At 46.3% G+C, this 144,179-nt stretch overlaps 1 protein-coding gene and 1 non-coding gene across 3 annotated transcripts; both read left to right on the top strand.

The window, feature by feature from the left end:
- The first annotated feature begins 74,087 nt into the window (after window positions 1-74,087).
- On the top strand, window positions 74,088-132,502 carry ST8SIA2 (ST8 alpha-N-acetyl-neuraminide alpha-2,8-sialyltransferase 2). Of its 2 annotated transcripts, XM_060170557.1 has the most exons (6): window positions 74,088-74,185; window positions 107,772-107,834; window positions 109,898-110,026; window positions 114,080-114,337; window positions 118,822-119,115; window positions 132,217-132,502. In XM_060170557.1, exons 1-6 carry the CDS (start codon window positions 74,088-74,090, stop codon window positions 132,500-132,502), a joined length of 1,128 nt encoding a protein of 375 aa, XP_060026540.1. The 2 variants fall into 2 exon arrangements, with proteins under 2 accessions (XP_060026540.1, XP_060026550.1); XM_060170567.1 differs by lacking the exon at window positions 107,772-107,834.
- On the top strand, window positions 95,784-95,927 carry LOC132506393 (small nucleolar RNA U109). Its single transcript, XR_009535818.1, has one exon. It is a non-coding gene; the product is annotated as a small nucleolar RNA U109 (small nucleolar RNA).
- Window positions 132,503-144,179: the final 11,677 nt, after the last annotated feature.

The following is a 144,179-nucleotide window of genomic DNA, read 5'->3' as shown; positions in this document are numbered from 1 at the left end:
TGACTCTTTTTTTGCCATCTGGGGGACATTAATAGATGTAGTTACTTGTGCTCCAGACTGGGAATCCCCCGATGACACAGACTCTGGTGGTGCTGTTTCTCTCTCCTTTCTAGTACCTGACATGGCCCTCATATTCTGTTCTGTGAAGGCAGGGGTGAGAACCTGAATGTGTAGAGAAGGAGCATTGCATGCATTCAAGCAAAGGATCCCCTTGAGTATCTATGGTTAAATGCTAGTTAAGATGTATCAGAAGCATAAACAAATTAATAGGTTAAACCAGGCTTCTGGTATGAGACAAATAAATGTCATATGAAAGTCAGAGTTTATTTCAAAAACAAACGAAAGATAAAAGACTCTGTTGGGCTCTTTTGTGTCTCTCTGGGAGAAAAAAGTTGTCACTTTTGCAAATGATGTGAACTCTTGCCTAACTCCTGCACATCTGCTCCGGCTGGCTTGTGGAATCTAAAAAGAGCATTTCCCTTTCTGGGTCAGCAACAGCATCACATGCAGAGGCGGACGGTGGGTGTAGATGAATGTGCAGAATGGCACCAGCCCCTGGGGACTCCTAACACATGTGACACACATCCTAACAGTCATGTGCTCATGTGGAGCAGGGACAAACTGGTTAGGACCAAAGGGAAAGACTACAGAATGGAAGAATCAAAGTTCCCCATGGAGGCAGGGAGAAATAGGAATGGACACAATCTTCTGTGATTTCCTGCCAAGGCTCTACTGCAAGAGCCTGCTTGTCACCTGCTTCTGGAGAAGATCTCTCTGGTTGCATCAATGCCATTTACAAGTAGGTTGCTTCTCCCTATTCTGGCATTAATGTGGGCAGGGAGTGTGGGGGGAGTTATAAAAGGCTGAACTAGAGAACAGCCTTGCTCTATAAAGGCAGATTGGTTCTCTTGAGTATGCAAAGACCTGAATTCAAGTCCCAGGCTGGCCCCTGGCCAACTGTATGGCCTTGGGTAAGTCCCAACTCCTACACTGACATTTTGGCATTAGGTAGAAAGTGGAGGTGATACATGTGGGGCTTCCTACTCCTCTGGGCTGCTACTGACATCAATTAGCAGAGTGTTTTGACAGCCTGAAAACTTCCTCAGGGACCACTAGGAACCAGGGGGACAAGCACATGCAGGGTCTCCACTGTAGCACTCAGGGAAGGGAAAGCCCTGGCCTCCAAGGGTTCCGGGACAACAGAATGACTGCAGCCCCATGTGGACCATACCCAGATGGTCACAGTTCGTGATTTATGTATCCTCCAAATATCCCCAGTGTAGCTCTCCATTTGCTTATGCAGTGGCTATGTATCTAGTTCACAGAACTGAGGTCTGCAAGAAATGTGACTTTATTTTGCTACAACTCAACTTAAATTCTAGAAGCTCCATTCTGTTTGAAGGCAGAAAATGAAATCTTAGTCAATTTTATATAAATTTAGCCTTTCAGGTTTAAACTCAAACAGTTCCGGATATCCCCATCCACTTTCTTTTCCCAGGAGTAACATCACAGTTTAGGGAGCCTCACACAGTATCATAGCATTGATCCTGGATAGGAGGAAGGAAAGAGTTCATATTCCCCAGTCCTTGTATCTAGGTGGGGAGATGTTTGTAGACCCCAAGATCCTTCCCTCAGCCCTCTGTGAGGTATCTAAGAGAAGGAGCTAGGCCTTTCCCTCCCAGTACCTCCCTTTTGGGGGATCTGTCTGCAGAAAGAACCCATTTCACTCTGCCCCTCCCAAGGAAGGGCAGCAGTGGCCTATGACTTCTGTGAATGAATTAGTCCACTGAACACTAGCGTGCAGTACTAGTAGGCCCTTAATTTCCACTCAAATCAGCAACATCTTCCTATCTTGCCTGTCTCACGTATAAAGATGATATTTGGATTTAGAACTGCCTGACTTCTGTGTCAATCCGTCAATTATTTCTGAACTTAGGTGAAGAACAGTGATGTCATTTAAGTCCTTATGGGTTGTCCACCCATGTAGGAATCTGCTGATGTATCTGTATTCCTCTCTGGTCCCCAGCACAGGGTCCCATCCAACATCAGCTGATGCAAACCCCATCATGACCAGTGCTTTTGGCTAACTCCCTTTTCAAGGACTCAGGAAATTCATATTCCTTCCCACACTCCACTGAAAACTCCTGTGGTCTCTCTGACCTTGACAGCCTCCTCCCATGCCATAGTGGTGCAAGGATGCTGCTCCCTGGGTATCTCTCTACTCTCAGATCCCTAAATTCCTCTGGGAATTGTGCTGTACAGCATGTAATAGTTTCTGAGGGCTGCTGTAACAAATTAACACAAACTGGGTGGCTTATAACAACAGAAACAGGTTTGGAGGCTAGAAGTCTGAAATCAAGGCATCAGGAGGGCCATGCTCTCTCTGAAGGTGCTAGAGGAGGATCTTCCTTGCTCTTCTAGTTTCTGGTATTTGCTGGCAATCACTGGTATTCTGTGGCTTATAGATACGTCACCTAAATCTCTGCCTTTGCCTTCACATGGCCTTCTCCCCTCTGTCTGTTCATGTCTCTATGCCCAGATCTCCTCTTTTTATAGGGACACCAGTCACTGGATCTAGTATGACCTCATCTTAACTTGATTTCATCTATAAAGACCTTATTCACAGGTTCTGAGGGGTTAGGACTTCATATCGTTTGGGGAGAAAAATTCAACTCATAACACAGCCCCTTCCTTGAAGTAAATCTCAGAATGGCATTACCTGTCCCTCTCACTTCATTTCCAACTCTTCCTTCTCTTGCAACCCAAAGATATCTTAAACTCTTTTCCGGAAAACACTACCTTTGGTAGTGATTCTACTAAATCTTCTTCCCTTAGGAGTGGACAGTAGTTTTTCATTTGTTTATTTCACTTAAAAGCCAGAAATTTGATGCCCTTTGTTTTCTATCTTCTGGGATGCCCCTTCCTTGAGGCAACAGAGGTCTCCTGTCCAGAGGCAGGAGAGGGTCCTCAGGAAAGGGTGTGGATGGAAACACATCTTTCTCACTATTATCCTGACACACATATGTTTCTTTCAGAATATTTTCTGAGTCTTCTTGATTTTTTCAGCTTCCTGCAACCACTGGGATCTTGTGGCTCTGAAAATTCCTGTTAAGAAAGAAGATAAAAGACAAGGGGCATGCCACATTTGCAGAACTGGCCCTCCTTGTAAAGGCTTTGCAGTCTGTTGATGAGAAAGCTGGAGTTAGAACACCTCTATCTAAAGACCTGGGTCTGACAAAAGGATGTCCCAGATGGAGCCCAAGGTCCCATTTTAGAGGTTTATTTTAAGGAGTTTGGCGCATGTCTCCAAGAGTCCTTCTTTAAAATATAGACATCAATGAGAGTCATGCAAACCTTAATGATAGTTATATCCACATTTTTCACTATTTCCAAATGCAATCCCTCTTTTGACAAACGTAAAAATCTCATGGCCTTCTTTACAGTTATTTGGGATTTCAAAGTGAGTAGAACATCATGACGAAAAGCAAGACAAAGCAATAACTGTTCTGATTACATTTCTTCAATCTGCATGTCTCTCCCTGAAGAATCTAATCCCCCCACTAGAGGGCGTCGTGCCCATCTCCCTGCTCCGCGATAATTGTTACTTTAGGGGCTTTAAAATCCCGATGGTCCATTTAGATTTAGAGAACAAGGTCTTGGGAGAATGCATCCTGGACTGATAAGTTTGGGGGATAGGTGTTTGGGGGTTGGTGGAAGGAACGGCAGGAGTTCTTACAAGCAAGAGCAGACCTTGCAATGCGTCCCAGCAGAGAGATGGGGTATAAACTCACACATCTGGAGGAGGCCTTGGGGAAGTTGGGTCTGCATCCATACGGGGGAGTGGAGAAAACGTTGCACAAGGAGTCAGAAGACCCTGGTTTGAGCCCCAGGTCTGCTGCTTACAAGTCACATGAGTGTGGTTGACTTCCCCAAGAAAACCGACAATCTCAGCACTGGCCTATGTAGTATCAGGCTGACCATTCAGAATTAACCTGGGGATCAGGGGAGGTAATTCTTTATAAAGTTGCTAATCTCCTGATTCAGACGAGCCTTTCAGTAACAATCCCTTCACCGGTGGGAGGTGGAAGGCTGAATCCAGTGTAGAAATAGTCTGGTTCTTAGGTCATTTTATCCCTGACCTCTTCTCCAGGCATGCCCCACCAATGATTTGTCCCAAAGCCATTCCTGCCATCAAACATTGGTGGCTTAGGGACAAATAGGATATCACCATATGATATCACTTATATGTGAAATCTAAAATATGGCACAAATGAAACAGACACACAGACATAGAGAACAGATTTGTGGTTGCCATGGGGGAGGGGAGAGGCAGAGGGATGGACTGGGAGTTTGGGGTTGGTAGAACTATATCCTATATCCTGTGATAAACCATAATGGAAAAGAATATTTAAGAATGTCTATATGGGTATAACTGAGTTGCTTTGCTGTATAGCAGAGATTGCCACAACACTGTAAATCAACTCTACTTCAATATAAATAAATAACACTCAATTTAATTTGTAGGGTTTTTGAAGTGTGTTGTGAGTTTTCCATCAATATGTTATTCTGTATCACCAAATACCTTTTAGAAATTAATCTAAACCCAAGGGGGCATTTAGGGAGGGGAAGTAGGGGAGAGATGGATTGGGAGTTTGGGATTAGTAGATGCAAACTATTATGTATAAGATGGATAAACAACAAGGTCCTACTGCATAGCACAGAGAACTGTATTCAATATCCTGTGATAAACCATAATGGAAAAGAATATGAAAAAGAATGCATTTATATATATATATATGTATGTATGTATGTATGTATATGTGTGTATAACTGAATCATTTGCTGTACAGTAGAAATTAACACAACATTGTAAATCTACTAGACTTCAATAAAATAAATATTTAAAAACCAAAAACAAACAAACATAAAACACTGGTGGCTTAGGAGCCTCTCTGTTCAAGAACTTTTGTGTAACCCCCCGAGTTAGTCATATTCTGACGACAAGGGCCATCCTGAGCTGAAGTGGCAGTGTCTTTGCCATCGGATGCCTGAATACGTTTTAGCTCCAGAGGTTCTGTGGAGGCTGGGAGGTGGTTTAAGCTCTACCAGGCAATGACAGGTTGCTGCCTGCAGGTAATCCCCTCATCATCAAAGTAGGTGAAGTAGATGCATTCAAAGGGAGAGAAAAGAATGTTCTCTTGGGATGTTCATTACAAATACAGTTCTGGTGCCAAGCAAGGAGTTAAGTTTGCTGTTAACCTTTAGAAGCAGGAAAAAAAATAGATGGGATATAAGATTGAGATCTCCAGTTAGTGTTTTTTAAAAAACCTGTCAGATTTAATTAATCATCACAAGTGCCTTTTAAAGGGCTCTGTGTGGTTGTCCTGCACAGTTGCAGGAACCTGATCCAAGAGGCAGCAGGGTTTGCTGGCTCGCCAACTTCTGTCCTTTCCCAGGCAAAAAACACAAGTCAGCCCAGTAGTGCTCATCATCATGTGGACCCAGAAGGCCATCAAATGCAGAGCTGGCATCGGGTCCTGAGGCTCAGCACTGTGCGGGAAATTTGCCAGAAACTCTGATGCCCACATCTTTTGTCCCTCAACTGGCTAGACTTTCTCTGCAGTGCTTTGTATCTACTGAGTTCCTAAGTTACAGCCTCCCCTTCCTCTTCACTCCCTGTAGCACCAGAGACACAATATGCAGGACTTAACTTCCATTCTCTCATCCAAGAGACAGCTACTGTGTTAAATGAGAAGCCTCTATTGGTAAAAATATTATATTACATATTATTATATGCAAATGATATAGGTAAAAATGAAAGTAGGAAACACTTCTTCAGGAAATCGACACTGTTCTCAATACTTTACATATTTCCAAACTCCAAGACAAATCAAAAGCTAAGTGCGAAACTGTGCGTGGTAATCAGTCATGTTGTTTACCAGAGAATCCTGGTTCTCTGTTAGTTTGCAACCTCAGGAGCTGCCCAGGTATAATCTGAAACCAGCCCCATCCACAGAGGGCAGGGAGAGGCCAAAGAAAGATGCAGGTTACTCCAGGTTGGTAGGTGGCATGTTTAATAAACAAGGGGACTTCCATATGAGGGTTGTCTTGGGCACCACAAAACGAGTAGATCTTAGCACCCACCTGCCAGAATCTTAAAGTGTTTATAGAGAACTTAACAGGGTTCAGTCACATATTCCATCTAGATGGTCTCAGCAACACCCTCCTGTTTCAAGGTTGTGTCCTTGGGCAGCTTCTGGGGTGGGGAAGGCAAGCAGAATGTACATTCCAAGGACGGGAGAGGGAGTGAGGCACCTCCAATTGCCTGGGTCCAGCCCACATCCTTTCGTTGACCTCTTCCAACACTCCACACCTCATGACCAGCTCTTACCATTTCATAAGGCCCCCTCTTCTGCAATGTGCCCTGAGCAGTCAGCAAGGGGTTTTACTATCATGGAGGTGGCTTTTTTGGTAGCTATCTGGCTGCATTGGAGGCAGATGTCACAGCAATAGTATAGGCACATGTAAGAGAAAACACAGATGAAAATAATGCTTCCCAAAATAAGTAATATTTTTTTTTACCGAGAGCCCCATGATATGAACCACTAACTTATTAAGTCTCCTAAGCTTGGGGGGAGGGGTCTGATCACTCAGGGTACTCATGTGTGTTTTTATGTGATTTAATAAAGATGAACATTAGCAGACTCATCAGGTATGAGCACACAACGTTTTAATTGGATAATGGCACAAGTGCCTCCTTGCGAGGCAATAATGATATCTAAGGCCATTCTATTTTGGAGGACAGCTTTTCTCATTAGAGACATTTCAGTGTTAAGTGAGGACAGGCTTTGCAAGCTATCATTTAAGCCCTGCTGGGTGAATTTATATTTACATAAAGTAACCTAAAGAAAGTTTAGTATCACTTATTTGACAATGCTTCCCATGTAATTTAATGTATCAAAGCCTAATTAATTTAATATCTCTCTTTTATGAAAAGAAAGAACACATCTTTTGAGATGTTTCAGGGACCCTCTGGAAAAATCCCAAAGTTAGTTAAAGGTCAACAAGACTTCATTTAGAATTTGATTTTGTGAAAGTTTGTCAAAAATATCAAAAGGTTTAAACCAGTTGATTACAGAGGTCACTGTGAAAGAATACTTAGTCATCCATTTAACCAAAACAATAAAGACTTCAAAAACAAATATAGAAAGTTACATAGTTATAAAAAATCTTGGTTCTTTTAATAAAGAAGGTGCAGTTTTCTTAAGTAATCAAAAACCTGATAAAGTCAACAAGAAACACAAGAAATTGTTTTGATAAAACATAGAATCTTTGTTTTCTAGGCAGATTACTTAAAAGGTAAAGAAAAACCTTTCACAATCCCATCAAGAACAGACAAATAGTCCAAAAAAACCTCTGTCCTTTTAGCAGATGAAAGAAAATTGTTTTATTTTTACATAAGTACACTATTGATATTAATGCTTATTTTTCTTTAAGCCAGTAAAATAGAGCTCTTTTACTAATTAATTTTGGTAGTACCACTGAAGGTAGAAAAATATCACATGTATATAACATATACCCATAGACATACATAAGCATACAAACACAACATTTGCCACAGCTACTGAGCCTGCATGCCACAACTACTGAAACCCGCATGTCTAGAGCCCATGCTCTGCAACAAAGAGAAGCCACGGCAATGAGAAGCCCGTGCACTGCAACAAAGAGTAGTCCCCGCTCACCACAACTAGAGAAAGCCCGTGTGCAGCAATGAAGACCCAATGCAGCCAAAAATAAATAAATAAAATAAATAAATATTTAAAAAAAAAAAGACTTGCATTTGTCCTTTACCAGTAATCTTATGGAGGCTGTGGACTGATTTCGGGCAAGGGAACTTCTATAGCCGTATGTATTTTAAATAACCTCTTTTTTTCCTTCCATCTCAGGCAATTGTGGGTAGTGTTTTCATTATCTCCTGGGCTGTGTATATTTCAGACTTGATAAGATTTACAACTTCAAGTATCAAAGGAAGAAGGCAAGTTTTCTCCTAGGATATTGGGAGTCTATTTCTCTATTATCAGAAATCTAGGGTAATTGCTATTTAACATGTTCCTTTGTATTAGGGACTGGACGGCATGGGGAACTCTGTCCATTTCATTGACAATCACCACAACATCGTCCCCTTAATTCTCCTCACTTTCCCAGGGCTTCTACTTCTTAACATCTTAATCACACTTTGTCACAAGTACTCGGACCTTAATCCATGACAGCTTGTGCCCTCGAAGCTTTGCAAAATGGCAAGCTAAGGTCTCCAACTTGTTATTTTGCTCTCCCACCTTGTCTATTAGTCCTGAAGCTAGCAGAGTAGTGGACAACTGTACATCCTTCTCTAACTTCAGCTGTTCTCCCAACTTCCTAACTTGAGCTTCACCCTCTAGTCAGGAATGGATGGCCAGCTGAACTGCCCACAGTAGAGGTCAACCTATTGCAGTAGCCATTTGTTTCCTTTATTTGTCACAGTGCACTATGCACAGTTTCTCAAAAAAACACATTAAAGTAGCTCATGTTTTCAGGGCATCCTGTACTCATGCAGCAGTCTACAAGCATCTAACTCAGGATTTCCCCCACAGATACCTCTTCCCCCAGGCCCATTTTTTTGGATTCCTGGCTGGCTTACCAATTCTTAGTTCACATCCTTGAGAGCTTCCTGGGAATAATCTTAAACTGGCTTCTATAAATGGAGGGCAAGCAGAGATTGAAGAATGAGGTAGACACTACAGTTTGGTAAGTGGCAGGGTTAATAATCCACGGAACATACATACAAGGCATGCCTTGGGCACCACAAGATAAGTAGATCTCAGCACCCGCCCACCAGAATCTTAAAGTTTATATAGAGGTCTTAAGTGGGTTCAGTCACATGTACCATCCAGATGGTCTCAACAACAACTTACTATCTCAAGGCTGTGTCCTTGGGCAGCTTCTTGTACAGGGAAGGCAAATGGAATACACATTCCAAAAACAGGGGAGGGGGTGAGAAGCCTCCAACTGCCCAGATCCAGCTTTCATGTCAACTGGCAGTCACATTCTCTTGATGACCTCCTCCAACACTCTCCCCTTCTGAACACATGATTGGTTGGACATCCTGGCTCCATTGTAGTTGGAAGGGGCTGTGTGACTCATTCTGGCCAATGAGTTTTGAGTGAAAGTGATGCATGTCAGTTGCAGACTAGAGCATTTAATTGCCAGTGGAAGGCCCTCCATTTATCTCTTTCTCACTGGGACAGTGACTGGCATCTTTTGGGACCAGAGTCCCCTACCAACCCAACAGGGATATGTGGCATTGTATGTTTTTAATTTCTGAGCCACAATTATTTGGGTTTTTGGCTAGCAAGTCTATCTGATTAAACATATATTCATAGGTTACTTCTGAAAAGAGGAAAATTTTGACAACAGTAAGAGAAGAAGAATCAGAAGTGGGAGGCATTTTATACTTTCATTTTTTGTGCTTTGTTTTGTTTAGCATGCCCATGTATGAATGCCTTCCCCCCTCCTCTACAATGAAGTTTTTAAAAATGAATGAATAAAATATACTGAGCAGCACTATATACTAAGCATCACACTAGGCAACTGGGAGACAGAGTTTGGAGCTATTCTATTTTCCTAGCCAAGGTTCTGTAGGGCCAATGTTCCTGAGTCTTCTCTGGTCATCTACATCTTGCTCAAATGGGCCCTCGGCATACCATACAGTTCTCCTCCTCCATTCACAGCCAGGGAGGCAGAGAGAATGGAGCTGGAATCTTTCTGCCCATGTCAGAGAGGTCTAAGTGAGCCTCTCCATCACCATCACTGACATCTAGGGTGGAGTGAGCTCGGGAAAGGCTGTGATGATGCCTGAAGCCTCTCAGCTCACTGTGTGGACAAGCAGTGCTCCAGCTGGGTCACTTAAGGGGCCACTTCCCAGCCATATGGACATGAGCCTGAAGCAGGCTGTGTCCTGAAAAAGCTTCTGTTATAAGTGAGCCCATAAAGAGCCCTCCTTGCCAGAGGCTGGGGCTAGTATACCAGTTAGGATTCTTCATTCGGCTACAGAAACCCAACCACAATGGCTTAACGAAATAGAGTTATTTTCCCCCATAACAAAGAGCCCAGGGGAGGCTGTGTGAAGTGATACAGCAGCCCATGGTGTTATCACTGTCCCAGGCTTCATCATCCATATTGTGTGGCTTTCACTCCTTGCACTTGTCACCTCAAGGCCGTAAGATGATGGCTGTACCTCACACCTCCCATCGGCATTACTGGCCAGAAGAAGAAAAGAAGCCATCTCAGGAAAGCACAAACTTTCTCAGAAATCCAATTTATATTGGCTGCAACCAGCCAATTATAATAATTAAGAGCATTGACTCTAAAAACTAACTGGGTTCAAATTCTGGCTCCACCATTTAATAGTTTGTTCTTGGGCTATTTACTGAACCCCGCTGTGTCTCAGTTTTCTCATGAGTAAAATAGGAATAGTAGTACCTACATCATAGGAATGTTAGGAGGACTAAATTACAAAGTGCTTACAGTCATGCCTGGACCATAGTAAAGACAACATAAGCCACCCAAGGCCTTGGCTCTAACCTTAGCCTCTCCCATTTTCACCAACCACCTCGAGCAAAGGGCCAATCCTCAACACTAAGGGAGGATCTGCAGAGACCTGAGACCGTCCTGTAGGACACTGCATTTGTCCTCACTCAGAGGCACTTGACTGGGGCATGTGGCAATTTTAGGCAGGGCCTGGATGCAGAGTCAACCAGGAGACCTGGGGAAGGAAGGAGCTCTGAGGCAGTGCTAATGAGGCCCCTGCCACTCTTTAGATCTGTGACAACACAGAATTGGTGTATGTACATAGTAGGTGTATCTGGCAGTGATGCTGGAGAAGGGTGGTCCACTAAACTCAAAGTAAGATCCTAGTCAGCAGTCAGGGATGCAGGATGGGATGTGGGGAATGGGGCAGAGCACAGGTTCCCAGGGGAAGGCTGGGCATGGGTCAGAACATGGCTTCAAAGACGGCTCCCATCCAGCTAGGAACTAGAGAGCAAAACCAAAGATATCAGGAGAGACACCTGGACTCACACACATAGGGTGATACTCAAAATAGTGCACAACCAGTAAGGTGAGGCACCTGAACCAGTAACATTCTAGACTAGGAGCATGGAGCCCCTGCTGTGCCAGGAACACTGATCATTTAGTTCCTGGACCACGGAGAGCTCTGGGTGTCCAAAGGGAGCCCAGGGAATGGGGTGAGGCAACCAAGCAATTCAAGGGCATTTAGACAGCAGACACAACTTTCCAATTGCTAAGAAAGCATTTCAGGATTTTAACAGCTAGTTTATCTGTACAGGTGCCTTCTAGAAAATGTCAGCCCTGCTCTCACCAGCTAAATTCCAGACACTGTCCCCACCACTTGGGTGTACATTTTTGAAGGGCCCCTTTCCTGCTTAGAATGGCTCAGGAAGAAGCAAGACTTAATCTGCAGGTACGGGGTCTCAGTGCCCGCAGACCCAGGGGTAGGGCTGACCCATTTCCCCTTTCTTCTTCCTCTAAATTGTCCCATCTGTAATGGTTCTTGTTTTCCATTTTGAGATATTTGTGGGGGATCAGGTAGCTGTTTGGGGGTGTCTGCTCAATGCCCAGCCCCAAAAGGGACTGAGCAGCGGGGGCACAGGCGTGTTCTGGAGGCCCCGCCTTCCTGGAACAGGTAACAGAGAAATGACAGGGCTCATCCTCTGTTAATTGCTCCATTTCTTCAGGCAACAGGATTTTTCATAAAAACCCAATCCTGTTTCTACTCTATCGCCCTCATCTCCACCCCACAAGCTGCTTTCTACCAACAAAAATTTCAAAACTGATCTTTGAAATGACTCCTCATTTAAATCAGTTTCTGAGTTTTAAAGGGTAAGAAAATGTCTCTCGCTCATTTAGACTAAAATAATGTGCCTATTAACCACGTTGGAGACACACAAAGTCTACTGCCTAGAAATTATCCATTAGCCTCATTTCAGGCTCTCCCACCTGCCAGCCTTCTTCCTATGCTGCCTCAGAGTTCTAAATCTCAAACTTCATCTTGGCGTTCCCCTCTTCCAAAGACTAATGTTCCATGGCTGTCCATTGTATTTTTTTAAAATTTTAATTAATTTATTTTTTAACATCTTTATTGGAGTATAGTTGCTTTACAACGTTGTGTTAGTTTCTGCTGTATAACAAAGTGAATCAGCTATACATATACATATATCCCCATGTCCCCTCCCTCTTGCGTCTCCCTGCCTCCCACCCTATCCCACCTCTCTAGGGGGACACAAAGCACGGAGATGATCTCCCTGTGCTATGGGGCTGCTTCCCACTAGCTATCCTGTGCATTGTCTTAAGGGTAAAATCCAAAATCCTCAGCCTGTGACCTAACTTTAATCTTCTTTCACCATGTCACTCCCTCTCTCTGGCCTGGGAATTCCAGGCTCCACCCCCACTATACATATCACAACTTTATCCCAATTGTTCTGCCTTTTCCACCTGGAGAGACTTCATCCCATCTCCACCTGTCAAGTCCTAGCTGTCCTTCAAGGGAGGGAGTTAACTCCAGACTTCTCTAAGAAGTCTTCCCAAATCCTCACGTCTTAGAGGATTAACCACCCCAAGCTCTCTCCCATCGCACCTTGTTCTCACCTATTACAGAAGCCCAGTCCCTCTCTCCTGTGCCCCAGCTCATCCTTTCTTCTCCATCTATGTCTACTCTTTGTTATCCCTTGAAGGCAACTTGCTCTAGGGTTTCTTGTGCCTCTGTATATGTTTATCCCTGGATGATCTTCTCTCCCCTTATCTGTCCAGCAAACTCAAACTCATCCTACTGCAGCAGTGGGTCTCAACCTTGACTGCACATTAGAATCAAATGGAGAGCATTCAAATGGGAGGTGATACCCAGGCTTCACCCCCTCCCCGCAGCAACTAAATCAGAACCTCTAGGGGTGGGATCCAGACATCAGCACTTTTAAAGCTCCCCAAGTGATTCCTACGTGCTGCCAAGATTGAGTACACTTGTTCCGGAATCGCCTCAAGCTTTCACCTACTTTGTTCAGGTTAATTATTATTTGTATCCAGGAGCTTAGCATTATGCTTGTAACTAAATAAGTTGCTATTGAATGACTAAATAAATGAATGACTGGATGATTGGATAGAAGGAAGGGAGGGAGGGAGGAAGGAAGGAAGGGAGGAAAGGAGGGAAGAAGGGGGGGAGGGAGGGAGGAAGGGAAGGAAAAATGGAAAAACTGATGGATGCTATGTACCTCCAGAATAATCATATGCTGCCTTCCACTTCTAGACTTATTCTTGGAAGGAAAGTATTAATCCCATACCTCTAGCAAGACAACTCCTGTTGATTTCTTCGGTCTCTCCTTGCCCATACACAGAGGGCAAGGAGAGACCGAAAAAAGAGGCAGACCACCCCAAATTGGTAGGTGGCAGATTTATTAAGCAAAGTGTGTGGTTAGGCTATTCAAAATGGCTGTTTTTTTGCTCTCTGTACGTCCCCTGTTCGACCAGCCCCTGCTTCACCCACATGACTATCCAATCCTCTTAATTATAGGGCTTAAGTAGTAAGCCTGTAAATGATGAGCCCACCTGATGTCAATCTCCCCTATAAATGGTAGCCTCCTTATCCCCCAAGCAGTAAAGACTGCTGCCATGTCCTGTCTGCCACGCATGGTGGGGTGTCACCCCAGGACCTTTTGTATAAGATACCCCTGTCCAATAAACCATTGATGTCTCCGTCGCTGACTCCCGGCCCTTTCTTTGGTCTTGAGACTGCAGGCTTGTAGGCCTGCGGGGTGCAGCCCAGCACAAGGGAACTTACTTATGAGGCTTGTCTTGGTTTCCACAAAATGAGCAGATCTCCACATTCACCCCGCAGAATCTTAAAGTGTATATAGAGGTCTTAATGGGGATCAGTCACTTATACCTTCTAGATGGTCTCAACACCACCCTACTCTCTCTAGGCTGTGTCCTTGAAATAGCTCCCACTGTGGGAACAGTGGTCAGAGCATACATTCCAAGGACAGGGGAGGGGGTGAGGAGCCTCCCATTGCCCTGGTGCAGCTGGCAGGTCAGTGGATGGTCACATCCTCTCACTGACCTCCTCCAACCACTCCCTTACACAGCACGGGAACTGAGTAAATATCTGTGGATTTAAACTGAGCCGTGGCATCACGCAATTGTCAAGTTATCCACCAGAGCAGCAGTTCTCCAACTTTGCCCACAAAACACTCAGTTTTGACTTATGTCAAAAGGGACCACTACTAAAAATGAAGTGATAAAAGTCTATCTTCTCCTAATTTGCAGAGGAACTTGGAATTTACTCCGTTTTATATTTGTCCTTCCAAAAATTTTCTTAAAATTTTGCCTCCCTGCTGCCAACTTTTTTGCTAGCAAGTATTGATAAATTAATATGATGATTAAACGTAAGAGTGAATAAAGGAAAATCTCTAAAATATGATTAGAAAATAACATCTGGAGAATGTTTCCTCTGGCTAAATTGATTACCTGTCCTCTCCTTCCTCCCACTCTCTCTCCCTCCATCCCTTCCTTCTTTCTTTTCCTCCTTCTTTCCACAAACATTTATTTATCATGTACTAGGTGCCAGGCACTGTGCTAGGTTTAATGGCACAATACAGACATGAGCTTTTCCCACAAGAAATTTACTGCAAATATTTGAATATTCCATGCTTCTCACAAGGTATGCTATGACTTCCAGAAACTCCACCTCCTTGACAAGGTTAAGACCCACTAATATTTCACAGCCAGGGTTCCACTGAATACAACACCTGCACTTAAATGTCAGATTGAGTTGCTCTTGGTGAGTGAGCAGAACCAGAGAAGTCAGGACCAGCTTGGGGGGGCGGGGCTTGGGCATTCCTTCTAAGGACCCTACTTTCCCTTTGGGAATGAGCTGTGGGACCCTCTCAGGATCCTGACTGCCTCCACAGTCAGGCTCAAACTTGCCCTTTTGCTCTCAGGGCCCCAGACTCCAAGATCTTCCTGGGTTCCTTGCCGTTGTACCTTCCATAACCATACCAGCAGGATCCCTGGGATTTTCCACCTCCCTGTCCATACCCATCTTATGGTAAAAAGACACACAAACTTTAAGAGTTACAAAGATGGGGGGGAAGAATGTAGAAAACAAAATCACAGAAACCATGAATCAATCAATTGAGCTGGATAGATTTGTGAGCAAGGAAAACCTTTCCTCAGTCCATATTTCTCAACTCTCCCAATATCCAGCAGTGGTGCTCATTCAAATCTAGCGTGAAGCAGGTTTCTCCAAAACCTGCTTTCCATCTTTATTTGGGCCCCGGGCTTGCACTTCTAGCCTCAGAAGTCCTAGAATTTCTTACATATAATCTGTCCAGAGTAGCTCTGTCCCTAAAGCCCACTCTGTTTGCTTCCAAAAATGCCCAGCTCTGGACTACTGGTCTACCTGGCATCCCTTTGCAAAGACATCACTCCTCTTGAGGTCTGTGTGGTATGGTTTCCAGGCCTCAGGACCTCTTCATGGAATATTCAGTCAGTGTGTTTGGTTTGTCTGAACCATTTACTGGTCCGCTGCCGAACTCTAGCCATGAACAAAGCCAGACTCTAGACTTTTCAATCTATTGATTTTACTGAGCACTGTGCCCACCCTCCAGTGTCTGAGGGAACATCGTGGTGGAATCCTTCTTACCTTGGGGCTCCTCACCATTGTTTCAGACCCCATGGAGAGTCACTCCTGATCGCAAAGCCTAGATTTCACTGTGGTTCACTTAGCAAATTTCTGTGTTTCATACAAGAGACACTTCTAACTTCCAACTCTGGTACAAAGTAGGAAAAAAAGCCTCTCCTCTGCTCACGCTATGGTCAAGTCATTCTCTGAAGATTCATCATTCAAGTGGAGGAAGGAATGGAATTTTCCAGAGGTCACTTAATTGCACTCTTATAGACTATGGTATTTTAAACATTAATACTCTGTAATAAAAGAAACTAGAAGAAATGTGGATTAATCAAAGGCAGAAGCTGGAAGAGAGGACACATTATGGAGATTGATGACTTGGGTTAGATAATCACAGAGAGCCATGCATTCATTCAAGAAAGTAATTTTTAAGCTCTGGCCTTAAAGCACTAGGGTCCTATGGGGATGCTTCTGGTCTGCAAGGATTCCATAAAAGTTTGATTCAGAAATTCTATATACTTAACTGTTTCTCAGTCTAACAAAAACTTTCATATTCAAAGGTTATGTTTCCAAATATTACTTTTATTGGAGACCATTGGTACTTTGTGTGCTAACTCACCAACTTTATAATAAGTATCACAAATGTGAACAGACAAAACAAATTTGCCTGTGTTACACACACACATACACAATGTAGGATATGAGGAATGTGGTGAAACATATTTTTCGTGTCCTTTACAGCTGACCACTGGGTTACTCCTAGAAAGGGAAATGTCTTTATTTGCTTTTTTCTTTCAAGGCCCACCCTCTTCCATGTTTATGTTTATTTGTTTTATTGATGAGTTCCCTTTCTCCTCAGAGCTCACGAGTCACATAGCTGCCATTTGTCTTTCCAGACCCATTCTTTTCACACACATCTTCACTCTTCTTTCTGTCTAAGAGACAGACTTGAATGAATGACATCAATGGCCTCCCTTGCCCTTTGGCTCTCTGTTGAGTAGACCAGTGGGGAGCTCTAGGGAGGATAAGGGAGGGAGGAGAGTGAAGTCAAGGGAATGTATCTCTGATTCCTTTCCTTGGGGTCATTTAGGCCTAGCTGGGTCCCTCAGCAGCTGAAAGCCACTGCTGATTTCCTGGCAACTCTCTCTTTACAAGTCTTCTCCCTTTAAGTTCCACTAACCATTCCCTTCAGGCTGGGTTAAAATAATAGCCCTGGGTTTCTGTACTACCTCTTGTGGTTGGTTTCCCTACACCCACCTACACCTTTGTAAACAAATCTACCTTGAATTATCTTAATTTGGGTGTGCCATCTGTTTCTCACTGGAACTTTGACTGTACACCCTACTCCTGGTCCCCTTCCCAGAATGGAAAACATATGCACTTACGTGCTTCTGTTTGTATGTGTTCTTGCAAAATGGTGTTGTTTTTTATGCATGTATTTGAACTTTCTCATAAATGTTATTGAGTTATATATTTCATTCTGCTTCTTACCTTTCTCACTAATTACAATTTTTTTTCAAGTTCATTCATGTTGCTATGGCTACAATTCATCTTTTGTCTCTAAACTTTTGCTCCCTGCTCTGCTCTGTGCACTCCCCACGTTTATCTATCCAATCTCCAGATGATAGGTACCCAGATGGTCTCCGAATTCCTGGCACCGCAACCAATGCTGCACCGAAGTATTGTATATGTCCCTTGGGGAGCTGTGTAAGTATTTCTTCAGACTACAGATGGAGAGGGATAAAATTGCTGAGTCATTCAGTGTACATCTACTTAATTGGACTCAGTTAAGAGATGAGCACCAGCTGTGTTCTACAGACCATCACACCATCTGCCCTCCTGGCAATAGTGCCTAAGGGTGTGCATCTCCAAATCCCCACCAACACTTGGCATTATCCCGCTTTCTAATTTTGCCAATCTACTAGATAGAAAGTGGTATATTATTTTGTAATTTGTCTTTCTTTGATTATTAATAACTTTAAGCACCTCCTTAGGTGCATTTGGTTTCTGCTTCCATAAATTACATGTTCACATGCTTTGACTATTTTTCTTTTTTGAATTACTTTTTATTGGAGTATAGTTGCTTTACAGTGTTGTGTTAGTTTCTGCTGTAAGCAAAGTGAATCATCTATACATATACATATACCCCCTCTTTTTTGGATTTCCTTCCAATTTAGGTCAACACAGAGCATTGGGTAGAGTTCCCTGTGCTATACAGTACGTTCTCATTAGTTATCTATTTTATACATAGTATCAATAGTATATATATGTCAATCTCAATCTCCCAATTCATCCCACCACCCCCACCCCCCGCTTTCCCCCTTGGTATCCATATGTTTGTTCTCTATTGTTAATATTTCATGTAATATTTTGTACATCTACGTTCACAAATGAAATGAAACCGTAAATTTCTTTTCTCCTATTGCCTTTATCTAGAGTAAGTTTAAAATTGTAGGAATTAATTGTTCCTTACAAGAATTTGATGGCTTCTCACCATTTACACACTGATCCAAGTCACCACAGTCCCTTACCTGGATTACCAATGAGGGATAACTCAACGCAGGGGAGAAGGACATTGGGTTTTGGAGTGGAGCAGGCCCCCCTCATGAGCCCCCATGTGTGGCGTGATAATTACCTGCTTTTGTATCTGTCCTCCTCATTGGACTGTATTTCTAGTACCTGGCACACATGTGCATAAAATAAATGTTTAATTCATTGGTGAATGGGAGACCATTCTGATTATTATCTATACGATTTGGAAAAAGTCAGGAAACCTCAGTTTTCTTATCTCTATTATCAGGATAATAATGATAAAATCATGTGCCATATTTGTGATAAGGGTTAAATAGAACAATGCATGTAGAGCAGCACCCAGTCCCTGGATCTGATGCATGATGGTATGCATGTATGGGTGGAGGTCAGCTCAGGGATAACCCCACCTTATTTAAAAACAGGGCTCAAGACACCAACTGGTTGGAAGCAGGGCTGATGTTTCAGGCTGGAGGAAATTCACAGGGACTAGTGCACCTGCCTACACAGGAGCACAGGTGCCTCAGGGGAATGCTGTCCCCAACTTCCAAGGATCCCAGCACTGATTAACATGTGAACAGGGCCCTAATTAGAGAAGAGCACTAAAGGAAAAAGCTAGATGGAGTCTCTCTGGTCCCTGGGCCTGCTCACCACGCCTCTTAACACCCATTTGATTCCACTCATTAGCGCATGAATGGGGCATTGATTACCAAGCCAAGCTATTGTGCAGCCTTTCAATGGAGTGGCTTCATGGGAGGATTTATTGGTAATTAAGCCTTGAATAAATGTTTTGCAAATGGGGTTTCTCCTGATGAATAGGAAGGGCTTTGGGAGTTGAGAAACCGTCAGTGCTGGGACCATACAGGCCTGCAATGTGTGCTTTCACTTTCACATAATTGTATGTTTGTCCATTTCAAGGCTGCCCAGGCCCCAGTTGGCAAATGACAACCAGTTACAAATGCAGGTCTACACTCTTGTTTTTATTCTTTCCTGGAAGAAGTGTGTGAAGTTTCTGGATTGTTTATCTTGGCTAGTACCAATCCAGTGGCTCTCTCACATCTCACTGGAGAGACACAGTGCACTGGCAGAGCCTATGGGGGAGTTCCAACCTCACCGGACAGTGACACTTCTCCAGGGCACTGGGGAGCTACAAAGTTTCTCACAGGGTTTGGTCTGGCCAGCAATTCTCACAGGGTGATTACTCTTAGCTCCTAGCAGGGTTCTCAGCCTTGCTACTATTGACATTTTGGGCCAGATAATTTACTGTGGGTAGTGATATTTAACAGCATCCATGCTCTTGAAACCGAGCAGGACCCTGTGGGGCTCCTGGGCACGGAAGCCTTTCTGTGTCCTCCGTTGCTTGTTTGTAGGGAACAGACTCCAGCCTCCATGACCTTCCTGAGTTCCAAAGGGCAGATTTGAACAGTTGCTAATCAGGGAACAGGAGGGGATGCAGAGACAAGGGAGGAGCAGCCAAGAAACAGTAATGCAGCCTTGGGGCAGGGTCCTTGTTCTGCCTCAAGGGAGTCACATAAAAATATCTTTGAGCTCTTTACAGAACTAAAACCCTCAACAAATGGAAGAAGTTAGCATTCTTCATTCCAGAGAAGATTACCATCTGATAACCACAGCAAGAGGCCACCTGAGGCCAGGTTTAAGGAATGCAGACCCTACACACCCCCTAATCCTTAACAGCAAACCCACCCTTGAACCATTGCTATAAACCTCCTCACCAAATTCTCCTGGGTTGGGACACACAGTTTTGAGGGGCATGAGCCTGCTGTGTCCCCCTTTGCCTGGCAAAGCAATAAAGCTATTCTTTTCTACTTCACCCAAAACTCTGTCTCCAAGATTTGATTCAGCACTGGTGCACAGAGGCTGAGTTTTGGGCATCAATCTCCACCCACTAGATACCAATAGTACACTGGACAATAAAAATGTCAGCAGACATCGCCAAATGTCTTTGGAGGACAAAAATGCCCCCACTTGAGAACTGCTGCCCCTACTAGAAAGGGTTTCCAAGGATTTTGACAGAAATACTGAACTTGTTTGGGGAAAAAAAATGTCTGCAGATTAACAATTTTTTAGGTTAAATTGCTTTAATTGTTTTAAACAATTTTTAAGGTTAATGAAGGAAAATTTTGTTTACAAAAATCCATTTATTCATGCCTTTGTCCATTTATCCTTACTTTCTTAGGTTCCTTTCCTGTGCCAGGCACTGTTCCAGGTGCTGAGAGTTAGCAGAGAACAAGACACTCAAGGTCACTGCTCTCATGCAGCTCACCTTCTAGATGGGAGGAGCAGACTGACAGTAGACAAGTCAACAAATAAATGTAATAACTTCAGGTTTAGGTAAGTATTATGTGATTGATATGATCAAGAGTAACCTCAATGAGGGATGGAGTGGGTCACGATTTTACATGGAGATCAGGGAAGGCTTGGATCGTGAGATGGAGCCAGCCACAGGATCCTTCTGGGGAAGAGCTTTCCAGGCAGACAGAACAGGGAGGGCAAAAAAAAATGGGGGGATGGTTGGAGGAGGTTGAGCAGGTTCAAGGAAGAGAAGAGGCTGGTGTGGCTGAGCTAAGGACTAAGGTACAGTGCAGGCTGAGGTAGAGTTTGGAGAGGAAGTTGGGAGACACATCATGGTCTAGATTGTATTTTATGTGTAATTACCCACCACCCCCATTACTGCTTCTAGTGGTTTGATTCCAACCATTCCTTGATCCCACGAGGACCTCCAACCCCTTGAGCCTACCAATCTCTTACTATCCACTACTCCATCAAGTTCTTGCTCTCCTTTCTTGACTTAAATCCATGGCCCATCATTAGTAACACTCTTTTACACATCCTCAACCCCCTTCCTCTCTTTCTGCCACTGCATTTGCCTAATAAAATTTTCATCCTGCTTATATACCTCATGTTTGCCTTGGAAGAGCTGGATGTAGTTGGAGAGAAACAAACAGCAGACTTGCCTGACATTAAAGTTATGCTCACAATCTCAAGGGAGCCTTCAGCACTGTTGGCAACTTGACTCTAGTCCATACATTTAACCACTCTAGGAAAACTGAGTTATGGAGACTTAAAATGACATCTTGAAAGGTCTGTGGTAAACAGTTTAGAAAGTCCCAACATGAGAAAATAGTTTTCTGTAGAAAACATTTCTATTTCCTAACCTGTTCTTTGGAAGCAGAAGCTACTCTTGGCTATCACTCCACCAAATCTCAGATTCATTTCCTCAAGTAACTGGAATGCAGAATGACTTTTCAAACTGGTAATGTGGGATTTCCCCCTCCTCCAATCCCTTCATACTTCATGACAAATCATTAAAATGTTCTATAGCAAGTCTCTGTGAGGCCACATGAACCTTCCTCACTGGTAAATCCTCCATTGGTAGGAGGTTAGACACACAACAAATTACTCATTATAAGATTAGCCATAAATTCAGGGTTGATGGTTGATATCTGTATTAGTTTCCTATTGCTGCTGTAACAAGTTACCATAGACTTAGTGAATTTAAAATAACACAAATTTATTCTCTTACAGTTCTGGAGGTCAGAAGCCTGAAATCAGTCTTCCTGCACTAAAATCCAGGTATCTGCAGGGCTGGTTGCTCATGGAGGCTCTGAGAGGAAAATCTGTTTCCTTGCCCTTTTCAGTGTCTAGTCGCCACCTGGATTCCTTGGCTTGTGGCCTCTTCCTCCATCTCCAAAGCACATCACTCCAATCACTGCTTCCATCATTATACCACCTTCTCTTCTGACTCTGGTTCTTTCTGCATCCCTCCTATAAGAACCATGCTGATTGTATCAGGTCTACCTAGATAATCCAGGATAATCTCCCCATCTCAAGATTTTTAACTTGATCACAACTACGAAGTCCCTTTTGCCAAGTAAGGTAATATTCACAGGTTTCAGGGATTAGGACATGGACATATTTGAGGGACTATTATTCAACCTACCAACAACATCTGTTCAGATGGCATCTAAACCTGAGAATACTATTTCTCCAATAATTTCCTCAGCTTCTTCTTCAGGTCCTGTCAATTTTAAAACACCATGTAACCATGTCTCAGCCATCAATCAGAAGTCTGTCAAACAGTCATTTGTACTTCGTATGGGTTTTACATCCTTTACTGGTAAGACCTGGCATCTGAGATTTGATTTCTTTTCCCCTTCATTTTTGATACTGAAAACTGTAAATGTCATTTTGTTATCATGGTCTCAATATAAATTAGAGAACATTTGTTCTAAGCACAAGGTTTAAATCAGGCCTTGACTTTCTGGATACTCACTTTTATCGCCTCTTTTGCTAGTCAGCTCTGGCCACTGTAGCAATGATGAGAACTAGAGTAAAGACCAGGACTGCATACAACTGCACATTAGGCATGCCAGTTCAGCTCACAGTGCTTTTTTCCGTACCAGGGCCCGTAACAGATAAATCCCATGAACCAGACAATATTGAATATGTCAGGACTGACAATTCTCTGAGGCTGAGACATCCCGAACTGTGGGAGACTATAGCTATTACTGTGCCATCTGGGTAGGCTACAGTACAAGGAGGAATTGAACCTTGGGGGAAGAATGAGTTGGGTTATACCTGTTGAATCCAGGGACAGTGAATTTATCCATTCATTGACTCAATCAATCAATCATTCCTTACTAATTACAAGCTGATAATACCCACCCAGTGCTGGGGCTGCAGAGATAAGAGACAATATTGTAAACATGAATTTATGGTCCCATGAGGCTTGCTACTGTTTATTTAGAACTTGCTATGGACCAATCACTCAGAGAGAACTTTTTGGAATGTAATTCTTGTACATAGAGTCCTCCAAGAAATACCTCAGAGAATTTAGACCAATCTTTTGATTCAGGAGGAACTGGTGGGTGGAATGAATAGGGAGGGGACTCAAGTCAAGAATAAGTTAAGTGAAATATAGGTTCTGTCAGCCCCTGGAACCTACTTGGGGACTTTGGGATATGGGGGTCACATCACACCCTCCAGGGTTAGGCATGTGCTGATTCAAATCACTGACTGAAAGGATTAAAAGAACCAGATTGAGTTTATCTGTAGAGCAGCCTCACATTTGGTGGGTTTTATACTATTGTTTCAAGGGAGCCCTGGACCCAGCTGTCCAGGGACAGGCCCTCATCTGAAGATGGCTGTTATCACAGGTCAAAACTCACGTCTCAGAAAATGTGGTGCTATCTCTGGGAAGCAGGAGGTAACGTACATTTTGTTCTCATCACAGAGACAAGAAAATTCCCTTTCAGAAAAGGTGCTGCTGGGAGCCTGTGTGTGAGGAGCACAGGGCTGACCCTTGTTGATTGTGGAGACAGGAGTGAAGACAGGGCCAGCTATTTTGAGCATCAAAGTGTAGTCATTTCCATGGATGACCACTGATAATGGTAAATTGGACAAAAGCAAAGTGCTTCATGGTGCCTGGCCAAATTACACATCTGGTGTGATCAAATTCTAATGTCAGCATCTGAAAGTCTAGAAAACTGGCTGAAGAATGTGCACCCCACCCTCATTTACACTCTGTCTTGGAGGTCCTGGGCTCTATGGAAGACACGGTGCTCTTTAGTCACTGACTGACCTTCCCTCTGAAACATGTGTCCTGCTTTGATTGATGCCACTTCTTTTGAGGGAAGGAACCACACCAGGCCCACCTGCAGCCCCTATCTTAGAATGGAGTCTCAGGGGCTTGACTTGGGGGAACTAGAGAGTTTACCTGAAATGGCCAAAAGCAAAAAGATTTAGACTATGCAAGATACATATGATGGAAACTATGAGTGATGGGGATAAGAGGAAGCCTTTCTTATTCATTCATTCAGCATTTCATAAATATATATTGAGCACTTACACTGGGCCAGATTCTGCAACTAGTGATGGGAATTCAGTGGTGAACAAAACACGGGTCCTGCCTGCAACTTCTGGTTAACAGGCATCATGGTTTAGCCCTGTAGGGATAGCTGGTGGTTGCCCGTTCAGCATCCATTCCCATCACATCCCTCCCAAGCCATACTCCACTTTACTCTGCAGGCCTGAGGTTTGAGTGGGTATGATGTTACTTCCAGCTCTGGAGATGGGCCCCACTAGCTGAGGTTAATCACTGTATCCAGAACGGCAATTAGGCAACACGACTCCTGCCTTGGGCCACACACTTCAGAGTGCCCAGCATTTGACCCCATTTCAAGCATGCATTTTACTATAATGTGAGAGTCTGGGGGACTGGGGGAACAGACCCACAAGGAGCCTACAGCTCCCATTATAGAGCAGCCCCTTGGTATCAGGGCTCTACTTCCTGGGCCTGCACTGGTCTCTTGCCCATTTCTCTCCTCCCAGAGGCAGATGATGCTGCCAGTGGGCCCACGCCTAGGCCAGGTGTAGAGCTTGAACATGAGGGCGGGGTATCCACATGCATGTGTATAAAGCCCTTCGCCATGTGGATGGAGCATGGGATGGACGAGCAAAGGGGGGGGGTGGCTATTGCCTAGAAGCCTCTATTTGTACACTTGCCTGGAAGCCATAAATATTCATGTAAGCCTAAGATATCACATTTTCATCAACCCCACAAATGGTTCAGGAGTGGGCAAGGAACCCAAGTTAATTCAATCAAGTGAACTTCAGGAATTTTGTGGATTGTGACAGAAGGAACCTTTTAGAACTACTCTTGCCTAAAGCCAGCCCTACATCTGAAAGTTTTGGGCTTTGTAAGTCAATCAATTCCCTTTATCATTTCAGCCAGTTTAAATTGGAGTTTCTGTTCCTTGCAACCGAAAACATCCCAGTAGGGTATCAATCCCATTTCTATCAGCTACCAGCTGAGCTACAATGATCCTGCAAATCATTTTTATCTCAACAAGGCTGAATTTCCCCAAATGTACATGAGGATGATAACTCAAATGTTGCTGGGTGGCTGGGAGGAAGGAGAGAAATCATGTGTGGAAAAAATTGCCTAACCTGGCATAAAGTATGAGCTTGGTAAATGTCACTTCCCTTTTGATCAATGTGGACCAGAGAACTCAGGTGAAGCTTCTAGAGGAGTCCACGACTGTCCACTGTTTCATGTCACAAACCTTTACTAGGCCCCTCCCAGTCATCAGGCTCCACATTAGGGGTTAATAGCCAAAGATGAATGAGCCAGAGGCTCTGCCCTTGAATGGCAGACAGGCTCATGGACTGCAAGGGAGAGAGACGAGTCCTCAATCACATCAGCACGGATGAGGCTGTGCTCACCTGTCATTCCCAAGACCTACTCAGGGCCTGGGACAGAGGAGATGCTCCCCAGTGTTTGCTAAATTAATAGGATGTGAAACAAACCAGGTCTTAAAGAACAGGTTGGATATGCATAAATAAAGAGAAATTTGGAAGGCATTTTGTTAGAAATTGCTTTTTGTTGTTATCAACAGAAACCTAACTTTCATGGCTTCTACACACAGAGATTCCCTCTCTCCTGTGAAGTTCAGAGATTATATTCCAGGGCTGACATGGTGGCTTCAAAGGACCCTTGCTTTTTCTACCTTTCTGCTTGGCCGTGTGTAGCCTTCCTGTCAAGGTTTCCCCCCAAAGGTCCTAGAAGGCTACTACAGTTCCAGCCATTCTATCCATATTCCAGGTAGCAGTTAGAAGGAAGAGGAAAAAGTGGAAAGACAAAAAGGGGCTTACCCCAGCTGTCCTTCCTTCTCAGAGGTCCCTCCCTCTAAACTTCCACTTAAAATCATTAGCTAGAATTTAATTCTATGATTACACCTACTTGCAAAGGAAATGTTGTTAGCAAAGCACAACGGTGTCTCCATAATACAGTTCTATTGGCAATAAAGGGGAGGAGGATGGAGGCTGGGGAGAAAACCAGCTGCTGCTATCACCAGTGAGCACCATAAGAGCAGAGATGAAGACGATTAAATACAGATGCAAACTCTTATATATAGAATGGATAAACAAGGTCCTACTGTAGAGCACAGGGAACTCTCTATTCAATACCCTGTAATAAACCATAATGGAAAAGAATATAAAAAAGAATATATGCGTGTATATATATATATATAACCAAATCAATTTCCTGTACAGCAGAAATTAACACTGTAAATCAACTATACTTCAATTAAAAAAAAAAGATGATTAAATAGCCCATGACCAGGAGCAGGGAGAGGATAGATTTGGTTGGAGTGGAAGGTAACAAAGAGGTCAGGATTTCAAACTTTAGAATCAGAAATACCTGGAGGGCGGTTCCAGTGCTGGACTGCTGGACCCCACCTCCACGGTTTCTCATTCAGAAGATCTGGAGTGAAGCCCTAAAATCTTGCATTTCTAACAAGCTGGTAGATGATATTGATGCTTCTGGTCTGGGGACCACACTCTGAGAACCACTTGAGGATGAAGTTAGGACTTCATGGACCCCCTTAAAGCTTTTGAGCTGGGAAGAAAAACAATGAACTAACTGATTTATGAGGGCTTATCTGTCAGAGGTCTGTAGGGTGGGCTGGAGAAGGTAGAGATAGAGGCAGAGGCTGAGGCAGTAAGAAGGCAGGAATCAAACCAGCATTGGAGTTGTGTTCAGCTAGGCTTAACTGTATTGTTTATAGCAATTCCGTGAAGATGCTGACCTTCAAACCCCAACTGTATTAGCTGTGGGGAAACCAATCAAGCTAGTTGCCTTATGCCCAAGACAACCCTGTTATTGAGGGTATATTAATATTAATGATTGTTTTTTTAAAAAAATAAGCAAAGATGATATAATGACATGTGTCCCAGTCTCCCTATCCTACCCAAATGCAGCCCAAAGAAGTTTATATTGAAAAATGAGAAGCAGCTGGGTGGGACTCACAAACAAATTATCAGGTCGTGATTAGAAGAAATAAGATGGCAGAGAGGGCTTCCCTGGTGGCGTGGTGGTTGAGAGTCCGCCTGCCGATGCAGGGGACACGGGTTCGTGCCCCGGTCCGGGAAGATCCCACATGCCGCAGAACGGCTGGGCCCGTGAGCCATGGCCGCTGAGACTGCGTGTCTGGAGCCTGTGCTCTGCAACGGGAGAGGCCACAGCAGTGAGAGGCCCGTGTACTGCAAAAAAAAAAAAAAAAAAAAGATGGCAGAGGGACTAGGTCAGTGGATCCTTGTTCCTTGCAAAACTGAGTCTCCCCTGGTTTCTGTTTGTTTTGCCCTCACCTAAGTTTGGGGTTTGCTTTTCGGACTGAAATATAGAGGGAGGCAGGATAGCCAATTGAGGATTTAAACCAACTCCGGTTTAGCCCTAGTCCTAGCTGCAAAGCAGGGTTGGTAGCCAGTCTCTGGGGAAAGGCAGGCTCTGGAGAGTTTGACAACCAGAATGTGGCTAGATTTCAGCCTCCGTTTGATCACTTGGCCAAAGCCCTTGTGCAGGACACAGCTTGTAGAAGGGTAAGAGGTGGTCAGGCTGTGAGAGGTGACGTACCCTCAGGAGCCCTGGGTTTCTCCTCTGTCAGATGGGATAGTAGGCAAAGACCTCAGAGTTTTGGGGCAGATTAAGTGAAGTAAACAATATAAAGTACCTGGCACATGGTTAGTAACCAACAGCATCAGTTTCCTTCTAGATTTCCATTTGAATCAGTGAGGGTAGCTGGATGGGTTAAGCCTCTTGGGCTGCAAGGGAATCATCTGTTCCTCCAAATCTTGGCACAGCTGCCCATGCTTAGCATTTGCAGCAGCGTGACTGCTGCATCTCCACCAGCATCTCATCGGCGTGAAGAAAAAGCGACGCGGGGCGCAGGACGGGAGACCAGCTGAGCTTCCGCGGTCAGCACATTAGCTCCCTAATACTGCCAGCTTCAGGGGTTGCCAAGACCCGACTGGGAGTCTGAGATCCCAGTGCCTTCCCTCCCTTTTCATTAATTTCCTAAGCTCCAACACCACCGAGATAATGCCCCGCCAGGTACGGGGACTTCTCGAAACAGCTTTGCCCTCCTATCCAACGCATAGCGTGGTCCCTGTGTACTTGGCGCAGGTGCTGGAGAGGCCAGGAAGGCAGGGGCACGGGCATCATTTCAGCAAGCCCTGTAGGTATGAAGCGATGTGGCGAGCTTTCACCGCTGATGACTCTCTTTCTAAAGGCGCCAGCCAAGAGGCTGAAGCACCAACTCCCAATTAAATCACAAAAGAAGTGGGAGCAGGCGGAGGATGAGTGGGGAGGGAGGCTCTGGGAGGGCCGCTGACCCTACTTGCCCAAGGCTGAGCAAGTGTTGCTGGATGGGGACTTTTCTCCTCTTGGTCCAGGAATAATTGTAACAAACCCTGAGCACCAATCACGGGCCAGACATGGGCAATCCAGAGACGAAAGAGACCTGCTGAGCAAGCTCACATTTGAGTCGGGGAGACAACTGCCAACAGCCCCTAGCCTACAATGGTGCAGGAGCTCTAACAGAGCTCAATGGTGGTGTTGTGAGTACAGGAAGGAGGGACGTCTATTTCTGCCTGCAGCGATGGGGAGGCTTCAGAAAGCAAGGGGCACTGGAGCTGATTCCCAAAGGATGGGCAAGAATTTGCAGGCAGAGAAGATGGGAATGGCATTCCAGGGGCAGGAACAGCATGTAGCAGCCAGCGTCCTGAAATGTGGTGGGGAGTGGAGGAACAGGTAGGGAAATGACGCCAGCAAAGTAGTGGCACTGAAAAGGGTCTCCTACGCTGACAGTCTTGTCAGGGGACCAAAGGAGGGAGAAGTCTTGTAGACCAAAAGCAAAGAGGAAAATCCTTAAGCTGCTCTGTAACACACACACACACACAAACACGCACGCACGCACGCGCGCACGCACGCACGCATGCACGCACTTTCCCCATCCCCATTTTTGGGGGTTAGGGAAGGACAGGTTGGTAGATAATGAACTTCTAGGAGTTAGGTGCTTGATAAGATATCCAGGCCAGCAAGATGGAGAGAGTATATCCTAAACTCTGAGATCAGTGCAGAGGGCAAAGAGCTGGGAATGGGAGGTTAAGTTAAAAGATCTGGAAGAAGGCAGTGGAACAGGAGGAAAGAAGTTGGGCAAGAGGTAACGGCATCTGGAATTTTACCATGCCTGGGGCTCTTTATCTGCATTTTATGCAGTATCAGTGACATGGCATGATCCCCCACTAATTATTTGGATTCATTTGTCATTAAAGATCATCTGACCCGTGCCCCTGACCCTTCCCTATATGTAGTCATTAGTGTCGGGAAAGGCAGCAGGCAGGGACCAGGAACATAAAGCCTGGGTCTTGTAGGTACAATGTTGTTTAAATTCATGATTATGGGTTATGTAGGGTCTGACCCAGCTCAAGGGCTTGGAATTATGAGTGTAGGAACTAGATTCAGGGCTCAGAGTTGATGTGGGATCATTCTCCAGCCAATCAGAGAAAACCAGCATCATGCCAGTTTGTTTTCTCCCAAAACCATGTGATGGAGAGAGAATACACAGGTGAGCCCCAACAATGACGTGAAGAAACACGCACCTGGGGCTTCTGTGAATAGGAACTGATTTTTCATTGTGTAATAGTGATGTCTAAATAGTCCAGATGGTGTCCCTGAGACCCTAAAGCACAATGGGCTGGGAAGGGTCATGGGAATTCAATCCAATAAACACTGTTTGATACCTACTGAGGCAGCACTGTGCTCGACACTGAGAAAGAGAAGAACAATACCAGATCAGGCCTGGCTTTCCTGAAGCTTACAGTCTAGTTGAGAAACAGAAAATTAAACCTTGGTTACAACTGACCTGCGCTAGGTCTATGATTGAAGAAGCATAGGTAGCCATGGAAAGCTATCCCAGGACCCAAGAGGGGCTGTGTGAAGGATGTTCCAGGCAGAGGAAAGAGTGTAGCAGGGCTCCAAGATCACAGAGACTAGCACAGATAAGCAGGGAGAAAAGTGCAGTGGGATTCCAGAGTGGAATCCCAAAGCCAGGACCAAGAGAATGGGCTTTACATAGACATCATAGGAAGACACTGGAGATGGTGAAACAGGGGAACAGCATCACCTTCTGGGGCAAATTACTCTGCCTTGTGGAAAAGGAGCTAGAGGGTAGCAAGAGGGCAGACAGGGCTTCACTTAAGGGATTACTGTGTAGTTCAGGCAAGAGGTGATGGGACCTGGATTTGAACACAGCAATGGAGGTGGAGGGAAGTACAGAGACACCAGAGATACTTATGGAAGTAGCATGGGCAGAATTGGGATACTAAATTATGATGCAGGCATGGGGGTGAAGGAGCTTGTCGTAGGCTGAAGACTGGCCGCCAACAATACCAGGTCCTAATCCCTGGAACCTGTAAATGCCCTTTGCTTTATAGGGCAAAGGCACCTTGTAGGTGTGATTGAGTTAAGGAACCTAAAATGGGGAGATTATCCTGGATTATCCAGTGAGTCTTAAAAGCAGTCACAAGCATCCTATGAGTGAGAGGCAGAGGGAGATTTGACACAGACAGAGAAGGCAGTGTGACCATGGAGACAGAGATTAGAGTGATGTGGCCACAAGCCAAGGAATGCTGGCCAGAAGCTGGAATAGTCAAGGAACAGGTTCTCCTTTAGAGCCTCCAGAGGGAGCGCAAACCTGTAGGCACCTTGCTTTCAACCCAGCAAAACCAGATTTGGGGCTTCTGGCATCCAAACTGTGGGAGAAAAATTCTGTTGTTTTAAGTCACCAAGTTATGGAAATTTATTTACAGCAGACACAGGAAACTAATAGAGAGCAGAAGAGTAAATTCTAACCATCAGTTTCCTAGTTTGGACAACTGGGTGGGCACTGAACATGGAAAACCCCAAAGGAGAGGTAGGTAGGTAATAGTGGGTTCGAGCATGGCCATGGTAAATGTGAGGGTTCTGTGAGCTATTGGAGGGTAGATGTCTAGCAGGTGATTGGAAATACAGCTTTGATGCTCAGGACCAGTGTCTGGGCTAAAGTCTGAAATTTATGAGTCATTAGCATTGAGAGAGTAAGTGAAGCCATATTGGTGGATGAAATCACCAGGGGTGATGTGGTTCTCACCCCTAGCAACACATTAGGACAACCTGGGCAGCTCTTTCAAATGCCTGAGCTCCCTTCCTGGCTATTCTAATTAACTCAGCCTGGGTGTCCAAGCCTTCCTATTTTTTTAAAGCTTCCCAGGTGATATTAATGTGCAACCAGGGTCAAGAGCCACTGGTATAGAAAAGAGAAAGGAGCTGAAGACAAACACCTGGGAACAGTGGTTTTCAAAGTGTGGGCCCTGGACCAGCAGCGTCAGCAGCATCTGGGAGGTTAGTAGAGATGTGAATTCTTAGGACCCGCCCCAGACCTACTGAATTAGAGCTTCTGTGGGTGTGTGGCCCAGGAGCCTGTATATTTTTTTTTTGGGGGGGGGGTACGCGGGCCTCTCACTGTTGCGGCCTCTCCCGTTGCGGAGCACAGGCTCTGGACGCACAGGCTCAGCAGCCATGGCTCACGGGCCCAGCCGCTCCACGGCATGTGGGATCCTCCCGGACCGGGGCACGAACCCGTGTCCCCCGCATCGGCAGGCGGACTCTCAACCACTGCGCCACCAGGGAAGCCCAAGGAGCCTGTATTTTAAGAAGCCCTCCAGATGATTCGGATGCATGCTCACGTTTCTGAGAACCACTGGGTTAAAGGATGATCATCAGAGACAAAGAAGCCCTTCTTCCAAAACAGAGATGGAGTCCAAGTAGCCAGCAAGGTGTGTGGAGATCCACGGAAATGTGCGAAATGGCATCAAAAGGAGGTGGCATTTCTGTAAAGGGAGCAATACTGCCAAAAGGTCAAATAAGGTAAGATCTGCATCATTGGATGTAGTGACCATGGATGTTAGTCCTTTTTGACCTTGACTAGAGCACGTTCAGTGGGGTGGTGGGATTCTGGTGGATTGCAGAGACCCAGGAGTGGGTAAAAATGAGGAATTGGAAGCAATGAGTAAAAAACACTATTTGAAGAAAAGAGGGAAGAAGAATGGGGCCAGCAGCTAGAGGGGAGATGTGGAGCCTAGGGAGCTTGTTTTTCATTTATTTTTATTTTTAGGGTAGAAATGACTTCAGAATCTTTGAATGTGGAGGGAAAAGGAGCAGGAGAGAAGGAGAAGTTGAAGATATGGGGCCAAAGGGGGGATAGAGCAAGGGTGAAGAGGAGGCAGGAGGGAATGAAGTCCAAAGCACAGGGGTTGGAGAAGCCTTGGATGTAGAGGGAAAGGAGAAATGGTACATTGAGGTATAAATCCATTAGGAGGTGTGAGGAAGCCTGAGGACGTTTTGAGGACGTTGGCTTGCGGTGTTACTTTTCTCTGGAAGTAGACTGTAAGTAAGATCGTCTGCTGAGACAGGGTGGATGTAGGTGTGATCAATTAAAGCCACTGAAGAATGGGGACAGAGGGCTGACAGGAGAAAATAGAAGTCATCCTGGGCGGTGTCACAACTCTACTTCTGGTTGAATATTGGGAATTTATCTTGGCCCCAGTTTGCAGGCTTGTGTGATTTTTTTGTTTTCCTTTCACAATGCTCAGCAGAAAGGGCTAAGAGTTGAAGTGGTGCATGGCTGGATTTTGCCAGGAGGGTGAGATGAAGGGGCTTGAGTTGAGGATGCTGGTAAGAGAGTGGCTGACACTCTGGATGGATCCCGGACTCTGGGCAGGGAGGATGGGAGTTGCTGATGGACAGAGGGAAATAGGTCAAGGGACAGGCTGTCTGAAGGAGGATGAATAACTAGTGACACACGCGAGCAGAGACAGGGTTGTGATCAGAGAATGGGATGTCTGAAATGTTACGAGGTGGATTCTGATAGAAGCAAACTAGAGATACACTGGAAGGTGGTATCTGGTGGACCAGGGAAAAGAGTGTGAATTCAGGTCACCAATCCAAACAGGTCCAGGTAAAGGGGCAGGGTGAAGCCGGGAAGCTGAAAGACAGAGGAGCCAGGCTGTGGTCCCTGAGGTTTTGGGGGAGGGGAGCTGCCAGGGGGCCCCCTCAGAGGGGTGTGATGGGGTGCTCCAGAGACACCCTCTTGATGGGAAGTATCAAGTCCCCCGGTGTTGCATTGTTCTTGCCTTGCACCTGACCATTGCCACAATGCATCATTGTTGCTGTTAATAAGAGCTGGTGTGACCTATCCAAATTAATATACGACAGGAGTCTGTATGTCTGTAACTGCCCTCATCTGAGTCCCCATTTTGGAGACAACAGGGGTGGGCAGGAGGGAAGTGGTAGCAATTTCTCAGCTCTTTCTCAGCTCCCATTTCAAGGGGTTTCCCCTCCCCCTTCTCCCTCCCAAGCTGGCACCAAGGGCAGAGGGGAGCTGGCAGAGCCCCGCAATGGTAACGAGGGAGCCTCTGGTCACCCACCATCCTCTGGGTCCACATGCACCCTGCTAGGTGGTCCCTCCTCTCACGCCCTCACTGGGTTTCCTGTGCTGGTGTTCACTGAGGGGCAACCGCTACTGTCTGTTTCTTGGGAATCCTGTTGAGGTCCAAGGTGACGTCTGGAGTCCCTGCCATAAGCCCCCACTTAGGTCCCCACGTGCTGGGGCTACTTCCCAGTGATATTCTACACGCTGGGATCTCTCATTATTTTGTGTCCCCCACCAGGGGAAACAAGCAGGAACTTCCGGGGCCCCAGATGCCATGGGAACTGGGCAACAAGGGAGCTGGGCCCTCTCTCGGGGGCAAACATCCCCGGCTGTCAGCCTGGCACCTTCCGTACTGGTCCACGCCGAGGGCAGGCCTTCTCTGAGAGGCTGCAGTTCTCCTGGGCTACCCTCTGGGAAACAGGGAGCAAACCCTCCTATTCTGAGACTCACCCAAATTCTCGAATGTTTCTACAAATCCTCCTCAGTCTCCCCAAGGAATCGGAGGGGGAAGGAAGCAAGGACATTCATGTCTGACACCTTGCTCTTCACCCTCCCCCTTTCTCTGCCCCCAGCAATGGCGGGCGTTCTGCTTCCTCTTCCTTTCTGACAAATCTTACTTCCTCCACATATTTGGTCTTCCCTCCCTCAGGCAATGAGGGCATAAAAGTCAAAAGAATACTGGATTTCTTTCTTCTTTTTTTTTTTTTTGCCACACCACAGCATGTGGGATCTTCCCCAAGCAGGGATCAAACCCACGCCCCCTGCATTGAAAGTACGGAGGCTTAACTACTGGACCGCCAGGGAATTTCCAGAAAACTGGATTTCTGAGAAGACAGAAAACTTCGACGGGTATTTTGAAAATATTATTCCAATTACACTAATAACCAATAACAGTGTTAAGGGACTTATCTATACTGTTTCATAAAACTGCAGAAAGGACTTCCCTGGTGGCTCAGTGGTTGAGAGTCCGCCTGCTGATGCAGGGGACACGGGTTCGTGCCCCGGTCCGGGAAGATCCACAGGCCGCGGAGCGGCTGGGCCCGTGAGCCATGGCCCCTGAGCCTGCGCGTCCGGAGCCTGTGCTCCGCAACGAGAGAGGCCACAACAGTGAGAAGCCCGCGCACCGCAAAAAAAAAAAGAAAATAGAAAACCTGTGAGGTAGTTCTGTTATCATCATTTCATAAACAGGGAAACTGAGGCTCAGCAAGGCTAATAACATGTCCAATATCACATAGGTAGTAAGTGATGGAGGGAGGCCTCCAACCAGGTCCACGTGATCCAGAGCTGGAGGTCTTAACCACTATATACATGGCCTCAACTAGCCCACCCAGCTTCTGTCTGTCTCCAAAGTCCAGAAACCATGGATCTTGTTTTCATTCTCTGTCCCTGGAGCCCCAAGGGTAACACTTTCTGCATTTTCCCGTAACAGCAACTGAAGGAGGTAAAGGAATATTTCGCCATCTCTCCAATGTCTGAACCATTGGGAAGGAAGATGGGGTTAATATTCATCCAGGTTGACCAAGATCAGTCATAACAATTGTTAAAATATTGAAAGTTGAATTGTTAAAATACTTCTATTCCAGCTGGTAAATAGCTGCAGTCCTCAAATACCCCCCACCCCCGACCCTGCCCAGGTGCCATCCTCCAGGGTCTCATTTTGATTGGTTGGAACTCAAGCTATACACGTTGATAAATATATTGAATATTACTCCTAAAAGCAGAAAAGAGGGGCTTGCCTGGTGGCGCAGTGGTTAAGAATCCGCCTGCCAATGCAGGGGACGCGAGTTCGAGCTCTGGTCTGGGAAGATACCACATGCCGCGGAGCAACTAAGCCCATGCGCCACAACTACTGAGCCTGCACTCTAGAGCCCGTGAGCCATAACTACTGAAGCCCACGCACCTAGAGCCCATGCTCCACAACAAGAGAAGCCACTGCAATGAGAAGCCTGAGCACCGCAACAAAGAGTAGTCCCTGCTCGCCACAACTAGAGAAAGCCCACACCAGCAACGAAGACCCAGTGCAGTCAAAAATAAATAAATAAATTAATTAAAAAAAAAAAAACAGAAAAGAGAAGTTTTACCCTGCTAGGATTGGACATATATGTATAAATGCTACCTCGAGCTACTGATGATACCGTAAAATTGGCATTTTTCTGTAACTTCAGTGAAATAACTTGTATGAAAGCACAGCATCATGCCTAGCACATAGCAGGTGTTCACTAAACATGAGCTGAACTATAATCTAAGTTATGTTGCCAAAAGTCTCCCTTGAGGGAGAGTTTGGAGCCCAGCAATTTCCAGAGTTGATGGAATTGAGACTCATAGCAATTTTCATTTAGGTCCCTGATACAGAGATACGAATCAGATATGGCTAGAACTGGAACATCTGGATAAGCTTGCAAAGGCAATTGCCTGGCCATCAGAACCACTGGACCTGAATGGGGACTAGCTGACAGGCAAAAGCAAAGTGAAATAGCAAAGAGATTTGTGCCAGCAGCAGAAGCCAATTGTACTAACCACCGGGTCCTCCCTGTGGACAGATGTTGGGCCCTGTCATTTACTGAGTGCTTTATCCTCTCTTAATCCTTAAACCCACGGTAGCAATAGTCCCAGATTCCCATTTTGGATGTTTGGAAATTGGAATTTAGAGAGGGTTGATAACTTGTCCAAGGTCCATGGCTATTAAGACATGGAGTCAGGAATCCCATCCACTCTATCTGGTTCTATAGCAGTTAGTCTGTCCCCTCCACCACAAGCCTAGGTGTTCCCCTTATACACTGCTGTGGTTTGTTTTAACCGAACCTTAGAAGGTAATCACGAAAGTAATGGTCCAAATATTCCCATATTCCCAATGAGACATGTTTTTAGTAGAACTCACCCACAATCCAGAGAGTCCGGCAAGGTCTGTTATGACGGGAAGAGTAAGGAGATGCAAAGAACCAAACACACACACACACACCTGCCAAGAGAAACAAGAAAAGACGACATCAGTTGACAAGACCCATGACCAACACTCACTGCCTCGAGTGCTTCCATGTGGGTGGAGAATTGGATGGTGCCACAGACATACTTTGCCAACGGATGGCGTCTCTGGATGAGCAGGCTTGGTCTTGGTGTAGAAGGGAGCTGTGAATGATGTGGCGGATGAATGTCCGTGGTGAGCCTGGTGGTTGGATTGATGCAGTGGGAGCTTACGTTCCTAGACTGTGCGTGTTGACAACTGGGATCAACACAGAGTGGGTGGGCTGAGGTCTAGACACAGGATGAACTAAGGCTGGAGTCTGTGTGTTCACACAGCTTCTCTGATGTCTAGTCTTTGCTAATCTGTGTGTGTGTGTGTGTGTGTGTGTGTGTGTAGCTCTACATGGTTTTCGAAGTGCTGTCTCAAACAGGATGGGTTTTTAACTGGACGAGGATTTTGAACATGCTGGTAATCGTGGTCCCTGGATCCCACTCTGCCCATTAGCAGATGGATGAGTGAGGTTACTTTTCTTTTTCTTTCTACCTCAGTGGAATTAGCTACTTTCTAACTGGTCTCCCAGAGGGTGGAAACCACTGTGTCCATGCTTGAATCCACTGCCTCAGTTGCCTTTGTAAACACAGATCTGACTATGTTTCTGCTCAGAAATTATCTGAGGCTCTCCACTGCTGTAGTTTGTCCACAGATGATATTCTGAGCATGGAAATGCGGCCAAATAAGTTTGGGGGAGACGCTGCAGATAAGATCCTCTCTGTGTTTTGCAATGTACAGTAGCATATTAAAGGGAGTACAGACCTGTTTCCTGTGTTTTGGGGTCTTCTCAATGAATTGGGCTACAGAGATGTATTGCCCTTTGAAACATCTGCTAAAATCTCAAGACTATATCTTATAGAATAAGCTTTGGAAAAGGCCTGCCTGAAAAATAATATCCAGACTGAGTAACTTGACATTCAAAACCTTTCAGAATCTTGAGTTAATATTCTTCAAACGTGGCAAGAGTTCAGGATCAAGAATCAGATCCCAGTTCAAATCCCAGCACTGGTATTTAATCCTGTGAAACTTTGGCCTTAATCACTCTCCCATTCTGTGCCACAGGTTGCTTACCTATAAATGGCAATGACTGTGCCTTCCTTGAAGGGTTATTGTAAAGGACTGCATGAGAGAATGAATGTAAAGCCCATAGTAGAATATCCAGCCTACAGAAACAGACTCATGAATGGAATTTCTATTATTATAATTATCTTTGATCCAGAAAAGAATGAGACCATTTCTGAGCACACAGTATCTGGCTTCCTCTAAATCTTCTACAGAATCAAATAATCAGACTCCTGATAATGACAAAAGCACTGAAAATAACTGACCAGGGTGCTGAATACGTATGAAGACTTTTGGGGGTTTTCAGTACCAGAAAAATAACTTGGCTACATGATGTAACTTAACTATGAACATCACTGGTTGTGAAAATTAGAAGACAGAAGGTCTGCATTTCCTGGCCCTGGAGCTACCTATAACTTGGTGTGGGACCCTGGGAGAGAATCTTGGCCTCTGAGGGACTCAGTTTCCCCTTCTGCAAATGAGGACATTGGGTGGGAAGATCACTAAGCTCCCTACCAATTCTAAGTCCATGGGGAAACCCTCCTTCTCTATTGCCTCAGACATGTGTTAGTTAGCTCCCAGTGTGGCATTTGCTCTGTCACTCTAAGAGCATCACACTGAGATCGACACACCAATTGTGTTGCCTTATACCACAAAGGACCACACTGGACCATCTGCTCCCCAGATCTGCCTGTGTGACTCAGGTCATAGCAGCAGAAACTTGCTCTGAACGTGAGGGTCAGTCAAGAGGAAAGGCAGAAAGACAAGGTTTTTCCTTTCTACTGATTTGGTATCTTTGTCTTGTCTGTGGTTCACTTGGCACCAATAAATGAATCCCTGGGGTGGCAGTAATGATTGGGATTTTGGTTTTATGATCTGACCATGTAGTAATCTCTGTAGAGGGATGTTAGAGTCTCTGTTGGGTGAGACAGGTGACAGATTACCTAGTTTGTCTATTTGACTATTTTAAGCTCTGCTCAATTAAGAATGTCAGCCTACAAGGAAGGAGATTGGATCTTTTAAATATGGACCAGTGACTTTTTGTGTTTCTGTATTTCCTTTTGACTTCTGGCTAAAGTTGTAGAGCTGAAGCTACAAATTCTCTATATGACTGTTAGTCCATAAATGAAAAAGGCCTTGATTTCTCATTTGTAAGAGTATAAGATATTTTCCTACCTCTGGAAGATATTCTGTTTCTTAAATTATGGGAGCACTCTTCTGACTTGTTTATAAACAAAAATCAACATATAAGTGGAATATTCCTAAAATTCCCAGGAAATAGAAACATTGAATTTCTGATACTTCGATGTGGTAGACCTGAAAAAATCCATCTTACATAAATTGCTAGCTCAGAAACATTGTAGGGAACCAAACACATAAGTACAGAAAATGTTGGCAAATCACAGTTCAAGAAACACTAGCTATATCTTTTCTCTGATTTATCAGTGTTAAGTGTAATACAATAGTACATTTTATTTTACTTGGGTTTGTATTCCTAACAAAATCTGAGTCTCCTAAGTTTATATAGGTTTACTAATCAAATAAACTAACATTACTCCCAATGAGGTTTAAGATTATGAAAAATGTAAATTTGCATCCAACTGAATTAAGTCATTATCTGACCTTTTCATATCAACAGTAATTATATTTTGTATTGAACCAGTTTAGACAATTTCTAACATCTTTAGGTGAATTAAAAGCTATCAGATATCAGAGTGAGCTAATTAATGGATAATTCTTAGATACTTAGCTATTTTCAAAATAAGATAGAATAATGAGACTTTGATTACACATTATAATTTAAAGTATATGTGCTTTTGCTTCTTATTTTTATAAGCTATACAGCTAAATCTTTGGGTCATGTTAACAAACATGTTCATTTTAAAGTGTAAAAGTGGTGTCTGTAGCTATATAAAATTGTGTTGTATGTATCACAAGTTCTGTTAGTCTGCTAAAATACTCATATATGACGGACAGTCCTTCATTATCTACCTCCTAATTTGCTCTGTGAAATAGAAGTTAGTTACTTTAGTTAGAAGTCATAATTAATATGGATGGTTGAGACAATACTAGGAGCGATGGTGACAGAAATACAAGTGTCTGTGTGCTTTCACTTTTTAAGCAAGTCTATTCCAAGATATAAGGGAAGGACACAACTTGGAAAGTGAAATCTAGTTGCCTTGGTTTATAACACCTGATTCTGAAAAGAAGCTGTGAAAATGTTAACATTTTGACAAAGTTCTCCCAGCTTTGAAGGGCTGGCTTCCTTGATTTACTGACCAATGTCATTATCCATAATATAAAAGAATATTCTTTACCTTCTGTGTAATCTTCCTAGATAGCAAAGATTCTTTGTCTTACCAGAATAATTTTCTATCCCTCTATCTGAGCTTTATGTTTACTTTATTATGTCCTTGATTATGAAAAAGCAGTTCATCATATAAAAAGAGCTCAGATGTTTTATAAGCCTGTTATTTAAAAATATTTAATAATCACTTTGATAAATAGGTAGCCAATTATTCTTTTTCAAGCATCCAATGATCCTATCTTAATCAAGTATCTGAATATCCTCTGGCAACTCTTTAGATTTTTTGCCTTCGCTAGATTGGATCCTAATTTAGAATAAAATAAAATAAAATGTTCAGGATATTTTCTACACCTATCTTTGAAAATTCCCAGTAGACTGCTGGAAAATTGCAAACATTTGTACTTTCACCTTATATAAAGAGAAGTACTAAAAATAACTAGGTTTGTTTGGTGTGATTCATTGATTCTCTGGTTGGAGTCACTATTGTAAGAGATGCATTTGAAGAGTTGTCAAATCAGAAGGGCTTCTCTGTCTCCCCTGCAGAGACATGATCCTGCTTCCCAGTCTGGGCAACAGTGAAAATGGCCTGGTTTCCCTCTTCTGTCATAGAGCTTCTATAGGATGAGTAGACTTAAGAGTTCAAAGGATTTGGGGGAGGAAAGAGTTCAGTGATTGGAGCAAGCATGGAGGAGAAACTTCTCTTAAATTCCTTCTCTCCTCTCCATGCTACAGGCCCACCATTTTCCAGACGTTTCCTTCTAGATGGAAACAGAGTGACCTATATAAATCAAAGACTGGCAGAACCACTTGGATGGATGAGTGGGGTGGTAGGGTGAATGTGTAGGTGGGTGAGTAAGTGGGTGGCTGGATGGGTGGGTAGGTGGATGGGTGAATGGATGAGTGGGTGGATAGGTGGATGGATGGATGGGTAGGTGGGTGGATAGCTGGGAAGATGGAGGGGTACATGGGTGGGTGAATGGGTAGGTGGGTGGGTAGATGGGTACATGGATGGGTAGGTGGGTGTGTGTGCTACAGCAGGGATTTGACCTTACACAACTATAAGCAGTCCCTGTGTGGCTGTTGTCTGACACTGCACTTGAAGTCCTCAGAACTAATAAGCTGGCAGGGAAGATGGGTATAATATGAGGGAGAGCAAGAACAAATTGGAACTCACAGGCTGGACTAAAACCTACGTCAACCTTGATGACCAGGCCACCTGCGGAAGCTGACCTTAGGCCACAGGGAAAATTCAGCTGTTCTTGCACACCCTAAGAAATTTTGTGAGTTTCTCAGGTTCTCTCTACCATATTTTCCAGGACACCATTTTGCTCCACTGTAGCTTATCCCTAAATTTATCTGAGGGTCCTATTGAGTAGGCATCCCCCTAGTCAGCCTGAGGGGACAGTTCACAAGGACCCACACCTCTCTCTTCCTCTCTGATGGTTCTCTCCTGCCCTCAGGCTGTGGGGTTGTTATCTAGTCTGTGTTTGGAGAAGAAAAAGAGCTGCTTGGCAAACAAACATCCTTCCCAGATTTTCCTGCCATACTCTGGTGGTTCTTTAATCTTTAAAGCCAAGTATGTGATGTCTTTTCCTCTGGCTCTGCCGTGGTCATCACTTTTGGGGGAACTGGGCTTACATCTGACTGCTGGGGCTGAAGGGTTCAGAAAGGGTGATGGAGGGAGGAGAGAAAGCAAGCAGGACATTTGGAGCAAATGGAGACATTTGGAGTCGAGTGGTACTCATCAATTAATACTCCAGAATTTTATCTACCGCAAAAATACTAAAAAACAGAGGACTGCCTGAGTAATAATTTCAACAAATAACTTACTCCTTTCCAGTAAAGAAATAAACCTCTTTCCACTATACCTACTATACACACTGCCTTCGAATCCACTGAGACCTGGCCCTTGACTGTGAAAGTAACACATAGGCATGGTTGTTGGAATTGGAAGCCACCATGGACCCTGAGCATCATTGTATGTTCTTGCTAAGCATGCTAGGAATGCAAGGCGCTGACTGCTCTTTACCTGGACTACTTTCCAGAGCTGTGTCCTCAGTGATTAACCTTAAGGGAAGAGGTAGCATCTCTCTCCCCAAAGCTGGCTTTCTTCCCCTCCCTATAAAAGTGATGAATCCTCCAATCACAGGGTAACATAATTCACTGCCTGTGAAGCAGCCATCCAAGCCCACCTATGTCACTTCCCTTTACCTCCATGGGACTGTAGGTCATGGAGAACTGGTACAAACAGAAGCTCCAGCTACAGATTTTGCCATGAGTAATAAAGTCCTTTGTCTTTGACCCAGGAGTGTCATGTCTTCTGCCAGCATCCATGGAACCGTGATGTGTTAGCTTGTAAGTAGGATAAAATCCCAGACCGTTATGAGTTCTTTTCAATGGTGGCCTCTCAGTGCCTTCTCCCAAAGCGTGCATGGATCACCTAGACCACCATCTATGTGCCTTAGTGTGACCCTGCTAAGTGATATAAACAAAAGGTGAAGCAGTTGATGATAACAAAAACCAAAGCCAGGGTGGAAATCCAATCTCCACCTCCCACTGGCCGGGCTTGCCTGGTACCCATGCCTAGAAACCCAAAAGCACCATGACAGGAGAGAACTGTTTGATGGTGTCCTGGCCCAGCATAGGTGCCTGGCTGATTTGGGTGCATTCTTGGTGGTTTTAGGAAGAAGGTATCTACCAATGCACTCTGGCTTCTTAGCCTGCTGCTAGCAAATGCTCACCATTCCCAGACTCCATGCAGCCTTTCTAGAAGAGATTTCAAACCTAATTAAGCTTAACATTATCATTGTTTTTATCATATTAAGTTCCTGCTTGGCCCACAGCAGCAGGGGAAAAAGAGTCAGTGCTGCATCTTTAAAGAGAAACAACAGATTTGGGTTCAATTAAAAATTCATTAAAATGCAAATTAGTTTGTAAATTTTTTTGCTCTCCTTCTGATGATTCCTCAATGTGGCTTTTTAATCATAGTGGGCGCTGAACAAAAGGTGAACCCGTGGCTAGAAAGGAATAGAGAGGGAGAGCTGGAATTCTGAACCCCATTCACTGTGGCTGGATGCTGATTCTCTGAGAGCCTTACCCCTTCTCCTCCTCCTCCTTCCCCCTCCATCACTCTGTTTTCTCCCTAGAGGAGACTAGTTTCATGATTGCTCCCCCGTGCTTGACTGATAACTCCCATCATTTTCCTGATCTCCATCTCGCTGAATCTTAAGGGAAACACCAGAATAAAATGAATAATTACCCTTATCCACCTAGAGCCCCTGGCCATCCCTCTTATTTTGATAATGCTTGCGGGGAGGTTTCTCCTCTGACAGGACATTGAAATGTCACTAGGGGTTCCTGCAATGACTTAAAATGACAACCCCCCACAAATGGTTAGCCAGGTAACCTCTTTGCCCAAACCCTACAAAACCACAGAGCCTGCAGAGAGACATGCCAAACTAACAAAATGTCTACTATACACAGCACCTGTAAGGCTTTGCCCTCACTCTCTGACCAGTCTACCCAGGAATCTTAGTAAGCTCTCTACTGTTATGCCTGGCATAGGAATGGGGAAACTGAGGCTCAGAGATTTGGGGAGATACTTGCCCAAAGTCACATTACTAGAAAGTAGTAGTCAGGACTTGAACCCATATCCCTTGGATTCCAAAGCCAGCGCTCTTTCCGTTACATGAATTCCACGATTCTTTGTTTCCATTTTCACGGAGCTGGTCCGGCTTTTTGTTTCGAGGATTGACCAGCTGTTACATCCAGTTGATTCTAAGACAGGTTGGATGTATACACGGATGCTAGCTTTCTAGAGAACATGGTGCCTCAGATCCCGGGAGCGATGCTTTCACGGTGCTGCTGGCTGTGGGAAGCAGGCAGCTACTGCAAGTTCATTAGACGCCCCTAATTGCTGAGAACACATTCAGGTGGTATGGTAAATGCAACTTAATTGAGAACGAATTAACTTGTTATAGTTATCTCGTTACATGGCAATTAAATGTCTAAATATTCTTTTCTTCTCAGATAAAGGAATAAAAAAGGAAAATCGGGGGTGAAACTGAATCTCCCATCAGATGGTAGGGCCTGGGTTGATAGATGGCAACACTGCCGGTGCAGCAATGGGGCCTCGTGGTCTTGAAGATGGAGTCAAGCTCATTAACACCGTTTTAAAGGAAGATGTTCAAAGGCGGTGGGCAGATCCTGACTTTCAGAAGAATTCTCCATTAAATCTGGTGCAAAATGGGATTTGGCCTCAAAGGCTCCAAGAGACAGGACCTGGCAGGGACTGTTTCTCCCACCCAGCTTCTCTCTAGCTATTTAAGGTCTGGGCTTTGTATCCTTTTGTTTGCTGATAATCTGCCCTTTTCTGTGAAAATCCAAGGAGACCTTCCACATAACGTAACTTCGTGCTGTTGTCAGGAGTTTATTGCCAGGGCAGGGCTCTGTTTCAGCCCAGCTCTCATGTAATCATTCGCTCTTAATCCGTTTTCAGCCACAATGTCGTTTAACCCTCTCCTCTGCCGAGTTTCCAGAAACTCCTCCAAAACGAATCACCAGCAGTGGGGGAGCTGAGAGGTGCCTCCCTGGAGGACCAGGAATGAAGGGAAAGCTAAAAGAATAAGTCTGTTCACGGCACTTTACTCTTTCAGCCCTGATGTTTCTTGTTTAATTATGTGTGTTTAAATCACCGAGAAGAGCAAATCCTGTTTATTTCCGTCAGAAACTAAAATCAATATCGGGTCCTGGCAGACAAGGGAGTCAGATCCCATTCTCACAGGCTCGTTGCCATTGGAACTGATGGGCTGGTGAGTTTGGGCTGCCTTGTTGAGATCTGTTGGTATTGCACTAGGAAGTTATCTGGCTTTTCATCTTAATGAAAGGCAGACATGGCTGCTTGGAAACACTCCTCCTGACTCTCAACCCCTCCAGTTTGACGACAAGTACCCTTTCCAGATTTTTCTGGTTCCTCGTCTCACTGAAGATGGTCCCAACCACATCGTTCCCGGGACTTTAACATTCATCCTTTCTCACAGCCGCTGATTATCTTCTGTTCTGGGGGCTGATAGTGCTGACTTAACTTGCATCATCCCTAGAGAGAAATTAAGATGCTGAAGGCCCATTCTCTAAGGGGAGCTACTTACCTGGTCTGCCCCCAGGCTGGATGTCCAAACCCCTCGTCCAGGTATGTTTCCGTAAAAGAACCCTTAGTTCTGGCCTTTGTGAAGACAACAAAAGAATTAATGGAAAATGATGAGCCCACCCTGTGGAAAGAAAAATGATAAACCACTTACTATACAGTCAGCAAAGTGCAAACTGTAAATAACATACAGTGAGATTCTGATAGAAGTTTCCAATTTCTTCTCGCTACAGAACTCGTGCAACCCCTCTTTAGTATCGTTAAGAAGCTTGCCTGTCATCTGATTCCTTTCGGTGTTTTGAAGTTTATTTTACCACCTAGGTTTGGCTACTCTATTTCTGCTGTGTCTCTAACCCCGTTCCTGTCGCACTTCAGTCTGTGCTGGGACACGGCTTCTTTGTATGAAGCCCTTTCTTGCTTCTATTTGCAGAAAACACTCAATCTCTGCTTATGCATTTGTTCAAAGTTCACTTTAAGTACAGAGTATTTATCAACTGTATTGCTCAGCAAAGTGCCTGCCGCTGGTTACTCATTAAAGGGAATGGCTTCTCTTCCTATTTTGCATGGCCCTGAAGCTTTCTGTCTCTGTCTCTCTCATGGAGCGCTCTGTTTTCCTTGGCCAGCTGCCTCTGTTCTCAGACTGCAACCTGATGATTGGGGGCATATTTCAAGCCCTCTACTTCTTGCGGGTGGGGAAGGTAATGACCAGTTTGGGACTGACATTAAAAAGAGCTCTTCGATTGCGTAGAAACATGGTTACTGTGTTGAAATCCTCCTGGCAGAAGCAGCATCCTGGTGAGGGAGGTTTAACCGAAGCTTTGGGGATGGAGGTGGGGGTGGGGGGCTACAGAGTGGTGTGGTTTCTGCCAGAGAGTGGCTCTCTCAACCCTGGCTGCCCTTTGGAATCCCCTGGGGAGTGTTTGAAATTCTGACACCTCTGTCCCACCCTAGAGATTCTGATTGAATTACTGGGGAGGAGGGAGCCTGAATCAAGGTTGTTTCAAGTTCCCCAGGTGAGATGGAGAACTGCTAGGCTAGAGGTTGGAGCCAATCAGAGTCATCAAGAAAAAGTGAGCTTCCGTTTCAGGGGAGAGCAGATCTCAACTTCAAGTCCAAAGGACTAGCAACAGGATTGGCATCCACACTGGAAAGCCAAGAGTTCGAAGTGGAGCAGAAATGGAGCACAGTGTAAAGAAAGTCAACCAGACAAGAGCCACAAGGATCCAGAGTGGCCTCTGCAAGGGCCCTGGCTGGTGGGGCTACAGCTCAGACTTGAAGGCCAAGGTATCTAGAGCCCCAGTGTTCAGCTTGGCTTGATGTCTGAGGCAGGACCCGTAAGGACCTGTGACTTCCTGCTTACAGCTCTTAGACACCATTCTGGCTGCAGTAGCTAATGGTTGAGCCACTTCATACCATTGCTACACAGATTATATGACAAATATAATGGTGTAGAATCATAGAGTATTAGAGCTGGACAAAATAATGTAGTCCAACCTTCTCCATTATATCAAAATCAGATCAGAACCTATTTCTCCTCTGTTCCACTATAAAGACTTAAAAGACTAAAGTCAAATGTTCATAGAGGCAAGCAGAAATGGTTTGAATTTTCAGTAAGAAAGTTTCAATTATCATCAACTCTATTACTGCAGAGTGGTGGGAAATGGGAAAGCATTCCTAAACCAGCCATTCCCAAACTTCAGTGTGCTTGAAACATGCCCAGGGTTGGGAAGGGGAGGTGGGAGAAGGTATGCTTGTTAAAAATGCAAAGTCCTGGGTCCACTCCAGAGAGTCTGATTCAGTAGGTCTGGGGCAGGCCCCAAGAATCTCCATTCTTAATATGTGAGATGCCCTATTATCCCAGGAATTCTGATGTACATGGTACCAAAGCCAGGTTTTAAGAAACACCGGCTTGAGCTGTGATAGAATCACCCAAATCCTGGGCAGAAAAGCAGTGTTCCAAATCAGCAATTATCAACCCTGGTTGTCCATAGAATCACCTGGGCAGCATTTTGAAAAATACTAATGCCTGGACCTCAACTCAGATCAATTGAATCAGAACATCTTAGGGCTAAGGCCTTGTATTAGTTAGATATTACTGTAACAATGCTGTGTAACAAACATCTCAAAACTCAGTGGCTTAAAGCAACAAGCATTCATTTCTCACTCACAGGTCTGTGGGTGGACTGGAGCTTGACTGATCTACGTTGGGCTCAACTGGGGAAACGCTCTGGACTGCAGGTTGTATTCTGGTGAGCTTTATGTATGTTTCATACTCCTTAGAGCAGTGGCTACCTGGGGTACATTCTCTCATGACCCATCAATGGAGTATGTGAGACAAGCCAAACTAAGCACATTTAAGGCTTCTGCTCTTGTCATGTCCAGTAACATCCCACAGCCAAGCCCAATATCAACAAGATGGGAAAAAATACTCTGCCTAATGGTCCAAACTACCACAGTGCTCCATCCCAGACCAATTAAATAAAAATTCTGGGGTGGGGTATGGGAACTGCAAAGCCCCTAAAATGTGCAGCTAGAGTTGGGACTCTTTCTTCTAAAGGATGATTTAGGTCCCAAGCAGTTAACCCTGTGTGAAGGAATTACAGTCCTACATACTTGGAATAAAACATGAGGAGTAGCTCCGTGGCAATAGGATTATTAATTAATGATAGAGAAAATAATAATAATCAAGCAAAGTACATTATTTGTTCATGTCAGCCCTTCATATATTTGGACTTCATTACCATGTTCTGTGCAGCCAACCCCCAGATCCTCTGAGCTGTATGCTGTTGGTTCCACTGCCCACTGTCCACGTGCCACGCTGTCACTCTCTCTTGCCATTGGGCTCACTCTCTTAATGCATTCTAAATATTTTATGTGCACCCCTTAAATATGGGGTCTTCCAGAAAATCCCTCAGTGTGCCTGCTGTGACCTCAACTCGAGAAAAATAAAATCATCCCCCTTGTCCTTGAGACCAAACTCCTGTTAACTCAACCCAAGTGAAACCTCCAGGGAGGAAGCAGCACCCGTTCACCCAGGTCAGGTGCATTGACCCTGGCTTAATGTCAAGACCAGTTCCTCAGCCCTCCCTTTGGGTCTAGTCCCAGCTCTGCCTCCAACACCCTCAGTTCCCTTGGATAAGTCACTTCTCTCGGCCCCAGTTTTCTCATCTGGAAAAAGGATTCTGGAGATAGCCATGCCCTTCCCGCTCTGCCCTTGGCAAATATGGGATTATGCCAGCCTGAGAATTGCCCTAGAGGAGTGCTGTTGTAATCAGGGGGCTTGAAGGAAGCCCAGACACTTACCTGGGATGATTTCTCAGCAGCACGCTTGTGAAATGCTCAGGCAAAGGCTCATGCAGCTCCAGAAAGATTAATTGCTTTGTTGCTGCTAGTGAAACAAGCCACTAACCACATCCTCCCATATGCAGAGCGACTGGGCTCCCAGTAAGGAAGCTCCCAGTAAGAAAGAGCTTTAACACAGCACAGAGCGGGGCCGTCTAGGATGCGGTTACTCAGCTATGTGCCCACCTGCCGCAGCATCCAGGGAGCCTGCAGACCTCACTCCCTTTGGCAGTAAAGCTCTGCCTTTGTAGGTACTTCTCACTGCTCCCTGCCTTCCTCATCTCCCTACACCTGACTACTTGGGATGGTGATGTGGAGGTCATTCATCCAACTGCCCTTACCCTAACCCCATCCCTATGTGGCCTGACACTGCCTCCCCCTCTGTACTTGTCTCTTTCTCTCTCCCCCAGCTTTACCATATACCCATCACATCAGCCTCCTGGACATTCCCAAAACACATCACCTTCTTTCCCTCTTACCTGCCTGGACTCCTGGGGCCACAACCACACCCTCAGGACAGGCGTCTACTTCTGTACCAGCATTTTATCCCAATACCCTATGTTCTTTCTCTGATATCAGCACCATGCCCCCTCTGCACGCATGGGCTTAGAGGGATTCTCAGCCACTTTTCAACAGAATCTATGTATAACCCTCCCCCAACAAAACAAGAAAAGCAGTGCAAGGGATTTATTTCTTTCATACTCCAGGTTAAAAATTTGGAAGAGCACAGTATGTGTACGCACCATGGGTCTCAGTTTAGACAAACTTACTAGATTTAGGAGTCTTATTTTCTCTTAAGGAGCTGTAGAGTGGGTTAAAAAGTGTATGACCAGGGCTTCCCTGGTGGCGCAGTGGTTGGGGGTCTGACTGCTAATGCAGAGGATACGGGTTCAAGCCCTGGTCTGGGAGGATCCCATATGCCGCACAGCAACTGGGCCCGTGAGCCACAACTACTGAGCCTGCGCGTCTGGAGCCTGTGCTCCGCAACAAGAGAGGCCGCGATAGTGAGAGGCCCGTGCACCGCAATGAAGAGGGGCCCCCGCTTGCCGCAACTAGAGAAAGCCCTCGCACAGAAACGAAGATGCAACACAGCAAAAATAAATAAATTAATAAACTCCTACCCCCAACATCTTCTTTAAAAAAAAAAGTGTATGATCATAAGTTTCGTATTCATTAGCATCATTTCTATGCTGCCAAATGAATCATTCTGACTCACAGTTCCCACTGAACCTATAAGCAAGAGGATTTATTTTATTGTTTCATTTTATTCATTGCTTCTCCTTCCCTCTCAGTGTTTCCCTAGGGCTGTGTCATGGGCAAAATTTCACCTGTCACGGGGTTACAGTGGTAGGAGCTGGGAATCTGGGTACCAGTCTCTGATTGGCTGGTACCTACACTTTGGTAGGATGAGGATGTTTTTGAGAAGGATTGTGACCCCAGCTAAAATGCTTCTAGCCAGAACAAAGGAACCTTACTTTCTAGAAAAAGTCACACCTCTGATGCCAGTGTCTAAATTTGAGCCCCAAGGTATTAGGACCTGCTCCTTAATATTTTAATAGCAGGTATTTGCGTGGTAGCTTGGACAAACAATGTATTTTTCTTTTAACTTGACTATCCCCATATTCATAAGTAGTTCCCATCAGGAATAGGCAGTTCACAGAAGCAGCATACAAAAAGATATTCACTCTCACATATAATGAAATAATTTGCATTAAAAACAACAAAGTAGACTTTTTTTTCACCTAGCAGATGGCAAAGATACACAAGTTTGATACAATGCTATATTAACAGGTGTGGAGAACATTTTGATGGGAGAGTACATTTGCATAGCTCTTTGGCAATGGTCACCAAAATGTAAAGTGTATATGATTCCTGATGTAGCAATTCTGCTCCTGGACTCTTCAAGAGCTACAGTGGCCCATGCAAACATTTCTGGAGAAAATTCCATGCCTGTGCAGACTGGACGCACTGGATTCACCTCAAGTGTGGAGAAAAGGGAACCCTCCTACACTGTTGGTGGTCATTTAAATTGTGGCAGCCACTATGAAAAACAATATAGAAGTTCCCTAAACAACTAAAAATAGAGCTACCATATGATCCAGCCATCACACTCCTGGGCATATATTTGGAAAAGATGAAAACTCTAATTTGAAAAGATATATGCACCCCAATGTTCATAGCAGCATTATTTATAATATCCAAGACATGGAAGCAAACTGTCCATCAACAGATGAATGGATAAAGATATATATATATATATATATATATAAATATATATAATGGAATACTACTCAGCCATTAAAAAAGAATGAAATAATGCCATTTAACAAAACATGGATGCACCTAGAGATTATCATACAAAGTAAGACAGAAAAAGACAAATATTATATGCTACCTCTTATATGCTGAATCTAAAAAATAATACAGATGAACTTATTTACAAAACAGAAACAGACTCACAGGCATAGAAAACAAACTTATGGTTACTAAAGGGGAAAGGAGAGGGGAGAGATAAATTAAGAGTTTGGGATTAACTACTCTATATACAGTAGATAAACAGCAAGGATTTACTGTATAGCACAGGGAACTATATTCAATATCTTGTAATAACCTATAATGGAAAAGAATCTGAAAAATAATATATATTATATATATGTACACACACATAAATGTATATATACCTGAATCACTTTGCTGTATACCCAAAACTAACACAATATTGTAAATCAAGTATAATTCACCAAAAAATAAAAATTTAACTTCAAATCTCAAAATGCACCCCAACCATGCCTAGCAATTCAACAACTCTTACCTAGTCCAAGGACTTTCTGCTCTACTAGGTGACCAGATCATACAGGCCCCTCACTTCTTAAACCTCCAACTTCTTTTAGCTGGTGACCCTTCCTCTGTCTTCATGGATGAAGAGATGCAGATACAAACTGTTTCCCCAATTTAAAATATTGTGATAGGTCTACCATGGGGATGAAAGATAGCATAGGATTTGGTGACAGAGCAACTATATAGATGGTGATACCATTAACTCAGATGGCAAAGGTTTAGGTCATGGTTCTCAAACTATGGCCCCTGGACCAGCAGCATGAGCATCATCTCACTGCCACCCCAAACCTACTGAATCAGAAACTCTGTGGTGGACCCACCAGTCTATTTTAACAGACATCCAGGTACTTCTGATGCATGCTAATGTGTGAGGGCTGGTGATTTGGAGGATATACCAGAAGTGAAAGAATTTGAGTTATTTTAAGCAGGAAAGGATTTAAGGTAGTAGGTGGTTACCAAACCCTTGAAACGGAGAAAGAATACAGGTCAGGGAAAGGTGCCCCGGGTAGCTTGGTTTACCTCCAGCTTACAGAGAGAGAGGAAGCTGTGGAAGTTCAGGAAACCTCTTGAAATAATTTCAGCTTCAGAGGTAGATGATTCATAGGAAATTGCTGGGGGCCATGGCAAAATCTTTCATTTGCTGATTCCATGAGGAGCAATTATTTGGTTTCTGCTTCTCTAATTTCCTCCAAATCTCATACAAAGGCTCCTGTTAGTGGAATCTAAACTGGAAACCCATTGTCAGGGATTTGGGGAAATGGAGTTGCTTGATTCCCAGAACCTTTGATGGGAGCAGAGTAAAAAGGGGAGGATGCTCTTGGGTTCCTCACTGAGCCCATTCCCCACTGGCACAGTGGGAAAAAACAAGAGTCTGTTTGAGATGCTGATGAGTCATTCAAATGGAGATGTGAAGTAAGCAACTGGATATCTAGACTGAAATTCAGGGGCAAGTCAGGGCTGGAGATCTAAGTGTGAAAGTCCTCAGCCTGTAGGTAATATTTAAAGTCTTGAATCCTCAAGATGACATCGTTAGAGAAAGTGTGTTACTACAGAAGATCTGAAGAGACTCATAATTTGGCCCTGGTCTGCCAGAGGAAGAGGAAATGGTCAAAAACAAGAGAAGAAAGGGCCACCCAAGAGAGTGTTTTGTCTGGAACCCTAGAGGGGGAAGTCTTTGAAGAGGAAGGAAGGGCCAACCAAGTCAGATGCTGCTGGGAGGTCTGAAAATGGACTCCTTGGTTGGCAAGATGGAGGCCATTGGTGAGGTAGCTAAGAGCCACTTCAGCAGAATGGTGGGCAAAGCACTGTTGGGAATTGGTTGAGGAGAAAGTAAGCATAAAGGAAATGGAGACAGAGAATTGACAGCAAGCACATTTTGCTATGAAAAAGGACAGAGAAATGGCCCAACACCAGGATCTTGGTTATTTATAGGAAGAAACTGAATTTCAGAGAGTTTATATGATTTGACCAAAGTCTCATACAAATAGGTGGTATTTAAACCTCTACCCCTGAGCTTGACTGTCACCAAATCCTGTGTTATCTTCCCTCCCCCCAGACAGACCCTCCACAATTTTTCAGGTTGTTTTTTCCTCTGGGCTTGCTTTCCCATAGTTATTGGAAAGAAACTAAATTCCCTACTTACTCCTCAAAGCCTCTTGTCAGAAGGTGACTTTTCTTATTAGAAAAGAGATCTTATTAGACAGAAGCAAGGATGAGGCCCCATCCTGCTGAGGGATGAGGCAGGTCTTCATATCTTCAAAAGCAAAGGACTTCTACTAATTCACTCCCAAAAGCACTTTCACAGAAAGAGAACATTCAAATGGATACGGGGGAGAAGAAAGAACACTCCCTCCCTTTGATTGTTTCAGGTTAATAAATCAGTATTTGTGCAAATGGATTGACTCTAATGGCCACATGAATCTAAGCCAGACTCAGAAAAAAGAACTCCAAAAATGAGTACAACATGGACAAGTCAATGCCACACTGAGATGGGATTACGATCTGCGTGTCACTCACTGTCTTCCTAAGGACATCACATGACATTACTTCCCAGGGCCTGGGCTATCTGATTGGCTGTGAAATCTGAATTCATCTTGTGTGGATGTCAAATGCACCTGATATAGTCAACCCAAGAGAGGCTGAGAGTCAGTAGTGGGCTCCACAAAGGTGTTAAAATTATCTACTGATCAACTGATTTACTGAATTTACCCCTTTCTAAATAGATGTTTGGAAGCTTGATCATATATGCTACCTTGCACCCTAGAAATTGTAAACAAATTAGTTGAAACAAAAAATCAAATTAGGAGAGGTTGATCTGATTTGAATTTCACCTTGAAATAAAAAATGTTGTCTTATTTTCTTCTTTTCTTAATTTAGTTAGAAAAATAATACATGAACACTGTAGGGAAAAGAATGAGGAATTACGTTTCAGCAGTATGGTGGACAGGAGGATGCCTCATCCAGATTCCCAATCAAGGAAAGACTTGTTGCCTCAGCTACTGGGTGTGCAGTCAGCAGACAGCTCCAGATGTCAGGTCCTTCAGTGTCTGCCTCAGCTCCTGAGCACCACCTTGCCCAAGAACATGCCCTTCCCAGGGGAGTTCATGCCCAGTGACTCATCATTGATGCCTGGACATTTCAGCCCAATAGGGGACAACTCTGATGGGCCATGCATGCTTCAGAACTCTCTGGGAGGTTGGCCAGGGCTTTACTAAGCATGCATGCTAATTTTGTTCCTTCTTTGCCCAATCATGTTTCCTCTCACAGGTGTTGGGCCCCATTAAAAACTCCCATCTCGACATCTACTTGGAGAGAACCCAACCTGGGATAACCGGTACTGGGAGTGGTCCAAGAAAGCAGGCAATAGGATGAAGATTTAGAGGATCATTGGCTGCTTGGTTGGCAATGAAGACCCCATGACTGGTGGTAGTTAAAATGCAGAGAGTTCATTTGTTAGAATTCTCACCTTTGATCAATTGGAATGGTGAGCCAGCTGAAGGGAATGCATTAGCTGGTGCAACTTATCAAGAGTGTATTGGGGTGGGGGTGGGGCATAGTACCTATAAAGACAATGGATTGGATGGCTATTCTTAAGCACCACTGGTACCCTAGAGAAAGTTCACAAAAAGCTGACAAGAGTCAAGTGTGAAAGCCAGAGGTCTTCCCTGATAGCCAAAAAAGGGGCTTTCATCTCCTGTAGTGAGAGGACAAAAGAACACTGAGGCCTCGGCTCAGGACTTCATTTAAGAGTAGACAAGATGCACCCTAGCAAGGACCCCAGGAGATGGTGCTGACTTGCCACAAGGATGGCACCTAGAAGCATGGAGTAGTGATGGCTCATGCTAAGTGAAGTTGAAATGCCAGAACTACCATGCAGATGCTGGAGAAAGGGATTAAAAGGCTCAGAGAAGTGGGTGGGCTGGAGTGGATACACAATGTAAAGCCAAAAGTTTCAGCGCATGTTCCAAGGAAGTCTTGAAAAGACACCACTTTCTAAAGTCAGTGGTTGGAGAGCACCAGCATCACTAAAAAGTTCAGTAGTAGCTCTCCTCTGTAAGCCTGGGCTGGTGGTGGAGAGGCTGTTACAGAGCTAGGCACACTGAGAACAATGGGGATGATGGGACCCTGGAACAATAAAGCCCAGGTGGACACAGTTATTGTGATGAGTACACAGTAATTGTGATAGGAGTGGCATCCAAGGGAGCTAGACCCACAGAAAATTCCTGTTACGGAGACAAGTAACAGAACATAATGTCACTAGAGGTGAGATAGATGGGCATCCCACAATGGTACCATTAAGCTTGTACCACCAGAAGAAAACAAGAATAGATGAGCAGAAGGCTGAAGGCTGTCACCCCAATAAAATGTCACATCCTCTTATCCATATTCTTGATTTGAGCCAGTTTTCAGACTCAGACCAATTGACTGAAGAGGTGGCTTTGTCCCAGGAGGAAGGAGTCTACAACACCATGGCAAGTACACAGTAATGACTCCCACAGTCCTTCCTCAAAGGAACCTATAGCTATTTACTTGGGTAGCTGTACACTGGGGAAAGGGGAACAGTCAAACATTTGGAGGACTGTTGGACATAAGTCTGAGCTAACACTGATACTCAAAAAACTAAGGCATCACTATCCTTCCCCTTCTGTTAGAGTCAGGGGTACATAGGGACCAGGTAATAAGTTGGGTCCTGGCCAAGATCTGGCTTACGATGGATCCACTGGGTCCATGGACCCACCTAGTGGTCACTTCTTTTTTTTTAAATTTTATTTATTTATTTATTTATTTATTTATTCTTGGCTGTGTTGGGTCTTCATTTCTGTGCGTGGGCTTTCTCCAGTTGCAGCGAGCGGGGGCCACTCTTCATTGCGGTGCGCGAGCCTCTCACTGTCGCGGCCTCTCTTGTTGCAGAGCACAGGCTCCAGACGCGCAGGCTCAGTAGTTGTGGCTCACGGGCCCAGTTGCTCTGCGGCATGTGGGATCTTCCCAGACCAGGGCTCAAACCCGTGTCGCCTGCACTGGCAGGCAGATTCTCAACCACTGCACCACCAGGGAAGCCCCCTAGTGGTCACTTCTGTGGGCTCGATATGCATCTTTGCGATTCATGTATTCAGTAGTTGGTGCAACCCCCATACAGGATTCTTGATCAGTAGGGTGGGAACTATCATAGTGGGGAAGGCAAAGGGGAAGCCTTGGAACTCTGTCCTTGTTTGGGGGTAATTCTCCGTAGTTATGGCACTTCTGCTCATCTTCTGAGCCAAGCACGCTGCAAGACTGTTTCTATAACAGACAGTCTTAGAAGCTAGAAATAGTGTCTCTAAGATAGAGACCCTCAAACACATTCCAGGATGATAAAATCTCCCTCCTCCCAGAAGATTTTCTTACCTTCTAGAGTAATAAGCCTAATCTTTCTCTGGAGAGGAGGATGGGTGTGTTTGCCAGCAGCCTCATGTAGGATTTAGTGTTTCCTAAGCTCGTTGTTCCTTGCCTGTGACATAGACGTGTGTGTGTGTGTGTGTGTGTGTGTGTGTGTGTGTGTGTGTGTGTGTGTAGCATCCACTAAGCCCACTCCACATTGTCCCATGGAGCTTGGGGGACAATGGGAATCCATGTAAACATTTTGTGCCATAACTAATAAATATATTGTCTGAATGCATTTTGCCTCACTGTTTTGTTACCAATCAAATGTATGAAAGTGCAGAAAGCGAACCTTATGAACTTCTTGATTGCTTGGCCTGACTCTCCATCCCCCTCCAAAACAAGAGAGCAAATCAAAAACAGGATCAGGTCCTGGAAAGGATGGCAGGAATTGCTGACACTCTTAAAGACCTAAAGCAGGAGTTGGTAAATTACAGCCCACAGGCAAAATCTGGCCCACCACCTGTTTCTCTAAATAAAGTTTTATTGAAACACAGCCACTCATTTGTTTACATATTGTTTACGGCTGTTTTTGCAGTATAGCAGCAGAGTTGAGTAGTTACATCAGAGAATGTATGGCCACAAAGCCTAAAGTATTTATTATCTGGCCTTTTGCAGAAAAGGTTTACTGGCTCATGATCTAAAGATGTCAGAATATGCCATCTCCATACATGCCTCAGTCCGGACCCTGGAAGATACCAGATGGATCCTGAAAGATGACAATAAACTACCACAAACTCAACCAAGTTGTAGCCCCAATTGCAGCTGTCATGCCAGATGTATTGACTTTGTTAGCTCAAATTAACATGGCCTCAGGTACATGATATGTGGTAATTGATTTGATAAATGAATTCTTTTACATTCCTACCAGAAAGGAGGATCTGAAACAGTTTGCACCCACATGGAACAGGCAACAATATGCATTCATAATTTTGTCCCAGGGATATATGAACTCTCCCTGCAAAAGAGATATGAATGCTTTGAACATCCCACAGCACAGCACATTCAGTCTATCCTCTACATTGATGATATTGCAATAATTTGGGTCAGATAAGAAAGAATTGGCTAGCACATGGGATGCTTTAGTGTGACACATATGCTCCTGAGAGTGAAAGGAATAATCAGAGTCTGCCACATCAATACAATTTTTAGGAGTACAGTGGTCAGGGGCATGCCAAGACATCTCCTCCCAAGAAAAAGGTAAAGTATTGCATTTATACCTCCCATGAAGAAGGAAGGAAGCACAGTGCTTGACAAAACACTGGTAGATTTTGTCAAGTTCTGGAAGTATCATATTATATACTTTGCAGTACTGTTCTAGCTCATATACTGGCTGAAATGAAATACTGTATACTTCGAGTAGAGCTAGAGCCAGAAAGGACTTTGTAGCAAGTCTAGACTGCAGTGCAAGCAGCCTTGCTACTTGAGCTGTATGACCCAGCAGAACCTATGCTATTGAGTTGATGGTGGTGGACAAAGATGCTGTGTGAAGCAAATGGTAAATTCCAGTGAAATAACCACAGTGAAGAACCCAGGGTTCTGCAAGGCCATAGATCTGCAGTGTAGAATTATACACCTTTAGAAAATAGCTTCTGGTAGAGATGGAGCACCTGACCATGGAACACAAGGTGACCATGAGTCCAGAATTTTCCATCATGGTCTAAGTCTGTCATCATGTCCTCAGGTTGGGCTGGCCCAGCAGCAGCCCAACAAAAATGAATGGGATGAGACTGAGCAACGGTTGGCCCAGAGGGTGCAAGCAAGCTGCATGAATAGATAGCCTAGATCCTCATGACTTCACTCTCAGCTCATCATATACAGGAGCCTGTATGACAAGCTGAAGGAGGAAAAACCCAAGCTTGGTTTACAGATGGGTCAATGTTATGGGCTAAATATTTATACCCCCCCAAATTCATATGTTGAAGTGCCAACCCTCAATGTGATGGTATTAGGAGGAGAGACCTATGGGAGGTGATGAGGTTTAGATGAGGTCATGAGGGTGGAGTCCCTATGACAGGATTAGTGCCCATATAAAAAGAATAAGAGACCCCAAAACTTATCTCTGCCATGTGAGGATAAAGAGAGAAGGGAGCTGTCTACAAGCCAGGAAGAAGGTCCTCACCAGGAACAAAATCTGCCAGCACCTTTATCTTGGACTTCCAGCCTCCAGAACTGTGAGAAACAAGTGTCTGTTATTTAGCCCACCCAGTCTATGGTATTTTGTTAGAGTAGCTGAGCTGTCTGAGACAGTCATCTTGGTATGTGAATACAAGCTAAAAGTGGATGGCCATTGCAGTTGCTCTAGAGTCTTGCTTAAGGGTGGCTTTGAAAGTCAGAGGTGAGGAAAACCCTTCCAATGGGTTCTACTTCATGCAGTGCACCTCATCGTTCACTTTGTGCAGAAGGAGAATTGGACCGTAGTAAGAACACATTATAGCTCATGGGTAATATGAGTAGTTTGTCTGGGTGGTCAGGAGTCTGGACAGAGAAAGATTTGGAGATTGAAGACAAAGAGGTCTTGGGTAGCAGCACGCAGATGCCCATATGGCAGTGGACACAAGGTATGAAGATCTTTATATCACATATTAACATCTACCGGAGAGCATCCACCATGGAGGAGACAATATTGTCTTCAGGTTCCCCTCTGGGTGGATGAGGTTTTATAAGACCTGCACTGTAGTTCACTGTCTCCTTCTACCCAATACCACTCCTCCCCCTCCTTTCACAGGTGTTGATCCTTAACAATCTTGGAAGTTAAACTCTGTTTTAGTGCCTGCCTCCAGAGAACACAAACTGCAATAAAGAGGAGGAAAAATATGTGAATTAAAGTCACCCCAAATCACAACCCCCCCATAAATAGAGAGCGTGTCTCAGAGACATGATCGCTCTGACATAAGTATATGAAATCAGCCAAATACATTGTAAACTGTTAAGACACTCTTCTGTTTATTCAATAACAGTGTCAAAATCTCAAATTTTTCATCAGAATAAAATATAAAAGATTGCCAGTATCACGTGCAAGTGATTTGTAGCCCCCAAACATTTTAAGAATGCTACATTCATGCCATCCAGACATACTGACAACCAATATTTTCCAATATATACCTCCAGACCTCTTATCCTAGGTATTAGTTATCTATTAGTACCAAATTACCACAAACTTGACAGCTTAAAACAACACACATTTACTATCTCACAGCTTCTATGGGTCAGGATTCTGGACATCCTCTTTCTTGGAGTTTCCAACAGGCTGCATACAAGATGTTGGCCAGGGCTGGGTCTCATCTGAAGGCTCAACTGGGGAAGTTCACTCAATGGTTGCTAGCAAGATTCAGTTCCCCATGGGATATTGGACCGAGGGCCTCAATTCTCCAGTGGCTGTTGGCTGGAGGCCGTGCTCAGTTCCTTGCCAAATGGGCCTTTCCAACATGGTGGTTGGCTTCATCAAAATGTACAAGCCAAGAAGGCAATGGAGAGAGTCTGATAGCAAGACAAAAGTCACAATCTTTTGTAGGCTAATTATAGAATTGAAATCCCCTTAATGTTGCTGTGTTCTACTGGTAAGAAACAAGTTACTCATTGGAAGAGGATCATACAAGGCCATGAATACCAGGAGGCAGACATCCCTGGGCACCATCTTGGACGATGCCCACTCCACCATGAAAATATGTACATGTTTATGCTTGCAAAGTGGGATCATATTGTTTTATAAACTTTCACTTACTAAAAATGCAACTTAACTTTTTTTTAACATCTTTATTGGAGTATAATTGCTTCACAATGGTGTGTTAGTTTCTGCTGTACAACAAAGTGAATCAGCTATACATATACATACATCCCCATATCTCCTCCCTCTTGTGCCTCCCTCCCACCCTCCCTATCCCACCCCTCTAGCTGGACACAAAGCACTGAGCTGATCTCCCTGTGCTATGCAGCTGCTTCCCACTAGCTATCTATTTTACATTTGGTAGTGTATATATGTCCATGCAACTTTCTTACTTCGTCCCAGCTTAGCCTTCCCCCTCCCTGTATCCTCCAGTCCATTCTCTACATCTGTGTCTCTATTCCTATCCTCTCCCTAGTTCTTCAGAACCATTTTTTTAATTCCATATATATGTGTTAGCATATGGTATTTGTTTTTCTCTTTCTGACTTACTTCACTCTGTATAACAGAATCTAGGTCCATCCACCTCACTACAAATAACTCAATTTCGTTTCTTTTTATGGCTGAGTAATATTCCATTGTATATATGTGCCACATCTTCTTTATGCATTTATCTGTCGATGGACACTTAGGTTAAAATGCAACCTAACTTCTGTATGCACAAATGTTACTTATTTATGAGTTAAGGACTGCATAGTATTCCACTGAATAGCCATCACATGATTTATTCATGAAACCCTATTGCCAGACAATTGGTTGTTTTCGATTTTCCATTTCTATAAACGATGTTGCTGTGAACATCCTTGTAACTAAACATTTCCACACTCATTTATATGTTTGCTTAGGAAAACATTTCTAGAGATGGATGGAATTGTTGGGTTGAGGACATACTCTTTTTAAAGACTTTTGTTATGTTATGAGGTGTTTTTAACTGATCTCCATTTAATGGACTTAGGTTAACAAAAGGCCTTCATTCCTCTCTGTAAATCGTACTGCTGCTCCTAGAGCATAATGGCTGTGCAGGAGCAGGCCTCTTCCTGGTGGGTCTGCCCATTTCCATTCTCACTGGCCATCAATTCCTCTACAGAACAGATGTCCCATATAACATGATTTCCATTATATCACTAGGTTTGCCCTCCAGAGAAGTTGCTCCAAATTACCCCCCTGTGAACGGTATATGGGATTATCCCCCTCTATTTAAAATCTATTATATGAGAAGGTGCTGACCCATCCTCAATAAAGTGCACACATGCTGGGTTCTTTTCCTAACAACAATGTGAGTTTCACACAGATCTAGTTCTTAGATGCCCCTGGAGCCAAGCACAGATCACAGGTATGTGAATCAGACTAGATGTTAAAACAACAGGGAGTGGTGGACCCTGTTGAGAGCTGAAGTCTGTGGCCCACTAAAGGCCTTTAGACTCAAAACATTTTAAACTACTTTGCTGGCCCAAGAAGATATTTTTGTGACTCAGCGTAAACTTGGGCTATGAGTTTATGATCCATGATTTATACTTGAGAGACACTTGGTAAAAAATAATTTCCTCTGGACATGGAAAAATGCAATCTGTCAGCAAAGCCAACTGCCCTAGATAGGTGACACTTAAGTCTTTACTCCAAAAATGTCATATGAAATGGGTCAGCAGGAACTCCAAGATGGACAAAGGGCATGAAGATTAATAAACATTCTCTTCTTGGGAAGCAAAACTAGGTGTCATAAAAAGCATAAATGAATGAACAAATGATGACAGCTTTTCTGGTACTGTGTTCCCTTCCTCCCTACCTGCTACAGGAGTAGAACACTCTCACTTTCAGAACCTGTGAGTAATGGGAGATGCATTTATAAATACTCCCACACTTGCCATGAATCTCCACATCCCTGGAGGACTGACTATAGGAATCCATTAAGTTAATGAGGTGTTGGGTGCAGCTATATCTATGCAACATGTGACAAGTGTCACCTCATAATTGAATTGGGGATCTTTTGCAAAGACTCTGAGGGAAAAGCTCTGGCTTCAGTTTCTTAAAAATCAGATTGCTGGGCACAGAGCTGGGCACATAGGGGGAGGATGTTTACTAGGGTCTTGTGGCAGGTGTGTGAGCTGTGAGGACACAAATACTGTCTTAATATCACCCTCTTCCTCCTCCTTCAAGGAAGTGGATTTGCTGTTTTATATCCCTTTTTTTGGGGGAGGGGAAGGGATGTCAAGAGAAAGACTCTGGTTTTTGGTCTAATTATATGTCAGGATATCTGGGGAAAGTGGGGACATTTCATATTTTTAACTTTTTGATTTAAAACAGCTAGAAATGTACATCTTACTGTGGTTGTGCCCAAATCAGGAATAGTGCAAAGTGTTGATTTATTATTGATTTTCACTGATGGTGCAAGGCGTCATTCTATTACTGACTTTTGTTATTGATTGTTTGAAGAACTGCTCAAATTTAATCTCTTCACCCAAGCTAGAAGGGGCATTAAGAAAAGGACTCCTCTGAAGAAATACCTTGGATTCCTCTGAAGGAATAACTCGGATTTTCCAACTAGTTTTTGATCATCCACATCCATATCCCCTTGACTTGTTTGCCTTGGATACTCATTTCCAGAGATACTACTGTAACGACTTTTTCATCTCAATTCCAGTTACATTGTGATTGAAACTGGCTTCTGAGACAGGTCAATAAGCAAAATGTAAGATTCTTGCCTCTGTAGGTGATTGTCTCCTCGCTATACTCCCATTCTCTCAATTTCCCTTTCGACTCTTCGTGGTCCAGTACTTTCCTGGCACTGGCTCAGCCCAGGGATACCACGTCATTCTGGGTAAGCCCGACCCCCACCCCGCCGCCCATCTTGCACAGTGCCACCTGGTGGTTTCCCTCAGCTATTACAGCAGGACAACAAAAGCAGTTGCGGGGAAAAGCTTATCAAATGAATGGAAATGAAAGCATCCAGGACTGACTGCATAAAAGAAATCAAATGACTGATAGAAAAAATTTCCTCCTTTTGTGGAACGGCCATAAATTCACAAGTTGTATGAATGCAGAGTAAGGATTGATTCTGCAGGGACTAGTTTACAAACATCCAAAACTATATTCCTATCCACATCTTCTTTGAAAATACCTTTTATATTTTATTTTGTCAGTGAATGAAGGATGACTTTTGAGTGGTAAACCTCTCCCTGTGAAAGCCTCTCTTTACCGGCTTCTGAAAGCAAAACTGTAAAATGGTTTTCTATTATCTAAAAAATTATGTTGAATCATCAATATTATTGATACTTAAGAGTTTATCCTTTCAAACGGCTGCAGCGACCTTGCAACAACAATTCAAAGAGTCTCTTCATTCAAAGAGTCTCCCTCTCATAATCTCACAATGGCTAGCTGTGCACTGTTGTCCTGGGTCCTGGCTAATATTTTTCCGTGTGAAGGAAAAAAGAACCAAGTGGCAGTAATCTTTTTAGTATTTATCTTCTTTTTTTTTTCTTTCGCTATGCTTTAGAAATAACAACAAAATGTTTCTGAGATGTGATTTTTAAATTTCCCTATTTTTAAAAATAGATGCTGCTTAGTGATTTCTGCTTTGTCGTTATTTGTGGTCAATTCCATTCTAGAAACGAAGGAAAAGAAGTTCTTTTCCTGCCAGCTTCATCTTTCCCATTGATTTCCTTTCCCAACACATGCCCCTAATGGAGCTTGAAATGAATGCAGCTTTGCTTTTGTTTTCTTCCTTTGCAGTGGCACACCTCTGCCAGAGGCCAGCTGTGGTCTGATCCTGGGGCACTCATCCTGCATGAAGGACATCTGCCCCTCCCAGTGGCTGGCACACAGACATGGTAAGGAAGGGGAGGTGAAGATGCCATCCCCTTTGCTAGGCCTGGAACCACAAGAGAATAGTATCCTTTGAAATGAGCTGAACTACAGGGAAAAAAACAAAAGGTTTATAAAACACATAAAAGCTAAGACGTTACCAATTCAAGTAGAAAATAGGATGACAGTGCTGAGAATGTGAGGGGGGGGGTTTATAAAAGGCCAAAGGAACTCACTTATATCTTGAAAACTACAAAATAAGAAATAGAGTTACAGATGTAGAGAATAAACTTATGGTTACTGGGGGGTAAGGGGAGGGGAGGGATAAATTGGAAGATTGGGACTGACACATATACACTACTATATCTAAAACAGATAACTAATAAGGACGTACAGTATAGCACAGGGAACTCTGCTCAGTACTCTGTAATGGCCTATATAGGAAAAGAATCTAAAAAAGAGTGGATGTGTGTATATGTATAACAGATTCATTTTACTGTACACCTAAAACTAACACAACATTGTAAATCAACTATACACCCCCCCAAAAAAAAGAATTACAAAACTCATCAAATTGTCCAAATGGGGATTATTCACACAAAGGAAAAGGGGAAAGGAAGGACATGGTAAAGAAAATCTTCCAAGTTCTCCAGCTGTCACTGGGTCTCTCTTTCTTCCTGACCTTCCCTGTAAGCTCTAGAAGCACAGTCCACACAAACAGCTGAATCAGTGGATGTGAGAGAGTTTGGCCAAGGACCTCATGAGCACTTACAGAGGTAAAATAACCCACAATGGGGCCCTTCTGGATCGGAGACTCCAGTTTTTTTCCTTTTGGAAGAAAACTGAAAGAGTAAACTGGCCTTCCTAATCTCTCCGGAACCCATGCGCTGCTATATTGGGAAAATCTTGTGGCATTTGTCTGACTCAGTATGTGAGCAATTTAAGTGCTCACCAGGGTGGCTGTTAGGTGCCCAGTCTACCTCCCACTGATGTCAGATGGCTAGAGGCGGCTCCCAGGGCCACTCAGGAAAATCTACTAAACAGCTTTCGGACCAAAAGAGGGACCCAGCTCTCATCTGTCATCTCAGTGAATTTCCAGAAACCTAAGAAATGGACTGTATTTCTTCACTGGATCATGGTTATAGCTGGGGTTCTATTACTGACTAAGGACTTGGAAGCAAGTAAATCATAGCTATCACCAATAATATGCTTACGTCAAGGCAGGTACACAGCTAGAAATCTCCATAATCATTCAGAATTGTCAAAAGTATCTCCCTGTATGTAAACTTTTAGTCTAAGCTTCAATTGCATGTGGGATCCCAATGTACTATGAAGAATATTTGTAACATAAAAACATGCAACTCTACTTGGTGGTAAAGATAGTCTTTCCAAGAAAATGTTCACTGTAATAAATGTTGAGTAGTAATAATACCCTTTTAGAGTTTGGATGAGTTTGAGACAATTTGGATTTAATAAATTTCTAAAAAAATATATGTTGTCTGGGGAAACTTAAATTACGGCTTTTTCATGTCAATAAATTTCCTCCCAGCAAAAAAGAGGATATTTCACGATGTGTAGTGGTCACCTAACTGCATTTAAAGTGAGGATTATTCTTCTCAAAGAGAGCTGTGCACCATAGGATGCCTTGAAGGCCTGGACAAGAACTTTATTTGTGAAGATTTGAAAAGAAAGGATGTCTTTATGAACTTCATGTTTCTTTCACCCTCACCCTTCATTTTAACAGATCGTCAGTATTGTTGCCAGCATGAAACCATGGTCAGCAGAATTTGAGCAATGGTGGGGCAGAGGAGAAGAGGCCCCCTCAACCCCTGCGAGTTGCAAGATTTGGGGCACCATGTGGGCGTTAAGCCACTGTCTCCTCTCTCTGCAGGTGGCTCTCTGAATCGCCCCTTTGCTCCAGAAGCTGGGGCTGGGCTGAGATGTAGAACAAGCAACAGAGAAATCCAGGTTAAGTGATGATCACTGACATCAGGTGAGAAGTATATGAGAGGGAAGACTCTCCGAGGCTCCCAACATGAGTGGGGCACGGTTTTGGAGACTGTGCTTTCCTTCATTGTAAATTGCAACATGAATACTAGGTAGATGTTTACGAAACATCAAAGAAAGATTGGAAATTGTTTGCAAAACCAATTTTCTTAATATGTGTGTTTATATTGGGTTATTGAGAAAGAATATTAAACTTTGGGAGAAAAAATTTCAGTGCAGAGAAAATAGGCATGACAAATTTTAATGACATTTTTCTTGATTACAGAGTCATTTATGATCATTGTAGAAAATTTTATAAAACAGAGAAAAGTATGTAGAAAAATACAGATCCACTCAAGTTTCACCATCCAGCAATAACCACTGCTCACATTTTATATATATATCCTTTCTATGTTTGCATTATCCTAAAAAATAAATGAAAGTCCATATGTGATGAGCATTTACTTTATGCTAGAATTCCATTTACTTTAGATACGTTATCTTAGTTCATTCTCACGGAAATTTGTGAGCTGAGTATTGTTATTTTCCTCACTTAATATTTAGGAGACTGAAACTTGAATACAGATCACACAAGAAGCTACGTTCTGAACAGTGATCTATGTGATGTGGAAATCAACTCTAAACCAGAACTACTCAAAGTGTGGTCCATGGACCAGTACTGGTGTGTGAACTGTATGTTACTGATCCCTGCTGAGAGACGTACAGAAAGTAAAGACAAACATTTAGAAACTTTTATAACAATTTCACATTTGCAACATCTCTGTGTGTGATTAAGGGCTCCCCTAGATGAAGAGGGTTTGGGGATGCCTGACAGCCACAGTGAGTAGCCCATGGTGTGAAATGCATACTAGTCATGCAGAAGGACATGCACTGGTCTGCAATCAATGAGCAACTTAAAACCTAATAAAAATGCTGGTCCTGCACCATGAATAGTTTGAGGAGCACTGCTCTATTTTTAAATGTAGGTGTTATTATTCAGCTATAGTGAGGCAAATGGATCAGGAGAGCCATCGAAAAGATAGTTTGTTACTCACAGTTCCAAGAGGAGGGGGCGTGACATGCCATGCAGGACCACCAGAGGAAGCACCAGGGTCAGTCAGAAAGCAGAATGTGTAGGGAAAAAATGTGGGCAAGAGCCTTTATTGTGGTTTCCATGGAAAGGAACAGGTGAGGCAGGATAAGCAGGCTTAGGATAGGCTGGTTTGCATAATTTCAGTGGGCTCTGGGGCATAGGGGCTGTCTCTAGGTATCTGGTACTGGCCTTAGGGTATTTAGGACAAGGGGATAGTGGCCCAGACTGAGCGCCCCATAAAGAGGTGGTTGGGGTGTGGCCCCTGGATTGTTTGGCTTGCACATGAAAGGTACAATTCCAGGCAAATCCTTTACCATCTCTAGGAACTGACTACCCTGGGCAGGGTCTCCCTGTCTCTCTGGGGTCAGCAAGGATCCAGATGTCAAAGCATTAGAACCAAAATACCTGCTTAATACAAACCACTACACTGCCTCCTAGGGTGATAACAATGAAATAAAGGTAGGAAAATAGGGTGCTAAGAAACAGAAAATGCAACAACATGAAACTCAGCTACAGAAACAGCTCTGCTACCCACACACATGCTTATTTCTGGTCAGCAACTTCCAGCAAGTCCTTGCTTCACACAGTCATCTGAAGGCAGGCCTAATGAGGGTTTGTGTGCAGAGCTGGAGGTGGGAGAGAAAAAGCCTGCCGTGGTCTTTTCCATCCCCACTGTGGGAGAGCCTGCCAGTTGTCCCCCACATCTCTCCTTCCCTTCTTCCATGATAGACTTCTTAGCTGAGCACATAGAAGGCCAGAATAAAGATTTGTTCATGCTTCTCTTGCAGCTAGGCGTGGCCACATGACAGTATTCAGGACAAAGGGGCAGAAGCAGAAGTAGCATGTGGCCAGTTTCAAGAACTTTCTTTTTGCCTTTGTCTCTTCCTCCATGCTATTGTTTAGAACTTGGATGTGATGGGTCACAAGGAAAGGGCCTCACTGTAGGGATGAGAGAGAGGAAAGCTGGAAGGACCTGAGTCCCTAAGGACCTTGGGGACCCCATGGCCAAACCAGCCCTGGCTATGTGCTTGGAGACTCACACATGAGAAAAAAACAAAAAAACAAAAAACTTGGTTTTGGGCATTTTGTGTTTACTGTTGTTTGCAGCTAAACTCAATCCAAACTAATTCACTCATAAAACCACTGGCCTCTTGATCCTTCTGCAACTTTCCCAATCTGCTTTATCAAACCTGACTTGGGGAACTGGGAAAAAAAGACGTACAACCACAAATAATACATTTGAGGAGAAGTAGAAGAGGACTCCTAAAGGGACATTGTACAAGAAACCCACTTGGGGCCAAGGGGCACTCCCCTTTAACCAGTGTTTTGTGCTAAGATCCCAGCAGGTGGATATTCTGATGAATGCTATCATGGCTTTGGAGACTATCCCATCTGCAGTCTACTTTAGAAATGGTATTTCACCAAACCTGCTCACCAGGATGATGTGACTGTGGCAACTTCCTGTTGCCACTGGTCACCGGTGTTGTGCTGGAAATGCCTGATTGTTAAACAGGGCTGTCATTAAACATTAAAGTATATAAACTTACATTAATAAATTATATTAAAGGCAATGCATACTCAGAATGCATCACTTCTTAATTTTATTTTCTACATTTTACCTATGTTCTTTTTTAAATTTTTATTTATTTATCATTATTATTATCATTATTTTGACTTCATTGGGTCTTCGTTGCTGCACGTGGGCTTTTCTCTAGTTGTGGCGAGTGGGGGCTCCTCGTCATTGCAGTGCATGAGCTTCTTACTGCGGTGGCTTCTCTTGTTGCGGAGCACGGGCTCTAGGCACGCCGGCTTCAGTAGTTGTGTCTTGCGGGCTGTAAAGCTCAGGCTCAGTAGTTGTGGTGCCTGCACTTAGTTGCTCTGCAGCATGTGGGATCTTCCTGGACCAGGGATTGAACCTGTATCCCCTGCATTGGCAGGCAGATTCTTTTTTTTTTTTTTTTTTTTTTTTGCGGTATGTGGGCCTCTCACTGTTGTGGCCTCTCCCATTGTGGAGCACAGGCTCCGGACGCGCAGGCTCAACGGCCATAGCTCACGGGCCCAGCCGCTCTGCGGCATCTGGGATCCTCCCAGACTGGGGCACGAACCCGTGTCCCCTGCTTTGGCAGGCGGACTCTCAACCACTGAGCCACCAGGGAAGCCCGGCAGGCAGATTCTTAACCACTGCGCCACCAGGGAAGTCCCTTATCTATGTTCTTGAGATTATTTCATGTATGGTCTGTACATGGTAGAAATACTATATCAACTCTTCGCAACGTTGCCTTCAGTGAGGTGATGGTTGGGGCTTGAGATTGGCCATGGCTGGAACAGGTATTGAGTTGGTTTCTACCATAATGGATAACATGGGACCAGAAGAGAAATAGAGGTCCACACCCCTTGAGAATTTACAATCTCACTGAAATGTTGTGAAAAACTAAATAAAATTGGTATGTGCAGGAGAGCTAACACTGAACTCAACTAGAAGACAGGAGAGCTGAACTCTGTTCTCAGTTCTGAAATTAGCAGTGCGGCTGTGGTCAAGTCTTTTTGTCTCTGGGTCCCAGGGTTTTCCATCTGTAAAATCCCCCAGGACTCCAAGCTGCAGAAGAGCAGAAACTGTACCTACGGATCCCCACTACATCTCAGCCCTCTGGCAGAGTTCCAGACACATGACAGGTGATGCAGCAACACTTAAGTAAATGAGTGGTCAGGAGCTGTCTCTACCCACTCTTCCAGCTCTGAAAATATGGAGGTCCATGATCCAAACTGAGGTTAAAAGAAGAGACACAGAACTGAGTGCCAGGGATGGCCGGCTCGGGCCAGCTTCCTCAGATGCCTCAAGGAGTGGTGGCAGGTGAGGGGTCATGCTGGACTCTGAGCAAAGTTGGGTGAGCTGACTCAGAGAAAGCTGATTCCAGGATCGCAGTGATAATTTCGCTGAAGCACTGGTCAGAATAGAGAAAGGACATACTTTTTTTTTTTTTTTTTGGACTGTAAGAAGGTATTTTTAATACGTGTATCTGACAAAGGACTGGTATCATGGATGCTTTTTTTTTAATTGTATGATTCCTTTTTTTTTTTTTTTTTGGTTAAACCCTTTTTTATTGAAGTATAGTTGATTTACAAAGTTGTGCTAGTTTCAGATATACAGCAAAGTGAGGATATTCTTTTAGGTTTATCGTTGCCATCTGGTACCTGACTTCATGCTTTGGTTCAAACTACCTTTAATACCGTCTGAAGGGTTAGAAAAATCCCAGCAAAACTGAACCATTTCCCCACTCTCTGCTAACACCTCCAATTCTCTGGGGAGCACAGTCCCTTCCAAGATCTCCTGCTGATAATTCCAGAAACATTTACAGCAATTGCCTGGATATATTTCCTTCTTTTCTTTGGCTAATATACAGTTTTACCAATTACAAAAGCTACAGATGGAATGCAGACGTGCCTGTTTACTTTTCCTTGTTATGGCTCGATTCTGATTTTGAAGGGTGAAAAGTTGCATTTCTGAGAACATTCAAATTTAGAGTAAATTTCAGAAAGGAAGGCAGGTTCTCTCAGCTATTGGAGGTGCAGAAACACAACAGCCTATTAGTCTGTTCCAACTAAGATATTCTACTTCCTTACACCCCCCAACCCACCCTGTCCCACCGATAGCTGTTCACAGTTTCTGCTTCAGAGATGATGAAAAAGTCAGGTCATTACCACTTTGCAGGTCGTTAACATTCTAAAATGTTAAAAATGTCAAAATTCTCTCTCTCTCTCTCTCTCTCTCTCTCTCTCTCTCTCTCTCTCTCTCTCTCTCTCTCTCTCGGAGAGAGGTCAAGGGTGATAGAGGTAAGAGTTCCGAATGAGAAAATTATTACTTATTATTGAGTTTTTAAAACAAGTTTGGATTGACTGAAAGGCCTAGGCTCTTTCATGTGGAAAGACAAAAATTGAGATTTACGATCATGGTCTCTCCAATGATGAAGGGTGTGCAGGGAGTGAAGATAAATTTGTTCCTTGAATCCTGACATCCCAGAACTAAGAAGATACAGTAAGAATCAAAGGCAATGGTAGCTTACAAATCCATTTAGAGCTGCCTGGAGTGCTGGAGGGGGCCTTGGCAATCTGATCCCAGAAGTTGCTGAGGCCCGGGGTGGCCTAACTGAATTAAAATTTCCTCTCTGCCAGGTGAAACATCTTGGGCAGTTTAGCCTCTTTTGAGCCTCTGTTTCCTCCAGTGTAACATGAAGAAGGTGGTACCCATGTGAAAGGATTGCCAAAAGGATTCTTCATTACCACCTAAGAAGTAGTTCTGGTGAAAAGTCTATATATCTGGGGGTGAGAGGTGGAGGGAGTTTAGTTAGATGTGTAAATGGTACATGCAATTTTGAGTTTCTCCAAGTTTCAGCTCTGGGTTGCAGTCCCCACTCCTGAAGTTGGACCCTGGAAGGGGAAGCATGCCCTTAGCCAGTGTCAGGGATGAGAAGGGACCGCCCCATGACTGAGTGTGACTCGACTGAGCCCCTTCAGGGCTCTGCAGAGCTTCCTGTTCCTCTTTCCCTCATTAATATGCACTTCCCGGGGCCTGATGAGGTGACTGAATAGCTAATAGACTCTATTAATTTGAGCTAAAATGTTAATGGGTAGTAGTGACTTTTCATTTGCTGCCACTCCCATAAACTCCTATATTTTAACCCACACATTCAATGACTTAGCTTAAAGAAATGATTACTGTGGGACCTTCCAGTTTCTTGGACAAACCAAGGCAGGAAAAAGTCACGCTTAAACAGAGGGGTCAGAAGGAGAGGAGGGGTCAGGATGGCCAAGCCAAGCGTGGGCCCACACTGCAGGTTACCCAGCATCAGCAGACGTGACACCTTTGATCCAATCATTCTTCCTCTTTCCAGATGCCAGGAACAAACTCAGTTTTTGGAGACAGCTGCAAGGGGCGGTGAATGTACACAGACCACTGTAAGAGTAGCTGGCCCACACAGACTCAAGCCCAAGTGCTTAGGGACAGCATTCCACAATCAACTATCACAAGGGTTCCCTATTATTCTCCGAGTAAAATCCCGTCTCAATGACTCTCAGTGCAAGGACAGCCTCCACCTTACAAAGCTCGTGCTACTTCCCAGCAGCACGAGCTTGAGGGATGTTGCTCTTTGGGTCTGGTTACAAGGATTTCTCTATAAGGGATGGAACTATTCACCAAGTTTCTACTCCTCCTGGCCACTTATAATGACTCCTCAAGTGAGTCCAAAGAAGGAAGCCTCTGAGGCTGGGATGATAACATGGGTCACCTAATAGGAAGTGGAAATAGACTCTATTGTAGCAGTGCTTATAGCAGTGACGTTTACCTGACCTGGGATAAATTTAGGATCATGGCAATCTCTCCACGATGTTCCGCATAGTAAGGGTGTAGTTGATAGAGAAGCAGAGAGCTGGGGAGAGAGAGGCCAGCCAGTTCCTTCTTGCTTTTGCAGGTGATCTTATTAATCAATTATAAGCTATTCAAGAGGCCATAGCTGTACTGTAGCTCACAGCCCCTACCACAACTACAAATTTCCAGGTCTGTCTTCCTCGTGAACCATGAACCACTAGAGGGCAGGAAACATGTGCCTCTCTCTTCTTATGCTCTCTCTAGCCCCTAGCACAGAGCCTGGCACAGAGTAGATGCTCAATAAATACTGCCAAGTGACGGAGTGAATGGATGAGTGATTGAAATGTTAGGCAGCATAACAGCTGTATCCTGTTCTGTCCTCTCCCTATCCCACAATCCCAACCATTCATCTCAGAACAAGGCAAAATGATAACAAATACAACTCCTACACACAAAGAGGCAGAAGAAGGCAAAGAGGCAGAGCACAGCCAGTGCTCTGGAGGGGAAATCAAAAAGGCCCTCTTACCAAACCAGGGTTCTTCCGAAGGGGCTTAGACACCGCCAGCTCCTCTCCAAGCCCCTCTGGGACCTGGCTCTGTATGGGTGGCCCCGGGGGCCACAGCCAATCTGCTTCTCCCACTCATTCACCAGGGCTTTCCAGAGAGGACATTCCATGTAGCTTCTCACTTTCATAACCAGCTTGTCATTTCTGGGAAGTTTCCTGATTTCAGGATTGTTACAATTAGTGCAAGAAAAAGAAAATTTGGGTAATTATCTAATTCCAGTAAAACTTAATGGGGCCCTTCCCACCCCAGGCTAATGGTTGGTGCAAAATGTCATTTAAGGTTAAGCTGTCTAAGGTTGGGGAAGCATAAAATATTCAGCACGGGGGGCATTACCCCTTGTGGGAGCCATATTTTCTAGCAGACCTTTAGATCAAGATAAGACTCCGGGGCGGGGATTATTGATTTTGCCAGGAGAGGGCAAGAGCTGGTAAGATGAAGCCCAGCTCAGAATTAGCACCGCGAGGGCCCAGGCAGGGCGGGCACTGAGTCTGCCATTGTGGGTAGAGCAGTCACTCCAGCAGGAGCCAGGGTTCTAGGCAAGGCTGCAAGAGCTCAGTCAACTCAGGGGACTCTCTGGACCCGGTCTCCTTGGGTCTATCAATGGAGACCAAGATGACCGCCTGAAGGCGGTGGTTTCTCGGCGGTCGAGCACCTCGCCCACAAATTGCAATCTGCATCTCTGCCGAAGTTGGCCTGTCCTGGATATTTCTTCTCCCCTCCCCTTCCTCCACCACCTCTCCTAATTCGTCAACTGCTGAAACATCTGCCTGGCTGAAACGGCCTCCTCGTCGCGCGCGGGGGCTGTCGCCAGGTGTTAGTCTTTGTGTCGGGAAAACTTTGTGAGAAACCGAGGGCGCTGGACAAAGAGCGAGGGAGGGAGGGCGTTTGCCAGCCGGCGGGGTACGCCGGGCGGTGCGCGTTCTTCCCTGGGCTCAGCTCTGTACGCGGACGCACCCGGTGCCCCGAGCCCAGCCTCCTTAAGCGGGGAGTGGCAGGCTCCGGCCACATCCCAGCGCCCTCGGGAGCTGAAAGAAGCCAGGCGGGAGAAGCAAAGGCGGGAGTCTGGACACTGGAGTTGACTGGGGTGGGAGGAGGAGGGCAGCGGAGCTGAGCGAAGCTGTCAAACTGCGCGCGGAGCCCCGCGCGGGGCGGGGGAAGGGAGGGGAGGGGAGTAGAGAGGAGGGGCGGACGGGAGCTGAGAGGGAGCGAGCCGGCTCGCCGCGCCTGAGCAACCCTTGTCTGCCGCTGTCGCCGCCGCCGCCGCCGGCCCGGACTCGCCCGGAGCGCAGGGTGTCTGCCCCGCTGGGCGCCGCGCGCGGAGGCTCCCGCGCCTGCCGCTGCGCCCTCCAGCCCCAGCTCCTTGCGCCGGCCCGCGTGGGTCCCGGTGGGCGCGAACCCACCATGCAGCTGCAGTTCCGGAGCTGGATGCTGGCTGCGCTCACGCTGCTCGTGGTCTTCCTCATCTTCGCAGACATCTCGGAGATCGAAGAAGAAATCGGGTAAATAGCTGCGCCTGGGCCCGTGCCGAGCCCTGGCGGGATCTCTTACCACCCCGGTACTCCGTATCCTCCCTCACGCCCGCTTTGTGTGCGCCGCGCCCCCCTGTCGCTCCGCTGGAGAGCCGGGGGACGATTTTGGCCGGGGGTGGCTGTGCAGGGAGCCCGGGACTGTTTGGGGAGCGGAGGGTGGGGGCGCGGCTGCCACTGGGAGCCCCCGGGCAGGGAGCACTGCCAGCCTCCAGCTGGACCGCGTCGGGGAGCGGACTCGCCCACCCTGCCTCCTTTCCTCTGCATGTCCGCGCGCGTTGTCGCCGGGGTCGAGGGAGGGCGCCCGGGAGTGTCTGGGGCGGGCGGAGGGGCCGAGAGTGGAGGAGGCAGGAGTTTCTTTGTCTCCTGCTCGGCCGCTTTCTCGCCCGAGCAAAGTGGGCAGGGGGCGCGCGGGGATCTCTGTGCTGGGGGAGGGGATCCCCGGGCCGGGGCGGAGGGCGGGGTTCTTCACGGGCTCCCGGGAAGGCGAGTGTCCCCAGTACCTACAGACACGCACACGCGCCTCCCGCCGGCCCGGGAGCCCAGCACAGGGGTGTGGGCTGACACCGCTAGAGGCGGAGCGCGCAGGGGTTAGCTGAGATCCCTTCCCCACCCTCACCTGGCTTTGGGCGCTCAGCTAATCCCGCGGCTCCCCCTGTGCCCCCGGGTTCCTGTGCGCTCGCAGCGCCGCGATGGAGACCTTTCGGGAAAGTCTGTACCACCGCCCTCTCGTCTTCGGGGGCTGGGGAGGAGGATGCCTAGCACGCGGTCTAGCCCTCGCTTTTCTCCCGATCTCTCCGTGGGGAGCGGGGGGACCGCGAGCCCCTGCCCTGCCGCCGGACTTCCAAGAGTGCGCGCTTGCGGCGCGGGACGCACCTGCTGTGGGTCCTGGAGGCTGAGAGTCGCGCCCCGCCCCTGGGCCGGCCCCTCTCCGCTTCGCCGCTACAAAGAGCCACCAACCCGCTATAGGCAGGAGGGGGAGTGTGCAGCCAGGGTTCTGAGGGGCCCTTTGGAGAGCCTCCTGGCCCTGGGCGGAGAGAAAGTGAGGTCGCAGAGTGGGCAGAAAGTCCCTTCCTCCGTGGGGCTAGTCCCGCACCGCGCGCGCCCCTCCTTTGTCCCATCTGTTATTTCATTCACTATCAGCGCTAGTTGAGGGCTCGCTAAGCTGACAGATCCCTCAAAAGGGAAAGGCCAGTCCTGGTCCAGGATGCCAAGGCCCTAAGGACTCAAACCCGGGGCAGGCGCCACTACCTGCTCTTTCCTTTTCTCCTTGCCCCTTCCCATCTTGGCCACCGCAGAATTCCTTCTGTGAACTCCAGTGCTCTTCAAGTACCAAATGTTTCTCTGCCTCTCCCTCCTCCTCATTCTTGGTTTCCCCAAGAGCTCAGAAAACTTTCACAAATAGTGTTCAGTTAATACACGACATGCTCCCACGCGGAGATAGAGAAACGCTACGTTCTGTAGCTGTTCGCCTCAAAAACGTGGATCGGAAAGGAAATCAGGCAAGACAAGTCTTGAGGTGATGGAGGACGCGGTGGGGAGGGTCTTCCTCTCGGCTCCCACACTCTTCTCCCAGATGTGGGCTCTGCCTGGCCCAGACCCCTTGCTGACCTTGACATGTGAGGGAAGGACCAGCAGCTGCCCATTGTTCTGCTATGAAAACGTAAGAGCTGCACCCATTCAGGCATCCCTCGCTTGTCCATACACTGAACTTTTACCGAATTTCTTCTATAGGCCAGTGACTTTTAAGTTTTCAAATGCAATCAACAAATCACTTTGCACATAATGCTACACTTCCCTGCCAACCTCCCCACATTAGGTAGTTCTAACGGTATCCAGAAATAAGCTGCAAGGCCTGAGCTAAGAAGGGCATTTACATATATATTTAAATCCCAGGGCTCTTGTGCTATGGCTGTGTTTCATTGTGGGGGGGGGGGGTCCTGCTTGGGCCCACACTGGGGAAAATTGTCTAACAATTTTGTGTCATCTGGTGTGACATTATCCCCCCTTCTGGTGCCCCTGTCCGCAGGCTGACCCCTTTCTTGACCGATCCTGACCCAGGCCTGAGACCCCTCTCCCGCAGCCCCTCCTCCAGTCCCACCCCACAGTCTTCCCCACACACTGTTAACTCATCTGGGATTTGCCATAACTGGGGGAGGAAGGACATGAAACAGAGGACCAGCATCCCCGCAGCCCCCTATATCAAGCCAAGTTTCAAGCTCAGTCACTTATTTAATCCTTGGAAGCACCCCAACTTTGAGCAGCCAGCGGGGGCTCAGTGCCCTAGTACAGTGGCCAGTGAGGCGGCGCCAGGAGCAGGACTCATCTTCCTCACCCTATGCTTTGCCTTTTCGGGAGACCTGGGATCATCCTCGAGACCACGGTGCTATTGCACCAGCCCTGCCCACCCTTCCCCTACTTGATATTGACCTGTGCTAGGGAAGATTACAAATTACCTGCCAGTACCACTCCCTGGGAGAAGACAGTTCTGTGAAAGGATGGCTGTTTCTGGAAGGCAATGGTGGCACCCTGTGATCTTTTAGGAAGGAAAGAAGGAAGGACGGAAGGAAGGAAGGAAGGAAGGAAAGAAGGAAGGAAGGAAGGAAGGAAAGAAAGAAGGAAAAATCTCTTCTTGAAGTAAATTTTCCAAGGATTAATACATGAGAAGTAAAAGAGGAAAGACAACTTCATGTGTATCGTCTAGAGGAACAAAACTGAGATATATTTTTGCTAAACTCTTGATTCCTTTTATTATAAAATAAGGCTTTTGCTGTGGTGATCTCAGAAATTCTGTCCTGCCCAAGGAATCATATAACGGGTTATGAAGGGCAGGGGTTTTCTTCCAGGGCCTATTTCCCTAGAGACACGTCTCTTCCTAAGTGATGATTTTCAAAGTTCTGTTTCTAAATTGCTTGCTTGGGGAAATGTCTCCCTAGGGCTGAATGAGAAAAAAAAATGTAAAATGCTCTTCAAAGCATTCAAAGAGTGAATTCAAATTCTAAATCAGAGATTGGGTGGAACTTTGGTAAAACAGCCCCCATCAACTCATGCAGCACCCCAAATTTAGAGTCAGCTGGACCAAGTCGTAAGCTAAAACTCTTTTTCTGATTATCCCCTGGGCTTTAGTCTTGAGTGTAACCTTCAAGAGAGAGTTATGGGCATGGCTGTCTTGCCCACCGTGATGCCTTCAGAACCTGACACACAGAAGGCATTCAGTAAACATCTACTGAATAAATATCTTTCTGGGGTCTGGCCCAGCGATGGGCATACACGACATCCTTAGGGAAGGCTGACACTCACAGAGCCTTAGGGTGAGAAAGGAGGGCAGGGCTCCCCCTAAGGAACCTCCTCTCTTTTTACAATTAGGATAAATTTGACCCTGAGAAGTAGCATCTCTTATCCAAGATCACACCCTGGCTGGTTAGGGACAGGGCAAGCCTGCACGGGTCTCCTCACTTATAACCCAATGCCCTAGTCCCCAAATGAGGTCTCTAATCGTAAAACAGTTACAGAACTCTTGTTAAAGAGGATGTAGCTAGTAATAACAGAAATCATGGCAATGGTGAAGGTGAAGATGATGGTGGTCATTAACATTCATTTATTTATTGAGTGCTTGCTATGAACCAAGAGCTATTCCAAGTGCTTTATAGACGCTAACACATGTCATCCTCCTGGCAACCCAATGGTCACCTACTAGTGGCGCCAAAAGCTACTATTTGTTGAGCACAAATACTGCCAGACACCGTGCTTACTGCTTTAAAGCACTAGCTCACTCAGTCCTCACCAAACCTCTTGAAGCTAGGTAGGGTGGCTATCTTTAGTTCATCAGTGAGGAAACAGAGGCTCAGAGAGGTTGTATAACTTGCTTGTGATAAAGCAAATGACCCTAATTCTAAGAGAAGCCAAAGCCCCTGTCTTGACTGCCGTGCTAGACTGCCCTGTCCTACGAATTCTTTGCCCCCTGCAGTAACATTACATAATAGGTCTCAGAACTAGCCTTCCTAACTCATCCCCCCGCATCCTTTCAAAGGCCCAGTTTTCCTAAGAGCCTGGTCTGACTTAGTAGTTACCTGCTCCCCTGCCCTCAGCGGTTTAGAAGGAGGGAAGTTGAGTAATGAGGATTGGAGAAGGACTCGGGGCTCGTCTCCCCAAAGTGCCCCTCTGGTCCAGTCAAAGTTCAGTGTGATGCTATACCCTGGTTTGCCAGACAAGTTCACTGGCCATGGGCCTAAGCATCCCAGACTTATAGGTGGGGCCTTGGGCTAACGCTTCTGAAGGAGAGAAAACTCCCATTCCATTGCAACCCTGATTCTGATGTCAGTAGAAGACGCCTTCCTCAGTTCTACACACCACAAGATTGGGCATCCAGGAACCTGGACTAGGTGATAGTTAAAGATGCTTAACAACTGGTCCCTCTCGGGCACTGACCTGTGAAAATGGACATCTGACTGGTCAGAACTGATGCCGTCCATGTCAGGGTCCTGGTCAGGGTCCTGGTGCCCCCCAGACATCAGACACTGTCTGGGAAGGTAATAGACAAGGAAGGACTAGCTCTGACCCTCAGATCCGTGGGCTGGTAACTACTGCCATCAGCTGAGAATGAGGTGAGGTGCACCTTTTAGTGGATGAGTCCAGGTGGATGAGAAAGGAAATGACCTTGGGCAGTTGCAGTCCAGGCACTCTGTAAGAAACACACGTATTCGCACAAGGCCGTGCAACATTTTTTTAAAGCCCACTCTTCGCCCCAGTCCTCATGTACTTCACTCAAATATAAACATGATTGGAGGATAAAATAGGACAGAAAGAAAGTCTGGTGTTTAACTGACTTGCTCCAAGCCCTTGTTGCCAACTGTTCCTAGCATCAAATTTAAATTGCAAATAGATATCCATCTTAGAAACCAATTCACCACTCAGGGCCTCTTTCCCCTTGTAAAGCGGGGTTGCTAGATTTTAAAATTGCTTAGGTTTTACAAATTGGGGCTGTTGTAGATGGTAAATGATCTCAGAGATAGTGGAATTCTCTAACGGCTCCCATTGCTTTTAGCATGGCGTACAAGGTAATACCTAATCTGGCCCCAGCCTCTCTCTTCAGCCTTCCTGGCCTCCAGACATTCTGTATTGCTCACAGTTCCCTGGAAGGTACCATGACTTCATGCCTCTGTGCCTTTGCACATGTTCTTACTGCTTTCTAGAACAGCCTCCTTGCACACACTATTCTTAACCCCACACCCCACCCATCCTTACTTCCCCTCCCTCCTCCTTTAAGGCGAAGGCTAGTATCATCTCCTTTGCAAAGAATTCCAGGACCCCAGACCTTCCTTGGACAGTCTGGGGTAGCTGCCTCTCCCGTGTGTACACTTAGCATCCCATAGTGACGGTATCCTATGGAGATGGACTCAACAATTTTGTTTTATTTTTTCCCTTATCCCCAGCCCCTGGTGATAAGTATATGGTTTAGTAAATAGAGCCCATAAAGTATTTTTAGGATGAACAAACTTGGGCCTAGCACATGGCAAAAGTAAGCATTCAGCCTTTCTGACCCCAAAGGTCTACACGATTCTAATAACAATTAAACACCCTCCACTTGCTCAGAAAGCCCCTTGCTTTTCCCAACATGTGTATCCAACATGGAGGCCACAGCCCAGTTAAGGGCACAGTTTTCATTGTCTCAGAATGTTGTAGAACAGGCCAATGGGAATGAAAGCACCTTCTAATTTGTAAAAGAGGAGGACCCAGTGATAAGTTTCCCACTGTCAGTTCAGATAAAAAGCAAAGCTGTAGAGCCCCACCTCCAAGCCTCTGTCCAGCTCATTTTCTCCAGAGAGCCCTTTCTAGCCCTGCCACTGCCAACAGTGCCGGTGCCTCCCCCGTCCTCCTTCTGCCTGGAGAGGAAGTGCCTGCTCTGTCCATCTTTATCACCTTAACGGCTTCCACACTGGCGTTAAGAGCAGACTTAAGTTGGGGCCAACTGTTTCCTTCCTAGGGCTGGTCCCCAGAAAGGATGCTGAACAGAAAGGCTGTGTTGTGTGTTTGAAACATTGAGGGAGTAAGAAGTAAGAGGTCAGGTTGATGTGTGTCATATCCAAGATTTTCTCTATTAAGCACTTTTAAGTGGTGTTATGATTTTCAAACGCTGGTCAAACCAGGGAATCGTGACGGATTAGCCAAGACTCATAGCAGCTGCAAGGACCCTCAGTGGGTTTCAGGAGCCTCGCACCTCTCAGCTGCCTCAAGCAAAAACAAATTCAAGAGGCAGGTGGAAAGATACAGTGAAAGGAGTAAGGCAGGGGCAGGAACATGAATGCCACCATGGGGGGTGGTCAGGTGGCCGCCTCCTGCCAGGGAACAGGGACAGGTCCACCTCTCCAGGAGAAGCCCCAAGGTGAGACGCTTGGGTGTCATCTGTGCACAGGGAAACCGTCCCCTGTGAATGAGTGACTGCTGGTCTGGCGCTTGTCCTTAAGTGTTGGGATTAGTCACTCTCCTGGGGGGCAGCTGGGCTGGATTTAAATTCTCCCCAGTCTCCTGCAATTGGTCATTTGGCTAGGAAGCCGCCCAGTGTCCTGACAGGACCTGTTTGTCACAGCATTTTCTTAGCTTCAGCTGTCACAGACTTCGCAGTGGCAAAGGGAACTGCTCAAGGGGTGTCTGTATTACACACGGCAGGGAGCAGCTCCTCCGGACACTTCTAGCACTTGGAATCCTGATTCGCTGCTCTTGGAAACCCAGCGTCCTGCCTTGCTGTGTGGGTGTGTGTTTGAGTTCTGAAATTGCTCTGTGAGAAGGAAGCTCCTGGCTCTGTCACAGAGTTTCCTCAGCACTTTGCTCTTATTGTTGGAGAAACACGGAGACGCTCAGCTCTGCTTCCTGGTCCCCTTTTAAGACTCCGGGCTACAATTTCTCCTCCTTCTCTTAGTTGATGGCTGGAGGTTGAAATGACCCTGAGATCAGCATTTCCCAGTGCTGATGGGTGGTGATCCAGAAGGAAAAAAGAAAAGAAAAAATAAAAATAAAAAACACAGTGTAGCCATGACACTTATGTTAGTTTCAAGTATGCCAACTGTCATTTCCCAAGAACTATCCTTTGAGATGCTGTTCTTTTTTTTTTCTTTTGGGTATTGATGTCCTTTCTTTCCTGAAAGAGGGTAATGGTAGATAGTAGTTGTGATCTTTTTTCCTAAACTGAGTCCCCAACCCCAATTCTTTGGAAATGTTACCGATCACTGAAATCTGTAGTCTGGGGTCTCAGTTTACCTTGAAGAGTAAACAGAGGGCATCGCTTCTAGAAACAGGGGCTCCTTCCTCATACATCTTTCCTCCGTGGAGGCTGACGCCAGCAGAGTGACAACAGTCATGTTTTGGGGGCGGGTCTGCTGTATGCCATGTGATAGCCTAAGCACTTTAGCTCTGTTCGCACCTGTAATCTTCCCCACAATCCTATGAGGTCCATATTGTTATTATCTCCATTTTATAATGAGGAACCTGAGGCACAGAACAGTTAAGTAACTTGGCCAAGGTCACATAGCTGGTCAGTTGCAGAGCTGGGATGGGAACCCAGGTTCCAGGGAATCAGTAGAACTCTCCCAAACGGACGTACGAAATGACATCCAGTGGGGAAAATATGCATGCTCGTATTTCCAAAGGGTGAAGCTTGGAAAGAGAGAGGTCTGTGGGAGAGAGAAACCCGGAAAGCAGCAACGCTGGAAGAGAGCTCAGGAGACAGGAAACTAGAGGTGAGGCCGTAACGGCAGCCATATGGCAGCCCAGAAGATCAATGCGCTTTAGGGTCGCCAGATCCGCAGCATCTTGTCTTGGAATGGTGCCCCCCACTCCACCTTCCCCCTTTCCCTCCCGTCCAGCCCCCTTTTCGTCCCCACCAGGTCTCATCAGAGGGGTTCTGGAGCACATTTGTTTGACCAACTCATTAGAGTAGACACACACACGTACACACACACTGATGGGAGAGAAAAACAGCACAGACGATTAAGACCTGGAGGAATTTTCTTCTGGGGAAAGAGAGAAGGGCTAGTGCAGTCTGCTTCCCGGAACCTGGCAAGGAGGGAAGAAAGTAGGCTGGGAGGGGACAGGCTTCTGCAGGGAGATTGTACAGACCCAGGGAGCCCGTTTCCTGGGAGCTGACATTGTGCCGAGAGCTGCACGGGGCAATCTCTTAAGCCTCATGGCTGCCACGTTTGCTCATCTGCAGATGAGGAAGTAGGGGCCCAAAGGGGTGCCAAGACTTGCTAAGGACACACAGCCAGTAACAAGGAAATGAGGTGCTAGCCAAGATTGCCCGACTCCATCCTCCACGCTGTTCATAGTGACTCTGTGTCCCCGAATCACCGGGCCACCTGCCCCTGTCCCCACTGCCTCCCGTCTCCTGCCTTGGGCCATTTTCTGTACCACAAAGACAGTTTGCAAAGGGAAGCTGGCAACATTAGGACTTCAGAAAGGACTCGTGGCATGTCAGGCGAGCCTCCCAAGCACTATGGCGACCGCGCCCTCGGGTGCAACGTCTCAGCAAGGCTGAGGAGGGGAGGGGCACACACCCTTGAGCTCTGTCCTTGCTGCTAGGCTTCCCATCTCCAGTTTCAAGAACAAGAATATTGGCCATGCTCGGAGGACCGCTACACAGGATTAATTCACACATTCTTGCTTAGTAAAAGCCAGCGTGGCTTAAATAATGCAGCGGGGAGGCTAAGATACCCGGAGAAAATGAGCTGGTAAATTGATCAGGCGACTTTTGTTTGTTCTTCTCCTGTAAGCAGCAAAGCCCCTCCTACTGCACCTCTGAGGTTCCTAAGTTTGGGATTTAGCTCTAAGCGGACTCTGCCTGATGTCCAAACTATACCCCAGTCCATAGGTTTAGTTCCCAGGAGAGGCAAAGAGAAGGGCAAGAGAGAAACCCACAGTGGTGTACAGGTCCTGGCCCGGGCAGAGAGCCTCTTAGACTGCAGCACGAGAGCAGCAGCTCCTCGACGAATAGCTCCAGAAGACCGGGACCATCCAGCACTGGGGGTGGAGCCTTAGCACTGGGGGTGGAGCCAGCTAAGGCTCCGCAGCCCCTTCCCCAGAGGGTACCGCCGCCAAAGCTCTACCCTCCAGCGTCATTAGGATGACTCCCTTAGGGCTTCTTTGTAAACCTCTCCCAGCTGCCAGCCTGGGGCCTTCCTTTTCTCCGGTCAGTAAGGACTGTCAAGTCTTCCCTATGAGCCAGACTCACTGCTCATGCCTCTGGACACTAGGCCACACCTTTGGAGCCCCTGGGAGCTGCTATGGAAAGACTGAGGCTCTAATCACTGATGAAACACTTATTACCTGCGTGACCTCAGGCAGGTGGCTTCACCTCTCTGAGCCTCAGTTTCCTAATCTGTATAATGGAGTTACTAGTATCCAACTCACAGTGTTCTGAGGAATAAATTATAAATCGTGGGAATGTAAAATGGTGCAGCTGCTGTGAAAAACAACAGGGTGGTTCCTCAAAAAATTAAAAATAGAATTACCATCTGACCTAGCAATTCCTCTCCTGGGTATATACCCCAAAGAATCAAAAGAAGGGATTTGAACAGATATTTTTATACCCGTGTTTATAGCAGTATTATTTGCAATAGCCAAAAAATGTCCATCAACGGATGAATGGATAAGCAAAATGTGGTATGCATATACAATGGAATGTTACTCAGCCTTAAAAGGGAAAGAAATTCTGACACATGCTACAACATGGATGAGCCTTGAGGACATTATACTAAGTGAAATAAACCAGACAGAGAGAACAGATATTGTATGAGTCCACTTATATGAGATGACTAGAATAGTCAAATTCATGGAGACAGGAAGTAGAGGGGTAGTTGCCAGGAGCTGCGGGAGGGGAGTTGCTGTTCAGTTGGCACACAGAGCTTCAGTTTTGTCTGCAGGATGAGAACTCTGGAGACTGGTTGCACAGCAATGTGAATGTACATGACACTACTGAACCGTACAGCTGAAAATGGTGAAAATGGTAAATTTTATGTTAGGTGTATTTTACCACAACTAAACACACACATGCACACACACACACACACACATACACACACACACAAATGAAAGCAGCCAGAAGAGTGCCTGGCAGGTGCTCAAGACACATTGATTTATTTGAAGAGCATAGTTGTGGTATTAACAAAGCAACATCAATGTGAGTACTATTTAATTCAAAAACTGATATAGTACAAAAATCATGGTTGGGAGGCAGTAGAGGGAGAAAAAGAGAAAGGGACGTAGACTGGAATTAGAGATACACAAACCATTTCTTTGTTGTGAGCGTATCTGGCTACACTTACTGGAGGGGGCCCAAATTCCCAACACCTGGGATTTAGGACCTTGGAAAGTGCAAACATACTTTTCGTGGACTCTCTGTAACTACTCGTTGGCCTGCCTTCCTGTCTAACTTCAGTGGAGGGGCCCATAAGGTCTCTGTCAAAGTCTAAACTGCATGGAAGTCAGGGAGTGGTGGGGGAGGGAAGCAGGGGAGAGAGAGGTGGGAGGCCAAGGGTGCAGATAGCCCAGACCACCCCTCCCTCCCAGATCTGGGTTCCTAGCTGCGGTTTTAGCCATGCAGAGTAGCCATGGTTAGTGTTTTTGGCTCAAGGGAACAGAGAAGGGAGTTCCTGCTGGTGTGGAACCTGCTGCGATACAGCTGACTCTCCCCATTTAGGCTCATGCCAGGCAACTCCCAGAAGACAACTGGAGTGAACAAGTGCTGTGGTTCCCAGGGGCAGGCAGTCCCAAAACTGGGGGCTGTTACAAACAGTGCCGGCCCCACCCCAGAGTTTCTGATTCAGCAGGTCTGGGGTGGAACCTGAAAACTGGCATCACTAACAAGTTCCAGGTGATGCTGATATCTCTGGCCCTTTCGAGGACCACACTTGGAGAACCACTGGGCCTTGTCAATCAAAGTGCGGTTCTCGGACCAGCCACATGGGCTTCACCTGGAGTTTTGGTAGAAATGCAAACTCTCAGGCCTCACCCCAGACCCACACCTGATGAAATCTGCATCAGAACAAGACCCCAGGTAATTTGCTTACACACTCCCTGCACTGGTGGGAAGAATTGGTTTCATGGCCTTCTGCAGAGCCCCAGCCCAAGGCAAAGACCTTGGCCCATCAAACCAGGGGAAACTTGTCTGAGGATCCCTGTTGCCCATCAGAGTTGGCCTTGACTCTCAAAAGGATGTCAGAAAAATCAGTAATGGTTGTTATTACAGCTGGATGCCTGTGTGCACACTAGGGGTTTTCATACATTATTTCATTATAAAACCCTGGAAAAACCCATTTTATGGATGAGTAAACTGAGACTCAGGTAAAGTAACTGCTTGATAAGCACAGAAAAAAGACCTGAATTTTATGAAGGTCTACCTGGCCATTTCCGGGGTGCCGGGGTTTAGGCCTGTGGATTAACCTTCTTCTCTCCCTTTCACCCTCCCACAAATGAGGCCTGAGGCATGAAGTAAGGCAAGGAGAAATCTTTTTTTTTTTTAATACAGTTTATTTTCCATCTCATCCATGAGGCTTGTTTTTTTAAATCTTGATTTCAGAGTTAACCCTTTCTTTGCAACTTTCTTGGCCAAGAAGGTCTTAAAACTTGGTTTTTGTTTTTTGGGTTTATTTTAGCCATACCGTGCAGCATATGGGATATTAGTTCTCCCACCAGAGACTGAACCCATGCCCCCTGCATTGGGAGCACAGAGTCTTAACCACTGGACCACCAGGGGAGTCCCAAGGCAAGGAGAAATCTTAACCAAGGGTTGAATTGATTTATTAAATGAGCTTAAGGAGGCCGCAATGTCTGTACCAGAATAACTTTGACCCAGGGCTGGAGCATGTGATAGAAATTTCCAGAGAAGCTGGTCAGCCAAGTACTCCTTGACTGTGTCATTAAGTCCCCTCGTGAGCTTGGCTTGGGAGTGATCATTCGCACAGCCAATGGCCCCACTTCACAGCTGGCATGCGTGGTTACAGTTCCCTAGAGTTCTTGGGGTTCCTGAGTGGTTTTGGTGGCCTGCCCAGCCAGCAATCTCATTCCAAACTCCATTCTCAGTTATAAAAAGCAGAGGAATTGATGGGGGAGGCCTCTAGGGGCTATCGAAGGCAAGTAGAGGGGAGCCTTTAAAAACCAATCTGCTACTTCAGATAAAGACAGCCTCTGGGCAGGCTGGAAGCCAAGAATTTAATTGTATTTATTTTTGCCATTAATTTCTATTTAGGGCAAGGGATATTGGTATTCTATTTATGGTAATGATATAAAGGTTCCTTTGATGATTAATTCATTTAAGTTTTTAAGTGAGTCGATTTAAAGAAAACTATTAAGTCAATAAAGTGGGATTAGCAAAACACGTAAAGGTAGACCCCAAAAATGACTGAAGTCGATGCTGTGATGATGTGGCTGCTTTACTTCTCTCTGTGACCATTATCTGCCCCCTTGGCAGCAAAGCCGCCACAAGTCCTTGTAAAACTTCTATAGAGAGTAAGTGAGTTAATCTTCCAAAAAAGTACCTAGTTACAGATACGATTTCTCATTGTATCTGGGAAATTGCCCAGTGCTCAAAAAAAGAATTCTCCGATGAAACAACCTTGTGGATGACTCAAAAGGCAAGGATGATTGAGCCCTGCCACCAACTCCCAGAAACACCACTAGGTGAGACTCCCGTCTTAGAGTCTCCCGGCGCCCTCTATATTTTCCTCCTCACGGTTCATATTTCTTGCATGGTGCCTTTCCTGCCTGGTAGATTGTAGCTTTAGGAGGGCTAGAACCATTTCACATCTGTGCTGCGTTGTACTTTCAGCCCCTTGCACAGTGCCAGGCAGAGAGTAAGTGCTGGTTTGGAGAATAAAGGAAGGAAAGGAGGGAGGGCAGGAAGGAGGGAGTTAGTTCCAGAGAGAAGCTCAGAACAGCTCCTGCCACCTACATTCTGCAATCATTTATATATTCCTTTCCATGGCCAAAGGAGAGAAAATATGATGGTTTATATCAGCTCCCACATGATTGTCTGATTTGAAATCCATTGAGTTCCGTCTTGGTTATAGATGAAACGCACTTTTCCTTTTCCCTGATTCCTTGGAGAAAAGACCAGCCCACTGTTAACAGGGTAATTCATGGTGCTATATACAAGCTCCATGGCCTGGTACACAGAAGCCAGAGGACCGGAGGGATGTGGATGTGGCCAGAATTGGGAATCAGGTGCACTGGCTCCTGGCAGGCTGAGATCATGCTGATAACAAAGAGATTAATAAGGGTCTGCAACCTCCTCCATCCTGTAGTATCAAGGAGGGTTTTTAAATCGATGCCGGTCTGGCTGGCTTAATGGTACTTAATCTTACCTTTTGAAGCTGGAATATTTGAGAGTTGAGATCAATTGAGATAAAATAAAGCAAACTGTGTTGACTTTTGGGTTTGGGGTCTTCATCAGATTCCCATTGTGTAGTGTTGTTTTTATTTTCTGTCTTGGAAATAGGTGGAGATTAGCCACTGGAGAGGGTTGTTCTGCCTGGACCAGGTGATGGTATATTTACTTCTGTTCTTCTTTTTTTCATCTTCCACAAGATGGTTCTCCATGAGGGAAAGATCCATTTCTAGCCTGTTCATCTCCATATACCCAAGGCAAGTCGCCCAGTAAATGCTCAATGACTATATCTCAAGTACAGCACTTTAGTGTAGCCAGCACACTCTCTGCCAGGGGCCAAGTCTGCTGGAAAAGTCAGTCTGTTCCCAGTTAGGTGCAGAAACAGCCGCCTTACAAGGCATCCCAGTGCCCCTGGAGAAAAGCCGCAGGAAGGCTCCCTGGTACCTGGTTTCCGTGACTGTTACCACGAGTCTGGTGTGGTCATCACAAAGCTGTGTGAGTGAAATGCATCTGATTCGTCACACACAAGGGCTCACAAGCCCTGTGTGAGATGCTGGTGACAGGCAAAGATGAACCCAGCACAGAAAAAGTGCCTGAGGAGTTTGTGGTCTGATGGAGGAGAAACTCTTGAAAGTTTAGGCATTTCTCTGGCCAGAGGATCCATACATTTTAAAATATTTATTTATTTTTGGCTGTGTTGGGTCTTCATTGCTGCACGTGGATTTTCTCTAGTTGTGGCGAGAGGGGGCCGCCCTTGGCTGCAGTGAGTGGGCTTCTCATTGCGATGGCTTCTCGTTGCGGAGCACAGGCTCTAGGCAGCACGGGCTTCAGTAGTGGCTCGCGGGCTCTGGAGCACAGGCTCAGCAGTTATGGCGCACGGGCCCAGCCACTCCACGGCATGTGGGATCCTCCCAGACCAGGGATCGAACCCTTGTCTCCTGCATTGGCAGGCAGACTCCCAACCACTGAGCCACCAGGGAAGGACCCCATACATTTTAAAGGATTCTCAAAGGATACCACAAAGCTGAAGAGGAGCTGCTATGAACTGTTGAGACCCTTGAAATGTTGTGAACAGGAATGTGCATCACACATCGTCCTGTGTGAGGATGAGAAACATGTCTGGGGTGAGTGAGAGCTGGGAGATCTGCCACCTCAAGGGCAGGCCCTAAGCTCTCAGGACCTCAATTTCCCCATCTGTAAATGAGGTTCAACAACCCCACAGGTCTTCTCTAGCTGCAAAGCATCACCACTGGATACCTTCCCTGTTGAGTGAGTCCAGACTCACTGGAAATAGCTAATCCTTTTTCTATGCCTCTAAATTCCTTGCCCTGAAATCTTAGAGTAGGGCAATAAGTAGGTGCTGAGCTATTTTCACCTACCACCTGCTCTACATTTAAAAGGGGAAAAAGCCACTCTAAGGGAGGTGGAAGGCAAACTTACACACTGAGGGTCTGCCACATGCCAGGCATCGCAGTGGATGCTTTCACATCTCAACGAAGCCTCTTGATGAACTGGCAAGACAGGCTCAGCAGCATCCTTATTCCCCGCCTCTCAGTACCACTTGGAGAATCATTCTATTACAGCAGGAAGGGTGTTCCTGATAAATTATGCTCAATGTACCACATTTTAGAAAAGCATGTGAGTGTATGTAATAAAATATAGAAGAGCTGGCATCAGTCATAGCACAATTGGAGGATTTCGGAAGCCTTCTTCCTTCAGTTATCAGGAAGATTCATTATCACCAGCAAGCATCTCAACCTAGTAAGCGTCCCTGTCCTCAGTGGTGAGCCCTGCCATGTCACAGAAGCAAAAACTGACAATCTTGTGCTCCTAGTGATGATGATTCAGATCTGTAGGAGCTCCAAAGAGGGAGTCCCCACAAAGGGCGGTGGCAAGAGAAACATTTTCTAGACGAGGTGGGATCAGGGTGGGAACTTGAAGGAATGGCCCAAGACTTAGCTGGAAGAAGAATGAAATTGATGATCCAGATGGGGAGAATGGCCTGAGACAAAGAAGGTTCAAGTGCACATCAAAGAGCTGTTCCTGCCTTTGGGGCTTGGCTGGAGTGGGGGGCTTCGGGACGACCTGAGGGTGGAGGAAAATACGATAGGACAGGGGGTGCAGAGCCAGGCTGTCAGGAGCTGAGGAACTCACACTTGATTCTTTGGGGGGTTGCTTTGGTCTAATCTGGGGTCCAAAGACCTCTAAGGAGTCTGTGATGGGTTTTAGGAGATCCATGAACCTCTTGAAATCTTAGGCATTTCTCTGGGCAGAGGATCCATACATTTTAAAAGATTCTCAAAGGATTCCACAAAGCTGAAGAGGAGCTGCTGTGAACAATTGAGACCCTTGAAATGTTTTGAACAGGAATGTGTAGACTGTATGTTGCTGGAAGGGGCAGAAGCTAGGGAGACCACCCAGGTCATCTATAGAAGCAGCATGGAGGGTCTGGGCTGGGGGGCAGGGGTTATAAATGGAAAGGAAGAGAGAGCTAGGGAGTCTTGGTTACAGAGGAGAAATGACAATACTCTGGGATGGTCAGTGATGGCTGAGCCCACTGTGGGTATTGGAATCCAGAGGGAAAGCTGTGCCTTAAGGTCCAATGGTGAGTTTGACTTTAAACATGATGATTTTAACAGGATAGAGTTCATCTGCGTAGGAACGAAGACATTTAAAAATCATTGAATCACCAATTATTGGAGTGTAGGTACAAAAGAGGCCAGCCAGCCCATTCCCCTGTATTTTCCAGGTACAGCGATGACACCCCAAGATGGGAAGGGACTTGTCCATAGTCACCTGGATGGTGGGCAACTGTAACCAGTATGTAAGTGAATAATATTTAGGAGAGAGGTCAGAGCTGAGATGGAGATCAGAAGCCATTTGGAGGGAGACGGTTGAAGCCATGAGTGTAGCCGTCTTTAACGTAGCAGAGACCCCAGGATTAAGCTTCGGTCTTTGCCCTCATTTAGAGAGTTGGAAGGAGGAATCAAGGGAGCAAAAGGCATGGAGAAGGACAAAGAAGTGAGGGGAGAACCGAGAGACCAAAGCTGTGACCAAGGCGGGGCAAGCGCCCCCAGGGGAAGGGCGCATGGGATGAGGATGCTCCAGGGCCACTGGCTGAGGCATCAGCGGGCTCTGGATGACAGTTGAGAGACCTCTTTCCTTGGTGTGGTGAGGTGATGCAAGATTTCAGAGAGGCCCCTGATAAAAGGGGGCCATGACTACAGTCTGGCCTTGCTAGAGGTTTGAGAGGCAAAGAGAAGCAGGTCGAGAGCAGGACCAGGCAGAAGGAGAATATTTTTAAAATTAAAAAAGTGTATTTGTAAAAATAAGGTAAAGAAGCAATGAGGGGAGAGAAGGAAAGAGGGAGAGGTTATATGAGAAAGTCACAATCTTGAGGAGAAAATGGGACCAATAAACAGAGGTGGGGATGAAGATTCAGAGACCATCTTCTGGGGCGAGGAGGGCCCAGAAACAACATGAATTTTACATGAGGGAAGATTGGGATCCATTCACCCATCAGGCTCCTCTTGCTTTGGGACCATGGCTTGTGCAGACCCCTCTGCCTGATGCTCTTCTCACAGCCCTTTCGAGGTTGCCCTCCTCTTATTCTGGGGTTCTGACAAAATGCCACCCCCCCCAAACAGCTCTTCCCTGCCTGCTCCCAAGTATACCCTCAGTCTCTAATCACTGCTTCTCCTCGTTTCTTCTTAGCATCACCCAGTGTACGGATGGGCGGTTATGATTCTGTTCCTTTGCTGCAGTGTTTCCTGTATGTGTATGTGTGTGAGTGTTTCTTGTCTCCAGATTTCAATTTTAAGCACCTTCAGACAGGAGACTGTCTCCATCCCCCATTGTGACCCCAGAGCCCAGCCCGGGGCCCATCATGCACGTTAATTAGAACAAAAAGAAGAGAAGGAAGAAGAATTCAGCCATGACCTACTCTCTCTTCTCAGAAAAGTTTAATAGGAACAACAATAAAAATAAAATTTAAAATAGCATCTGTCAAGCTGTTTATACGTAATCATTATCTCTTTTACTCTTCATGGTTTACTCATTTTAAGAGGTGAGGAAGCTCCGTTTTCCATATTCCGCTAGTGAGGGTGGAGTTAGGGATCTCACCAAAGCCCATGTTAACGACAGTGTTGGATGAAAGAGGCATTTCCATCAAGAAAACAAGAGGCTAGATCCCTTTCTCCCAGCCCCTCTGCCAGGGGATGGGTAGGCTCTGTGTATCCTCTCCCTGCTCCCGCCCACAGCATCACCTGGTTCTGAATGTGCCCGTGCAAAGCGTGTGCAGGTGTTCTACTATCTAGAAAAAAAAAGGGTTAAATTTCCTGTCCACCTGTCAGTCGGGAGGTAGAGAATTCTCTTTGCCTCTTGATTATTCTAAACCTCAAGGAGGGGCTGGGGTGTCCCCCTTCACCCTAGCCTTCTCCCCTGGCACTTTCTACAGGAATGTGATGGCAGGAGAAATGGAAAGAGGGTGAGGCTCTGAAGCAGCCCCCAGATGCAGAGCCCTTAGTGACAACTTGAGCCACTGTCCCCTGGGCACCGTCCAGAGCCACCAGCCCAGACCTTGGAGGTAGGCAGGCCTGTGACTGTGATGCCGCCTCAGGCCCCAGCCCACCCTGGATGTCTGGCCTGATGCTTAGGGCAAGAGGAAAATCAAAGGAGGGGGGCTTCCTGTTAACCCATCTTTGTTCCTCTCCTTTGTACTTCTTTAGAACAGGAACCAGGTTCCCAGCCTTCTGCACAGCCTGAACTTCCTGTCCAGAGCTGCTGGAAATATTCAAAGTGTTAAGGTCAAAGTCTCCTAGAATGAGGGGTGGGAATCAAGGGGTATGGAACAACCCCGGGTCACTTGGACACTCCGCTTGTCCTGACATGTCTTCACACCTCCTCCTCTCAGCTGTGGCAGCTGGAGTTGCGGGCATGTCTGGAGTCAGGTGTAGAGTCCCAGGTACGATGCCCGTCTGGCCCTGCTCTCTGGCTTCTCTTCTGGGTTTGCTCCCGTTACAGCATGCCCCGGTTCTGACTGAGCTCAGACTTTCACCACCACTCCACCCCAACCTCTTGCACCAAGTTCCTGATTTGGAGATAATCCGTCAGACAGAGCCAGGTTCAAATCCTGCCCCAGCTCCCTCTTCCCTGTAAACCCTTGGATATGATGCCAGGTTCAATATCTGCCCCAGCTCCCTCTTCCCTGTAAACCCTTGGATATGATGCTTAACATCCCTAAACAAAATGGGAGTCATAAAAAGGCCCACCTCTTAGGGCTGCGATAGGGACAAAAGGAGAAAATCCACAGTGAGGGTTTGGTCCGTGTCTGCCCCGTGGTAAGTGCCTAGTCAGTGTTAACTCTGGTCATGGTCGCTTCTCCACTATCTGTCTGAGCAGATGTCTCCTCAAGTCCCCATTCAGACACCCGATTCTGGCATCAACCTGGACACAGCCTCGGGTGCCAGCATCCTCCGTATGCCCATCCACATCCCACCCCCCACCTGCTACCAGCTGCAGTGATGTTTGTTGGCTGATGTCACTTTCCGTGCCCTGAAGCAACAGGGCTGGAGTTCATTTTCTCCACCCTGAGCACTGTCTCGGGGCTTTTCTCAAAGGCAATCAGAAAGCAGCTCACAAGGGGGACCCAAAGGGCAGAACCCCCCCCCAATTCCTCCCCAGAGCCTTGGACTCCCACAGAACATGCGCTGGGGAGTGGGGATGGAGACCACAGCTCACACCTGAGGCGTTAGGGCTGAGTATCCCTCCAGAGCCAGGGCTGGCTTTCCATTGCTAGTCTATCAGTTAGTGATTCAATCAGCAAGTCCAAGAAAGCAGCCTTGTGCCACATCATAGGGAGAATGGAGCTCCCAAATTTTCTTTTCCAGAACTTTTGTCTTCTGAATACTGTGTGTGGGGTGGGGACGACGGTGCCTCTGGGTGTTCCTCTTCTGCTGTGGTTGATTTTATCAATAAGCATCTTGTCAGTTGTCATTGAAAGGGAGCAAGGAACTAGTACTCCCTGCCACTTCCTATACACCCTCAGGTCCCGTAGCGTTGCTGTACCTGGCATAAGTGGGGCTTCTGAGTCAGGGAAGGTCATGGAGAAGGTGACATGAGCTGAGTTTTGCTACCTGAGTAGGAGTGGGTCTAGGGATCTCAAACTCAAATGCCTTCAAGGTCTAGGCAGGTCACATAAATAAGTGAAACAGTACAGTGTAAGACAGTAAGGAGTGATGTGGACTGTGGGAAAATATAGTTTATACCCCGCCCCCAATGTGAGGGACAGCTGCTTCTCATCTTCACCAGTTACTATGGTTCAGGGTTCTGATTGTTCAAAAGAAGCCAAAACTTAAGATATTTTATAATGACTAATCCCTTGAGTTTTTACCATTGGCCTCTTAATCCTAAAAGATTTAACATTGTGCAAGCTCCCCAGGCCAGATACGACCTGGGGCTGGCAAGTCATAAACTCTGAATTAAGAAAATGGAAAACAGAATAAAGGGTTCTGGAGAGAGAGGATAACGTTCAAAGGCACAATCTTGTGATCTGACTCACATGTTCCGGAAACTGCCCATTGCTTGGTGGAGTTAGCAGGTGGATGTGTGAGAAAGTGAAGATGAGGACAGACTCAGAGTCTTCTGTGCTATGCTAAGGAACCCGAACTTTATTTTGAAAGCAATGGGGCTCGGTGAGGGAACCCACTTCAAGGAGGAAGCGCCATGTTACACTTTGCATTTTGGAAATCCGGGTCCCACGTGGGAGCGTTTGGCAAAGGATGACTCTCTGCGGACAGGGAGGTAAGAGAGAAACCATGGCGGGGAACCTGAGGGAAGGCACCTGCTGTCCTCAGGTGGGAGAGTCTGAAGGCTGGGTGATCTTGGGGAAACCTGGTGAGAGAGGATGGGGAGTGTCCACAGCACCCTGATTCTGCATGACTGGGTGGGTACCATTCCCCGAGGGAAACCTGGGGGAGAGCAGGTTGGGGGTGTGAGTGCCGGTCAGGTCTGAGGACTGTGTGGCGGTGACTAGGCTGCTCTGTGATTCTGGAACCTGGAAGTGCATCTGGAGTTGTGGGCATGTAGATGAACAATGGAAGCCAGGGCTTCTCAAGGCTAAGGGTGGGCTCTGAGCAACCCTGACATCTAGGGGGAGGGCCTAGGAGGAAGGCCTGGGAAGGAGCAGCAGAGAAGAGTTTCAAGGAAAACCTGGAGGAGTGTTGACACTTGATGAAGGAGGAGGGAATCTAGGACCTAAGGGACATTTCAGGGTCTCGTTCAGGAGAACTGATGTGTCGTCAACCCACTCAGGGACCAGGCCACACCCTGTGGGTCCCACTGGGGCTCCATCCGGCACAGCCCCGTGGCTGGTGGATGGACCACACCCAGGTCTTGGCAACATGACTGTCGGATGTGCCTCTCGTGCTAGTTAGCTGAGCACTTCTTTGCTGAAGAAAAGAAAATGCACTAATTTAATCTCGGGCAGATCTCCCCACTGGACGGCCGCAGAGCCATCCGACAGAGCAGCAGCAGCGGTGAGAATCACAGTCCTGCCACAGATAACACATTCCATTTTCTTCCATCCACCGCTCCTGATTTCTCCCTAATGGACCATGCTGTTGGAAGGCAGCTTCCCTGAGGACAGCTGATCTGAGGGGCCTCAGCAGAGTCCACACGCAGCAGTGGTTTCTTCTGACCCCGAAGGCAGCAGCCATCGCCTTCAATAACACACTGCAACTGACATTCACGTCTGCCCGGAGCTTCTTGCTTTAATCCCACCACAGGACCCCGCTTTGCAGAGAAGGACCTCAAGACCTCGAGAGGCCAAGGGCTGCAAAGCTAGAGCACGTTGGGAACCAGAACTCCAGCACCCTTACTGACGGTCCCGCCGTCCTACTTCCAGGTGACGGCAACATTCCCTGAGTGGTGTCGGCTGTCAGGAGAGCCGCATTTATCCAGGTCCCGCAGAGTAGGGAAGGGGACAAGACATATCAAACACCCAGAAGAAAAGTGACTTTAAAGTCGTCCCCAACCCAGGTGGCCTCCAGGGGTTTTCTCGGGAAAAGGCTGCAGCTGTGTTAATAGGGACACGGCCTCTCTGAATGCAGGTCTGTCAAGAAGTGAACAAAGGGGAGGGAAGAAAGGCCGGCTTAAGGCAGAGAGCTTTCAAGTCCCAGCGAGACGGGTTCAAGAGCAGAGCACGGCCCGTCGGACAGACGTTCTGCTTCTCTTTAAAGAGCACGGATGTATCCACACCGTGTGACATGAATGAAATGAGAAGTTTTCAGGGCTGCCAACCTCTCCGTTAAGGTTTTGCAGTGGTATATTTCTAATACAATAAAAAAGCGGAAAACGACAGCCAAGGCTCACACTGTGTCTGCAGCAGGAGGCCGCAGCAACTGTCAATAGTGGACGCTAAGTGACGGGCCAGTGGAAGTGCTATGGTTTGAATGTTTGTGTCCTCCACCCCGCAAATTCACATGTTGGAATCCTAATGCCCAATGTGGTGGTATTTGGAGATGGGGCCTTTGGGGGTGATTAGGTCATGAGGGTGGAGGCCTCATGAGTGGGGTTAGTGCCCTTATAGAAGAGGCTTCAGAGAGACCCCTCACCCCTTCCGCCATGTGAGGATAAAAGACGTCTGTGACCTAGAAGAGGGCCCTCATCTGGCCATGCTGGCACCCCGACCTCAGGCTTCCAGCCTCCAGAACTGTGAGCAATCACTTGGTGGTGTTTTTAAGCCCAGACTACGGTATTATGTTCTAGCTGCCCAAATGGACTAAACTAGGATTGAATGAATTTTCATAGAAAGCTCTTCCTAAGCGTAGTTTTCCATGGCTAGACCGCATTTTGTCCTTATTGGTGTGGTACCAGTGGAGAATCTGACTTGAATATTTTCCCAATTAGCTCACCAAGCGTCTCGCAACTACTTGTTGAGTAACCTTTGCTTCCTCTTAAGTCTCTGGCATCTCTTTGACTGTGTGTTAAATTCTTACATGCAGCAGGTGACGGGCAGGGTGCAGGCCCCAGTGTTCTACAGGCACATGTGGTTGGACTATATGCAAACTGAATCCCTGCTCTGACAGTTTATTTGCTGGGGGTGACCCTGGGCAAATCACTTAAACTTTTTGAGCCTGCATGTCCTATTTCTAAAACCAAAATATGAAAATTAACATGCCACTGGTACAGTGTCTGGCACAGGGTGGAACTCAGGCAAATGAAGTTATTAATACTTTTCACTGTTCTCTTGGAATCCACATCCCCTTCCTAAGGATGTGTTTTGTTAACATGTACGTCTGGGACTGGGATTGTCACCTGGAATAATGAAGCCATCGCTCTTGGGGAGTAAATTTTGGTGGGGGCAGGAAGATGTTGACAAAAATATTCAACCATATTTTTTATCTGAAAATTTTATAAAACTAATATTTTGTAAGAAAAATATTTTCTATATTTTGATAGAAAGTAATGCTGGACAAAATCTTGTTGGGTGTGAATATAGAGAAAAATTGAGATTTTTTTAATTGGGGGGCACCCTCTGTTAGGGGAACAGAAAGAATCAAGGAGGGATTTTATGTCGTTATTAATGGAACCTTAAAGTGTTGAGAGGAGTGTGATTTAAAATAATGGATTTTCAGAGCCAGAAGGAATCTTAAAGATGCCCTGAGGACTCTAACCCTTCTCTTCACTTGGGATCGTTTATCATGACTCTTCCCAGTAGCTTATTTCCTCCAGCGGGAGAAGGTTTGTCCAGGGCCACCCTGTGGCCAGAACCAGGAAGTCCCGACTTTACTTATCCAGGAAGGAGGACGTGCCACCAAATGTTGACAGAGTTCAAATAAGATGGGGACAGACATGCCCATCACAAGGTGTTCATACAAGAGTGCTTTTGATAGAGTGTTGGGGACATGAACCAGAATGGAGTTGTAGGGGGGAGAGGGTGGAGCAAGGAATCACAGACAGTGTAGAAGTTTGCAAAGTGCTGGAAACAGACAGAGAAGTAGCTGAGGGGTGTATGAAAGGAAAGTTGGGTCGTTTATTGAAGATGAGAAAAGCAAACATATATATAAATGCTAGTGGGGATGAGCCAGCAACATGGCAGAGTCATAAGGCGCTGGTCTGAGCCAGCCTGCTGGGTTCAAATCCTGACATCCCTTCTTAGTAGTTGTGTGGCCCCGGGCAGGATTTTCCCCTTCTCTGTGCCTCTGTTTCCTCTCAGGTAGAAATGGATCATCATTTCTACATTCTCGGGCTACTGTCAGGCTTAAATGAAGTAATATAAAATTTGTAGGACAGAATCTGGCATATACAAGGTCCAAGATAAAGACCAGAATTATTACGCCGCTGAAATGAAGCTGTAACTATATGGGGAAGAGAGAAGAAGTAGTTGATGGAATAAGAATCGCCAAAGGCAGGAAGGGATGCAATTCCAAACACAGGTGGAGGTCCTGGGTTTGGATAAGAGGACAGCTGGCTTCTTGTAACAAAGGACGGGAGGAGGCAGATTCCTTCTACTTGTAAATATTCACTGACTTCTGCTGATGTCCAGGCACTAGGGGTGCAGCCGTCAACAAGATAGACACAGTGCTTCCACCATGGAACTTACACTCCTGTGGCAGAGGCAGACCGTACACAAGATACATGATATGGTGATGAGAAGACAAAAGGGGATGGGAGTGGGAAGGGCCACAGTGGGGGGCGTAGGACAGCAGATGCTATGTTAAATGCGATGGTCAGGGAAGGCCACTCTGAGAAGGTCCGATATGAGCCAAGATTTGAAAAAGGGGGAAAGGGAGGAGTGAGCCATGGGGTATCTGTTGGAAAAATGTTCCAGGGAGAGGGAACAGCCAGTGCGAAGGCCCTGTATCTGGAGCACTCCTGGCAGGTGTGGGTAGGTGGGCAGTGGTGGTGGGAGTGAGGCTGAGGTTTCCCTTCTTCCTCCCCAAGACATGCTTCCGGCGGGGGCTGAATCCTCTTCTCTACAGCGAAGGGATGGCTTCAGCTTTTTTGACTCATCTATTCATTCAGCAGTCCTCTTTGCAGCACATTGGATGTGCAGGAGATATGTGACCTCCACCCCTCCATGGTAATGCAGAGATGATCAGGACCCTGTCCTAGGCTTGGCCCCAGTCTAGGGGCTGGTGGCGAAGCCACGTGCTAGGTGAAGCTGCAGTGGTAGCTGAGTGTAGGGAGAACCTTGCTGCAGGTGTGACCAGGACACCGAGGCAGGTCAAGGGACGCTGGTTCACTGTAAAGAAGGCTCTTCAGAAGTGGGGCGGGAGGGACTCAGAAAAGGCTCCATAGCCATGAACTACTTACTGGAGAAGTCTTCTCTACTGACAGCTTTCACCAGCTCCAGTTCAACCAACTGCAGAGATATGTATCGTCTCTGACTTTTAACTGCGTTGGTTTCTGGGGTTTTGAGTGGTCTGGATTTGGAACGCATCATTCTCTTAGAAGTCTTTGTATTATAAAGTCTGTCTCCTTTATAAAATGAGTGTAGATTGGAGGAGGACCAGTACCACATGAGTTGGTCATCCCAGTTCATGTATCATTTCTGGCTGGTGCCTCGGTTTACTGCGAAAGTGTTTGGTCTGGATGATAAATTATATGGTCTCTCTCCTGGTTGTTGGTCATGATGAGAAAGGGAAAAGATCAGGAATAAGTGTTATGGGAAATGCTTGGCATCCAAGTGGCTTGTTTACTTTTCTGATGTGCAGATGACTAGTATAAGAGGCTGGGGAAATTGGCTGGAATCAAAGCCCTCCGTTCTCACGAATATTTTCTGAGGTCGAGCAGAGGGAAGAGTCAAGAGTGAGCTGGTACCTTTTTGAACACTGATGGAAGCTGATTACCAAACAAAATTTGCTGAAATTGCAGCCAGCGGATACATCAAACCAAGCTAATATTTAACGTGAAGGAAGAGAGGATGGCAGAAGAAGGAGCTGAGCATTCAGTGAGGTGGGCATAAGAAGACAGAAGCCCATGAGCTTGCTACTGTAACCCTCCTGTTAGCACCTACAACACCCACAGAAGCCAGAGGTCTCAATTGTCATGGAAACACCATTGTCAAGGCTGAAACCTACACTGGTCTCTTCGGAGCTCTATGCCCAGCAGCGTTTCAGTGTCTGTGAGGTCCAAGAGCTCCAGTGCCATGATGAGACTTGCTGAATAGGAAAAGGCATCTCAAAGACTGTCGAGCACATCAGTGAAGGTGTTAGACCTGGCCTGCAGAGCTGGAAGCTGAGTGGGTGGACCCGGAGGAGGGTAACAAACTGGTGTCAGACACGGGTGGCACTGGGAATAAACCTAAATTTGGTGCGAACATCATACCAGAAGTGTCGTTTGCTGCCTGTAAAGCCGGAGCTGCTGAGAGGGGGCCCCCTGTACCGTCACACTGAGTCCTGGCTGGCAGTGCGGAAGTGACTGGCCAGTGCCAGCTTTCATTGTGATCCAGGGTGGTTTTCACGCTGCTAACGAGACGACAGTACAGGAGTTTTTGATCCTCACTGTTGGAGCTGTGACTTCAGGAAAGCCGTGCTCAGGGCAGCAGAAGCCTACCTCGACCAGAAGGATGTCATCAGAAATGGGGCAGAGATGCTTTGTGGAGGGGCATTTTGCTCCTAACATCCTAGAGAAGGAATTAGCAAAGCACGGCTCACAGGTCAAAGCCTACCTCACAGGTCAAAGCCTACCCTACCTCACAGGGCAGCTACCTGTTATCGTGTGGCTCTCCAGCTGAGACGATTTTACAGTTTTAAAGGGTTGCAAAAAAATCTAAATAAGTATAACATTAATACCAAGTGCTTTATGATATGTCATGCACTGTTTTAATCTCTGCACTCATTAGCTCACTTAATCTTTATAAAAACTCCGTGAAGTAGATACTATTACTCATTTTTTTAGATGAGGAAACAAATGGAAGCTTCTAGATAGGTTAGCAGTAGTCAAAGATCACACAGCTAATGATTAGTTCAGCTGGAATGCAGACACTGGGAGTCTTATCTCAGAGCTTGTGCTCTTAACTTGCTTCCCCATATGACAAGTTCTCCAACACTGTTAGGGTGTATAGAGTATAAGTCCAAAAGGGAGATTCAGGTGACACAATCCGGTGAGTTCACCAGAGGGAAGGTAACAGTGTTTCAGAGAAGCAAGGGAAGGCTCTATAGAGGAATGAGGCCACCTTTCTACCATGATGACAGGAACACTAACTTTGAACCTCAGTTAACTAAAGTCTCATCCCCCAAAAAACAATTACATTCTTCTTATTAACAGACCTGTTACCCAAAATAATGTACTCAATCATTATTATTATATTTTTAATTTCATCAGTAAGAACTTTGTTGAAATTTGTTTTCTCTTTTGTTGTTTAAGTATCTTCATCTGCATAAGATCTTCAATTTTTCCTCTTGGCCCACAAAGCCTAAAATATTTGCTGTCTGGCCCGTTAAGGAAAAGTTTGCCAACTTATATCCTAAAGAATTCAGGGCCTTGGAGTTGCTGTGGAATGTGATGGGAAAGGTTGGTGAATGGCACAGATGCAGCAGCATCTAACTCTTAGAGTTTGGAAAGTATGACCTTGAACTTTGGGTCTCCTGATGACCCCAGCCATTACATCACTCTGATGAGTTGGTGAATGAGTACAAGTCCTTCATCAAGGACTACCTAGTGGCATCCACTGAAGATGCCTTAGGCCAGTATGACTGTAAAGCTTGGAAGTTCTCCACTAGTGGAGGTGGTGCCCAGGTGGTAGGGGATGGTTGCACAGTGACCAACCTGAAAAGTATTCCCAAGCCTATGGGCAAGGACTCTGTGCAACTGCCTTCTGCTCAGAATGAATGAAAAAGACCCTGTGACAGAGTCTTTTCAGGAGTTCAAACTGGCCCAGTCCAAAGGATGGGGCACCATATTTCTCACTGTGCCAGGGAAACTGAAGATACTGTCATTGCCAGCCTTGTGACTGGATCTGCACTGGACCAACCAAGGCAGGTGCCCCCTTGCCCGTCTGAGCACTTGGCCAAGTACGACCAGCTCTTCAAATGGAGGAGGAAATGGACATCAAAGCTCAATTTGCCAGCAAAAATTTCAGGAAGTTCCTAGCCAAGTATGCTCTGGGCAGGAGAGCCCCTGAGCTCTTGAGCCCCAAGCACTTGTCAGCTGGTGAGACTTCTGCTCCTGTCCTAATCACAGGTGCTCAATGATCCAGACACAAACACTTTGGAAGGGACTTTCCTTCCCCCGTCTCTGTGATATTCTAGCTCCTGAGAATGGCCACATCCAAAGCCAGGCTTCCGACATGCTACTCCATGGATGAACCCTGAAATACTTTATTAAGTCAAAGAAGCCAGGCATAAAAGGACAAATATTGTATGATTCCACTTACAAAAAATATCTAGAGTAGGCACATTCACAGAGATAGAAGAATAGAATAGAATAGAGTACTAGGGGGTTGGGGGAGCAGGGATTGGGGAATTACTGTTTAATGGGTATAGAGTTTCTGTTGGGGGTGATGAAAAAATTCTAGAGATAAAGGCTGGTGATGGCTCCACAATATTGTGAATATATTGGATGCCACTGAATCGTACACTTAAAAAGGGATAACATGCAAATTTTGTTATGTATATTTCACCACAAAAAAGAAAAAGTCTTTGAAAAAACATCCTTGAACCCTGTTGGAATCCCTTGCTCTGCTCATGTGAATGACTGCAAATCATCCTTTTCCTTCTTTTCTCCCTACCATGTGTTTGTGGGGCCACATACTTATAATGTGTCCTTGGAGGATCAACAGGCAGGACCCCCAGTGGTTTATATGCACAAGTTGAAAGCACACGTTCAGTATCTTCCCAAAACTGTAACGGAAGAATCATCTGCAAATTCATGAATTGTGTTTTAGTTTAATCTTTTATTCTCAGGACTAATCAACTGTTTTAAGTTCGGTCCGCACACTTAATTAAAGCTTTCAGCTCTCGAAATTTCATTTACTGAGCCTGACTCTTCAGTGAGGAACGAAGGATGTGGGAGATTCTAACACAGCTATGAGACCCCAGCACACAGAAACATGACCTTACCTATAAAACAACTGGGCTTGGATGAAGAGGCTAAACAGAAATGCAGTTTTCAGGTTTGCTAATTGCTTTTCACTGAAAACAAATCCAATTATGCATGTTATTATTTTTTTAAGATGTTTTTGATGTGGACCAGTTTTAAAGTCTTTATTGAATTTGTTACAATATTGCTTCTGTTAGCTCCCTGACCAGGGATCGGACTCGCACCCGCTGCGTTGGAAGGCAAAGTCTTAACCACTGGACCGCCAGGGAAGTCCCTGTTATTATTTTTTTAAACAGGCTATTTTTATTTTTTTTTTCTTAGTTTACTGCTCGGAAAGAGTATTATGTTCATGGTGGAAAGGAGACTGACATCTTAAAATGTAGAGCTTTGGAGTAATCAACCTCCATCCTCACTATGGCTGAGAATATCGGGCATGGTCAAGTGGACAGGGATTATTACTAATACTATACCTTGTTTTATAGAGCTCTTTATAGTGTGTAAAGAGCTTTCCCACATACTTACTCATTTGGATGACCTAAGTATCTTTGTTTCTGTGATTTCAGAAGTTGATGAATTATCTTTAGCAAATTTGTCTCACCTGATCATCTTCCTCTGTCACTCAACCAAGCAGGTATCAGCATTCCCCAATCACAAGGGATGTAAGCTTATTTTAATAACAATGGAGGCAAAACCTAATTAGAACAAAAAAATCCCTTGCCAATTCATGTGATTCATTTTGAGCCAAATTATCTGCAACCTGAGTTTCTTTGAATGACCGTCTGCCCCGTTCTCTGGGTATCTGAGAGGTAAAACTGTGTCTTGTACAGGTATAAGTAATATGTGTGAACACAGCATGAAAACTGCAGGGAAGACTTTGGAAGAAAAGTCCCACTTAGCACTGAAGTTAGATTTGATTCACTGAGCCCCAGCTGGACAAAGTACTATGCAAGGCTGGGAAGGTGAACAAAACAGGGTCCCCCTGTTTTAATATAGGTTTTATTATTATTTAGGTATGGTCAGGCCAACAGATCAGGAGATGACCACCATTGAAAATGTAGTGTGTTATACTCCCACATTCCAAGAGGGGTGGCACACCACATCATGCAGGGTCACGTGGAGTAGCACCAGGTCACTTAGGAGGGAGGGGAGGGGGAACTGTGGACAAAAGCCTTTATTGTGGTTTCCATAGGAAGGAAGGGTGAAGCAGGGTAAGCAGGCTTAGGATTGGCTAGTTTGGATAACTTCAGCAGACTCTGGGGCATAGGAGCTGTCCTACCTGTCTGGGACAACTGTAACCCCTCGTTATATTAAACCAGATAGATGCATAGATGTCTGGTACCTAGCTCCAGGTGATTATGGCAGGTGGATAGTGGCCCAGAGGATAAGATCCCACTAAGGGAGGTGGCAGGGATATGGGCTCTAGATTAGTTGATTTGTATTTGAAAGGTGCACTCCCAGGCCAGTTGTTTACTATCTCTAGGAATTTGCTAACCCTGAGAGGAGCTGTCCCTCCACAGTCAGCAAGGTCCCAGACGTCAAAGCATCAGATAAAGAAAATAAAAGACATGGTTAATACACACAATCCAGGGGCTTCCCTTCTAGTGTGGCGAGCAGCTGAGGAAGATGAAACCAGAAACCGATCTCTAGACCTTGGTTTCTTCAACTATAAGAGGAGGAGTTTAGACTATGTCAATGACAAAATGTCTTTCAAGTCTCCCATCTGTGATTCCATGAAATAATTAAATATGAAAAGGTGACAAATGCTGTAATAGAATGCTTTAGGAAGAGAAGGAAAAGGTGGCTGAGAATTGAAAACTAAGATGGTTTTGAGGGGAAGCACAGGTGTTGGGCTTGGGGTTTAGCATAGGAAGGTGATGGGATGGGTTGGCTGATGGAGGGGATTCATCTTCTCAGAGGCATTAGGTAGAAAACAAACATCAAAGCAGAGGTTCTCAAATGGAGGCCATTTTGCCTCCCTGCCCCAGGGGACATTTGACAATGTCTGGAGGCACTTTTAGTTGTCACAATTTGGGGGTGTGGGGAGGGCTGCTCCTGGCATAAAGTGGGTAGAGGCCAGGGATGCAGCTAGAACACCCTACAATGCACAGGTAGCTGCCCAACCCCCAACACCCACATTGAAATATCAATAGTGCCGAGGTGGGAAAACCCAGAGTTAGAGGAAGGACTGGTATGAAAAAGTGCATGGTTTGTGGTGCCCACGTCAGCAGGACTGGATGCTCCCCAGGACCTGGCCTGGAGGCAGGAGAAGAGAAAGCAGGAGGAAGTTGTTGCTCAGCATTGAGTCCTCTCCAAACCCCTGGTTGCGTTAAACCAGATAGATGCACAGATGCAGTGCTCACCTCACCTGGAGTCCTCTCAGATTTCAAGAAAGGTGCTGAGCAGAGTTGGTTGAGGTTTGCTGTTTGTATAAGCAGAATTTTAAATTTTTATGAAGGTTTTTTTAAAATTATATTTTCTCTTAGGATTTCTTCTTCCACTTCTGAATTTTAAAAGTCCTTCACATATATTCCTCACACCTCATCAAGATTTGATAAATATCCTCTTCCATTTTCTTACCAACTTTGTATGGGTTGCCTTCTTTAAATATTTAACTGTTTAATTCAGTCTTCCCCAGAGGTGCTATAAGTATGCTTGGTAATAAGTAAGATGATTTTAGGAATTCCATTGGTAAATATTTTTGTGGTAATGGTTTTGTGTTCTTTTCAAATGAGTATATAATCATGATATCGAACCCATATTTTCACGGATGGTGTTGTGTAGGTTAAGAAGTTTTTAAAAGATGAGTCCATTTAAAAACTTAATAGATAGTAGTATGGGTGATAAACAAAATATGGCAAACTGCTGATAGGAATATGAGAATTACTAAAGTCTGAGAAACACTAGTTAAATCCACTTGAAATTTATAAGTCAGGGAACACTTACATGATTTCCCTCCAACTCACCTCCAGATTATTAATCAACTACTTCAAACCATTTATTGAATTTCTCGTTGATAATGATTTTTAAAAATCATACATCAATTCTCATGTGCAGCATTTCTAGACAATCTTTTTTGTTCCAATAACCTTTCATTAGTATTGAGCTATGACCACACTTTTAATTACTTACTTGTCTTAATATCTGGCCCAGCAAGTCTTCCCTCCCCCAAGGAGTGCTGATTTTGAGGACTGGGGTCAGGGTCAGGACATGTGAAAGGTCAGTGTCATGTGGACAGCAGCGGGCCCAGGAAAGCCCTTGGGCACTGACCTAAGTAGATTATGGCTACAGGCCAGAGATGGCCAGGTATTCCCAGACCCTTGGATTAGATGTGTGAGAAAGCCGCCATCCCAAGGGTAAATGAAGAGAGACAAAAAAGAGATATTACGCATCGATTTAAATGTGAAGAACCAATGATACTCTGTGTAATTAAGAATTAGACTGTGTGTAATGAAATTTGAGACCTGAAGGGAGACCTGAGATGAGGCACTGGGTGAGTCATAGCACACGTCCTGTTGCCTGGTCATCCAGCTAAGAGGCAGAATATTTCCTGTTGCCAAATAACGTTGAAAGGACATTTCAGTCTATCAGGAAAAGACACACGCGTGCGCACACACACACAATGTTATATCTACAAGTATGTGAATCCTAAAGAAAGCAGATAGAAAAATCCAGATTTAAAACCAGTGAGGAGTTAGGCATTAACTTCCCCCAAAGAGTTCTTATTAAATCACAGGATTCTTTAAATATACAGCTTTTGCAGTGATTTTAATTATTTCTTTGGAGTGTGCCAACACCTTGACTGAAAGGCTAGATGGAACTTTTAAAAAATGATAGATGTTAAAAAATGATAGATGATCTTATTTGCAAAGCAGAAATAGAAATACAGACGTAGAGAACAAACGTATGGACACCGGTGGGGCAAAGGGGGGTGGGATGAATTGGGAGATTGGGCTTGACATATATACACTATTGATACTATGTATAAAATAGATAACTAATGAGAACCTACTGTATAGCACGGGGAGCTCTACTCAGTGCTCTGTGGTGACCTAAATGAGAAGGAAATCCAAAAAAGAGGGGACATATGTATACATATATCTGATTCACTTTGCTGTACAGTAGAAACTAACACAACATTGTAAAGCAACTATACTCCAATAAAAGTTAATTCAAAAATTAAAATAAAATCGCAAAAAAATTATAGCTCTCCAAAAAAAAAATGAGAAAAGTGTGAAGAAATATCTCCTCAAACCACATATCCTATAGATCAGTGGTGAAAAAACTATTTAACTTAATAAAAATAATTAGTCTCACGTACAACTTTTAAAAAAACACACACAGAGCACAAAGTGGGCTGGGTACCAGGGGCAGATGGATTCGTCTCTCCCCTTGGCCCAGTGTGATTAGCGAAGCAGGGTGAAACTTCATGGCCCCCATCCAGAATGGAATCTGACAGAACTGAAGAGATGGTGCGGCTGGAAAGGGCCTTAGAATGCTTTTACTCCAAAAACCTTTTCCTCCAGAGGAAGACGCAAAGGACCCCATTACTCACCCATCTCCTGCTCCCTGGTAAAGTGACACCATTAAATATTATTTTTCCTGCCCCCAAAAAGCAAATCATTCTCACATTTGGTTGGAGGCACTGGTTGAGTCAGTCTTGCTGCCTCTGTGGGACTTCTGAGGTCTCAAGTTTGGAGATCATGTGATGGACAACGTCTTACCACAGGTGAGTGACGGCCAGCGAAGACCAGGGGCAAAGGATGAGTCCGGCTAAAGGAAATACTGAGTCATGCTGCAGCAGGTGCTTAGTCAGGCTCAAGCGTGCTAGCCTATGGGCTTAACCAGAGGAGACAGAGGAGTTTGTCTCAAAGCTCAAATGAAATCCTCAAGTGGAAACCTTGGTGAGAATTGAAACAATGTCCAAGTGAGAGGCCGGGGAGGATCTAGGAGGTCTACTTCCTTGAAAATGCCTGGGTTTGTGGCTGGGCCAGGAGGTTGCCCATTTCTGGAGAGGCCTAGGTGAGATTTCATTGTCCCTCTGTAGTCCTCCAAGGCGGGCTGTGAGATCTCCTGGCAACTGAAGAGGGCTTTGCAAAGAAGAGCTGGGTTTATAAATAATGCATTTCCTTTGTCTTGCAGGAATTCTGGAGGCAGAGGTACAATCAGATCAGCTGTGAACAGCTTACATAGCAAATCTAATAGGTTTGTAAATTAGATTTTGTGTTCATTTGTTTCTGCTGTAAGGCAGCTATTAATCTGCTTCTCCTCTTTGCTGGATGGTGCCCTTCTTACTTAGCAAATAGCAAAGAGATCTGTTTCGCTTCACTTTGGCTTTGCATTTCCCTAATCACTTTTTGGGGGGGCGGGGGGAGTTGTCCATAGGAGAGCCCGTGAAATGGCCCAAGGTCTAGAGGCTGCAGAGATAGAAAATTCAGATGAGTAAGAGTCTCTTTCTGCAAAAGAGCCCACTCACTTGGAGGCACCTGAGCCACCAATGAGCTTATTCATAACTTGAATTTTTGCCGAATAAAGGAGACTCTGAAAGGAATCAGGACTTTCACCCAATTTCATTGTGGTAGATGGCTTGTCCAGGAGGTAAAGATAGAAAATAGAGCATTCAGGAACTTTGCTGAGACCTCTTAAAAATATTTAGGAAGTCAATTGAGAAATGTTAACCTTGATTACTGAAGGCACACTCTAAATTCTAAGAGTGTTTCCTCGGATGACGGTCTTTGGCCAGAAGACACCTTGATACAGGAGTGTGAGCAAACGCCTTGCAAGCCAACAAACTCAGGCTTGCCACTGGCTATGGTTGGACCCTACCCAGTCCCCATCCAGAGGATATCTTCCTCTTCTATACCTTCTTTCTATAAATGGGGAAACTGAGGCTCAGAGAGATAAAGTGATTTGCCCATAGTCACACAGCTTATGAAATCTTTTCACTACACCCTCTGCTTCTGTTTGTGAAAACAGCAAAATTGCAAAGGGTCAGGTCTTTTGTTTCTTTTCATAGCTTCCCTTTAAGCCTGCAGGCTGGGGGAATGCATCCACCTTACTCAAAACCCTTGAATTTTCTGTTCTCTGCAAAAGTTACATATTTCTGAATCCCACACAAGTAATATCGGCCAGAGGAGTCAGGAATATTGCGAATGGAGGTATGTGGGGAGAAAGTGCACCCCCAAATAAATTCCTTTCTACCTATAAAAAGCAAAATAGAACGTTGGGTTTAGACCTGTTAAAAGGATTTCATCTTTTCTAACTTGGCTGTTCCAAGATAAATGCAGAGGACATAGTTGTTTGCTTTGAATTCTTTAAAGCTCCAGAATTTGGCATCAGAAATCCACTTATCATTCTAGCTGAGAGAATCTGCTGTCAGCACAGACAAAAGGAACTTGCGATGTGACCCACATGCATCTGTGTGCATCCGGCAGAGGCAGGCTGGCTCCTACACTGCCTTTTGAGACGTAATCGTAACCTAGTTTCATAGAAACCTACTAGCATAGATTTCAAACATCTGAATTCAAGCGGGTCCTGTAACGCCTGAGTCAGGTGGAAAGATGGTATGCACCCAGAATTATGATTGGCCCCGGGCATTCAGAGCCAGCCAGCAACTTCATCCATCCAGGCACCCCCCCAAGGTCAAATTCAAATTCAAATTCAAATTCAACAAACATTTATTTAGCAGCTGCTATGTTAGACCATTGGGGAATATAGAAATGAGTGAGGGAACTCCCCTGTTTACAATCTAGTGGGAGAGAGAAACAGAGCTAGGATAACTCTGGAACTACACAGACATTTGAAGTGGCATCTTACAAACGAGGGATAATGAGATAAAGCTACATCCCATTGCCCCAATGTGAGTTTTTGTTTCCTCTTTATTAAGTTTGTAAACCATCTTATGATACTTGGTTCTTAATTCAACTGCTCTTCAGAGTTTCACAAAAGCGGCTTGAAGAAGTATTACTATTAGGACAGCGACGGCTAGGTTTCACTGGGAGGAAACATTGGGGGTTGGGGGTGGGGAGAAAGAGAGTTCATCACCCCCTTCCTGTCTCCCAGAATATATGTAGGTAATACCTGAGGGAGAGAGTTGGTGCATTCTAGAAGATAAATAGACTTCCTTCCCTTCTCAGGTAATAACTGCAATTTTGCTCCTCCGAAGAAGTTTACATTCAAGCTTGTGCAAAAACAAAACTGTTAGACTTGTCATTGGCTTGCTAACAGATCACATCTCCCCTCTTCCTCTTTCTTTTTCCCCCTTCCAGAGCTGAAGTTGTAATAAATGGCTCCTCGTCCCCGGCTCTTGTTGACAGAAGTAATGAAGGCTTTAAGCGCAACATCCAACCAGCCTCGGCCAAGTGGAGACACAACCAAACGCTCTCTCTGAGGATCAGGTAGTGGTAATTACCTCTAGGACAAGAGACAGACTTGGCCTTCTTTGGCACAAGCTGGCAAATTGCCGCTCTCCATCATCTAAAGAAGTCAGGATAGAAATAAACTGTTTACCTCCCGCTGAGGCAGGTTTCATCTCTCACTGATCAATTGGAAATAAAAACCCCAGGCAAGCCCGGCAGCCCAGCACATGTGTGCGGCGACTCAGGCCGGGGAAGTGACAGGAGCAACTGGCTGAGGTCCTGGGTTTGGAGGGAGTGAGGCTCTTGGGTCAGCAGCAGTGAGAGCCAGGGGCGGGGGGGATCACAGATGGCTTCTCCCAGCGGACCCCAAAGCAGCAGTCCTTGCCTGGCATCCATCCTCTTTCAGCGGCGATGGTCTTTGGAGAGCTGTCTCCCCCACAGCCCGAGTGGCTTGAGTAGGCAGCCACTCCCTGATGACATGAAGAAAAGCTACAACTGGGCATCAGGTGACCCAGGAGCCGATGGGACACCTGACCACAAAGGGAGAGGTCTGTTTTAGCCAGAGAACAGCTCTTGTCCTGATCTTTGCAGAGTGATGTTTCCAGAGCAGTGCAGACATTGCTGGGTGGCGGGAATGGGGAACTGTAAGGAAGGGATTCCAATGTCAGCACTTTGGCCTCTTGCCTTTGACAGAGCTGTGATAGACGCAGCAAAGAGTGGTCAGTATAACCCAACCATTCACTTGCAGACATTGTGCTGGGAGCCGGGGGCGTTGACATGAATCAGACATGCTGGCAGGAGGCACAAATGTAACAAAGATAGAGCAGGGCAGTGTGACGTACACATGAGGCGGTGTTGCCTCATATAAATAGGTGGCGATAGATCATACTGAGGAGAGTACTCCATTTTGTAAGGGGGCTAAGAGGGCTGGCCAGGAAAGGCTTGCCAGGAGCAATGGGTTTTGAAGGATAATTAGGAGTTTGCCAGGCATGCCAAGCTGCTGCCTGAAGTCTGGTGTTTGTGCTGTGTTGCTGGAGCACCCATCAGGAGGAGGGAATGGAGGTGAGGAGGTCGGTGCAGTAACCAGGACCAGACGGGAAAGCCTTGACTATCACAGCCCCACCTTCCCAGCCCATCATCATGGAGAGGAAGCTGAGAACAGGGGGCTGGGGCATGGCGGTCAGCCTTGACCATAGCCACCATACAGAGCAGGGAGCTTCCCCCTTCAGGTGGGCTCACCGTCAAAATGCCCCTACCCCCAGGTTCTTGAGGCTTGGATTTGGGGCCTGAGAAAGTGTGGGGAGTAGAGAGGTGTGAGATTGGAGCCCTAGCCGCTGAGAAAGCATCTGAAGGAGCTGACTCCTGTCACCACCATTCTGCCTCCCCTCGTTCAAGGCCTCTTCTGAGGGCCCCTGGCTGGGCCCTCGGCCTTCATCTTACACCCCAAGAGCTGCCACCTGCGTTACTCACCCCCGGTCAGCAGCCCTGTGGGGCAGTCCGAGGAAACGGACTGCTGTAACAAATTTCCACCAACTCAGTAGCTTCACACAAGAGCAATGGATTCCCCTAGAGTTCTGGGGCTCAGAATTCCGAGCGCTCCCTCTGAAGCCTCCAGGGGAGAATCTGTCCTTGCCCCGTCCAGCTTCTGCTGGCTCCAGGCCTTCCCTGCCGCGTAGCCATGTCACTCCAGTCTCCGCCTTGTCTTCACGTGGCCTTTCGCTCTGTGTCGGTGTGTCCCCTCTCCTATCGCTGATAAGGACACTTGTCATTGGATTTAGGGCCCATCAGGGTAAGCAGGATGATCTCGAGATCCCTGATTTAAATACATGTGCAAAGATGCTGTTTCCAAATGAAGCACCTCACAGGTTCCAGGGTTAGGAGGTGAACATATATTGGGGAGGCCACTGTTCACCCCACTACACCACCTGTGAGTGAAATCCTCCTGCCAGCACAAGCCCACCTCAATCTCCACTCACTCTTTCTCCCACCACTGGGTAGAGAAAAGGATATTTCCCCCTTTCGGAGAAGACCAGACTGTGGCCGCCATGGGGATCCTGCAAACACACAGCTACCTCGGCAGGAACAATGTGCCTTCACCCAGGGGGGAAAAGGATTTCCTTCATCTTCCTTCAATTAGTCACCAAAATTATTCATAATAAAGATTCTGTGAGTGATTTGGAATGATGTTTAATAATCAGTAGTAATTTCTCACAATTAGTTGGAAATTAATTCATCCACAGAGGAGTTTATCTATGGGCTTTCTGGGGGCTCTTTTTGCTTTTAAATACTCTGGGGGTAAGTAATTGCAAAGGTTTCAGCAATGTCCAGACCATATTAGTTTGTAAAGTTGTGTCATCCCGGGTAAAGCACTATAAATAAAAACGATGTTTTCTGTTGTATCTCTGTTTTCCATCAAGAGATACAAATTAAGCATCAAGAGTGGTTTCCCCTGCATGAAAGCACGAGATCCAGACTATTGATAAGGCAAGACCAGGGGAACAGGAGCGCTGTGCCCTGTCGAGCATTCTAGGTGCCCCTTGGTGACGCCAGAGGCTCCCAAACCTGGACCCACCTGAGAGTCCCCTGCAGAGCCTTTGAAAGCGTGCTGAGACCCGGGCCACACTCAGAATCAGGATTTCTCAGGCGTCAGCCTGGAGCCTCTGAATTCTTTATACTTCCCCAAATAATTGAATGTGCATCCTGCTGGGATACACCACAGGTTGTGACCATCTCAGATCACACAGGCCCTCAGGGATCAGTGTTAGCATCTGTGCCATGGGGCAGCCACCTTGCAAAACCTCACATTCGCAAAGCGTGTGAAGGTCCTGTTCCTCTGGGGCTTGGTGGAAGAGAACAGTATCGTTGTGTCTGTTCTAGGTGGGGGCTCGCTAGCTGCAGGAAATGAAATTAATTCCAGGTGATCTGGGTACCAGATTTCCTTCTCTGGATGACTTGAATCATTTCTAAAAATCTTTGGGGCAGTTTACACAGTTTTTAAAGTGAAACCTCCAGTTAGGATCCTCACCTTCCTGGGGGCAGGAATGAAACTCCCCTGGTGATTCTGAGAGGATTCCTATCCCTTTTCTGACCACATCCCATCCCATCTATGTGCTTTGCTAGATGATTCTGGAGCTTTCCCCCTAAAAGTCACGCTGAAGCCTAGAGAGCTGTCTTTTGATCACCGTTGTTCTGAAACAGCACAAAGCAACGCTGCTCTGTGGGACCAGAGAGGTATCAATAGTTACAAACTCCAAACAAGCCAGCAGTGAGGAGGGCCAGGGAGCACACAGCACAGAAAGGACCAGTGCACGGACGGCAGGACACGTTCGCAGTCCCGCAAACGGGGAGTGGTTGACACACCTCACAGTGTCCACACACCCACTCGCCCCCTGGAAGGCCCCTGTGCACAGAGAAGGCTTCCAGGGAAGAAAATTGGCCACTGAGGAATGAGGGACCCCTGTCATTCCGGTTTCCAGGTCCTAATTCAGGACTGCCTGTCAGATGGTGGCCCTGAATCCCACTCAGAGAGGGGAGTATGAGATAGGATGACCATGGTCTGGGTTTGCCCAAGACTCAGGTACAGTTTGTCCCTGGGGTACAAGGCTTTCAGTCTAAAACCATGCTTTCCTAGGCAAACCAGGATGGCAGGTCACCCTTCCTTCCAGGGCCCTTCATGATGAGCTCACATTCAGTCCTGATGAAGTCATTTCCCAGGGCAGGTATCCTATCTCCTAGAAGGAGGACCAGATCGGCCTCTGGGTCGTGTTGCCAGTCTCTGCCCAGAACCAGAGATTGGAGATTCTCCAGTCAAACACATAGACGGGATGAGATGTGGTCAGAAGAAGGATAGAAATCCTCTCCGAATTACCAGGGAAGTTTTATTCCTGCCCCTAGGAAGGTGAGGATCCTAACTGGAGATTTTACTTTAAAAACTGTGTAACCAGAGATTCTCGGAGGGCATCTGACCTCTAGCTGCCCCTGTGTGCTGGGCTGCATCAGCCCTGCAGGGTGACCAAGGAGAGGAAAAGACGGGTTGGCAAAGGGCAGGTAGCAACAGGAGACTTTTTCCTCATGTGTGTTTGGTTTTCGTAGGAAGCAAATCTTAAAGTTCTTGGATGCTGAAAAGGACATTTCTGTCCTCAAGGGGACCCTGAAACCCGGAGATATTATTCATTACATCTTCGACCGAGACAGCACAATGAACGTGTCCCAGAACCTCTATGAGCTCCTCCCCAGAACCTCTCCACTGAAGAACAAGCACTTCGGGACTTGTGCCATCGTGGGCAACTCCGGGGTCTTGCTGAACAGCGGCTGCGGGCAGGAGATTGACACACACAGCTTTGTCATCAGGTAACCGCAGTAGGTCCCCTGGACACAAAGTGACAGGCATATTTAAGTTGAGCTTTGCCAGTTGTCCCAAAAGGTTGAAACAAGATTAGTTGGGTGAGTCCCCTTTCTCAACCTTGACTGTCCATTAGAATTGCTCGGTAGCCTTGGAAAGTTCCAATGTCCAGACTGCTCCCCAGACCAATTAAGTCCATCTGAGGGGTGGGGGCATGTAGCCCAGGGAGCCTGAGGGCTTCTGGTGTACAGCCAAGATTTTTTTTTTTAAACATCTTTATTGGAGTATAATTGCTTTACAATGGTGTGTTAGTTTCTGCTTTAAAACAAAGTGAATCAGTTGTACATATACATATATCCCCATATCTCCTCCCTCTTGCATCTCCCTCCCACCCTCCCTATCCCACCTCTCTAGGTGGTCACAAAGCACCGAGCTGATCTCCCTGTGCTATGCAGCTGCTTCCCACTAGCTAGCTATTTTACATTTGGTAGTGTGTATATATATATATATATATATATATATGTGTGTCCACGCCACTCTCTCACTTCGTCCCAGCTTACCCTTCCCCCTCCTCGTGTCCTCAAGTCCATTCTCTATGGCTGCGTCTTTATTCCTGTCCTGCCCCTAGATTCTTCAGAACCATTTTTTATTTTTTACATTCCATATATATGTGTTAGCATACGGTATTTGTTTTTCTCTTTCTGACATACTTCACTCTGTATGACAGTCTCTAGGTCCATCCACCTCACTACAAATAGCTCAATTTCATTCCTTTTATGACTGAGTAATATTCCATTGTATATATGTGCCACATCTTCTTTATCCATTCCTCTGTCGATGGACACTTGGGCTGCTTCCATGTCCTGGCTATTGTAAATAGTGCTGCAATGAACATTGTGGTACATGTCTCTTTTTGAAGTATGGTTTTCTCAGGGTATATGCCCAGTAGTGGGATTGCTGGGTCGTATGGTAGTTCTATTTTTAGCTTTTTAAGGAACCTCCATACTGTTCTCCATAGTGACTGTATCAGTTTACATTCCCACCAACAATGCAAGAGTGTTCCCTTTTCTCCACACCCTCTCCAGCATTTATTGTTTGTAGATTTTTTGATGATGGCCATTCTGACCGGTGTGAGGTGATAACCTCATTGTGGTTTTGATTTGCATTTCTCTAATGATTAGTAATGTTGAGCATCCTCTCATGTGTTTGTTGGCAATCTGTATATGTTCTTTGGAGAAATGTCTATTTAGTTCTTCTGCCCATTTTTGGATTGGATTGTTTCTTTCTTTCAGTATTGAGCTTCATGAGCTGCTTGTATATTTTGGAGATATATCCTTTGTCAGTTGCTTCGTTTGCAAATATTTTCTCCCATTCTGAGGTTTGTCTTTTCATCTTGTTTATGGTTTCCTTTGCTGTGCAAAAGCTTTTAAGTTTCATTAGGTCCCATTTGTTTATTTTTGTTTTTATTTCCATTTCTCTAGGACGTGGGTCAAAAAGGATCTTGTACAGCCAAGATTGAGAACTGTTGGTGTAGAACAGAGGCAGGCAGACTATGGCCCATAACCTGTTTTTGTCAATAAAGTTTTACTGAAACACAGCCATGCCCATTCATTCTCATATCCTCAGTAGCTGCTTTCTCACTGCAATGTAGAATTGAATTAGTTGTACAGAGTTGAAGAATTGCAGCAGAGAGAGCATATAGCCCACAAGCCTAAAATATTTATCTGGCCCTTTGCAGAAAAAGTTTGCTAACCCCTGGATAGAGCCCAGCACAAAAGTTTGGTTAAAAAAGTCTCCTGGGCTGGCCAGTTGTTGGCCCAAGTTTGGAAAACTCTTTTAAGGTGTATTCTACTAGTTCCTTTATTCTCCTGTAGACAAAATCTGGGAAGTGAAGGGGCGACAGAGAAACTTGTATTTGTACTTGACCATCATTCTCTCCAAAGAGAGAATGAGGTCTCATTCTCATTTCTCATTTTCCAGTCGCCTGGGGACACATTTGGACACAGTTACTCACGGCCCTGATACCTGACCCCCAACCCAACTCAAAAACAAGGCCTTGCTGTCCCCTGGTCAAAAGTAGGGCACACAGAGCCTCGAGTTTCATCCCAAACAGCACCCCAGCACTGGCAGAACCGCATCTCACGTTTCTATCGGGACTCTCTTGATGCAAAGAGAGCCTTGTCCCGGGCTTTGGGAAGCGGCCTTATCACAGAGCTCCCTGGACCTCAGGACGTGGGATTAGATGGTGCGCTGACTCCTGCATCCACTGTGATGCACGAGCTGCTGCAGCCCCGCAGCCACGCTTGTTTTAGTTTGTTGTCCTTTCCCAGGTTCTGTCTGTGCCTGGCGTACCCAGTGGTTCAGTCCTGTTTCTCAAAGCTCTCCAGTCGAAAAATTGGGGATGGAGGGGAGAAGGGAGAGGAGAAGGGAAGTGGCAGGTTTGTCTGATTGGAAGCCAGAGAAGGGGTGAGGGTAGTTCGGGAGGGCGTTAAAGGTATGGTCAGAGGGCAAAAGCTGACCCTGGCAGGGTCTGATCACCTCCTGGGGAGCCTGGCAGCGTTGAAGGCGGCCTTCCTGACCTGGTTTCCATATTGAGTTTTCAGTGCTCCACCCAGCCTGGCCCCAGGATTTCCAGAGGCCACAGCAGGTTCTAACCAACAGTTTTTTTGTTTTGCTTTGTTTTGTTTGCTTTGTTTTGCTTGCTTTGCAGCAAGATGAGTGGTATGACGTCTGGAGTCCAGTCTTGGCTCTGCCGCCCATTTGTCACGTGACTTGGAGTGTGTCACTCCCCTTCCTGGGCCTCAGTTTCATCATCTGTAACCTGGGCGGTTCGGCTGGCGGTCTCTGAAGTCCTTCCATTAGGTTCTAGCCCAGTGTCTCCAAACAACCAGCGTATGAATCACCTGAGCTTATCAAGATGCAGAGTCATCAGGTCTGGGGTGGGGCCCGAGACTCTGCATTTCAAATACCCTTGTGCCGATGAGTGGACCGCATTTTGAGAGGCACGGCCACAGCATGCTCTGCCTCTCCCAGGACTCACGTCCGCAACGGTCCACACGCACTTGGAAAAGAGGGACCTGAAACACCACGGCGAGAGCCACTTAGAACAATGTGTGGCTGTGCTTTGACCTTTACTCTATGGTTCTCACAGAACTGCCTGTCTATGGGGCCGACTTGTGTGGTCTTTCAGGACAAAAGTCACACGGCGGCACTGTGTACAGACCCCCACTGGCTGCCAGGTGGCAGCATCCCTGACACACAGACCCTTTGCTATCTCACCTTGCTTGCCTCTCTCACCCCATCTCCTCTATACAATATGCCCCCATCAGAGCAAATCACCTGCCTTCCCCTAAATACCCACACTGCTTCATACCCCTAGGCCCCCGTGATACATTATTGGGCCTGAAATGCCATAGCATGATGTTTCCTAAACTGCCTGGTTATAAGACTAAATATCAGTTCCTCAGCTCACCTGCTGAATCTGGACCTCCAGGTGAGGGACCTGGGGATTCTGGTTTTTTGGTTGTTTTTTTTTTTTTTTTGCGGTATGCGGACCTCTCCCACTGTTGTGGCCTCTCCCGTTGTGGAGCACAGGCTCCGGACGCGCAGGCTCAGCGGCCATGGCTCACGGGCCCAGCCGCTCCGCGGCATGTGGGATCTTCCCGGACCGGGGCACGAACCCGTGTCCCCTGCATCGGCAGGCGGACTCTCAACCACTGCACCACCAGGGAAGCCCGGGGTTCTGTATTTTTAACCACTGCCTGAGATGATTCTTCTGCTCTTGCAAGCTGGAGAAACACTCTCCTGAGGTGCCTTATCCACAGATGGGCTTCTGCTCTGCCATCCTTCCAGACTTCCCGCGATGGTCACCACCTCAGGAAGCCCACCCGATGCTCCTCCCCGTGAGGATGATGCTAACAGTTAACGTGTACTGAGCTCTCACTCTGGTCCAGCAACGTTCTAAGTACTGGGTGTCTAGGGACTGCCTTAACCCCTGGGAGGGGATGCTGTTGTGATCTCCGTCATAGCTAAAAAAAACTGTTGTGGCTCTTCCTGAGCCAGGAGGAAGCTCTCAGAAAGCACAGAGAGGTTGATCAGGTTACCTAGAATCACACAGGTAGAAAATATCAGAGCTGAATTCTGAACCCAGGAGTGTGTCTTCAGAGCCCTCACTCTGTCACCTCATGTGACCAGGTCACACCTGCCTATAGCATGGTCATCTTGTGGGCTGAGGGCTGACTTACAGGCAGGCATTGTACAACCCCGGGGCCCAGCAAGGTTCTATGTATGTGCTAAGGGCCCAGTCAATATGTGTGTCAGGAGAAGAAAGAACAGGGATGACAGGAGGGCCTGGTGAATTCAGGAGGATGCCCTAGGTCTTTGTTTGGGGATGAGAAGGATGCGAGGAGAGATAAAGGATGGATAAAGTTAAGTATAAGCAGCAGTGCCTCAGCTTCCCCAAAAGGACCATCACTGCCTTTTTTTCCGGCAGGTGCAACCTGGCCCCGGTGCAGGAGTACGCCCGGGACGTGGGGCTGAAGACAGACCTGGTGACCATGAACCCCTCTGTCATCCAGCGGGCCTTCGAGGACTTGGTCAACGCCACGTGGCGGGAGAAGCTGCTGCAGCGGCTGCACAGCCTCAACGGCAGCATCCTGTGGATCCCCGCCTTCATGGCCAGGGGCGGCAAGGAGCGCGTCGAGTGGGTCAACGAGCTCATCCTGAAGCACCGCGTCAACGTGCGTACTGCATACCCCTCTCTGCGCCTGCTGCACGCCGTCCGCGGGTGAGCAGCCACGGGGTGCGGGGGGTGCTCGAGAGGCAGTTTTCCTTTCCCAGGTACCTTTGCAGCCCAGCTCCACCCCTCACTCGTTGTCTGACCTCTGCAAGTCACCTGGCCTTTCTGAGCCTCCTTCCTGGAGAAGTAGGCTGGCAAACGTGTGGCATGTGGCGTGCCAGTTCTGAGCAATCTGCTGCCCCACCCAGAGAGCGGTGCGGAGAATGATCCTCGGACAGCCACTGGGTGGAGGAGGAACCACAGGGGGGCAAAAAGGAAAGCAGGAATATCTGTTGGGAAGCGGTTGCAAGAGTCCAGGTTGGGAATCACTGTGGCTCAGACTGGGACAGTGGTAGTAGATATGCAACGCTTTGGTCAGATTTGCTAGGACGTTTGGAGTAGAGGCAGCAGGATTTGCTAATGGATTCTATTTAAGGACCTCAAGGGGTGAGAGAAAGAGAGAAATCCAGGATGACTGTCAGGGTTAGAGCTGGAGCAGATGTGTGGACAGTGGTGTCATTCTCTGTGATGGGAGAGTCTGGAAGAAGTCTGTGTGTTTGGGCATGTTGGGGAAGAGAGCTCTCTCTTGGGCATATTAACTGTGAGATACCTGTTACAAATACATCTCATGACACTCCTGACTGCCAGGTTGGCCCTGCATCCAGTGGTCCATCCAACCACCTGGCAGTTCACAGTCCTGCTCTGGTGACATAAGACAATTTCTGGGGGACATTGGAATGATCTTCACTGGGGCCTTAGCCTAACTTGGTGTGACCCTAGGAAGTCCTTTGAGCCACCCAGAAAGAACTCTTGCTGTCTTCATAAAGGTGACCCCCGACCTGAGGCACCCAAGCCTGTGACCAGCACTGGTCTAATTAGGATGGGTATCAATACAGAAACCCATTGCCCTCAAGAAAGACCTAGAGAGACATTCAATGAGAGGCAGCCACATTCGTGGCTGATGGAGAAGAGTGATACCTGTATGGACCCAGGCTCGCTAGGGCTGCATTCTTTATCCTGGAGGTTGACCTGTCAAGCCTCCCTTTGGCACTCACTTCACCCCCTCATGGAGGGGGGCTGCTGCAGCAGCCCGCATCTCATGGATTTAGGCTCCATGCCTTTAACTTTGTTCCTTCCTGGAAGGAGGAAAGTCTTTATGTGGTTTGGAGGTCAGAGGATATGAGGGAAAGAGACGAAGTGCCCTTTGGTAAAGAGAAAAAAAGTCCCTTGGCTAGGGAATGGGCAACCACCTGGAAGAAACTGTGCAGCCAGAACTATTTCCAGCTATAATTGACTCACTTTCACCTGTCAAAATAGCATTAAGCACCAGTAATAAGCCCTTTAAACAAACGGGCTGTTAATCCTGAGATTGCAACATCTTCCTTTGCAGGAACTCCCGGGAGGAAATACTGCAGGAGAGACGGATGGGAAAGGGTTCTCCTTTTAGCAAGGGGAGGGAGCAGGAATGAGGGCTTCAGGGGCCTTGGGATGGATTTCTGACAATGGCCCCCTCCCTCTGTGCGGACACTGGGCCCTATGGGGTTTGGGTCCAGTAGGGCATCACTGAGACGGTGGGCAATGTTTGTATTGAGAGGAAGGGCTTGCCTCTGTTCCCACCAGGTGGGAACTTACCTGGTGTTTACTGCAAGAGGAAGAATGAGCTGGTGAGGGATGCAGAACAAAGGCATCTGAGAAAACAACAAGGGGTCATAGAGAAGAAGGCTGAGGAGGAATCTGGCTAAGAGGCAATCTGGCCTAGCATCAGGAACATGAGCTTTGGAGGTAGGGACACCTGGGTTCACATCCCAGCTCCGTTACTCCCTTGGTTGTATAACATCCTTGACCAGGTGGCTTGTCTCCTGTGCCCTGCTTTCTCTATTTATACTGGGGAGCAATACCTACGACAGAATGTGTGTCCTGTGCCAACACAGGGGAGACAGACAATCAGTCATAACTACTGTGATCATGGCAGCTGCCACCAACCACCAACCAAGGGATTAGACTTGTCCTGTAGACTCAAGAGGTAGAAGCAGGACCAGAGGGTGAAATCACTGGGAGGGAAATGTATTTAGGCTCCATTTAATAAAGGAGTCTATAGAACAATGGACTAAGTCAAATTCACCTGAACTTTACCTCCAAGTTCCAATATGGGTTGTAGTTTGCAGAATCATCTTATTTCCTTATTAAAAATCTGTTGTCCAACAAACACCCCATTTATGGGGTGGGACAGGATAAACACTTTTTTATTGTGGTAAAATATACACCCCATGAAATTTACCATTTTAACCATTGTCAACTGTGCCGTTCAGTAGTGTTAAGTATTTTCACATTGTTGTGAAACAGACCTCCAGAACTTTTTCTTCATGCCAATCCAAAACTCTGTACTGATTAAACACAAGTCCCCTCTTCCTCATCTATCCAACCCCTGGTAACCACCATTCTACTTCTGTTTCTATGATTTCAGCTACTTTAGGTGCCTCATATAAGTAAGGTAATATAGTATTTGCTTATTTGTGACTGGCTGGTTTCACTTAATGTAATGTCCTCAAGTTTCATCCACGTTGCAGCATGTGTCAGAACCTCCTTCCTTTTGAAGGTTGAATAATATACTGTTGTATGTATATGCCATGATTTGTTTATCCATTCATCCATCCATGGACATTTGTGTTGCTTTTACCTCTTGACTCTTGTGAATAGTGCTGCTATGAACATGGGTCTGTGACTAGCTCTTTGAGACCCTGCTTTCAATTCTTTTGGATATCCACTCAGAAATGGAATTGTTGGATCATACCGTAGCTCTATTTTTAATTTTTTAAGGAGCCTCCATACTGTTTTCCATAGTGGCAGCACCGTTTTACAATCTACCAACAGTGTACAAGAGTTCCAGTTTCTCCACATTCATCCAACACTTGTTATTCAATTTATCCACATCCTGGCCAACACTCATTATTTTGGTTTTTTGATAGTATAGCCCATTGAAACCATTTTAAAGTGTACAATTCACTTAGAAGAAATTCACTCTTATAGAAAAGCATAGGGAATCTCCTTATGACCTTGGGTTTGGCAATGGTTTCTTAAGTATGACACCAAAAACACAGGTAACAACAACAGCAACAACCAACAAAATAGATTAAAATGGACTTCATCAAAATTAAAACTCTTCGTGTGCCAAAAAGACAATATATCAAGAGAGTTAAAAAGCTACCCATAGAATAGGAGAAAATATTTGCAAATCATATTATCTAATAAGGGATTAATATCCAGAATATATAGAGACCTCCTATAACTCAACAACAACAAAAATCAAACAACCCAATTCAACAATGGCCAAAGGACTTGAATAGACATTTCTCCAAAGTAGATATACAAGTGGCCAATAAGCACATGAAAAGGTGCTCAACATCACTAATCACTAGGGAAATATAAGACAAAACAACAATGAGTTACAACTTCACACCCACTAGAATGGCTATTATCAAAACAGTGGAAAATAACACATGTGAGGAAACTAGAATCCTTGTGCTTGTTGATCAGAATGTCAAGTGGGAATTGACTTTGAGCACCCTAGTGTCTTCATCTTACAAATCAGGAACTTGATGACCAGACAAGTTGGGTGATTTGTATGAGGTCACCCAGCCAGTAAGAGTCACAACCATGAACTTAACCACATTGTCTCGCTTTAATGCAATGCACCAGATGCAGCAAAAATTCACACCCACCCAGTTCTGGATTTGGGGGTGCTATGAGCTCAGAGGGCTGGGAGCTGCTGCACTGAAGATGTGGTGTTAGTAGACCGCAGTGGATAGCAGCGTGTCAAGACTCCACCTGCACAGCACCGTTATCGCAAGCACAGGGCAGTTTCCCCACCAAGCAGCACAAGCGGGAAGGTCAGGACACCTCAGAACAGCCTTATAAGATAGATACTATTTCCATCCCCAGTTTACTCATAAGGAAACAGGCTCAGGAATGTGAAGAGGATTGCCCAAGATCACTCAGATGGGAAGAGGGGGATTAGAATCCACATGTAGACTTCAAAGTCTCTGCTTTTCCCACTGCCACCCGCCTTCCCATATCCTTGACACACAGACTGACCACTGTCTGTTGACCATTGATGCCCCAAAGACACTAATTGATTAGATTAATGTTGACTTCATGGAGATCTTTAAGAACAGGCCACCAGCACCCTGTTCTGCCAACTGTCCCCATTTTTACCAGTGACTTACTTGAAGGCATCAATTGTCTGCTTAGCAAATTCACAGGTGATGTGACTTTTGGGGAATTCCCAATATTGGGGGCCTCAGAGTTGAATCCAAATTTCTCTTGACAGGCTGAAACAACGAGCCAGTCTAAGAGGAAGAAATTTCATATGAATGAATGCAAGATTCTGTACTTGGGTTCCAAACAGTTGTACAGGTAAAGAGGGATAAACAGTACCAACCATCAGCAGATGTGTGGTTGCTCAAAGGGATAATGTGATCTTAGCATTACACATCCATAGCAATGGATGGATGGGTAACATCTTTGAGAGTCAGGGAGGTCAGCAATGGATTGTTGGAGAATCACATTCCGTTTTGGGTACCAGGCTGGAGAGGGGCCACAGTGGCAAAGAAATTCAAAAGTTGAAAGGATTTGGGAAGAGAAGTCTCCAAGGAGTATGAGAGCAATCTTTCTTATTCAGCAAATACTTACAGGCACCTCAAGGGTTCCAGGCCTGTGCTGGGGGAACACAAAAATCAATAAATCAAGGCTCCTGCCCTTGATGGGCTCGCAGATTTGGGCTGTGAGTCTCCAGGTATGAACTAGGGTCGGGAAAGGATCTACAGTAAGTCTGGTTTCCTCTGGACACTGGGAAGAACATTCCAACAAATAAAGATCATCTGAAATGAGTATAGTTGCCTCTTAGGAACGGATGAATTCTGCATTCTTGGAGATGTCCAGACAGCAAGGGATGCCCCTTACTGGGCTGTGGAGAGGGAAATATGTATTATACAGTTAGGGTGTTAGTTTGCTAGGGCTGCTGTAACAAAGTACCACAGGCTGGGTGGCCTAAAGCACAGAAATGTATTGCCCTACAGTTCTGGAGGCTAGAAATCCTTCTGGGGCCTCTGAGGGAAGAATCTCTTCCAGGCCTCTCTCTTTGGCTCGTAGATGGCCATCTTCATCATTCTCCCTGTCTGTCTCCAGATTTAAGGACATCAGTTATATTGGATTAGAACTCACTCTAGTAGCCTCATTTTAACTTGGTTGTCTCTGTAAAGACCCTTATCTCCAAAGGTCACATTCTGAAGTATTGGAAGTTATGACTTCAACATATGAGTTTCGAGGGGATGCAATTCAGCCTTTAACAGTTGGGCTAGATAGTACCCGTGCCCCCCCCCCACCCACCCACAGAGAGCCTTTGATTCAACACACCTGTGCTAGGAGACTCTCTACCCACCATGTACTCTCAAGATTCCTGCCATCTGTGGCAGTTATCGGTCCTGGATATTACAGGGAAGTGGGCAGCGTGAGGCAGAGACACTGAGCAGAAGGCCTGCCCTTCGACACTCACTGCCCCTGACCCAACCTGGCTTCCAGGAGCTTCTGGCTCTGCCGGCCCTCAAGGTGGCACAGTGCCCTGGCTGGCTGTTGGCAAGGGGCGTGAGCAATGGAGGGGAAGGACACCCAGGCAATTGAATTTGGCTGCAGGAAGTGGGAGGCTCTGGTCAGCAGCTGGTAGTGAATGGCTCTAATTCAGTTACCACAATGGGGAAGGCTGGGACCTACAGAGAGGGCTGCCCTCGGGCAGGAAAGCAGCTCGCTGGCTGGCCTGTGTAAGCAGCCGCCCAGCCCAGAAGCCTAGGGCACAGAAGGCCGGTGAATTCATGCTTAATTAGGCATCAGGAGTGCTGAGCCTAGGCCCTCGGAAGGCACTGATCCAGCGGGCACCACTGCCAGGGCTGGAGCAGCGGCTCAGCAAAGTAGGCCTTGCTGCCTGTCAGAGGGGAGCAGAACCTGAAGCCGGAGGGCAGGTCCAGGGGGAGAGAGGAAGCAGGGTGCAGGGAGGCAGGGGAGAGACCAGCTAAGGCTGGAGGGAGTCCCTCCCAGACATGCCTATCAGAGTCCACAGAGCATGCCTCCAGGGCTGGCCACAGGAGTTGAGGCCCAGTCTCCTCCAGTGGACACGGAGTGTGGAAGTGCATTGCATGGTGGTGTTACCTACAGAAAGGGAGGAAGGTCTGGGGTGTTACAGCACAGATGGCATTGGTCATTTTTAATGGATTGTCTCCATTTTTTTTTTAAATAGCAATGGACATAGTCAAAAGAAAAAGCCAAATAGTATGGAAGGATTTCAAGTGAAAAGTGAGGCCTCCTCCACAGAAGCAGCCTAGTAGACTGGTTTTTCTATGTGTATCCTTCCAGAAATATCCCCTTTCACACCTAAGGGAGCATGTTTTAAGTACTGCACTTTGCTAAATTCCGGAAATTATTCCATATCGACATGCAACACCTCATTCTCCTTCACAGCTGCCTTACACTCCACCGTGTCTGGACCACAATTTCTGTTAGCAGAAGGCATCAGTGGGCATCGCAAGCTTTTCCAGTCTTCTGCTGGTATGATCAGTATTACAGCAATTGTCCTGGACTGGCATCTACACACATATGTATATATGTAGTCTTGCTTTTTAGATGTGCCATTGCTAAAAAAGAGAGATGGATATATGCTGTACGCATTGTTAGTTTTCATAGAGATTGCCAAATTGCCCACCACAGAGGTATGTACCAATTTACACTCCCACCTATGATTATTGAAAATACCTGTTTTCCCATAACCTCCCCAACATGATGTGTTATCAACAACTATTATCTCTGCCAATCCAGTGAAAAATGGCATCTCGTTGTATGAAATTGAATTTTCCTTTAATTATGAATGAGGTTAAATATAACTTTTTTTTCTACTTGTAGTGGCCTCCGTTTAGATTCCAGAATCTAGCCAGAAGGTTTAAACCCCCAAGAAATGGTCTTGCTGGGTCCCTGCAGGGCCTCTGGCGACAGAAGCGATACCTGTGCGGGAGCTGCAGTCTCTAGGCTCTCTGGGGCCACCCCCACGTGTAGCAGGAGGAACGCCTTAAGTAACCGGCATCATGGCTTTTCCTTCTTTCTTTTGGCAACATACCGTCTAGGATGCTGTTAGCCCACGTTTCACATGTGAGAACCCAGTGGCTGCCTAGAAGGGTTTAGGGTAAGGCCAGGCTCCTTCCACCTCTCCTGCCAGTGCCCCCGAAGGGAGACATTAACCCCTACTTGCTAATCTTTACTCACTGCTTCATTAAACAGAGATCTGTGAAGCACCCACTCTATGGGTGAGCTATGCTCGGATCTGGGGTTACGTGGAAGCAAAAAGTCAACCCACTCGCTCATAGAAGTTTAAATTGCAGGGGAGGAGGAAGACAAGTAAACAAATCATTACAGCATAGCATGATCAGTGCTAGGATAGGAAAAGAACAGCATACAGTACACAAAACCATCCAGGCAGGTCCTAGAAGGCTTCCTTCAGGGAAGCTGAGAAGGAGTTGCCAGCCAGTAGCAGTAGGAGGTGGTGGTGTCCTGGAAGAAACCAGAAGTTCCTGGTGGCGGTGTGGCTGTGCATGCCAGGTGGTGGGAGGGATTTCAGGCCCAAATCTCAAGGGCTTCACAAGTTGGGCTGAGGCTGCTGGATGTTATCCTGTGGACCCCAGGAGTCATGGGGGAGCTTTTGGTGGCATGGTAATACTTGAGGCTAGCCTGGCTTACTTGAATGAGAGCACTGGCTTGGGTAAGCATGGAGGCCTGGGGACCAGGAATCAGCCTCAAGCATCCGCAGGGCTTAACCAGCTCTCCACACCAGCCCCAAATTCTGAAACAAGCCCCCCGATCTCCAGTTCCACAAAGCTGGGAAGCTACATCCCGAGATGCCCCCCAAGACACCAGAGCTCTAAGGTGCTCCCAAGGAAAGACAGCAATGGGCTTTGAGGCCCCTGGACCAGAGACCGGGCTGGTGATGTAGATGACGAGAGAACAGGAGTCTGAGAGCCCTGTTTCTGGCTTTGCTGATGATCCTGTGCAAAGCATCACCAAGTATCCCTCGATGACCACCTGTGAGGCATTCCTGTTCCTTAAGGATGATATGAGCTATATCCCACAAAGTGCTTTCAGCTTCTTAGAGAAAGCCCCTTTGGTCACTTTTTCCAACCGTGGCAGCCACCATGCTTGCCACATACCAAGCACAGGAATCCAGGGAGAAGGACAAGTGTGCTTTGGTGATGATTTTGGCAATCTTCATTTATTGCCGTCCATGCTCATAAAATATGCCACTTAATTGTCTTGGCAATTGGGGTAACAAATTTGAAAAATAATTACTGCCTTTTTGGAGATTACTTTGCCTTCTAATTAAAGCCTCCAGACTGGGATATTAAAGGTGCATTGTCAATACAGCATCCTGGATGCACCCAGCTAACCTCGTTTAGGAAGGCAAAATTAATTAGTTTGTGTTTTAACACCCAGCTGTTATCTCAAGGAAAGAAATCATCTACAAGTCGGCCATGCACACAGTCTCTAAATTGGCCAGGGCGACTGAGGAGCGATAAAGGAAATGGAGAGTGATTTGTTCCCGCATAACTGTCAGCTTCTAGAACAAGCTGCTCATTAAACGGCGTCCCCGTGTCCCTGTCAGACCTCACTCAGGAGCTCTTGTTTACCCACAGAGGCAGAATCGGAAAGGAGAGGGTCCCTCCCTGCCACTGAGCTCTCAATTCATTCCGGAGCCTCTTTTGCTGTTAACACCTTTCCCAGTGAGCAATTCTGGGCAGCAGATCTGAGAGGCTGGGTGTTTCTATTCCTGTCTTAGCTGGCCAGAGTCACAAAGCTGCATGCACTGCTAGCTTCCCCCCTCTCCTTTTCTACTTCTTCCCATTTTTCAATTCCATTTAAGTCCGAAGTTGCCGAGCGCCATGGAAGCAGGATAATCAATTCTAGTTTATGTTACGATAACGATCCCTGAAACCCTTGTGATTTAGCACAACAGAAGTTTATTTCTCATCCTCGCAAAGTGCGATGCAGGTTGGTTGGAGCTGTCTTCCAACCAGTGATTCTAGGATTTAGGCTTCTTTCATCTTAGGCTGACATCATCTTTCCAGGAGGCACTGAGGTTCTCCAAGGCAGGAGTAAGCTCTTGGGGAACAGTTGGTCCAGCAGGGACCATTTCCTATTGCAGTCTATTGGCCAGAACTGGTCATGGGACCCCAGCTCATTTACAAGGGATGCTGAGAGATATAGGCAAGCCCATGGAGGATTAGTTGAGTGATGCTGTCTCTGCCATAGTGCCTTGGCTGTACCACACACTGAGCCAGGTGCCTCTGATGACCCCACAAAGGAGTGTAAGGCATGGCCTCTGCCCTTGGGGAGATCACAGTACAGTTTCAAGTGGGAGTCCAACCCATACAGTAATGAAGGATCAGCTCGGGTTGATACGCACGATAGCATCCATGGAAACAAAACTCATAATAATAAGGGGGGAATGACTAATTCAGTTTGAGCTGAGAGTGGAACAAAGGGAGCATTTCCAGGAAGACGTGATTCACGTGCTCAGTTTGAGGGGAAAAAAAAAAAAGAGAGTTCACCAAGAGGACATGTAGGGGAGAGGCACATCTACGGGGAGGGCACTGCACTTGTCTGGGTAAACTCAGACCCACCTATGAGCTGCTTGGACGTTTCCCCACTGATTCAATTCTTCCCTGCCTCTCTCTGGGCAGAGCATCAATGGCTTGAAAAGAAATTTATTTCTGAAAGCCTTACCCTGCTAAGCCCTTACAATCAGAAAATAAACAAACCGCAAATCCCTAATCTGTCATGTGGCCGTTGTTAGGGCTTGAATTTCTCAGGGAGTGAACGGTCTTTGAGATGCTCTCATAAGGGGACACAGCCCGTGGCTCATGTGTCCCTGGATAGTGTCAACAGCAGCTGCAGCCAGCTCATCCCTGACCCCGGCAACGCCCCCACCCCCCCGAATCACTATGGAGTGAAAAAAGCCCAAGAACCAGGAGTGGGGAGGCTGCATTTTATCCAAGCTCTATCTGACCAGCTGTGTGAGAGGTTTGCCTCTTCTCAGGCAAGTCACCCTGGATTCTCACTTTTTGCTCTGTAAATTGAAAGAAGAGGACAAGTTCAATCCAGGAGAACCGTGGATTACCCATAGATATGGTCTGTTAACTCACCCAATAGGGACTCACTGGATTAAAAAAAAAATTTTTTTAAGTAGTTGCCAACATTTAAAAATTTGGAGAATTTGTGTTAAAATCCAGATTTCTGATACCTTTGAAAAAATCAGAAAATTTGACATGACCATACAAGACAACAATAAAACCAGCTACCCCTTTAGATGCCACAGTCCCCCCCACTCCCTATTGCCTTGGCAACACAGAGGCCAGTGTCAGTTTTCCTTACACACATGTCCCAACTCCCAGCTCGCTCAGCTATATCCCCTGCCAGACCGCTGAGCTAGATGAGTTCTCCAGGCCCAACTGTCTTTAAAACTCGATGACTATCCCTTATGCTTACTCTTTTCCCCTCTTTTCTCTAAATAAGTCTCGTTCTTAGGTTCTTCTGGCAGAACCACCTACCAGTTAGAGCAGGGCTTCTTAGCCTTTGCTGCACATTTGAATTACTGGGGGAGGTTTTAAAAATCCCAGCGTCCAGGCTGCACCTGGATGTGGGACCCAGGATGGGTCGTCTTAAAGCTCCAGGCAGGAGCAGCCTAGGTTGAGAACCATTAAGTTAAAGCTGAAAGTGCAATGGAGTAGCTCAAGAGGGGGTGAGCTCCCCATTATTAGATGTAGTTAAGCCGAGGTGTCAGCTGCTGCTCTTCTGAATTCTTCTCCTCCATGCACTCTTCCTGCCCTCAACCCCCAGGGTCCTCCCAAGCTCAGCTCAGCCCCACTGAGCGTATAGAGTATTGAGGTAGTCTAAGGAAGGGCTCCCTATCGAATAAGCCCCAGTCTCAGCTTCAAGCAGCCCCCTGAGCCAGCACCATGCCCCCTACATATCAGCTGGGACAGAAATGATGAAGTTCTGTGGTATGTCCGCCAACTCTTTTCCTATTATTTTTTGTATTGTGTTTGCAGTGACTAGAGCCATTCTTCTGTCCTCTGCCTCTGCTTCTCTGTCTGATTCCAGGTTGGAAAATTCAGCTGCAGGGAAGTTTCTTGGCTCAGACAAGATGAAAAAGGAGAGGGTACAGAGAAAGGGGCCTTCAACTGACAGGCTTATGAAACAACAGCCATTGTGAAAGGGGGCCGCCTGCAGAGCCCAGAAGAATCATGTTCACTCTGATTCCGGCTGTTGGGGACCACAGACTCCATCATCAATGTTAGGGGGGAAATTCAGATCACCCTGGCCTGACAGACAGGATGGGGGGGAGGGAGCCTTGAAATAAGTTTTATTATATCCAATAGTATATGATTTACTGAAATTATATGGGTTATTAGGAATCTATAACCTTGTCTGATACAAAGGCTAATGTCTCCCCCAAAAGCTAAAGGATTTAAGCTTGAGTCTCTGAAATGTTTGGGGGTCTCTATTTTGGAGCTGCAGAAGGAACCTCTTGCAAAAGGGTGTACTTGGGCTTCTAGAGAAGCTGCCCCCAAACTTTGAGCTAGAAGCACTGTTAATAATGGAAAACAGTTGTAACTTTTAGCAATATGTAAGCGTTCTGTGCAGCGTCGTTTTACCTTCTGGCATGAATTTCAGTGACACGTGTGACTTTATAGTCTTGGGCATCACTGTGCCTAGGCGCCACGGGGAACGTCGTTGGCCTGTGCTTCCGATGGGGGGTGGGTGTTTCTCACAGTGGCAAATGGGAGCTCGTGGGATGGGGGCCCACAGAGTGTGTTTGAGTACAGAAAACCACGGACACTGTCTGTTGGAGACACAGTAGTAAGGACTTTGTGATAGGGAAGTATGGCTTTCCACCAAGGCATACGCATTACATCTAAAAGGATTCAGCATTGGGTAAGTGGAAGGTTTTACTAGAAATAAAGAGGTTGGACCATGCATCCCAGTGGGTTCTAAATCCAAGCAGGAGAAACACCATGATGGAAAACAAAAATGATGGCAAAGAGAGTGTCTCTTTTCCCAGTTCTGAAGACACTTCTGGATTGTGGTGGAACTTGGAGGCTGTCTTGGCCATCCCTTGGTCTGTGCCCCATCGTTGCATAAATGTGAAAAAGTGGGTCCAGCAGGGAGAAGCAACTTGCTCAAAGGCACACCGGTAGTTGTAGACAGAACTGTCACTGAAACCACCTCTCAACCTCTGTTGCTTAGCCTGTGAAATGAAGATGGTTTCTTCCTCACTTCTTTCTCGATTAAGGTAAACCAAGGCCCTCTATGTACAAAGGTAGCTCAGCACCTCACTCAACACAGGAAGCCCTTAGCCTAAAGCTCTGCTCTCCCCGCCCTGCCCCCTCCCCGTGTTTCCTCTCATACTTCTGACAGAGTCCTTTGCAGAACCCAGCCTCACAGGGAAGGCCGCTGTTTGCTGCTCCCTCTGCCCTCCAGGGAAGCCACGTATGCTCAGAGATGGGCAGCCTGCATCAGAGGCGGAAGGGGGCGGGGTGTGGGGCCTGTGGGCAGGGATGGGAAAGAAATCTGATGATGCTTAGGAGGCAAGGAGGTCAACCCCTGCCAAAGTCAGGTGTGGCAATAGGCAGTGGGCACCATGCAAGAGGCGGCCCTTTATCAGGGTCGGCAAACTATGGTGCAGCCACACCCGTGTGTGTTGTCCGTGGCGCTCTCGGGCTACAATGGCAGAGGCCAGGAGTATGGCCGCAAAGCCAGCCATTGTTGCCACCTGGCCCTTTACAGAAAAAGTTTGCCAGCCCCTGCTTTAGGTTTCAACCAGCCTGAGCTCAAGTCAAGGTCCTGCCCTTTCTACCCAGGTGAACCTGGGCAAGCCCCTTTCATCTCTGAACCTCATGTCCTCAGCAGGCGGCAGGCTGTGGCCCAGGACAAAATCTTCCCCTTCCTGGAAAGGATAATTCGTAAACTCAGGTTTCTTTTTTGTTTCTTTGTTTCACTTTCTTTTTTTTTTTCCCCCAGATACTGGCTGACTAACAAAGTTCACATCAAAAGACCCACCACGGGCCTCTTGATGTACACCCTGGCCACGCGTTTCTGCAACCAGATCTACCTCTATGGCTTCTGGCCCTTTCCGCTAGATCAGAACCAGAACCCCGTCAAGTACCACTATTACGACAGCCTCAAGTACGGCTACACTTCCCAGGCCGGTCCCCATACCATGCCCTTGGAGTTCAAGGCCCTGAAGAACCTGCACGAGCAGGGGGCTTTGAAACTGACTGTCGGCCAGTGCGACGGGGCCACGTAAGGTGAGCGCCCCGTGGGACTCAGTGGCTCACATTTCCTGCCAGCTACACCACAGGCAGATGGGAGTCGGGGTGGCACAAACTCTAGAACAAGCAGGCTAGTGGTTTTCTTTGTTCAAGTGTAAAACAGTGACCAGAATATATATATCTATACCTGCATATATATATTGACCTGAGTATTTATAACTGTGTGGTGTTCATCTAGCATTAGGCAGATAAGCCACAGGAAGAAGGTGTGGAGAACCCACTTGGATCAGATTGAGACTCAGAGCATCTTTGGGGGCAGAAGGACTTGACAGGAAGAGATGTCAGTCCCATGACTGGATGACACACTGCCTCCCAAGTTGGAGGGGTCTTTGGGCTCACGGATGATTGGAGAACCACTTGTTGGCCGCTGCCCCGAGCCTCTGAGAAATGTGGATTCTGGGTGAGCCAAGACCAGAGGGGACAACTTGACCCAAGTCTAAAATGGTGCTGTTCCCAGGAAGAGGGAGGTTGGAACATTCAGCCCAGCCAAGGAGCACAAGGTCACCAAAAGGAGCAGAGGCCACGTCAGAGCTGAGGACTCGGTTCCATGAACTTAGAGTTGAACTGCCCACAGGACAAACCACAGTTGACCCACCTGTCCCAGACCAGCCTCCATAGCTCTGGAGAGAAGGCTGGAGAAGACAGTGGACAGGTCCTATTCTGGCTTTGCAAGAACCCCCAAGAACCTGGGACCGAGCAGGCAGATGACACTAAATTGCTAGGGTGTTCCAAATCGTGTTTTCGAAAAATCGCAGCTTCCTACTAAGAGTCAGCACTCCAGCCCCGAATAAGGCAAAAGAGTGTCCAAAGTGTGGTGGTTGTTCTTTAAAGCCACTTGAGTTGTCAAGGAGGAAGGGACCCTGGGCTTTCATCCTCAGGGTTAGCCTCCTTCCTGCTCTGTTAGAATGTCACAGGAAGGACTGTGCTCTTCCCTTCTGCCTCCAGGGAAGCTGCCGCAAAAGCTTGAAAGGGCACCGCAAAGATAAATGTCATCCCTTTAAAATATATGTGATTGCCTTCCCGGGTGCCTCGGGAGCCCCAGAGTGTGAGGCCCCAGAGTGTGGAAGAATGTTAAGCATCGAGCTCCATTTCTCTACAGCCACTGTGTTTGCTTTCTGCATCCTGCACTCCGGAAGGGGGGGGGTGTCTCTGCAGCCAGACTGCTGTGTCAATGTCACTTTCTTGTCACTTTCCTACCCTGATCGTCACACTTGCCGGCACTGAGCTCCAACACTGAGGTTTTCAGCTCTGTGGGGAGAGGTTGCAATGTCCATCCCCACCTCCCTCTTTTCACAGAGGCAGTGATTTTAGAATTTGGCAAAATCCTTTTCCCCCCCATTAAGATTAAGAGTTAAGACTTTTTTGCAAAACCCAAAGCCAAATGTAGTATCCAAATACTGGACATACTCTCCCCAGGGAAACCTGGGCTTGATGCCGATAATTTAGGGGCTGGAATGACACGTCACATGTAGACAAGCATTAGCCAGCTTGATTTGTTTAGATTCACTCCCTTGCCTGGTAAATAACGGTGTTTTCAAATATATTTGAAAGATAAGTCAAAAAGCATTATATTGAAGGTGAAGGGGGTTAAGAAAAGGGATGAAGATCCGCTCCCAAGCATATGAGACAACATAATTAATCAATGGCAATTCAAGCAGGACATTTGCTCTAAATTAATGCCTGACGGGAAGCCAGTGGAGACAGTGGAAGGATGCTCAGAACCTATTAACCCTGCATGCAGACGCTCCAGCTCCAGACCAAGATCACGATACTATGTCTCTGTGTTTCTTCCCTTGTTCTTCTTGTTGACGCTTGAAGTCTGAGATTTGGGATTTGCATTAGAAAATTAATATTTAAAAAAGCAACAGCCCTAACAGACTCTATGGGGACAGAGTGGTTTGGACTTCTCACAAGAAGTGGAAATAATTAGTATCACATTTTACACCTCTCCAGGGCCTTTCTTCTTGAGCATCTCAGAGACCTTGGAAGACATTTCATTGTTGAAGCTCGCAGTGCCCTGGGGAACAGGCAAAATTGCCAGTGGGGCCTCAGTGGGTTAGCTAAGGCCTTGGGTTCCAGAAGTTTCCAGTGGTGAGTGCAGAGAGGAACTCGATGTCAGGTCTTGGAGTTGGCCCTGCATTCCACATACCTGCCAGTGCCCACCTGCAGGGGAGTAAAGGGGCCAGAGCTCTTTGGAAAACACGGTTTTCTTTCTGTCTCTTCTTGGTCTTGGGTCCTTAAACTGAAATTGATGGAGTGGAAAGGGAAGGAACTCTTAAAACCTGCCTCTGGGTTCTCGCCAGAGAAGGCTGGGGACCCAGGACAATCTGCACATCACCATTCCCAACCCGCAGGTCCTGTACTGCCAAAACACTTTGGCCCTGTGATGGCGTGAGTTCCAGAGACCTCGGCTTCCCTTCCCCCCTTGCCCTCTCCATCTGGGCACCATGATCAGGAGGCAGCCTGTCCTTTTCTCCTATTTAGAGCTCAATTTGCCCGAGGTTCCACTGTAGCCTCTGACGCAGCCCAGCTAGTCTGGGGCAGCCCCACGGAGTCCCGGCCTGTACCTGGTACCCGGTACCCTGATCTGCTGCCTTGTAATAACAGTGGCCACAGGCCTCCGGGAGCAGGTGCTCCGTCAGCCAACCTCCTTTTGACCATCAGTCAATCCCCAGTCACCCCATCATCACCCACCCTGAAGCCCCTCAGATCTTCTCCATTTGCCTCAAACCCCCAAATGACCCCTACCGTCAGCCTCCTCCTTCGGTGAAGAGGTGGAATCATCTGAAATGCAGTCTCTCCTCAAAATCTCTTGATCTCTCCCCTCCCCTTTCACTTCCTTCCTCCCACTTCTGGGGAAACGACATTCATCCTCTCACCGGTCCTCCGCCACCCTGCTGCCTCTGTCCTGTCTTTCCACCAACGGGCACTGATTCCACCCGTCCTGGCTGCTGTGGCTCGTCCCTTCACCACCAGACCTGGGGGTGGGGGGCTTTCTGGTGCTGGCACCGCCTTTCCTCTCGACCCCCTCGTGGCCCCCATGCTCCTGGGACCAGAGACTCAGCTGCCACGTCAAAAGCCCTTTCTCATCACCAAGCTTTTTGCACTGCTTGGCCCTACACTGACGCCTCCTGGACGTTCCCTGTCCCCTCGGTGCCCAGGAAGCCGCGTTCTCGTGACTCTTCTCCTTTGCCGATGCCCCTTTGTTGTTTATTTATGTATTTATTTATTTATGTATTTATGATTTATTTATTGACACCCTTACCTTCATTTAAAAAGTAGCTGAGGTAGATCCGACCATGATTTCCCTCTCTCCTTCTTACCCCACACTGAGATCTTCCCCACCTTGGTGTCCTCTCCTCGGCCCCCTTTCGTCACATCCCTGCACACTCATCAGCAACCTCCCGCCTTCCTTCGGAGGCATCCGACACTTCCTGCAGCCTAGCGCCTCCCCTGAGCTCCAGGCTCGATTGCACACGGCTCGTTGGCCATTCACCCCATCTGCTCCGGCAGCGCCAGAAACTCAACATCTCTGAAGCCAAGTGTATCATCTCTGCCTCCCCTTCCTCTACAGTCTCTCCTTTGACTGTTAGAAGACCCATGATCCTCTCAACCACCCAATTCTGAGACCCTAAAGTCATCTTCATGTCTTCTCCATGCATTCCCTTGCTACTCTTGCACTATCCTTGTCTTCTGGTCTCTCAATTTCAGCAGCAGTCTCCTCTCCCAGATTTCCTATGGGCACACTTTCATGTTCTCCAGTCCATCCTAGACATTCATAGAGATTTTTTTTTTATCTCCAGCCATTCACAAACTTTTAAAATAATGTGCAAGTCTTCGTCCTGACATTACAGACCATCCAGTAAAGCCCCATCCTTCCTATACACCTTGTACCAGTCCATCTAGAGTAGCCGTCATTCCTGGAAGGGGTGCCCGGTTTTCCTGTCTCTGTGCCTTTGGTCTTGCTGTTCTCATCCCCTGAAACACTCTCTCCTGGTTCTTTCAAGGCCCATGCAGAAACCACATCTTTCATGAAGCCCCCTCCCGATCTACCAACCACTGGGATCTCTCCCTCCGCTGAACCACCGTAGCACTTTATTTGTACCTTTCTCATGGCACTTACCATATTCTGCCTTGTATTATAGTTATTGTGCACTTGTCTTATGACCGTTCTTAGACTGTAAGCTCGCCAAGGGCAGGGACTGTGTTTTATTCATCCATGTCCATCACAGCACCAGGGGTGGTGCATAGCACACAGCAATTGCTCAATAAATGTTTGTTGGATTAAATCCTCAATGTCTATCAAGGGTTGTATAATTAAGAAAGTCATTTTGTGTCTTATAGTGTCACAGGAACTTCCAAAGAATCATGTGAGTTAGGAAGATGCAGAAATCATTATCCCCATTGTATAAGTCATAAGACTGAGGCAAAAAAAACACATGAAGCCACATAGCTCACCAAAAGAATTTGCATCCAGGTCTTCTGGTCCACTCCAGGGCTTTTTCTGTTCATCCTTGCAGTTGAGTCACTGTAAATTGAAAACTGACCCTAGGCAAGGTCCTGGCTGACACGGGTCTGGGCATCAACTTCACAGAGTCGGGCAAACCTTACTGTGAAGCCCCGCTCATGAGCCCATCAGCACAGGCAAAATCTCGCTCTTTTTTGGAGAGGACAAAAGCCATTCAGGTTTTACCAGGCCCAGGGGGTGGAGCTGTGGGACCTCATAAATCATTCCCACTGTTGTTGTCACAAGGTAGAAACCATCCGTCCAGATGGCAAAGAGACTACCAGCTCCAAGGGGCTGCTGTTTGATAAATCTCTTCATGCCTGATTAAGGCTCCCCTTCCAGAATGAATGGAACAGGAACAGGAATGAATGATGCCAGTCAGATGGGACTCCAGACATGCATGCTGCCTCATGAATGCCCTTAATAGCATCCCCAATGACACTGACAGTCTGCCCCAGCCTGCCTGTCTCTCACCAGCACTGCCGGATGTCATCATCTTTTCCCATCTTTACCCCCATCCTTTCGTTTTCTCCTCTCCAGGGCTCTTTGCCTTGGCACCCACCAAAATCAGGGTGAACCTTGGAGAGCCAAGTTATAGCTCTTCCTGGGGACCGGAGCCCTGGCCTGGGGCAATGTAGTGAAGTGGCAGGAGGGGAGGAGAGAGGGGGCACTCTATGCCATAGAACAAGGAGCTGTTCTGGTGGTGGGCCATCCATAGCAATGAGAGGTTTCCATGGTTACTGTCCAGAAGCAATGTTTTTGTCACCTTTGGGCTTCATGATGAGGGTAGGAGTTTCATTTCCATCCTTAGTGGTCCAGGTGGTGGGACCAGTTTCCACATACAGTGCATTGAGCCCTCCAACCCCAGGTCATCCCATGTGTTTAGAATCACCCCAGTTGGCTGTAGCCAAAGCCCAACAGAGCCACCCAGCAAGGACACTGAAGGTCCTTTGTGGCCTCTCTCCGTCTTCCTTGCCACTTCCTCAGCCATCCCACCTCCCCCTGGAACTTGGGGTGGGAAATGGGATTCCCAAGGGGTTCCAAGACGTGTGTCAAGAAAACCCCAAATACTCCAGCCATGACAACATGTTCAAGTATTAAAGAGGTTTCCCTAAAACTGATCTAGCACTAGCTGTCAGCAGTCAGTCCTTGGGGAAGTAATAGGATATTACTGCCTGGCTGACAACCAGGCAGTGGGGAGATGGCCCCGTGGCCCACGTGGACCCTGCAGAGCAGGCCCAGCCAACAAGGACTGCAGACTCCAGGGCGGAACATTGAGGTAAGTCAAGGTGAGGCTGGCGCCGCAAAACACCCCTTTGATTTATTTCAAAGCGCCTTCATTTTCTAGAACAAGGCTGTCACGGTAGAGTTGCAGGACAGTGTCTGTGATGGGATGTTGGCTGTTGCAAAGAAGACCACTTTGGGGTGAGCTGCTTTGCTCAAGGAAAGCCAGGATTGAACTTTCCCATCCCCACGGCCAGGGTTGCAGTGAATGTAACTCAATGTATAGTAAGTCCCCTACGTATGAATGAGTTCCATTCTGAGAGCACATTCATAAGTCCACTTTGTTTGTAAGTCCAACAAAGTTAGCCTAGGTACCCAACGAACACAATCGGCTATGTACCACTGCTTTTACGCTTGCTTCCAGACATCCTGAGTTTGAAATAACGGTACCCGTACTACTGTACTCTATACAGTACTGTAAAGTATCGGGTTGGCCAAAAAGTGCCTTCGGTTTTTAAGTAAAAATAAAAGACATATTTTTCATTTTCTCCAAGAACTTTATTGAACAACCTATTCACCCTTTTATTCCACTACTTTCTGCTATTTTTCAGGCAACTTCATAATTCCATCTTCCCAAAACTTTTTGAGCAAAGAATGGTTCCAGGTGCCTTTTACAGTCTTCCAGGGAATTGAAATTTTTTTCCATTAAGAGAATTATGTAAAGACCGAAATACATGGAAATCCGAAGGTGCAATGTCTGTTGAATATGGTGGATGAATCAGAACTTCCCAGCCAAGCTGTAACAGTTTTTGTCTGGTCATCAAAGAAACATGCAGTCTTGCGTTATCCTGATGGAACATTATGTGTTTTCTGTTGACTAATTCTGGACTCTTTTCGTCGAGTGCTGCTTTCAGTTGGTCTAATTGGGAGAAGTACTTGTTGGAATTAATTGTTTGGTTTTCCAGAAGGAGCACATAATAGAGGACTCCCTTCCAATTCCACCATATACACAACATCACCTTCTTTGGATGAAGACCGGCCTTTGGTGTGGTTGGTGGTGGTTAATTTCCTTTGCCCCACGATTTCTTCCATTCCACATTGTTGTACAGTATCCACTTTTCATCACCCGTCACAATTTGTTTTAAAAATGGAATGTTTTCATTACATTTAAGTAGAGAATCGCATGTGGAAATATGGTCCAGAAGGTTTTTTTCGCTTAATTTATGTGGAACCCAAACATCAAAGCAATGAACATAACCAAGCTGGTACAAATGCTTTTCAACACTTGATTTGGATATTTTGAGTATGTTGGCTATCTCCCACATGGTATAACATTGATTGTTTTCAATTAGTGTCTCAATAACTATCAACTTCAGCTGGTCTACCCAACCGTGGAGCATCATCCAGCAAGGAGAACTCTCCAGCATGAAACCTCGAAAGCCACTTTTGACACGACCGTTCGATCAGTCACAGCACCTTCTCCATACACTACACAAATCTTTTTTTGTGTGTGTGTGTGTTTTGGTTGTGTTTTTACCTTTCTCGAAATAATAAAGAATAGTATGCCAAAAATGTTGCTTTTTTTCCTTCCATCTTCAATATTAAAATGGCTACACAAAAATTCACCAAGTTTGATAAGTCTTTTTTTAAATGCACGCTGATATGACAGCTGTCACATACAATCTAACAAAATCGTTTCGAATGAAGTTAAAGACAACTAAGTGCTATTAGAGCCAGCTGATGGAAAAAAACGAATGAACATATTGGCCAACCCAACACACAAAAGTACAACTACTTGCAGAGGATGCACACACGTGACAATGTACGCCAGACATGTGAACTAACTTACGTAATTGGACATGCGAATGCACATTTGCATCTTTGAAAGTTCACAGCTTGGAGCTTCATATGTCGGGGACTCGCTGTAACAACAACTGTGACTTCTCGTGCTCAGGAGTATCTCTGGGCAAGAGCTCTGGGATGGGTACCAGATGATCCAGAAGCCTGCCATTCAAGAACCCAGGGAACACGGATGAGTCATTCAACACTGGTGCCTTCTCAGCTATAAAATGGAGAAGACAGCTACCTACCTTCTTCCCAGAGTAATTGTGAAAATGCAAATAAAGGATGGGGCAGAGAGAAAAGCCGGGTGGGGGTAAGTGGGAGCCAATGAAATGCATGCAGCCACGAGTTTTAGGATTCTGCTCATGTAATTGCCCTGCTTAAACATATCAGTGGCTTTCCTTCGCCCTTGGAAGAGAATTCGAAGCATCTTACCATGGCTTATGTAGTCTTGAATGCTCCCCTCCCCTCTGGCTCACTGCACACCAGCCACACAGGCTTTTTTGCTTCTCCTAGTACTTTCCAGACTCATTCCAGCCTTTGCACATTCTGTCCCCTCTGCCTGGAAAGCTTCTTCTCCAGCTCCTTGCAGGACACACCTACCTCATCTTTCAAGTCTCAAACTGAACGTCACCTCCGGGCGAGTCTGTCGCAAGTCTCTCTCAGCCAATCACTCTCTATTACATACACATTATCCTGCTAGGTGGTCCTTATAAACCATCTGAATTATCTCACTTATTTTATAGTTCTCAACCCTGAGAAAATTCATAAAAGACCCCCATATCCAGGCCACAATGGGGACAAGTTTAATCAATATCTCCAGAAACAAATGAGGGACATAAGTTTAAAAAAAAAAAAAAAACTCCTTCTAGTGCACGGCCAGGATTGGGAAACACTGACATATTTGCTCCCCTGTTTATTGTTTGCCTGCCCTTCTAGACTGTTCAGTGGGGACTTGTTTTCCATAGCAGTGTCTTGTGCCCTGGGTGGCAGAAGTGGCCACCCTCCACGGTTATGGTTAATGTCTTTTCTTGGGGCACTGGCAACAGACGACAGTGTGACCACTTTCCTGGCCCTCTCAGGAGGCACAGACGAGCTCTGAATTCTCACAGTGACACTTTGTCCCCTGTGGCCCCTGCAGGTAGATGACCAGCATTTTACCCCTTTAGCTGAGCTGGTGGGAGGAGTTTTTCCAGTCTCCTTCCACCTACTCAGAGACCTTCATGACTCTTGCCCTACACGGGAGGCTCATCCCCAGCCCCACTTCAAAGACCTTGGCCAGCTCAGCTGCACATTGGAGCCACTGGGGGAGTTTAAAACCCACTGGTACCTGGACCCCACACCCCGGGATTCTGATGGGATTGGTCTGGGGTGTGGCCTGTGCATCTCCAGAAGCTCCCCAGCTGGTGCTGAGGTGCAGCCCCAGCTGGAAAGTGCTAACCCAGATCCAGTTCCTGAACCCCGGCACCTCTTCCACAGCAGCCCAGCTCAGGCCTCTAGTTGGAGGCCATGCTTTCATTTATGGCTTCTGAGGGTTTTCTTCCTTGATTTCAGGTTAGCAGGTTTTATTGTTGCTGCTCCTGTGTCAGTCACGTCCAGGACTCAGGACTGTTGAGTGCCTGATGCAGGAGGAAAGGCTTGGCTGCCATATTGCTTGCTTCTCCTTCCAAAATGCAAGCTCCATGAGGACAGGGGCCCTGTCTGGTGTGTTCCCTGGAACCTCTCCAGCTGCTGGAACTGTGCCCGGCACAGAGAAGGCACTTAGTAAACCCCCATTGCATGAATGAAAGAACAAGCATGAGCTGCACAGGTGTGTGAGTGCTTCGAAGAAAGACTTGTACCTCATTGATCCCCAAAGTTGGGAGGAGTCCCACCTGATGGAGAGAACACCAAGGCATCCTAAAGAGGAACAGAGATTGCTCCCACTTCCTCAGCTAGGCCCTGCATTCTGGTGATTTCTATCACACTTATCCTTAGCAATAGCCCTGTGTGTTTCATTGCCCCCATTTCACAGATTAGATAACCAAGTTTCTCAGAGGTTAAAAACTTGCTCAAGATGCCAAAACTCATAAGTGGATAGTTTGATGTCAAAGCCAACACAGTTAACACCAGCCCACCCTGCTAGCCCCTCAAGACCACTTAATTCTCTCAACCTTCTACCATGTGGTCATGGAGAGAGAACAGGACTTGCCTTCCTTCCACCCAGACTCCACACAGGCCCCTCATCGACTCTTCCCACCAGGGGAGCTGCTATAGACCCAGAACATACCTGTGCAGCAATGTCGATTGTTAAACTACTTCCTTGCCAATTGGTCAAGAGCTACAGACCCCAGCCCCCAGTACCCCGTGATCCAGCACTGTGGCCAGAGTCCACTCTGATTGGTCAGGGCCCCTCTGAATTGTTGAATATTTCGCATATCACCCCTGCTCCCACACGCTCCAGGCAGGAGGGCTGCTTGGGCATTTTGGACCACTGGGCAAGACACCAGAGCCTCATCACATTGGTGTTTTTGTGGAAGCCAAGCCTAGAGAAGTGGCTGCCTTTTCTCCCTCTTGTTTTCCATGGGTACATCCCTTAACCCGGAGAACATGATCTGTGTGGCCCTGTGAGTACAGATTGCAAATCCAATTCTAGAAACGTGGGGAGGCACACGGAGAAGGAGAGGCATCTTAGGACAGTCAGGCAAGACCAGTGATGGGAAACAACTATTTTGAATAGTATCTGTGAGGGCTGGCAGGCAGAAGGGTGATGGGGCACGGAGGGGGTGGCAGAGGACCAGAAAAGAACAGATAATGTTTATTGAGCTCTAACTAAATACTTTACATGGACTAAGTCATTTAAACCTCACGGCCACCCCTTTCATGTGGATGCTATTAATATTCCCACTTCGCAGATGAGAAAACTGAGGCAAAGAAGCTGGTTAACTTGCTCAAGATCAAAAAGCTAGGAAGTGGTTGAGCTGGGATTTGAACCCAAGTCCTCAGGTTCCAAAGGGGGTCAGGAAGCCCCTAAGCTTCACTTTGACCTGCATCCCTTGATGTCCTGGGGTCTGCATTAGCCTTGCTGGTGAGTGATCCAGCTGTGGTGAGTGATCCACAGGTGCTGTTCCCACACCAGTTTCAGCCGCTGGCCCCTCCACACCCCAAGCTGTCACCCCCAGGCCCACCCAGTGGAAACTCTCATTAGTGCAGTGACAGTGACAGGCACTGGCTGCACAGCCTTGGGCCCTGTGGATGCAGCTGCTGCCTTTTGAACTTGGCAGGGAAGCTGGAACTACACATTCCCAACTGCACGTGCTGGGTCGCTTGGCCTGGTGTCTGGGAATGAGATGGGGGCAGCCAAACCATGGGCTGCTAGAAAAATGTGGAATCATCTGGCAGAGGCCAGGCTGGAAACGAGAAGTAAAACCAATGAAACAGAGGACAGAAAGGCATGAATGATGAGCAAGACCACAGATACAGGTTGGGAAATGTCCTGGTGCTTCCCTGTGGCCTCTGCAAGATGTCACCAGCTATCCTAGTTAGGACCTTTGCTCCAACAGCATGCCTCAAAATTAGGTGTTCATACCAGACTGGGTTACAGCAGAGAGGTGGCCTCCAGCCCTCTGCAGCATTGGGAAACTTGGGGACCTCAGACCACCCAGGTCTAACCTCTCCTCTACAGTATTCTGCCTGCAGTGTGGGCTGGGTCCAGCTGCTTCACCTCCTGTCTCTGTTTCCTCATCAGTAAACTGAGAAAAGACACCTCCTGGCTCAGATGCTCTTGGAATTGAACCTGATGAGAAACCTTGAGTCCTTCACCCACAGAAGGCAGCTGGTAAATGCAGGGCAACTCACTGCCTTCTTTTCCAGCCACTGTCCCAGGCTCAGGGGGGCAAGGACTAGTGTGTGGAGAGTTCTCAGCTCTCACCTGGCTCAGCTCACCTCCTTGGCTGTCTTTGCAGCAAGTAGGAGGGCCTGGCAGGCAGTAGGTGCCCAATAATGAAGGAATGCCTGTTGAATGAATGAATGTCCTGGTGCTTCCCTGTTTCCTGAAAACATTTCTCTCTGGCTACTCACCAGATGGGCTGCCCAGACCT

Source organism: Lagenorhynchus albirostris, chromosome 1, assembly GCF_949774975.1.
Source record: "Lagenorhynchus albirostris chromosome 1, mLagAlb1.1, whole genome shotgun sequence".
Lineage (NCBI taxonomy): Eukaryota > Metazoa > Chordata > Mammalia > Artiodactyla > Delphinidae > Lagenorhynchus > Lagenorhynchus albirostris.
This window is presented reverse-complemented; position numbering and strand designations above follow the sequence as displayed.

What these genes read in the sequence shown, in the direction of transcription:
- ST8SIA2 (XM_060170557.1), top strand. Translation starts at nt 74,088, where the DNA reads ATGCAGCTGCAGTTCCGGAGCTGGATGCTGGCTGCGCTCACGCTGCTC. An exon ending in ACACACAGCTTTGTCATCAG is followed by an intron (nt 114,338 to 118,821) that starts GTAACCGCAGTA and finishes TTTTTCCGGCAG; the next exon opens with GTGCAACCTGGCCCCGGTGC. An exon ending in CTGCTGCACGCCGTCCGCGG is followed by an intron (nt 119,116 to 132,216) that starts GTGAGCAGCCAC and finishes TTTTTCCCCCAG; the next exon opens with ATACTGGCTGACTAACAAAG.